Here is a 144,179-nt window from a genome sequence, read left to right as displayed (position 1 = left end):
AGTCTATACCAGAGATCTCCAACTCTGGCCTTTTCCCTACCAAACCTGTCACAATTGGTACCCTAACACTAGCATTGACTTGTCTATATAATGCAGTAAGTGCTACTTGTTGAGGTAGTTTGACGTGACTTGTGCAACATAAAATCACCTGATTGTCACTATTATCCTCTTGTTGCCAATAGAAATACTAATTCAAAGAGAAGCATTATTTGAACCCATAGCTCATAACTGCTTCTATTTGGGTTGGTCTTAACTGTGTTACTTATAGGTCATTTCCATAGCTCTCTGCTTTCCAGAACATGCTGAATTCTACTTCAACTTGAGCACCTTTCTTTTATCAAACCACAGAAAGTGCTATTAAGTTGGGGTCTGATTTTGCATTGAATTACAACAACTACTTTTTAATGAATCTCTACATCTACCTACACATCACAACAGCAACCCTAACAAAAGCATTGACTGGTTTTGTCTGCAGTAAGTGCATTTTATTGGGGTATCTGTTAATGGCCATTCGACAACAAGCATTCTGTGGGTTCTTTTCTGAACATTGTTTTCTCCCAGCTTAACATTAAAGTTACCTTAAATGGAAGCATATTTTTTTTCTTGCTGGAAGAATAAGTGCTTCTCTATGGGGTAGTCATAACTGTGTTTTGCCACTAGGCTATGCTCTTGAGTACCGAAAAAGACTACATAAACTGCTATTTTGTGTATTGTGCTGTTTCTTGCTAATCACACACTCTTTTTTCATACAGAATGAATAGATTCTCTATTGAATTACAGCAACTACTTTTTATTGAGTCTCTACATGTCACAACAGCAACCCTAACAAAAGCATTGACTGGTTTTGCCTGCAGTAAGTGCTTTTTTTAGGGTAGCTGTTATTGGCCATTCGACAACAAGCATTCTGTGGCGCTTTTCTAAACATAGTTTTTCTCCTTGCTTCACATTAATGTTACCTTAAATGGAAGCATCCATTTTTTGCTGGAAGAATATGTGCTTCTCTTTGGGGTAAACTTAACTGCGTTTTGCCACTAGCCTTTGCTCTTGAGTATCAAGAAAGACAACATAAACTGCTATCATGTGTTATTTTCTTTGTTTCCACGTAATCACACACTACTTTTTCACATCAACAATCAGCTGACAATGTGGAAGACGCCTCATCAAACTCAAGCACCTCAGTTGTAAGCTGCCTACTCACAGCCAAGCGGCTTGGCCGTGAACGACACAGCTATCAGTTGATGGCCCTGAATATTTCAAATGAGCACGTCCCAGGTTAGAAAATCACTTTAGTCAGACTCTTTGGAGGACTACCACCTATATGAATAGGCTACATAAAAGTTGAGCATCATGGAGTAAGTTCAAGTCATCTTTACCAGAGCTCTACGACTGTGGCCTTTTCTCTACCAAACCAGTAAGTAGTCTTTACCAGAGATCTCCAACTCTGGCCTTTTCCCTACCAAACCTGTCACAATTGGTACCCTAACACTAGCATTGACTTGTCTATATAATGCAGTAAGTGCTACTTGTTGAGGTAGTTTGACGTGACTTGTGCAACATAAAATCACCTGATTGTCACTATTATCCTCTTGTTGCCAATAGAAATACTAATTCAAAGAGAAGCATTATTTGAACCCATAGCTCATAACTGCTTCTATTTGGGTTGGTCTTAACTGTGTTACTTATAGGTCATTTCCATAGCTCTCTGCTTTCCAGAACATGCTGAATTCTACTTCAACTTGAGCACCTTTCTTTTATCAAACCACAGAAAGTGCTATTAAGTTGGGGTCTGATTTTGCATTGAATTACAACAACTACTTTTTAATGAATCTCTACATCTACCTACACATCACAACAGCAACCCTAACAAAAGCATTGACTGGTTTTGTCTGCAGTAAGTGCTTTTTATTGGGGTATCTGTTAATGGCCATTCGACAACAAGCATTCTGTGGGGCTTTTCTGAACATTGTTTTCTCCCAGCTTAACATTAAAGTTACCTTAAATGGAAGCATATTTTTTTTTGCTGGAAGAATAAGTGCTTCTCTATGGGGTAGTCATAACTGTGTTTTTTGCCACTAGGCTCTGCTCTTGAGTACCGAAAAAGACTACATTAACTGCTATTTTGTGTATTGTGCTGTTTCTTGCTAATCACACACTCTTTTTTCATACAGAATGAATAGATTCTCTATTGAATTACAGCAACTACTTTTTATTGAGTCTCTACCTGTCACAACAGCAACCCTAACAAAAGCACTGACTGGTTTTGCCTGCAGTAAGTGCTTTTTTTAAGGTAGCTGTTAATGGCCATTCGACAACAAGCATTCTGTGGCGCTTTTCTAAACATAGTTTTTCTCCTTGCTTCACATTAAAGTTACCTTAAATGGAAGCATCCATTTTTTGCTGGAAGAATATGTGCTTCTCTTTGGGGTAAACTTAACTGCGTTTTGCCACTAGCCTTTGCTCTTGAGTATCAAGAAAGACAACATAAACTGCTTTCATGTGTTATGTTCTTTGTTTCTACGTAATCACACACTACTTTTTCACATCAACAATCAGCTGACAATGTGGAAGACGCCTCATCAAACTCAAGCACCTCAGTCGTAAGCTGCCTACTCACATGCCAAGCGGCTTGGCCTTGAACGACACAGCTATCAGTTGATGGCCCTGAATATTTAAAATGAGCACGTCCCAGGTTAGAAAATCACTTTAGTCAGACTCTTTGGAGGACTACCACCTATATGAATAGGCTACATAAAAGTTGGGCATCATGGAGTAAGTTCAAGTCATCTTTACCAGAGCTCTACGACTGTGGCCTTTTCTCTACCAAACCAGTAAGTAGTCTTTACCAGAGATCTCCAACTCTGGCCTTTTCCCTACCAAACCTGTCACAATTGGTACCCTAACACTAGCATTGACTTGTCTATATAATGCAGTAAGTGCTACTTGTTGAGGTAGTTTGACGTGACTTGTGCAACATAAAATCACCCGATTGTCACTATTATCCTCTTGTTGCCAATAGAAATACTAATTCAAAGAGAAGCATTATTTGAACCCATAGCTCATAACTGCTTCTCTTTGGGTTGGTCTTAACTGTGTTACTTATAGGTCATTTCCATAGCTCTCTGCTTTCCAGAACATGCTGAATTCTACTTCAACTTGAGCACCTTTCTTTTATCAAACCACAGAAAGTGCTATTAAGTTGGGGTCTGATTTTGCATTGAATTACAACAACTACTTTTTAATGAATCTCTACATCTACCTACACATCACAACAGCAACCCTAACAAAAGCATTGACTGGTTTTGTCTGCAGTAAGTGCTTTTTATTGGGGTATCTGTTAATGGCCATTCGACAACAAGCATTCTGTGGGGCTTTTCTGAACATTGTTTTCTCACAGGTTAACATTAAAATTACCTTAAATGGAAGCATTTTTTTTTTTTTGCTGGAAGAATAAGTGCTTCTCCATGGGGTAGTCATAACTGTGTTTTGCCACTAGGCTCTGCTCTTGAGTACCAAAAAAGACTACATAAACTGCTATTTTGTGTATTGTGCTGTTTCTTGCTAATCACACACTCTTTTTTCATACAGAATGAATAGATTCTCTATTGAATTACAGCAACTACTTTTTATTGAGTCTCTACATGTCACAACAGCAACCCTAACAAAAGCATTGACTGGTTTTGCCTGCAGTAAGTGCTTTTTTTTAGGGTAGCTGTTATTGGCCATTCGACAACAAGCATTCTGTGGCGCTTTTCTAAACATAGTTTTTCTCCTTGCTTCACATTAAAGTTACCTTAAATGGAAGCATCCATTTTTTGCTGGAAGAATATGTGCTTCTCTTTGGGGTAAACTTAACTGCGTTTTGCCACTAGCCTTTGCTCTTGAGTATCAAGAAAGACAACATAAACTGCTATCATGTGTTATGGTCTTTGATTCTACGTAATCACACACTACTTTTTCACATCAACAATCAGCTGACAATGTGGAAGACGCCTCATCAAACTCAAGCACCTCAGTCGTAAGCTGCCTACTCACAGCCAAGCGGCTTGGCCTTGAACGACACAGCTATCAGTTGGTGGCCCTGAATATTTCAAATGAGCACGTCCCAGGTTAGAAAATCACTTTAGTCAGACTCTTAGGAGGACTACCACCTATATGAATAGGCTACATAAAAGATGGCCATCATGGAGTAAGTTCAAGTCATCTTTACCAGAGCTCTACGACTCTGGCCGTTTCTCTACCAAACCAGTAAGTAGTCTTTACCAGAGATCTCCAACTCTGGCCTTTTCCCTACCAAACCTGTCACAATTGGTACCCTAACACTAGCATTGACTTGTCTATATAATGCAGTAAGTGCTACTTGTTGAGGTAGTTTGACGTGACTTGTGCAACATAAAATCACCTGATTGTCAGTATTATCCTCTTGTTGCCAATAGAAATACTAATTCAAAGAGAAGCATTATTTGAACCCATAGCTCATAACTGCTTCTCTTTGGGTTGGTCTTAACTGTGTTACTTATAGGTCATTTCCATAGCTCTCTGCTTTCCAGAACATGCTGAATTCTACTTCAACTTGAGCACCTTTCTTTTATCAAACCACAGAAAGTGCTATTAAGTTGGGGTCTGATTTTGCATTGAATTACAACAACTACTTTTTAATGAATCTCTACATCTACCTACACATCACAACAGCAACCCTAACAAAAGCATTGACTGGTTTTGTCTGCAGTAAGTGCTTTTTATTGGGGTATCTGTTAATGGCCATTCGACAACAAGCATTCTGTGGGGCTTTTCTGAACATTGTTTTCTCCCAGCTTAACATTAAAGTTACCTTAAATGGAAGCATATTTTTTTTCTTGCTGGAAGAATAAGTGCTTCTCTATGGGGTAGTCATAACTGTGTTTTGCCACTAGGCTCTGCTCTTGAGTACCAAAAAGACTACATAAACTGCTATTTTGTTTATTGTGCTGTTTCTTGCTAATCACACACTCTTTTTTCATACAGAATGAATAGATTCTCTATTGAATTACAGCAACTACTTTTTATTGAGTCTCTACATGTCACAACAGCAACCCTAACAAAAGCATTGACTGGTTTTGCCTGCAGTAAGTGCTTTTTTTTAGGGTAGCTGTTATTGGCCATTCGACAACAAGCATTCTGTGGCGCTTTTCTAAACATAGTTTTTCTCCTTGCTTCACATTAAAGTTACCTTAAATGGAAGCATCCATTTTTTGCTGGAAGAATATGTGCTTCTCTTTGGGGTAAACTTAACTGCGTTTTGCCACTAGCCTTTGCTCTTGAGTATCAAGAAAGACAACATAAACTGCTATCATGTGTTATGTTCTTTGTTTCTACGTAATCACACACTACTTTTTCACATCAACAATCAGCTGACAATGTGGAAGACGCCTCATCAAACTCAAGCACCTCAGTCGTAAGCTGCCTACTCACAGCCAAGCGGCTTGGCCTTGAACGACACAGCTATCAGTTGGTGGCCCTGAATATTTAAAATGAGCACGTCCCAGGTTAGAAAATCACTTTAGTCAGACTCTTTGGAGGACTACCACCTATATGAATAGGCTACATAAAAGATGGGCATCATGGAGTAAGTTCAAGTCATCTTTACCAGAGCTCTACGACTGTGGCCTTTTCTCTACCAAACCAGTAAGTAGTCTTTACCAGAGATCTCCAACTCTGGCCTTTTCCCTACCAAACCTGTCACAATTGGTACCCTAACACTAGCATTGACTTGTCTATATAATGCAGTAAGTGCTACTTGTTGAGGTAGTTTGACGTGACTTGTGCAACATAAAATCACCTGATTGTCACTATTATCCTCTTGTTGCCAATAGAAATACTAATTCAAAGAGAAGCATTATTTGAACCCATAGCTCATAACTGCTTCTCTTTGGGTTGGTCTTAACTGTGTTACTTATAGGTCATTTCCATAGCTCTCTGCTTTCCAGAACATGCTGAATTCTACTTCAACTTGAGCACCTTTCTTTTATCAAACCACAGAAAGTGCTATTAAGTTGAGGTCTGATTTTGCATTGAATTACAACAACTACTTTTTAATGAATCTCTACATCTACCTACACATCACAACAGCAACCCTAACAAAAGCATTGACTGGTTTTGTCTGCAGTAAGTGCATTTTATTGGGGTATCTGTTAATGGCCATGCGACAACAAGCATTCTGTGGGGCTTTTCTGAACATTGTTTTCTCCCAGCTTAACATTAAAGTTACCTTAAATGGAAGCATATTTTTTTTTCTTGCTGGAAGAATAAGTGCTTCTCTATGGGGTAGTCATAACTGTGTTTTAACACTAGGCTCTGCTCTTGAGTACCAAAAAGACTACATAAACTGCTATTTTGTTTATTGTGCTGTTTCTTGCTAATCACACACTCTTTTTTCATACAGAACGAATAGATTCTCTATTGAATTACAGCAACTACTTTTTATTGAGTCTCTACATGTCACAACAGCAACCCTAACAAAAGCATTGACTGGTTTTGAGTGCAGTAAGTGCTTTTTTTAAGGTAGCTGTTAATGGCCATTCGACAACAAGCATTCTGTGGCGCTTTTCTAAACATAGTTTTCTCCTTGCTTCACATTAATGTTACCTTAAATGGAAGCATACATTTTTTGCTGGAAGAATAAGTGCTTCTCTTTGGGGTAAACTTAACTGCGTTTTGCCACTAGCCTTTGCTCTTGAGTATCAAGAAAGACAACATAAACTGCTTTCATGTATTATGTTCTTTGTTTCTACGTAATCACACACTACTTTTTCACATCAACAATCAGCTGACAATGTGGAAGACGCCTCATCAAACTCAAGCACCTCAGTCGTAAGCTGTCTAATCACATTAGCATTAAATCAAAAATAGGGCGGCGTGGCCGTGAACGACACAGCTATCAGTTGGTGGCCCTGAATATTTAAAATGAGCACGTCCCAGGTTAGAAAATCACTTTAGTCAGACTCCTTGGAGGACTACCACCTATATGAATAGGCTACAGTAAAGATGGGCATCATGGAGTAAGTTCAAGTCATCTTTACCAGAGCTCTACGACTGTGGCCTTTTCTCTACCAAACCAGTAAGTAGTCTTTACCAGAGATCTCCAACTCTGGCCTTTTCCCTACCAAACCTGTCACAATTGGTACCCTAACACTAGCATTGACTTGTCTATATAATGCAGTAAGTGCTACTTGTTGAGGTAGTTTGACGTGACTTGTGCAACATAAAATCACCTGATTGTCACTATTATCCTCTTGTTGCCAATAGAAATACTAATTCAAAGAGAAGCATTATTTGAACCCATAGCTCATAACTGCTTCTCTTTGGGTTGGTCTTATCTGTGTTACTTATAGGTCATTTCCATAGCTCTCTGCTTTCCAGAACATGCTGAATTCTACTTCAACTTGAGCACCTTTCTTTTATCAAACCACAGAAAGTGCTATTAAGTTGGGGTCTGATTTTGCATTGAATTACAGCAACTACTTTTGAATGAATCTCTACATCTACCTACACGTCACAACAGCAACCCTAACAAAAGCATTGACTGGTTTTGTCTGCAGTAAGTGCTTTTTATTGGGGTATCTGTTAATGGCCATTCGACAACAAGCATTCTGTGGGGCTTTTCTGAACATTGTTTTCTCCCAGCTTAACATTAAAGTTACCTTAAATGGAAGCATATTTTTTTTGTCTGGAAGAATAAGTGCTTCTCTATGGGGTAGTCATAACTGTGTTTTGCCACTAGGCTCTGCTCTTGAGTACCAAAAAAGACTACATAAACTGCTATTTTGTGTATTGTGCTGTTTCTTGCTAATCACACACTCTTTTTTCATACAGAATGAATAGATTCTCTATTGAATTACAGCAACTACTTTTTATTGAGTCTCTACATGTCACAACAGCAACCCTAACAAAAGCATTGACTGGTTTTGCCTGCAGTAAGTGCTTTTTTTTAGGGTAGCTGTTATTGGCCATTCGACAACAAGCATTCTGTGGCGCTTTTCTAAACATAGTTTTTCTCCTTGCTTCACATTAAAGTTACCTTAAATGGAAGCATCCATTTTTTGCTGGAAGAATATGTGCTTCTCTTTGGGGTAAACTTAACTGCGTTTTGCCACTAGCCTTTGCTCTTGAGTATCAAGAAAGACAACATAAACTGCTATCATGTGTTATGTTCTTTGATTCTACGTAATCACACACTACTTTTTCACATCAACAATCAGCTGACAATGTGGAAGACGCCTCATCAAACTCAAGCACCTCAGTCGTAAGCTGCCTACTCACAGCCAAGCGGCTTGGCCTTGAACGACACAGCTATCAGTTGGTGGCCCTGAATATTTCAAATGAGCACGTCCCAGGTTAGAAAATCACTTTAGTCAGACTCCTTGGAGGACTACCACCTATATGAATAGGCTACATAAAAGATGGCCATCATGGAGTAAGTTCAAGTCATCTTTACCAGAGCTCTACGACTGTGGCCTTTTCTCTACCAAACCAGTAAGTAGTCTTTACCAGAGATCTCCAACTCTGGCCTTTTCCCTACCAAACCTGTCACAATTGGTACCCTAACACTAGCATTGACTTGTCTATATAATGCAGTAAGTGCTACTTGTTGAGGTAGTTTGACGTGACTTGTGCAACATAAAATCACCTGATTGTCACTATTATCCTCTTGTTGCCAATAGAAATACTAATTCAAAGAGAAGCATTATTTGAACCCATAGCTCATAACTGCTTCTCTTTGGGTTGGTCTTAACTGTGTTACTTATAGGTCATTTCCATAGCTCTCTGCTTTCCAGAACATGCTGAATTCTACTTCAACTTGAGCACCTTTCTTTTATCAAACCACAGAAAGTGCTATTAAGTTGAGGTCTGATTTTGCATTGAATTACAGCAGCTACTTTTTAATGAATCTCTACATCTACCTACACGTCACAACAGCAACCCTAACAAAAGCATTGACTGGTTTTGTCTGCAGTAAGTGCATTTTATTGGGGTATCTGTTAATGGCCATGCGACAACAAGCATTCTGTGGGGCTTTTCTGAACATTGTTTTCTCCCAGCTTAACATTAAAGTTACCTTAAATGGAAGCATATTTTTTTTTCTTGCTGGAAGAATAAGTGCTTCTCTATGGGGTAGTCATAACTGTGTTTTAACACTAGGCTCTGCTCTTGAGTACCAAAAAAGACTACATAAACTGCTATTTTGTTTATTGTGCTGTTTCTTGCTAATCACACACTCTTTTTTCATACAGAATGAATAGATTCTCTATTGAATTACAGCAACTACTTTTTAATGAATCTCTACATCTACCTACACGTCACAACAGCAACCCTAACAAAAGCATTGACTGGTTTTGTCTGCAGTAAGTGCTTTTTTTAAGGTAGCTGTTAATGGCCATTCGACAACAAGCATTCTGTGGCGCTTTTCTAAACATAGTTTTTCTCCTTGCTTCACATTAAAGTTACCTTAAATGGAAGCATCCATTTTTTGCTGGAAGAATATGTGCTTCTCTTTGGGGTAAACTTAACTGCGTTTTGCCACTAGCCTTTGCTCTTGAGTATCAAGAAAGACAACATAAACTGCTTTCATGTATTATGTTCTTTGTTTCTATGTAATCACACACTACTTTTTCACATCAACAATCAGCTGACAATGTGGAAGACGCCTCATCAAACTCAAGCACCTCAGTCGTAAGCTGCCTACTCACAAGCTCAAGCGGCTTGGCCGTGAACGACACAGCTATCAGTTGATGTCCCTGAATATTTAAAATGAGCACGTCCCAGGTTAGAAAATCACTTTAGTCAGACTCCTTGGAGGACTACCACCTATATGAATAGGCTACATAAAAGTTGGGCATCATGGAGTAAGTTCAAGTCATCTTTACCAGAGCTCTACGACTGTGGCCTTTTCTCTACCAAACCAGTAAGTAGTCTTTACCAGAGATCTCCAACTCTGGCCTTTTCCCTACCAAACCTGTCACAATTGGTACCCTAACACTAGCATTGACTTGTCTATATAATGCAGTAAGTGCTACTTGTTGAGGTAGTTTGACGTGACTTGTGCAACATAAAATCACCTGATTGTCACTATTATCCTCTTGTTGCCAATAGAAATACTAATTCAAAGAGAAGCATTATTTGAACCCATAGCTCATAACTGCTTCTCTTTGGGTTGGTCTTAACTGTGTTACTTATAGGTCATTTCCATAGCTCTCTGCTTTCCAGAACATGCTGAATTCTACTTCAACTTGAGCACCTTTCTTTTATCAAACCACAGAAAGTGCTATTAAGTTGAGGTCTGATTTTGCATTGAATTACAGCAGCTACTTTTTAATGAATCTCTACATCTACCTACACGTCACAACAGCAACCCTAACAAAAGCATTGACTGGTTTTGTCTGCAGTAAGTGCATTTTATTGGGGTATCTGTTAATGGCCATGCGACAACAAGCATTCTGTGGGGCTTTTCTGAACATTGTTTTCTCCCAGCTTAACATTAAAGTTACCTTAAATGGAAGCATATTTTTTTTTCTTGCTGGAAGAATAAGTGCTTCTCTATGGGGTAGTCATAACTGTGTTTTAACACTAGGCTCTGCTCTTGAGTACCAAAAAAGACTACATAAACTGCTATTTTGTTTATTGTGCTGTTTCTTGCTAATCACACACTCTTTTTTCATACAGAACGAATAGATTCTCTATTGAATTACAGCAACTACTTTTTATTGAGTCTCTACATGTCACAACAGCAACCCTAACAAAAGCATTGACTGGTTTTGAGTGCAGTAAGTGCTTTTTTTAAGGTAGCTGTTAATGGCCATTCGACAACAAGCATTCTGTGGCGCTTTTCTAAACATAGTTTTCTCCTTGCTTCACATTAATGTTACCTTAAATGGAAGCATACATTTTTTGCTGGAAGAATAAGTGCTTCTCTTTGGGGTAAACTTAACTGCGTTTTGCCACTAGCCTTTGCTCTTGAGTATCAAGAAAGACAACATAAACTGCTATCATGTGTTATGTTCTTTGTTTCTACGTAATCACACACTACTTTTTCACATCAACAATCAGCTGACAATGTGGAAGACGCCTCATCAAACTCAAGCACCTCAGTCGTAAGCTGCCTACTCACAAGCTCAAGCGGCGTGGCCGTGAACGACACAGCTATCAGTTGGTGGCCCTGAATATTTAAAATGAGCACGTCCCAGGTTAGAAAATCACTTTAGTCAGACTCCTTGGAGGACTACCACCTACATGAATAGGCTACAGTAAAGATGGGCATCACGGAGTAAGTTCAAGTCATCTTTACCAGAGCTCTACGACTGTGGCCTTTTCTCTACCAAACCAGTAAGTAGTCTTTACCAGAGATCTCCAACTCTGGCCTTTTCCCTACCAAACCTGTCACAATTGGTACCCTAACACTAGCATTGACTTGTCTATATAATGCAGTAAGTGCTACTTGTTGAGGTAGTTTGACGTGACTTGTGCAACATAAAATCACCCGATTGTCACTATTATCCTCTTGTTGCCAATAGAAATACTAATTCAAAGAGAAGCATTATTTGAACCCATAGCTCATAACTGCTTCTCTTTGGGTTGGTCTTATCTGTGTTACTTATAGGTCATTTCCATAGCTCTCTGCTTTCCAGAACATGCTGAATTCTACTTCAACTTGAGCACCTTTCTTTTATCAAACCACAGAAAGTGCTATTAAGTTGGGGTCTGATTTTGCATTGAATTACAGCAACTACTTTTTAATGAATCTCTACATCTACCTACACGTCACAACAGCAACCCTAACAAAAGCATTGACTGGTTTTGTCTGCAGTAAGTGCTTTTTATTGGGGTATCTGTTAATGGCCATTCGACAACAAGCATTCTGTGGGGCTTTTCTGAACATTGTTTTCTCCCAGCTTAACATTAAAGTTACCTTAAATGGAAGCATATTTTTTTTTTGCTGGAAGAATAAGTGCTTCTCTATGGGGTAGTCATAACTGTGTTTTGCCACTAGGCTCTGCTCTTGAGTACCAAAAAAGACTACATAAACTGCTATTTTGTGTATTGTGCTGTTTCTTGCTAATCACACACTCTTTTTTCATACAGAATGAATAGATTCTCTATTGAATTACAGCAACTACTTTTTATTGAGTCTCTACATGTCACAACAGCAACCCTAACAAAAGCATTGACTGGTTTTGCCTGCAGTAAGTGCTTTTTTTTAGGGTAGCTGTTATTGGCCATTCGACAACAAGCATTCTGTGGCGCTTTTCTAAACATAGTTTTTCTCCTTGCTTCACATTAAAGTTACCTTAAATGGAAGCATACATTTTTTGCTGGAAGAATAAGTGCTTCTCTTTGGGGTAAACTTAACTGCGTTTTGCCACTAGCCTTTGCTCTTGAGTATCAAGAAAGACAACATAAACTGCTATCATGTGTTATGTTCTTTGTTTCTACGTAATCACACACTACTTTTTCACATCAACAATCAGCTGACAATGTGGAAGACGCCTCATCAAACTCAAGCACCTCAGTCGTAAGCTGTCTAATCACATTAGCCAAGCGGCTTGGCCGTGAACGACACAGCTATCAGTTGTTGTCCCTGAATATTTAAAATGAGCACGTCCCAGGTTAGAAAATCACTTTAGTCAGACTCCTTGGAGGACTACCACCTATATGAATAGGCTACAGTAAAGATGGGCATCATGGAGTAAGTTCAAGTCATCTTTACCAGAGCTCTACGACTGTGGCCTTTTCTCTACCAAACCAGTAAGTAGTCTTTACCAGAGATCTCCAACTCTGGCCTTTTCCCTACCAAACCTGTCACAATTGGTACCCTAACACTAGCATTGACTTGTCTATATAATGCAGTAAGTGCTACTTGTTGAGGTAGTTTGACGTGACTTGTGCAACATAAAATCACCTGATTGTCACTATTATCCTCTTGTTGCCAATAGAAATACTAATTCAAAGAGAAGCATTATTTGAACCCATAGCTCATAACTGCTTCTCTTTGGGTTGGTCTTATCTGTGTTACTTATAGGTCATTTCCATAGCTCTCTGCTTTCCAGAACATGCTGAATTCTACTTCAACTTGAGCACCTTTCTTTTATCAAACCACAGAAAGTGCTATTAAGTTGGGGTCTGATTTTGCATTGAATTACAGCAACTACTTTTGAATGAATCTCTACATCTACCTACACGTCACAACAGCAACCCTAACAAAAGCATTGACTGGTTTTGTCTGCAGTAAGTGCTTTTTATTGGGGTATCTGTTAATGGCCATTCGACAACAAGCATTCTGTGGGGCTTTTCTGAACATTGTTTTTCTCCCAGCTTAACATTAAAGTTACCTTAAATGGAACCATTTTTTTTTTTTGCTGGAAGAATAAGTGCTTCTCTATGGGGTAGTCATAACTGTGTTTTGCCACTAGGCTCTGCTCTTGAGTACCGAAAAAGACTACAGAAACTGCTATTTTGTGTATTGTGCTGTTTCTTGCTAATCACACACTCTTATTTCATACAGAATGAATAGATTCTCTATTGAATTACAGCAACTACTTTTTATTGAGTCTCTACATGTCACAACAGCAACCCTAACAAAAGCATTGACTGGTTTTGAGTGCAGTAAGTGCTTTTTTTAAGGTAGCTGTTAATGGCCATTCGACAACAAGCATTCTGTGGCGCTTTTCTAAACATAGTTTTCTCCTTGCTTCACATTAATGTTACCTTAAATGGAAGCATCCATTTTTTGCTGGAAGAATATGTGCTTCTCTTTGGGGTAAACTTAACTGCGTTTTGCCACTAGCCTTTGCTCTTGAGTATCAAGAAAGACAACATAAACTGCTATCATGTGTTATGTTCTTTGTTTCTACGTAATCACACACTACTTTTTCACATCAACAATCAGCTGACAATGTGGAAGACGCCTCATCAAACTCAAGCACCTCAGTCGTAAGCTGCCTACTCACAAGCCAAGCGGCGTGGCCGTGAACGACACAGCTATCAGTTGGTGGCCCTGAATATTTAAAATGAGCACGTCCCAGGTTAGAAAATCACTTTAGTCAGACTCCTTGGAGGACTACCACCTACATGAATAGGCTACATTAAAGATGGGCATCATGGAGTAAGTTCAAGTCATCTTTACCAGAGCTCTACGACTGTGGCCTTTTCTCTACCAAACCAGTAAGTAGTCTTTACCAGAGATCTCCAACTCTGGCCTTTTCCCTACCAAACCTGTCACAATTGGTACCCTAACACTAGCATTGACTTGTCTATATAATGCAGTAAGTGCTACTTGTTGAGGTAGTTTGACGTGACTTGTGCAACATAAAATCACCTGATTGTCACTATTATCCTCTTGTTGCCAATAGAAATACTAATTCAAAGAGAAGCATTATTTGAACCCATAGCTCATAACTGCTTCTCTTTGGGTTGGTCTTAACTGTGTTACTTATAGGTCATTTCCATAGCTCTCTGCTTTCCAGAACATGCTGAATTCTACTTCAACTTGAGCACCTTTCTTTTATCAAACCACAGAAAGTGCTATTAAGTTGAGGTCTGATTTTGCATTGAATTACAGCAGCTACTTTTTAATGAATCTCTACATCTACCTACACGTCACAACAGCAACCCTAACAAAAGCATTGACTGGTTTTGTCTGCAGTAAGTGCTTTTTATTGGGGTATCTGTTAATGGCCATTCAACAACAAGCATTCTGTGGGGCTTTTCTGAACATTGTTTTCTCACAGGTTAACATTAAAATTACCTTAAATGGAAGCATATTTTTTTTTTGCTGGAAGAATAAGTGCTTCTCTATGGGGTAGTCATAACTGTGTTTTGCCACTAGGCTCTGCTCTTGAGTACCAAAAAAGACTACATAAACTGCTATTTTGTGTATTGTGTGGTTTCTTGCTAATCACACACTCTTTTTTCATACAGAATGAATAGATTCTCTATTGAATTACAGCAACTACTTTTTATTGAGTCTCTACATGTCACAACAGCAACCCTAACAAAAGCATTGACTGGTTTTGCCTGCAGTAAGTGCTTTTTTTAAGGTAGCTGTTAATGGCCATTCGACAACAAGCATTCTGTGGTGCTTTTCTAAACATAGTTTTCTCCTTGCTTCACATTAATGTTACCTTAAATGGAAGCATACATTTTTGTCTGGAAGAATAAGTGCTTCTCTTTGGGGTACACTTAACTGCGTTTTGCCACTAGCCTTTGCTCTTGAGTATCAAGAAAGACAACATAAACTGCTATCATGTGTTATGTTCTTTGTTTCTACGTAATCACACACTACTTTTTCACATCAACAATCAGCTGACAATGTGGAAGACGCCTCATCAAACTCAAGCACCTCAGTCGTAAGCTGTCTAATCACATTAGCCAAGCGGCTTGGCCGTGAACGACACAGCTATCAGTTGATGTCCCTGAATATTTAAAATGAGCACGTCCCAGGTTAGAAAATCCCTTTAGTCAGACTCCTTGGAGGACTACCACCTATATGAATAGGCTACAGTAAAGATGGGCATCACTGAGTAAGTTCAAGTCATCTTTACCAGAGCTCTACGACTGTGGCCTTTTCTCTACCAAACCAGTAAGTAGTCTTTACCAGAGATCTCCAACTCTGGCCTTTTCCCTACAAAACCTGTCACAATTGGTACCCTAACACTAGCATTGACTTGTCTATATAATGCAGTAAGTGCTACTTGTTGAGGTAGTTTGACGTGACTTGTGCAACATAAAATCACCCGATTGTCACTATTATCCTCTTGTTGCCAATAGAAATACTAATTCAAAGAGAAGCATTATTTGAACCCATAGCTCATAACTGCTTCTCTTTGGGTTGGTCTTAACTGTGTTACTTATAGGTCATTTCCATAGCTCTCTGCTTTCCAGAACATGCTGAATTCTACTTCAACTTGAGCACCTTTCTTTTATCAAACCACAGAAAGTGCTATTAAGTTGGGGTCTGATTTTGCATTGAATTACAGCAGCTACTTTTTAATGAATCTCTACATCTACCTACACGTCACAACAGCAACCCTAACAAAAGCATTGACTGGTTTTGTCTGCAGTAAGTGCTTTTTATTGGGGTATCTGTTAATGGCCATTCAACAACAAGCATTCTGTGGGGCTTTTCTGAACATTGTTTTCTCACAGGTTAACATTAAAATTACCTTAAATGGAAGCATATTTTTTTTTGCTGGAAGAATAAGTGCTTCTCTATGGGGTAGTCATAACTGTGTTTTGCCACTAGGCTCTGCTCTTGAGTACCAAAAAAGACTACATAAACTGCTATTTTGTGTATTGTGTGGTTTCTTGCTAATCACACACTCTTTTTTCATACAGAATGAATAGATTCTCTATTGAATTACAGCAACTACTTTTTATTGAGTCTCTACATGTCACAACAGCAACCCTAACAAAAGCATTGACTGGTTTTGCCTGCAGTAAGTGCTTTTTTTAAGGTAGCTGTTAATGGCCATTCGACAACAAGCATTCTGTGGCGCTTTTTCTAAACATAGTTTTCTCCTTGCTTCACATTAATGTTACCTTAAATGGAAGCATACATTTTTTGCTGGAAGAATAAGTGCTTCTCTTTGGGGTAAACTTAACTGCGTTTTGCCACTAGCCTTTGCTCTTGAGTATCAACGAAGACAACATAAACTGCTTTCATGTATTATGTTCTTTGTTTCTATGTAATCACACACTACTTTTTCACATCAACAATCAGCTGACAATGTGGAAGACGCCTCATCAAACTCAAGCACCTCAGTCGTAAGCTGCCTACTCACAGCCAAGCGGCTTGGCCGTGAACGACACAGCTATCAGTTGGTGTCCCTGAATATTTAAAATGACCACGTCCCAGGTTAGAAAATCACTTTAGTCAGACTCTTTGGAGGACTACCACCTATATGAATAGGCTACATAAAAGATGGGCATCACGGAGTAAGTTCAAGTCATCTTTACCAGAGCTCTACGACTGTGGCCTTTTCTCTACCAAACCAGTAAGTAGTCTTTACCAGAGATCTACAACTCTGGCTTTTTCCATACCAAACCTGTCACAATTGGTACCATAACACTAGCATTGACTTGTCTATATAATGCAGTAAGTGCTACTTGTTGAGGTAGTTTGACGTGACTTGTGCAACATAAAATCACCTGATTGTCACTATTATCCTCTTGTTGCCAATAGAAATACTAATTCAAAGAGAAGCATTATTTGAACCCATAGCTCATAACTGCTTCTCTTTGGGTTGGTCTTAACTGTGTTACTTATAGGTCATTTCCATAGCTCTCTGCTTTCCAGAACATGCTGAATTCTACTTCAACTTGAGCACCTTTCTTTTATCAAACCACAGAAAGTGCTATTAAGTTGGGGTCTGATTTTGCATTGAATTACAGCAACTACTTTTGAATGAATCTCTACATCTACCTACACATCACAACAGCAACCCTAACAAAAGCATTGACTGGTTTTGTCTGCAGTAAGTGCTTTTTATTGGGGTATCTGTTAATGGCCATTCGACAACAAGCATTCTGTGGGGCTTTTCTGAACATTGTTTTCTCCCAGCTTAACATTAAAGTTACCTTAAATGGAACCATTTTTTTTTTTTGCTGGAAGAATAAGTGCTTCTCTATGGGGTAGTCATAACTGTGTTTTGCCACTAGGCTCTGCTCTTGAGTACCGAAAAAGACTACAGAAACTGCTATTTTGTGTATTGTGCTGTTTCTTGCTAATCACACACTCTTATTTCATACAGAATGAATAGATTCTCTATTGAATTACAGCAACTACTTTTTATTGAGTCTACATGTCACAACAGCAACCCTAACAAAAGCATTGACTGGTTTTGCCTGCAGTAAGTGCTTTTTTAAGGTAGCTGTTAATGGTCATTCGACAACAAGCATTCTGTGGTGTTTTTCTAAACATAGTTTTCTCCTTGGTTCACATTAATGTTACCTTAAATGGAAGCATACATTTTTTTCTGGAAGAATAAGTGCTTCTCTTTGGGGTACACTTAACTGCGTTTTGCCACTAGCCTTTGCTCTTGAGTATCAAGAAAGACAACATAAACTGCTATCATGTGTTATGTTCTTTGTTTCTACGTAATCACACACTACTTTTTCACATCAACAATCAGCTGACAATGTGGAAGACGCCTCATCAAACTCAAGCAACTCAGTCGTAAGCTGCCTACTCACAGCCAAGCGGCTTGGCCGTGAACGACACAGCTATCAGTTGTTGTCCCTGAATATTTAAAATGAGCACGTCCCAGGTTAGAAAATCACTTTAGTCAGACTCCTTTGAGGACTACCACCTATATGAATAGGCTACAGTAAAGATGGGCATCACTGAGTAAGTTCAAGTCATCTTTACCAGAGCTCTACGACTGTGGCCTTTTCTCTACCAAACCAGTAAGTAGTCTTTACCAGAGATCTCCAACTCTGGCCTTTTCCCTACCAAACCTGTCACAATTGGTACCCTAACACTAGCATTGACTTGTCTATATAATGCAGTAAGTGCTACTTGTTGAGGTAGTTTGACGTGACTTGTGCGACATAAAATCACCCGATTGTCACTATTATCCTCTTGTTGCCAATAGAAATACTAATTCAAAGAGAAGCATTATTTGAACCCATAGCTCATAACTGCTTCTATTTGGGTTGGTCTTAACTGTGTTACTTATAGGTCATTTCCATAGCTCTCTGCTTTCCAGAACATGCTGAATTCTACTTCAACTTGAGCACCTTTCTTTTATCAAACCACAGAAAGTGCTATTAAGTTGGGGTCTGATTTTGCATTGAATTACAGCAACTACTTTTGAATGAATCTCTACATCTACCTACACGTCACAACAGCAACCCTAACAAAAGCATTGACTGGTTTTGTCTGCAGTAAGTGCTTTTTATTGGGGTATCTGTTAATGGCCATTCGACAACAAGCATTCTGTGGGGCTTTTCTGAACATTGTTTTCTCCCAGCTTAACATTAAAGTTACCTTAAATGGAAGCATTTTTTTTTTTGCTGGAAGAATAAGTGCTTCTCTATGGGGTAGTCATAACTGTGTTTTGCCACTAGGCTCTGCTCTTGAGTACCAAAAAAGACTACATAAACTGCTATTTTGTGTATTGTGTGGTTTCTTGCTAATCACACACTCTTTTTTCATACAGAATGAATAGATTCTCTATTGAATTACAGCAACTACTTTTTATTGAGTCTCTACATGTCACAACAGCAACCCTAACAAAAGCATTGACTGGTTTTGAGTGCAGTAAGTGCTTTTTTTAAGGTAGCTGTTAATGGCCATTCGACAACAAGCATTCTGTGGCGCTTTTCTAAACATAGTTTTTCTCCTTGCTTCACATTAATGTTACCTTAAATGGAAGCATACATTTTTTGCTGGAAGAATAAGTGCTTCTCTTTGGGGTAAACTTAACTGCGTTTTGCCACTAGCCTTTGCTCTTGAGTATCAAGAAAGACAACATAAACTGCTATCATGTGTTATGTTCTTTGTTTCTACGTAATCACACACTACTTTTTCACATCAACAATCAGCTGACAATGTGGAAGACGCCTCATCAAACTCAAGCACCTCAGTCGTAAGCTGCCTACTCACAGCCAAGCGGCTTGGCCTTGAACGACACAGCTATCAGTTGATGTCCCTGAATATTTCAAATGAGCACGTCCCAGGTTAGAAAATCACTTTAGTCAGACTCTTTGGAGGACTACCACCTACATGAATAGGCTACATAAAAGATGGGCATCACGGAGTAAGTTCAAGTCATCTTTACCAGAGCTCTACGACTGTGGCCTTTTCTCTACCAAACCAGTAAGTAGTCTTTACCAGAGATCTCCAACTCTGGCCTTTTCCCTACAAAACCTGTCACAATTGGTACCCTAACACTAGCATTGACTTGTCTATATAATGCAGTAAGTGCTACTTGTTGAGGTAGTTTGACGTGACTTGTGCAACATAAAATCACCTGATTGTCACTATTATCCTCTTGTTGCCAATAGAAATACTAATTCAAAGAGAAGCATTATTTGAACCCATAGCTCATAACTGCTTCTCTTTGGGTTGGTCTTAACTGTGTTACTTATAGGTCATTTCCATAGCTCTCTGCTTTCCAGAACATGCTGAATTCTACTTCAACTTGAGCACCTTTCTTTTATCAAACCACAGAAAGTGCTATTAAGTTGGGGTCTGATTTTGCATTGAATTACAACAACTACTTTTTAATGAATCTCTACATCTACCTACACATCACAACAGCAACCCTAACAAAAGCATTGACTGGTTTTGTCTGCAGTAAGTGCATTTTATTGGGGTATCTGTTAATGGCCATGCGACAACAAGCATTCTGTGGGGCTTTTCTGAACATTGTTTTCTCCCAGCTTAACATTAAAGTTACCTTAAATGGAAGCATATTTTTTTTCTTGCTGGAAGAATAAGTGCTTCTCTATGGGGTAGTCATAACTGTGTTTTGCCACTAGGCTCTGCTCTTGAGTACCGAAAAAGACTACATAAACTGCTATTTTGTTTATTGTGCTGTTTCTTGCTAATCACACACTCTTTTTTCATACAGAATGAATAGATTCTCTATTGAATTACAGCAACTACTTTTTATTGAGTCTCTACATGTCACAACAGCAACCCTAACAAAAGCATTGACTGGTTTTGCCTGCAGTAAGTGCTTTTTTTAAGGTAGCTGTTAATGGCCATTCGACAACAAGCATTCTGTGGTGCTTTTCTAAACATAGTTTTCTCCTTGCTTCACATTAATGTTACCTTAAATGGAAGCATACATTTTTTGCTGGAAGAATAAGTGCTTCTCTTTGGGGTAAACTTAACTGCGTTTTGCCACTAGCCTTTGCTCTTGAGTATCAAGAAAGACAACATAAACTGCTTTCATGTGTTATGTTCTTTGTTTCTACGTAATCACACACTACTTTTTCACATCAACAATCAGCTGACAATGTGGAAGACGCCTCATCAAACTCAAGCACCTCAGTCGTAAGCTGCCTACTCACAGCCAAGCGGCTTGGCCGTGAACGACACAGCTATCAGTTGATGGTCCCTGAATATTTAAAATGAGCACGTCCCAGGTTAGAAAATCACTTTAGTCAGACTCCTTTGAGGACTACCACCTACATGAATAGGCTACAGTAAAGATGGGCATCACTGAGTAAGTTCAAGTCATCTTTACCAGAGCTCTACGACTGTGGCCTTTTCTCTACCAAACCAGTAAGTAGTCTTTACCAGAGATCTCCAACTCTGGCCTTTTCCCTACCAAACCTGTCACAATTGGTACCCTAACACTAGCATTGACTTGTCTATATAATGCAGTAAGTGCTACTTGTTGAGGTAGTTTGACGTGACTTGTGCAACATAAAATCACCTGATTGTCACTATTATCCTCTTGTTGCCAATAGAAATACTAATTCAAAGAGAAGCATTATTTGAACCCATAGCTCATAACTGCTTCTCTTTGGGTTGGTCTTAACTGTGTTACTTATAGGTCATTTCCATAGCTCTCTGCTTTCCAGAACATGCTTAATTCTACTTCAACTTGAGCACCTTTCTTTTATCAAACCACAGAAAGTGCTATTAAGTTGGGGTCTGATTTTGCATTGAATTACAGCAGCTACTTTTTAATGAATCTCTACATCTACCTACACGTCACAACAGCAACCCTAACAAAAGCATTGACTGGTTTTGTCTGCAGTAAGTGCTTTTTATTGGGGTATCTGTTAATGGCCATTCAACAACAAGCATTCTGTGGGGCTTTTCTGAACATTGTTTTCTCCCAGCTTAACATTAAAGTTACCTTAAATGGAAGCATATTTTTTTTTGCTGGAAGAATAAGTGCTTCTCTATGGGGTAGTCATAACTGTGTTTTGCCACTAGGCTCTGCTCTTGAGTACCAAAAAAGACTACATAAACTGCTATTTTGTGTATTGTGTGGTTTCTTGCTAATCACACACTCTTTTTTCATACAGAATGAATAGATTCTCTATTGAATTACAGCAACTACTTTTTATTGAGTCTCTACATGTCACAACAGCAACCCTAACAAAAGCATTGACTGGTTTTGCCTGCAGTAAGTGCTTTTTTTTAAGGTAGCTGTTAATGGCCATTCGACAACAAGCATTCTGTGGTGCTTTTCTAAACATAGTTTTCTCCTTGCTTCACATTAATGTTACCTTAAATGGAAGCATCCATTTTTTGCTGGAAGAATAAGTGCTTCTCTTTGGGGTAAACTTAACTGCGTTTTGCCACTAGCCTTTGCTCTTGAGTATCAAGAAAGACAACATAAACTGCTTTCATGTATTATGTTCTTTGTTTCTATGTAATCACACACTACTTTTTCACATCAACAATCAGCTGACAATGTGGAAGACGCCTCATCAAACTCAAGCACCTCAGTCGTAAGCTACCTACTCACAGCCAAGCGGCTTGGCCGTGAACGACACTGCTATCAGTTGATGTCCCTGAATATTTCAAATGAGACGTCCCAGGTTAGAAAATCACTTTAGTCAGACTCTTTGGAGGACTACCACCTACATGAATAGGCTACATAAAAGTTGGGCATCATGGAGTAAGTTCAAGTCATCTTTACCAGAGCTCTACGACTGTGGCCTTTTCTCTACCAAACCAGTAAGTAGTCTTTACCAGAGATCTCCAACTCTGGCCTTTTCCCTACCAAACCTGTCACAATTGGTACCCTAACACTAGCATTGACTTGTCTATATAATGCAGTAAGTGCTACTTGTTGAGGTAGTTTGACGTGACTTGTGCAACATAAAATCACCTGATTGTCACTATTATCCTCTTGTTGCCAATAGAAATACTAATTCAAAGAGAAGCATTATTTGAACCCATAGCTCATAACTGCTTCTCTTTGGGTTGGTCTTAACTGTGTTACTTATAGGTCATTTCCATAGCTCTCTGCTTTCCAGAACATGCTGAATTCTACTTCAACTTGAGCACCTTTCTTTTATCAAACCACAGAAAGTGCTATTAAGTTGGGGTCTGATTTTGCATTGAATTACAGCAACTACTTTTGAATGAATCTCTACATCTACCTACACGTCACAACAGCAACCCTAACAAAAGCATTGACTGGTTTTGTCTGCAGTAAGTGCTTTTTATTGGGGTATCTGTTAATGGCCATTCGACAACAAGCATTCTGTGGGGCTTTTCTGAACATTGTTTTCTCCCAGCTTAACATTAAAGTTACCTTAAATGGAAGCATTTTTTTTTTTTGCTGGAAGAATAAGTGCTTCTCTATGGGGTAGTCATAACTGTGTTTTGCCACTAGGCTCTGCTCTTGAGTACCGAAAAAGACTACAGAAACTGCTATTTTGTGTATTGTGCTGTTTCTTGCTAATCACACACTCTTTTTTCATACAGAATGAATAGATTCTCTATTGAATTACAGCAACTACTTTTTATTGAGTCTCTACATGTCACAACAGCAACCCTAACAAAAGCATTGACTGGTTTTGCCTGCAGTAAGTGCTTTTTTTAAGGTAGCTGTTAATGGCCATTCGACAACAAGCATTCTGTGGCGCTTTTCTAAACATAGTTTTCTCCTTGCTTCACATTAATGTTACCTTAAATGGAAGCATACATTTTTTGCTGGAAGAATATGTGCTTCTCTTTGGGCTACACTTAACTGCATTTTGCCACTAGCCTTTGCTCTTGAGTATCAAGGAAGACAACATAAACTGCTTATATGTATTATGTTCTTTGTTTCTATGTAATCACACACTACTTTTTCACATCAACAATCAGCTGACAATGTGGAAGACGCCTCATCAAACTCAAGCACCTCAGTCGTAAGCTGCCTACTCACAGCCAAGCGGCTTGGCCGTGAACGACACAGCTATCAGTTGATGTCCCTGAATATTTAAAATGAGCACGTCCCAGGTTAGAAAATCACTTTAGTCAGACTCCTTGGAGGACTACCACCTATATGAATAGGCTACATAAAAGTTGGGCATCATGGAGTAAGTTCAAGTCATCTTTACCAGAGCTCTACGACTGTGGCCTTTTCTCTACCAAACCAGTAAGTAGTCTTTACCAGAGATCTCCAACTCTGGCCTTTTCCCTACCAAACCTGTCACAATTGGTACCCTAACACTAGCATTGACTTGTCTATATAATGCAGTAAGTGCTACTTGTTGAGGTAGTTTGACGTGACTTGTGCAACATAAAATCACCTGATTGTCACTATTATCCTCTTGTTGCCAATAGAAATACTAATTCAAAGAGAAGCATTATTTGAACCCATAGCTCATAACTGCTTCTCTTTGGGTTGGTCTTAACTGTGTTACTTATAGGTCATTTCCATAGCTCTCTGCTTTCCAGAACATGCTGAATTCTACTTCAACTTGAGCACCTTTCTTTTATCAAACCACAGAAAGTGCTATTAAGTTGGGGTCTGATTTTGCATTGAATTACAGCAGCTACTTTTTAATGAATCTCTACATCTACCTACACGTCACAACAGCAACCCTAACAAAAGCATTGACTGGTTTTGTCTGCAGTAAGTGCTTTTTATTGGGGTATCTGTTAATGGCCATTCGACAACAAGCATTCTGTGGGGCTTTTCTGAACATTGTTTTCTCCCAGCTTAACATTAAAGTTACCTTAAATGGAAGCATATTTTTTTTGTCTGGAAGAATAAGTGCTTCTCTATGGGGTAGTCATAACTGTGTTTTGCCACTAGGCTCTGCTCTTGAGTACCGAAAAAGACTACATTAACTGCTATTTTGTGTATTGTGCTGTTTCTTGCTAATCACACACTCTTTTTTCATACAGAATGAATAGATTCTCTATTGAATTACAGCAACTACTTTTTATTGAGTCTCTACATGTCACAACAGCAACCCTAACAAAAGCATTGACTGGTTTTGCCTGCAGTAAGTGCTTTTTTTAAGGTAGCTGTTAATGGCCATTCGACAACAAGCATTCTGTGGTGTTTTTCTAAACATAGTTTTCTCCTTGGTTCACATTAATGTTACCTTAAATGGAAGCATACATTTTTTGCTGGAAGAATAAGTGCTTCTCTTTGGGGTACACTTAACCTCGTTTTGCCACTAGCCTTTGCTCTTGAGTATCAAGAAAGACAACATAAACTGCTTTCATGTATTATGTTCTTTGTTTCTACGTAATCACACACTACTTTTTCACATCAACAATCAGCTGACAATGTGGAAGACGCCTCATCAAACTCAAGCACCTCAGTCGTAAGCTGCCTACTCACAGCCAAGCGGCTTGGCCGTGAACGACACTGCTATCAGTTGATGTCCCTGAATATTTCAAATGAGACGTCCCAGGTTAGAAAATCACTTTAGTCAGACTCCTTGGAGGACTACCACCTACATGAATAGGCTACATAAAAGATGGGCATCACTGAGTAAGTTCAAGTCATCTTTACCAGAGCTCTACGACTGTGGCCTTTTCTCTACCAAACCAGTAAGTAGTCTTTACCAGAGATCTCCAACTCTGGCCTTTTCCCTACCAAACCTGTCACAATTGGTACCCTAACACTAGCATTGACTTGTCTATATAATGCAGTAAGTGCTACTTGTTGAGGTAGTTTGACGTGACTTGTGCAACATAAAATCACCTGATTGTCACTATTATCCTCTTGTTGCCAATAGAAATACTAATTCAAAGAGAAGCATTATTTGAACCCATAGCTCATAACTGCTTCTCTTTGGGTTGGTCTTAACTGTGTTACTTATAGGTCATTTCCATAGCTCTCTGCTTTCCAGAACATGCTGAATTCTACTTCAACTTGAGCACCTTTCTTTTATCAAACCACAGAAAGTGCTATTAAGTTGGGGTCTGATTTTGCATTGAATTACAGCAGCTACTTTTTAATGAATCTCTACATCTACCTACACGTCACAACAGCAACCCTAACAAAAGCATTGACTGGTTTTGTCTGCAGTAAGTGCTTTTTATTGGGGTATCTGTTAATGGCCATTCGACAACAAGCATTCTGTGGGGCTTTTCTGAACATTGTTTTCTCCCAGCTTAACATTAAAGTTACCTTAAATGGAAGCATATTTTTTTTTGTCTGGAAGAATAAGTGCTTCTCTATGGGGTAGTCATAACTGTGTTTTGCCACTAGGCTCTGCTCTTGAGTACCGAAAAAGACTACATAAACTGCTATTTTGTGTATTGTGCTGTTTCTTGCTAATCACACACTCTTTTTTCATACAGAATGAATAGATTCTCTATTGAATTACAGCAACTACTTTTTATTGAGTCTCTACATGTCACAACAGCAACCCTAACAAAAGCATTGACTGGTTTTGCCTGCAGTAAGTGCTTTTTTTAAGGTAGCTGTTAATGGCCATTCGACAACAAGCATTCTGTGGTGCTTTTCTAAACATAGTTTTCTCCTTGCTTCACATTAATGTTACCTTAAATGGAAGCATACATTTTTTGCTGGAAGAATAAGTGCTTCTCTTTGGGGTACACTTAACCTCGTTTTGCCACTAGCCTTTGCTCTTGAGTATCAAGAAAGACAACATAAACTGCTTTCATGTGTTATGTTCTTTGTTTCTACGTAATCACACACTACTTTTTCACATCAACAATCAGCTGACAATGTGGAAGACGCCTCATCAAACTCAAGCACCTCAGTCGTAAGCTACCTACTCACAGCCAAGCGGCTTGGCCGTGAACGACACTGCTATCAGTTGATGTCCCTGAATATTTCAAATGAGACGTCCCAGGTTAGAAAATCACTTTAGTCAGACTCTTTGGAGGACTACCACCTACATGAATAGGCTACATTAAAGATGGGCATCACGGAGTAAGTTCAAGTCATCTTTACCAGAGCTCTACGACTGTGGCCTTTTCTCTACCAAACCAGTAAGTAGTCTTTACCAGAGATCTCCAACTCTGGCCTTTTCCCTACAAAACCTGTCACAATTGGTACCCTAACACTAGCATTGACTTGTCTATATAATGCAGTAAGTGCTACTTGTTGAGGTAGTTTGACGTGACTTGTGCAACATAAAATCACCTGATTGTCACTATTATCCTCTTGTTGCCAATAGAAATACTAATTCAAAGAGAAGCATTATTTGAACCCATAGCTCATAACTGCTTCTCTTTGGGTTGGTCTTAACTGTGTTACTTATAGGTCATTTCCATAGCTCTCTGCTTTCCAGAACATGCTGAATTCTACTTCAACTTGAGCACCTTTCTTTTATCAAACCACAGAAAGTGCTATTAAGTTGGGGTCTGATTTTGCATTGAATTACAGCAGCTACTTTTTAATGAATCTCTACATCTACCTACACGTCACAACAGCAACCCTAACAAAAGCATTGACTGGTTTTGTCTGCAGTAAGTGCTTTTTATTGGGGTATCTGTTAATGGCCATTCGACAACAAGCATTCTGTGGGGCTTTTCTGAACATTGTTTTCTCCCAGCTTAACATTAAAGTTACCTTAAATGGAAGCATATTTTTTTTTTGCTGGAAGAATAAGTGCTTCTCTATGGGGTAGTCATAACTGTGTTTTGCCACTAGGCTCTGCTCTTGAGTACCGAAAAAGACTACATTAACTGCTATTTTGTGTATTGTGCTGTTTCTTGCTAATCACACACTCTTTTTTCATACAGAATGAATAGATTCTCTATTGAATTACAGCAACTACTTTTTATTGAGTCTCTACATGTCACAACAGCAACCCTAACAAAAGCATTGACTGGTTTTGCCTGCAGTAAGTGCTTTTTTAAGGTAGCTGTTAATGGTCATTCGACAACAAGCATTCTGTGGTGTTTTTCTAAACATAGTTTTCTCCTTGGTTCACATTAATGTTACCTTAAATGGAAGCATACATTTTTTGCTGGAAGAATAAGTGCTTCTCTTTGGGGTACACTTAACCTCGTTTTGCCACTAGCCTTTGCTCTTGAGTATCAAGAAAGACAACATAAACTGCTTTCATGTGTTATGTTCTTTGTTTCTACGTAATCACACACTACTTTTTCACATCAACAATCAGCTGACAATGTGGAAGACGCCTCATCAAACTCAAGCACCTCAGTCGTAAGCTACCTACTCACAGCCAAGCGGCTTGGCCGTGAAACGACACAGCTATCAGTTGTTGTCCCTGAATATTTAAAATGAGCACGTCCCAGGTTAGAAAATCCCTTTAGTCAGACTCCTTGGAGGACTACCACCTACATGAATAGGCTACATAAAAGTTGGGCATCATGGAGTAAGTTCAAGTCATCTTTACCAGAGCTCTACGACTGTGGCCTTTTCTCTACCAAACCAGTAAGTAGTCTTTACCAGAGATCTCCAACTCTGGCCTTTTCCCTACCAAACCTGTCACAATTGGTACCCTAACACTAGCATTGACTTGTCTATATAATGCAGTAAGTGCTACTTGTTGAGGTAGTTTGACGTGACTTGTGCAACATAAAATCACCTGATTGTCACTATTATCCTCTTGTTGCCAATAGAAATACTAATTCAAAGAGAAGCATTATTTGAACCCATAGCTCATAACTGCTTCTCTTTGGGTTGGTCTTAACTGTGTTACTTATAGGTCATTTCCATAGCTCTCTGCTTTCCAGAACATGCTGAATTCTACTTCAACTTGAGCACCTTTCTTTTATCAAACCACAGAAAGTGCTATTAAGTTGGGGTCTGATTTTGCATTGAATTACAGCAGCTACTTTTTAATGAATCTCTACATCTACCTACACATCACAACAGCAACCCTAACAAAAGCATTGACTGGTTTTGTCTGCAGTAAGTGCTTTTTATTGGGGTATCTGTTAATGGCCATTCGACAACAAGCATTCTGTGGGGCTTTTCTGAACATTGTTTTCTCCCAGCTTAACATTAAAGTTACCTTAAATGGAAGCATATTTTTTTTGTCTGGAAGAATAAGTGCTTCTCTATGGGGTAGTCATAACTGTGTTTTGCCACTAGGCTCTGCTCTTGAGTACCGAAAAAGACTACAGAAACTGCTATTTTGTGTATTGTGCTGTTTCTTGCTAATCACACACTCTTTTTTCATACAGAATGAATAGATTCTCTATTGAATTACAGCAACTACTTTTTATTGAGTCTCTACATGTCACAACAGCAACCCTAACAAAAGCATTGACTGGTTTTGCCTGCAGTAAGTGCTTTTTTTAAGGTAGCTGTTAATGGCCATTCGACAACAAGCATTCTGTGGCGCTTTTCTAAACATAGTTTTTCTCCTTGCTTCACATTAATGTTACCTTAAATGGAAGCATCCATTTTTTGCTGGAAGAATATGTGCTTCTCTTTGGGCTACACTTAACTGCGTTTTGCCACTAGCCTTTGCTCTTGAGTATCAAGGAAGACAACATAAACTGCTTATATGTATTATGTTCTTTGTTTCTATGTAATCACACACTACTTTTTCACATCAACAATCAGCTGACAATGTGGAAGACGCCTCATCAAACTCAAGCACCTCAGTCGTAAGCTGCCTACTCACAGCCAAGCGGCTTGGCCGTGAACGACACAGCTATCAGTTGATGTCCCTGAATATTTAAAATGAGCACGTCCCAGGTTAGAAAATCCCTTTAGTCAGACTCCTTGGAGGACTACCACCTACATGAATAGGCTACATAAAAGTTGGGCATCATGGAGTAAGTTCAAGTCATCTTTACCAGAGCTCTACGACTGTGGCCTTTTCTCTACCAAACCAGTAAGTAGTCTTTACCAGAGATCTCCAACTCTGGCCTTTTCCCTACAAAACCTGTCACAATTGGTACCCTAACACTAGCATTGACTTGTCTATATAATGCAGTAAGTGCTACTTGTTGAGGTAGTTTGACGTGACTTGTGCAACATAAAATCACCTGATTGTCACTATTATCCTCTTGTTGCCAATAGAAATACTAATTCAAAGAGAAGCATTATTTGAACCCATAGCTCATAACTGCTTCTCTTTGGGTTGGTCTTAACTGTGTTACTTATAGGTCATTTCCATAGCTCTCTGCTTTCCAGAACATGCTGAATTCTACTTCAACTTGAGCACCTTTCTTTCATCAAACCACAGAAAGTGCTATTAAGTTGGGGTCTGATTTTGCATTGAATTACAGCAGCTACTTTTTAATGAATCTCTACATCTACCTACACGTCACAACAGCAACCCTAACAAAAGCATTGACTGGTTTTGTCTGCAGTAAGTGCTTTTTATTGGGGTATCTGTTAATGGCCATTCGACAACAAGCATTCTGTGGGGCTTTTCTGAACATTGTTTTCTCCCAGCTTAACATTAAAGTTACCTTAAATGGAAGCATATTTTTTTTTGCTGGAAGAATAAGTGCTTCTCTATGGGGTAGTCATAACTGTGTTTTAACACTAGGCTCTGCTCTTGAGTACCAAAAAAGACTACATAAACTGCTATTTTGTTTATTGTGCTGTTTCTTGCTAATCACACACTCTTTTTTCATACAGAATGAATAGATTCTCTATTGAATTACAGCAACTACTTTTTATTGAGTCTCTACATGTCACAACAGCGACCCTAACAAAAGCATTGACTGGTTTTGTCTGCAGTAAGTGCTTTTTGTTGGGGTATCTGTTAATGGCCATTCGACAACAAGCATTCTGTGGTGCTTTTCTGAACATTGTTTTTCTCCCAGCTTAACATTAAAGTTACCTTAAATGGAAGCATATATTTTTTTGCTGGAAGAATAAGTGCATCTCTATGGGGTAGTCATAACTGTGTTTTGCCACTAGGCTCTGCTCTTGAGTACCGAAAAAGACTACATTAACTGCTATTTTGTGTATTGTGCTGTTTCTTGCTAATCACACACTCTTTTTTCATACAGAATGAATAGATTCTCTATTGAATTACAGCAACTACTTTTTATTGAGTCTCTACATGTCACAACAGCAACCCTAACAAAAGCATTGACTGGTTTTGCCTGCAGTAAGTGCTTTTTTTAAGGTAGCTGTTAATGGCCATTCGACAACAAGCATTCTGTGGTGTTTTTCTAAACATAGTTTTTCTCCTTGCTTCACATTAAAGTTACCTTAAATGGAAGCATCCATTTTTTGCTGGAAGAATATGTGCTTCTCTTTGGGGTAAACTTAACTGCGTTTTGCCACTAGCCTTTGCTCTTGAGTATCAAGAAAGACAACATAAACTGCTATCATGTGTTATGTTCTTTGTTTCTACGTAATCACACACTACTTTTTCACATCAACAATCAGCTGACAATGTGGAAGACGCCTCATCAAACTCAAGCACCTCAGTCGTAAGCTGCCTACTCACAGCCAAGCGGCTTGGCCGTGAACGACACAGCTATCAGTTGATGTCCCTGAATATTTAAAATGAGTACGTCCCAGGTTAGAAAATCACTTTAGTCAGACTCTTTGGAGGACTACCACCTATATGAATAGGCTACATAAAAGATGGGCATCACGGAGTAAGTTCAAGTCATCTTTACCAGAGCTCTACGACTGTGGCCTTTTCTCTACCAAACCAGTAAGTAGTCTTTACCAGAGATCTCCAACTCTGGCCTTTTCCCTACCAAACCTGTCACAATTGGTACCCTAACACTAGCATTGACTTGTCTATATAATGCAGTAAGTGCTACTTGTTGAGGTAGTTTGACGTGACTTGTGCAACATAAAATCACCCGATTGTCACTATTATCCTCTTGTTGCCAATAGAAATACTAATTCAAAGAGAAGCATTATTTGAACCCATAGCTCATAACTGCTTCTCTTTGGGTTGGGCTTAACTGTGTTACTTATAGGTCATTTCCATAGCTCTCTGCTTTCCAGAACATGCTGAATTCTACTTCAACTTGAGCACCTTTCTTTCATCAAACCACAGAAAGTGCTATTAAGTTGGGGTCTGATTTTGCATTGAATTACAGCAGCTACTTTTTAATGAATCTCTACATCTACCTACACGTCACAACAGCAACCCTAACAAAAGCATTGACTGGTTTTGTCTGCAGTAAGTGCTTTTTATTGGGGTATCTGTTAATGGCCATTCAACAACAAGCATTCTGTGGGGCTTTTCTGAACATTGTTTTCTCACAGGTTAACATTAAAATTACCTTAAATGGAAGCATATTTTTTTTTTGCTGGAAGAATAAGTGCTTCTCTATGGGGTAGTCATAACTGTGTTTTGCCACTAGGCTCTGCTCTTGAGTACCGAAAAGACTACATAAACTGCTATTTTGTGTATTGTGTGGTTTCTTGCTAATCACACACTCTTTTTTCATACAGAATGAATAGATTCTCTATTGAATTACAGCAACTACTTTTTATTGAGTCTCTACATGTCACAACAGCAACCCTAACAAAAGCATTGACTGGTTTTGCCTGCAGTAAGTGCTTTTTTTAAGGTAGCTGTTAATGGCCATTCGACAACAAGCATTCTGTGGCGCTTTTCTAAACATAGTTTTCTCCTTGCTTCACATTAATGTTACCTTAAATGGAAGCATACATTTTTTGCTGGAAGAATATGTGCTTCTCTTTGGGCTACACTTAACTGCATTTTGCCACTAGCCTTTGCTCTTGAGTATCAAGAAAGACAACATAAACTGCTATCATGTGTTATGTTCTTTGTTTCTACGTAATCACACACTACTTTTTCACATCAACAATCAGCTGACAATGTGGAAGACGCCTCATCAAACTCAAGCACCTCAGTCGTAAGCTGCCTACTCACAGCCAAGCGGCTTGGCCGTGAACGACACAGCTATCAGTTGATGTCCCTGAATATTTAAAATGAGCACGTCCCAGGTTAGAAAATCCCTTTAGTCAGACTCCTTGGAGGACTACCACCTACATGAATAGGCTACAGTAAAGATGGGCATCACGGAGTAAGTTCAAGTCATCTTTACCAGAGCTCTACGACTGTGGCCTTTTCTCTACCAAACCAGTAAGTAGTCTTTACCAGAGATCTACAACTCTGGCTTTTTCCATACCAAACCTGTCACAATTGGTACCATAACACTAGCATTGACTTGTCTATATAATGCAGTAAGTGCTACTTGTTGAGGTAGTTTGACGTGACTTGTGCAACATAAAATCACCTGATTGTCACTATTATCCTCTTGTTGCCAATAGAAATACTAATTCAAAGAGAAGCATTATTTGAACCCATAGCTCATAACTGCTTCTCTTTGGGTTGGTCTTAACTGTGTTACTTATAGGTCATTTCCATAGCTCTCTGCTTTCCAGAACATGCTGAATTCTACTTCAACTTGAGCACCTTTCTTTTATCAAACCACAGAAAGTGCTATTAAGTTGGGGTCTGATTTTGCATTGAATTACAGCAGCTACTTTTTAATGAATCTCTACATCTACCTACACGTCACAACAGCAACCCTAACAAAAGCATTGACTGGTTTTGTCTGCAGTAAGTGCTTTTTATTGGGGTATCTGTTAATGGCCATTCGACAACAAGCATTCTGTGGGGCTTTTCTGAACATTGTTTTTCTCCCAGCTTAACACTAAAGTTACCTTAAATGGAAGCATATATTTTTTTTGCTGGAAGAATAAGTGCTTCTCTATGGGGTAGTCATAACTGTGTTTTGCCACTAGGCTCTGCTCTTGAGTACCAAAAAGACTACATAAACTGCTATTTTGTGTATTGTGCTGTTTCTTGCTAATCACACACTCTTTTTTCATACAGAATGAATAGATTCTCTATTGAATTACAGCAACTACTTTTTATTGAGTCTCTACATGTCACAACAGCAACCCTAACAAAAGCATTGACTGGTTTTGCCTGCAGTAAGTGCTTTTTTTAAGGTAGCTGTTAATGGCCATTCGACAACAAGCATTCTGTGGTGCTTTTCTAAACATAGTTTTCTCCTTGCTTCACATTAATGTTACCTTAAATGGAAGCATACATTTTTTGCTGGAAGAATAAGTGCTTCTCTTTGGGGTAAACTTAACTGCGTTTTGCCACTAGCCTTTGCTCTTGAGTATCAACAAAGACAACATAAACTGCTTTCATGTGTTATGTTCTTTGTTTCTACGTAATCACACACTACTTTTTCACATCAACAATCAGCTGACAATGTGGAAGACGCCTCATCAAACTCAAGCAACTCAGTCGTAAGCTGCCTACTCACAGCCAAGCGGCTTGGCCGTGAACGACACAGCTATCAGTTGTTGTCCCTGAATATTTAAAATGAGCACGTCCCAGGTTAGAAAATCCCTTTAGTCAGACTCCTTGGAGGACTACCACCTACATGAATAGGCTACAGTAAAGATGGGCATCACGGAGTAAGTTCAAGTCATCTTTACCAGAGCTCTACGACTGTGGCCTTTTCTCTACCAAACCAGTAAGTAGTCTTTACCAGAGATCTACAACTCTGGCTTTTTCCATACCAAACCTGTCACAATTGGTACCATAACACTAGCATTGACTTGTCTATATAATGCAGTAAGTGCTACTTGTTGAGGTAGTTTGACGTGACTTGTGCAACATAAAATCACCTGATTGTCACTATTATCCTCTTGTTGCCAATAGAAATACTAATTCAAAGAGAAGCATTATTTGAACCCATAGCTCATAACTGCTTCTCTTTGGGTTGGTCTTAACTGTGTTACTTATAGGTCATTTCCATAGCTCTCTGCTTTCCAGAACATGCTGAATTCTACTTCAACTTGAGCACCTTTCTTTTATCAAACCACAGAAAGTGCTATTAAGTTGGGGTCTGATTTTGCATTGAATTACAGCAACTACTTTTGAATGAATCTCTACATCTACCTACACGTCACAACAGCAACCCTAACAAAAGCATTGACTGGTTTTGTCTGCAGTAAGTGCTTTTTATTGGGGTATCTGTTAATGGCCATTCGACAACAAGCATTCTGTGGGGCTTTTCTGAACATTGTTTTTCTCCCAGCTTAACACTAAAGTTACCTTAAATGGAAGCATATTTTTTTTTTGCTGGAAGAATAAGTGCTTCTCTATGGGGTAGTCATAACTGTGTTTTGCCACTAGGCTCTGCTCTTGAGTACCAAAAAAGACTACATAAACTGCTATTTTGTGTATTGTGCTGTTTCTTGCTAATCACACACTCTTATTTCATACAGAACGAATAGATTCTCTATTGAATTACAGCAACTACTTTTTATTGAGTCTCTACATGTCACAACAGCAACCCTAACAAAAGCATTGACTGGTTTTGCCTGCAGTAAGTGCTTTTTTTAAGGTAGCTGTTAATGGCCATTCGACAACAAGCATTCTGTGGCGCTTTTCTAAACATAGTTTTCTCCTTGCTTCACATTAATGTTACCTTAAATGGAAGCATACATTTTTTGCTGGAAGAATAAGTGCTTCTCTTTGGGGTAAACTTAACTGCGTTTTGCCACTAGCCTTTGCTCTTGAGTATCAACGAAGACAACATAAACTGCTTTCATGTATTATGTTCTTTGTTTCTACGTAATCACACACTACTTTTTCACATCAACAATCAGCTGACAATGTGGAAGACGCCTCATCAAACTCAAGCACCTCAGTCGTAAGCTGTCTAATCACATTAGCATATCAATACTTATTTCGAAATTGGTGTGGAAGCGGCGTGGCCGTGAACGACACAGCTATCAGTTGGTGTCCCTGAATATTTAAAATGACCACGTCCCAGGTTAGAAAATCACTTTAGTCAGACTCTTTGGAGGACTACCACCTATATGAATAGGCTACATAAAAGATGGGCATCATGGAGTAAGTTCAAGTCATCTTTACCAGAGCTCTACGACTGTGGCCTTTTCTCTACCAAACCAGTAAGTAGTCTTTACCAGAGATCTCCAACTCTGGCCTTTTCCCTACCAAACCTGTCACAATTGGTACCCTAACACTAGCATTGACTTGTCTATATAATGCAGTAAGTGCTACTTGTTGAGGTAGTTTGACGTGACTTGTGCAACATAAAATCACCTGATTGTCACTATTATCCTCTTGTTGCCAATAGAAATACTAATTCAAAGAGAAGCATTATTTGAACCCATAGCTCATAACTGCTTCTCTTTGGGTTGGTCTTAACTGTGTTACTTATAGGTCATTTCCATAGCTCTCTGCTTTCCAGAACATGCTGAATTCTACTTCAACTTGAGCACCTTTCTTTTATCAAACCACAGAAAGTGCTATTAAGTTGAGGTCTGATTTTGCATTGAATTACAGCAGCTACTTTTTAATGAATCTCTACATCTACCTACACGTCACAACAGCAACCCTAACAAAAGCATTGACTGGTTTTGTCTGCAGTAAGTGCTTTTTATTGGGGTATCTGTTAATGGCCATTCGACAACAAGCATTCTGTGGGGCTTTTCTGAACATTGTTTTCTCCCAGCTTAACATTAAAGTTACCTTAAATGGAACCATTTTTTTTTTTTGCTGGAAGAATAAGTGCTTCTCTATGGGGTAGTCATAACTGTGTTTTGCCACTAGGCTCTGCTCTTGAGTACCGAAAAAGACTACACACTACTTTTTCACATCAACAATCAGCTGACAAGGTGGAAGACGCCTCATCAAACTCAAGCAACTCAGTCGTAAGCTTTTTACTACGAGCGTACACACACACACAGAAGCTAGCAAGGTCTGTGCTGGAGTGTAGCGGTGTGTGTGTGTGTGTGTGTGTGTGTGTGTGTGTGTGTGTGTGTGTGTGTGTGTGTGTGTGTGTGTGTGTGTGTGTGTGTGTGTGTGTGTGTATATCTGTCTATGTGAACTTTCCCACTCTGGAACAGCAGCGAGTGGACGAGATCCAGGGCACAGCCATACCCAAATTCTCATGTCCATGCTTCAAACGGCCAAAATCCAGGCAGGCAGAGTTTTATGTACAAGTCAAGGATTCCCTCTACAGCATTCTTACTAGAGGCAAGTACTCTCTCCCCCTCTCCCTCTCCCACCGTACTGTCCATTCTCTCCCTCTAACCCTGACTAGAACATTAAGCCCAGGCCCCTCCCCTGTCCGTCCTTTAAGCACTGCCCAGCTAATTGGAGCATGCAGTCTTAATTAACAGCGTGTCATCAACCCTGCTGTGCTCCCTATGAAGGGGGACTTGCTCTATTCTGACGGTCATTAACTCTTTGTGTGCTGCCTGCTCCTCTGTGGCCTCACTCTGACATGTGGGCTGCATTCCAAATGGCAACCTACATAGTGCACTACTTTTGACCACACACTGTGGTATAGCCATCCCCATGCGTTTAAATGGATGTAGGGGTTGATGGGAGTGAATCCCCGGGGTTGTCGTCCTGTAGTTGTCATGTGATTTATGGGTGCAGGTATAAGCAGTGCAGAGCTCTAGGGACATGCAGGAATCAATAGCAAACATAGTCACACCAAACACTTCACAGAGATGAGGGCATCAAGCAACATATGCACTTCAAAACTACAGGGATTTCAAAATCACATCATTTGGCATAGTGTTGCCCTGCCAGGGCTCTTTTCCTGATGCTGATTGAATGCTGGTGGCTCTGTAAACATAGACAAATGTGCCCTACAGGAGCACCCACTGCCCTGCAGCTCCTCCATGCCTCAACCTAATGAATTTTTAAAGGCAGCATCAATCAAACTGCAGGCCAGATCAATACACCACAGAGTGGATTTCATCAGTGCTGCAGTGTGGAGCAGAGCATGGTTGTTACACACATCGCTTCCAGCCGGGCGCCTTGTCAGACGCCAACTCCATCAGGAAAATAACATGTCTGTCCGTGTAACATACCAATATAGTCATATTCATAATAGTCAAGATAAGCGTGTACAATGACTTTCACGTACATCATTCATTGATGTCAATCGGAGACTTAAATTCAAGTTAACTGCCGCTCTCCCCAGCAGTACTGGATGAGCTGATGCAGGTCTGCTTTGTTAAATGCCAAAAAGAGGGTCTTCTGATCCACAGGGGTTCTCTGCATGTTGGGTGTGTTAATTCACTTTAATTCTCCCATCTGGATGATGAAGGCTGGCTCTCTCCTTCGACTCCTGTTACTGCATGGCATCACAACACCATTGAAAATGTCAAATTACCAACCTTGGGCGAGTGATAAAAGTCCTCCCTTAACTATCATTGCTGTCTCTCTGTGTATCCCAAATGGCAGTATATAAAGGGAATAGAGTGTGATTGGGAGGCAAGCTCTCACACCCACACTTAGGCTCAGCGAGAGGAGGAATTGCTGAAAGATTGGACACAAGATCTGAGCGGGAACAATTTCTCTGAGATTGGAGACAAAGATCTAAAGTCATCTGAGGAGGAGTGATAAAGAATTCAAAAGGGGTGTAATCGTGTTAACTGAAATTAAACATGTAGGGGAGAATACTCAATAAGGACAATATTGTGGATGGAAGCCAGGGGAGAGTGATTTCTCTGCAGTGAGCACTGAAATACAGGGAGAAGAGTTTGAGAGATGAGACTTGTACCTTTTACAGACAGACTTTACGGTATGTTGCTGTCACGGTAGTGGTAGAGATTAGACCAAGGCGCAGCGGGTTGCGTGCTCATCATTATTTTATTTAAAACGTGAACACGAAAAAAACAAGAAAACAAAGAAGCGACAGAATGACAGTTTCGCAGGCTATACTAACAGCAATGCAAAAATAACTACCCACAAAGGGACAGGTGAAAAACAAGCTCCTTAAGTATGACTCTCAATCAGAAACAACGATGTACAGCTGTTCCTGATTGAGAGCCACACCAGGTCAACAAAGAAATACACAACATAGACAACCTAGAATACAAAAACAAGAACATAAACCAAAAACCCCGGTGGGGGTGGACTGGTCAGGGACTCACTCAGTTCCGGACTGTAGGCAGACTCACTCGGTCCCGGACTGTAGGCAGACTCACTCGGTCCCGGACTGTAGGCAGACTCACTCGGTCCCGGACTGTAGGCAGACTCACTCGGTCCCGGACTGTAGGCAGACTCACTCGGTCCCGGACTGTAGGCAGACACACTCGGTCCCGGACTGTAGGCAGACTCACTCGGTCCCAGACTGTAGGCAGACTCACTCGGTCCCAGACTGTAGGCAGACTCAGTCGGTCCCAGACTGTAGGCCGTCTCACTCGGTTCCGGACTGCACACTGTTGCCGGATACTCTGGACGGGGCACTGTCGTCAGACACTCTGGACGGGGTACTGTTGCCGGACACTCTGGACGGGGCACTGTCGTCAGACACTCTGGACGGGGTACTGTTGCCGGACACTCTGGACGGGGCACTGTCTTCGTACACTCTGGACGGGGCACTGTCTTCGGACACTCTGGACGGGGCACTGTCTTCGGACACTCTGGACGGGGCACTGTCTTCGGACACTCTGGACGGGCACTGTCTTCGGACACTCTGGACGGGGCACTGTCGTCAGACACTCTGGACGGGGCACTGTCTTCAGAAGCTCGAGACTGGGCTGACGCACTGGAAGCCTGATGCGTGGGGCTGGTAGTGGAGGTACCAGCCTGGAGACACGCACCTCAGGGCTAGTGCGGGGAGCCAGAACAGGCCGAGTTGGACTGGGCTGACGCACTGGAAGCCTGATGCGTGGGGCTGGTAGTGGAGGTATCAGACTGGAGATACGCACTTCAAGGCTAGTGCGAGGAGAGGGAACAGGACATACCGGACTGGGCTGATGCACTGGAAGCCTAGTGCGTGGTGCTGGTACTGGTATCAGACTCGAGACACGCACTTCAAGGCTAGTGTGAGGAGCGGGAAACACTGGACCGTAGAGGCGCACTGGCGGTCTCGAGCGCAGAACTGGCACCGCTCATACTGGCTGGGTGCCCACTTCCCCCTGGCAAATACGGGGCGCTGGCACTGCGCACACCGGCCTGAAAATACCTGGCCTCGCCACAGTACGCACCACCCCTAAGCACGGGACCTGTCCAGTCATATGTCGCCTAACTCCTCCATAGCCCTGGAAATGCTCATCCTCATCTCCGCCCATGTCCATCCTTCTTCCTCCTGCTCCTTACCCCGCTTGGTCCGTGGTTGGTGGGTAGTTCTGTCACGGTAGTCATAGAGATTAGACCAAGGCGCAGCGGGTTGCGTGCTCATCATTATTTTATTTAAAACGTGAACACGAAAAAAAACAGGAAAACAAAGAAGCGACAGAATGACAGTTTCGCAGGCTATACTAACAGCAATGCAAAAATAACTACCCACAAAGGGACGGGTGAAAAACAAGCTCCTTAAGTATGACTCTCAATCAGAAACAACGATGTACAGCTGTTCCTGATTGAGAGCACAACATGACTCTCAATCAGAAACAACGATGTACAGCTGTTCCTGATTGAGACACACAACATAGACAACCTAGAATACAAAAACAAGAACATAAACCAAAAACCAAAAACCCCAGAACACATAAATACAACACCCCTCTAAGTACACACACACCCCGAACCATATAAAACAAATACCCCTCTACCTAAATGCCTAGCCCAAACCACATGAAACAAACACCCCCTGCCACGTCCTGACCACGCTAAAATAACAAATAACCCCTTATACTGGTCAGGACGTGACAGTTGCCTCTAAAAATATCTGCCAATGTTTTTTTTTATCCAATTCATTCAGTCCCATTTTTACCAGATTATTATCTCCCGTGCACATGCCGGCAACTTTAGGAGTAGCAGTACGTGGCCGATGTGGTTAACTGTGCAGCCTATTAGCTACATAGCTGTGCCATGCACATGAAATCAATAGGTATCTTGTTCATTAAACAGACAAGGCTACCCTGATCACAGTCAACACACATATATTTTACAGTAGGGTATATAATGAAATATAACAGAATAAAATACAAGTAATATTTTCCCAACACAACTTGTGTCACGACAACATGTGGAACCGCTTCCATATATAAAAAATATATTTGAAACTGAGCCCAAGGCAAACCCATGCTTTTTTGATCCACATTTCTCCTCAGGAGGTTCCGGGCTGCAGGCCGCCTCAGGAGGTTCCGGGCTGCAGGCCGTCTCAGGAGGTTCTGGGCCGCCTCAGGAGGTTCCGGGCTGCAGGCCGTCACTACAGGCTCCATGCCATGGATCATCACTGCAGGCTCTGCGCCATGAATCATCCCGACAGGCTTCTTGCCATGGATTATCTCTACAGGCTCCGGGCCATGAATCATCCCTACAGGCTTCTTGCCATGGAATATCCCTACAGGCTCTGGGCCATGGATCATCCCTACAGGCTTCGTGCCATGGATCATCCCTACAGGCTTCGGACCATGGATCATCACTGGAGGCTTCTTACGTGGAGCCGGAACAGGTCTCACCGAACTGGGGAACGTCGCTGGAGGCTCCGGACAGGGCGACATCGCCGGAAGCTCTGGACTGGGGGACGTCGTCGGAAGCTCTGGACTGGGAAGACACACTGGAGGCCTGATGCGTGGGGCTGGCATAGGTGACGCCAGACTGGTAACACGCACCTCAGGGCGAGTGCGAGGAACAGGACACACCAGACTGGGCAGGCGCACTAGAGACCTGATGCGTGGGGCTGGTACAGGTGGTGCCAGACTAGTGACACGCACCTCATGGTAAGCACGAGGAGTTAGCTCAGGTCTCCAAACTGACTCTGCCAATCTCCCCGTGTACCCTCCCCCCAAAATGTTTTGGGGCTGCCTCTCGTGCTTCCCTTGTTGTCACGCTCTTGCTGCCTCCACCTGTTCCCCTGGGAGACGCTCTTCTCCTGCCCCTAAATCCTCAAAAGCCCTGGATATACTCCTCCTTATCTCCTCAAATGTCCACAGGTCCATATCACACTGCTTGGTACCTTGGTGGTGGGTGTTTCTGTCACAGCTGTCGTAGGCTGAAGGAGAAGCGGACCAAAGTGCAGCGTGTGTGTAGTTCCACATTTTATTTAATCTGTGAAACTTTGCAATACATAAATAAACTGAATTGACAAAACAACAAACCGTTACCCAGAGGAGAAACAAACACTACTCAAAAATAATCACCCACAAAACCCAGGAAGAAAAACCCCTACTTAAGTATGATCTCCAATTAGAGACAACGAGGACCAGCTGCCTCCTCCCAAACAAACCAACATAGAAATACAAAAACTAGAACCTAAGAACATAGAAATAGAAAACATAGAAAAACACAAAACACCCCCTGTCACGCACTGACCTACTCTACCATAGAAAATAACATCTTACATTTACATTTACATTTAAGTCATTTAGCAGACGCTCTTATCCAGAGCGACTTACAAAATGGTGCATTCACCTTATGATATCCAGTGGAACAACCACTTTACAATAGTGCATCTAAATCTTTTAAGGGGGGGGTTAGAAGGATTACTTTATCCTATCCTAGGTATTCCTTAAAGAGGTGGGGTTTCAGGTGTCTCCGGAAGGTGGTGATTGACTCCGCTGTCCTGGCGTCGTGAGGGAGCTTGTTCCACCATTGGGGTGCCAGAGCAGCGAACAGTTTTGACTGGGCTGAGCGGGAACTGTGCTTCCTCAGAGGTAGGGGGGCCAGCAGGCCAGTGGTGGATGAACGCAGTGCCCTTGTTTGGGTGTAGGGCCTGATCAGAGCCTGAAGGTATGGAGGTGCCGTTCCCTTCACAGCTCCGTAGGCAATCACCATGGTCTTGTAGCGGATGCGAGCTTCAACTGGAAGCCAGTGGAGAGAGCGGAGGAGCGGGGTGACGTGAGAGAACTTGGGAAGGTTGAACACCAGACGGGCTGCGGCGTTCTGGATGAGTTGTAGGGGTTTAATGGCACAGGCAGGGAGCCCAGCCAACAGCGAGTTGCAGTAATCCAGACGGGAGATGACAAGTGCCTGGATTAGGACCTGCGCCGCTTCCTGTGTGAGGCAGGGTCGTACTCTGCGAATGTTGTAGAGCATGAACCTACAGGATCGGGTCACCGCCTTGATGTTAGTGGAGAACGACAGGGTGTTGTCCAGGATCACGCCAAGGTTCTTAGCACTCTGGGAGGAGGACACAAGGGAGTTGTCAACCGTGATTGCGAGATCATGGAACGGGCAGTCCTTCCCCGGGAGGAAGAGCAGCTCCGTCTTGCCGAGGTTCAGCTTGAGCTGGTGATCCGTCATCCACACTGATATGTCTGACAGACATGCAGAGATGCAATTCGCCGCCTGGTTATCAGAAGGGGGAAAGGAGAAGATTAATTGTGTGTCGTCTGCATAGCAATGATAGGAGAGACCATGTGAGGATATGACAGAGCCAAGTGACTTGGTGTATAGCGAGAATAGGAGAGGGCCTAGAACAGAGCCCTGGGGGACACCAGTGGTGAGAGCGCATGGTGCGGAGACAGATTCTCGCCACGCCACCTGGTAGGAGCGACCTGTCAGGTAGGACGCAATCCAAGCATGGGCAGCGCCGGAGATGCCCAACTCGGAGAGGGTGGAGAGGAGGATCTGATGGTTCACAGTATCAAAGGCAGCAGATAGGTCTAGAAGGATGAGAGCAGAGGAGAGAGAGTTAGCTTTAGCAGTGCGGAGAGCCTCCGTGACACAGAGAAGAGCAGTCTCAGTTGAATGCCCAGTCTTGAAACCTGACTGATTAGGATCAAGAAGGTCATTCTGAGAGAGATAGCAGGAGAGCTGGCCAAGGACGGCACGTTCAAGAGTTTTGGAGAGAAAAGAAAGAAGGGATACTGGTCTGTAGTTGTTGACATCGGAGGGATCGAGTGTAGGTTTTTTTCAGAAGGGGGTGCAACTCTCGCTCTCTTGAAGACGGAAGGGACGTAGCCAGTGGTCAAGGATGAGTTGATGAGCGAGGTGAGGAAGGGGAGAAGGTCTCCGGAAATGGTCTGGAGAAGAGAGGAGGGGATAGGGTCAAGTGGGCAGGTTGTTGGGCGGCCGGCCGTCACAAGACGCGAGATTTCATCTGGAGAGAGAGGGGAGAAAGAGGTCAAAGCACAGGGTAGGGCAGTGTGAGCAGGACCAGCGGTGTCGTTTGACTTGGCAAACGAGGATCGGATATCGTCAACCTTCTTTTCAAAATGGTTGACAAAGTCATCCGCAGAGAGGGAGGAGGGGGGGGGAGGGGGAGGAGGATTCAGGAGGGAGGAGAAGGTAGCAAAGAGCTTCCTAGGGTTAGAGGCAGATGCTTGGAATTTAGAGTGGTAGAAAGTGGCTTTAGCAGCAGAGACAGAAGAGGAGAATGTAGAGAGGAGTGAGTGAAAGGATGCCAGGTCCGCAGGGAGGCGAGTTTTCCTCCATTTCCGCTCGGCTGCCCGGAGCCTTGTTCTGTGAGCTCGTAGTGAGTCGTCGAGCCACGGAGCAGGAGGGGAGGACCGAGCCGGCCTGGAGGATAGGGGACAGAGAAAATCAAAGGATGCAGAAAGGGAGGAGAGGAGGGTTGAGGAGGCAGAATCAGGAGATAGGTTGGAGAAGGTTTGAGCAGAGGGAAGAGATGATAGGATGGAAGAGGAGAGAGTACTATGGTCAGGACGTGACATTTGATGACAAAATTTGCCCACCTTCCTGTTCAACTGAGCACAGCACAACAAGGCGAGTCCAAAGATGTATTGTATGTTGCTGCATAAATTATGTAATATGCAAGGGAGATATGTATACCGTAGCTAAGAAAGTAATACTATTTTTTAAATGTTGTTATTTTTTATTTAACCTTTATTTAACTAAGCAAGTCAGTTAAGAACAAATTCTTATTTACAATGACGGCCTACCAAAAGGCAAAAGACCTCCTGCGGGGACGGGGGCCTGGAATACAAATAAATAAATAAATACAATATAGATATAGGACAAAACACACATCACAACAAGAGAGACAACACAACACTCCATAAAGAGAGGTCAAGAAGGAAGAGACAACAATACATCACACAAAGCAGCCACAACTGTCAGTAAGTGTCCATAATTGAGTCTTTAAACGAAGAGATTGAGATAAAACTGTCCAGTTTGATTGTTTGTTGCAGCTCGTTCCAGTCGCTAGCTGCAGCGAACTGAAAAGAGGAACGAACGACCCAGGGATGTGTGTGCTTTGGGGACCTTTAACAGAATTTAACTGGCAGAACGGGTGTTTTATGTGGAGGATGAGGGCTGCAGTAGATATCTCAGATAGGGGGGAGTGAGGCCTAAGAGGGTTTTATAAATAAGCATCAACCAGTGGGTCTTGCGACGGGTATACAGAGATGACCAGTTTACAGAGGAGTATAGAGCGCAGTGATGTGTCCTATAAGGACCATTGGTGGCAAATCTGATGGCCGAATGGTAAAGAACATCAGATATCAGAGCACACGTCAGAATTGTGGCTAGCAACAGTAGGTGGGCCAGGGTGTACATGCACATTTCCAGATATCATCAACAGTAATACAATCAAGACACGGCATAGTACAGGGAGTGCTCTGCAGTGTTGATTTATGACATCTGAATGTGCATCAGATGGCAACAAGATCATATTGTACAGCAATTTCATGAGGTAACATGAATACAAAGCCGGTGAGAGGTGGTTAGAATGGGAATGGGAGGCCAAAAGTCCCGAGTGTGGGAACAAACATAGTCTGTCACACGGTTGGGTAAACAATGTTTGTAGTCAACAAAGTCTGCAGGACTCATGAGGCAAACAGCAAAATAGCAAAATGCACAAGAAAAAAATTCAATATATAACAACTTGGGGCTAGCCATTGTAGGTTCAGAGTCACTCGCCCCAACAGCGCGTGTGTGCTGGAGGCGAGCGAAAGCTCGGGAGAGAGGGGTGAGTGTGGTGGAGGTACCTGTACCAGACAGACAGGCCAGGGTAGACGGTGAACAGATCGCCAGGAGGAATCCAAGCAGTAGTACAGCAGGCAACGGGAGTAGGTGTCACACCCACTTGGGAAAAGCTTTTATTTCTTGAGGCAGATTTCTTGTAGAAAATGCCAGTGAATGGTCTTTGAACAGCAGGAGGGGGCTTCAGAGGACGCTCCAAAGACTCCTGACACTTGTTGGGCCCAAAGGCCTTTTACTTCACAACTTAGTGCTAATTGAATTTGTATCTGGCATGTCCATACTAAGTGTATGTTGTGTAGTAAGCTGTTAGTAACCCATATTTTTTGCTCCTTTGCACCCCAGTATCTCTACTTGCACATCCATCTACTGCACATCTATCACTCCAGTGTTTAATTGCTAAATTGTAATTACTTCGTCACTACAGCCTATTTATTGCCTTACCTCCCTAATCTTACCTCATTTGCACACACTGTATATAGATTTTTCGATTGTGTTAATGACTGTGCGTTTCTTTATTCCATGTGTAACTCTGTGTTGTTGTTTGTGTAGCACTGCTTTGCTTTACCTTGGCCAGGTCGCAGTTGTAAATGAGAACTTGTTAAATAAAGGTGAAATAAAAAAAATAAAACATTTAAAATAAAATAATGTTACTGTTCTGCTACTGTTCTGACTTGGTGGTGCACATGTAGCCTATCGCCTGTTTTAGAGAAATGTCATCATCAAATATTGTAAGAGCTTTCATTTTCTGCTTATATGCTCCCTTTATTTATCCTACGGTTCTGACTTGCTGTACAGAGAGAATACTGTAAGAGCGGCCGATGTTATGAATTCTGTCACTGTACATTTCAAAAGTGCTGAACAATTAGTTATATTGATGATGTCCTTCCCAGCTTGCTCATTTATGACTTAATCAAAATTACAGATTGCCTCTTATCCGCTCGTCGTTCCCTTATGCCATAGTTTGTACATCTCAATTTTAAGTAGAAACCACATTTGTGGTGTACCAGGTGTACCAGTGGTAAGGATTCACTCCATGTTGCTGAAAAGAAAGCTCTGCTGTTGGGACAGCTTTATGTAGGCCCTACAGTTTGTGGGCACCGTTTGTCACCATTAGTGCAATTAATGTATTGTTTAATGTTGTGTAGTGTAATGGCTTTGCTGGCATGCATAAACATTGATTGATTTATCAAGACGAGTCCCCAGGCTTGTCTCAAAGCAGCGCAAAACTGTGTGAAACTAGTTGACCACTAGCGGGTAGGCTATTGCCTCAAATGTATTATTGCTTCAAATGTATTATAACCATTGGATGATTTTGGGAGTTTCTGTAAGCAACAATTTGATGCCTTCAATTGCATTAGCCTACTTTATTCCACTATTTTCGTCATTCAGTGATATTTATTCCCACAGTAATTCTTTATGGATCCATCCTGTAGTTAAGAAAACAGCACATATGGTGGGCTATGCGAAGAGATGAGTGAAGTGGCATGCCTCGCTGCTGAGCACTTAAGAGCGTAGTGCGCATAGATATAAAGCAGTGTTCCATGTATATGGTAGTGCGTTCCAATGCCGCCTCAGCATTACGGTTACATTTCAAACTAAGCCGTATGCAGAACTTCACCGCAATCATGACTAGGTCGATTGGCGGGAAATAAAAGTAGAGGCTTTGTCGCCGCCAATACCTTTCACATATAAAGAAAAGTCTGCAAAAACATGACGGGTTGCTAAAGTTGGCGGAAAAACATATTGGTTTTAAAGGTGTATTGGAAGGCAGAAGCCATCAGAAGCTCCTGCAGATGGAAAGGAAGAGGAGGGAGGGATCCCTGACACATGAGGACCCAGATGGAGAGGGAGAGCAATCATCATTCAAACATCTCAGGTCTCACAGATGCTGTTCATTGGCTTACTGAAATCGCAGCGTCATCTCATCTAATAAGTGATTAGAGACAGAGAAAACATCAAATTGCACGAGGGAAGCAATTATATTGTGGCATTTGACTTCTACAGAAATGAGAGAGAGAAAATGAGGGGGCACCCGGATTTGAACCAGGGACCTATTGATCTGCAGTCAATTGCTCTACCACTGAGCTATACCCCCTGTTGCACAAGAGTGGTTTTATGATTGCCTTTATGGTTTTAGGCCAGGGCCATGTGATTACTGCTACCAGACTGGGGAACCGCCCATTTTTCTCTCATTGAGTATTGGTTATTGTGTGTGTGTGTGTGTGTGTGTGTGTGTGTGTGTGTGTGTGTGTGTGTGTGTGTGTGTGTGTGTGTGTGTGTGTGTGCGTGTGTGTGAACAGCGCAGAGAGGTCAAAGAGCCACGCAACATCACACTGTAGTATGGGCCATGCACTGCTCTACTGAGCAAACAATAGAAAACAAAGGAAGCGGGGTGGTGGTCACATACAAACTGGCACTCTGATACAGTCACACAAAACACATCTTTCCATCAGGCATTCTGAATACGAACCGTTGAATCCTAACAATAACAGACACACACACAGAGACCCTGCATTGTGCCCACTGAAAACTCAATGATAAGAGTCAGCGTCAGGGCACTGTTTGGGTTCCCAGGCTCCCAGTTTACAGTGTCTCGAGACTTTTCCCGGTTAGTCTCCAATGTTGGTTTTTAATCTAGAAGATATCTTGTCAATTGGTGTTATATTGTGGAGTGCCACTTCAATAAACTTTTCTAAACACTATGTTTCTGTTTTTTTTATAAAGTCAACTGAGCAGTATCCAATGTATTCAAATCAAATGTATTTATATAGCCCTTCGTACATCAGCTGATATCTCAAAGTGCTGTACAGAAACCCAGCCTAAAACCCCAAACAGCAAGCAATGCATGTGAAAGAAGCACGGTGGCTAGGAAAAACTCCCTAGGAAAAACTCCCTAGAAAGGCCAAAACCTAGGAAGAAACCTAGAGAGGAACCAGGCTATGAGGGGTGGCCAGTCCTCTTCTGGCTGTGCCGGGTGGATATTATAACAGAACATGGTCAAGATGTTAAAATGTTCATAAATGACCAGCATGGTCAAATAATAATAATCATAGTAGTTGTCGAGGGTGCAACAAGCACGTCCGGTGAACAGGTCAGGGTTCCATAGCCGCAGGCAGAACAGTTGAAACTGGAGCAGCAGTACGGCCAGGTGGACTGGGGACAGCAAGGAGTCATCATGCCAGGTAGTCCTGAGGCATGGTCCTAGGGCTCAGGTCCTCCGAGAGAAAGAAAGAAAGAGAGAATTAGAGAGCATATTTAAATTCACACAGGACACCGGATAAGACAAGAGAAATACTCCAGATGTAACAGACTGACCCTAGCCCCCCGACACATAAACTACTGCAGCATAAATACTGGAGCCTGAGACAGGAGGGATCAGAAGACACTGGCCCCATCCGATGATACCCCCGGACAGGGCCAAAAAGGCAGGATATAACCCCACCCACTTTGCCAAAGCACAGCCCCCACACCACTAGAGGGATGTCTCCAACCACCAACTTACCGTCCTAAGACAAGACCGAGTATAGCCCACAAAGATCTCCGCCATGGCACAACCCAAGGGGGGGGGCGCCAACCCAGACAGGGAGACCACGTCAGTGACTCAACCCACTCAAGTGACGCACCCCTCCCATGGACGGCATGGAAGAACACCAGTAAGCCAGTGACTCAGTCCCTGTAATAGGGTTAGAGGCAGAGAATCCCAGTGGAGAGAGGGGAACCGGCAAGGCAGAGACAGCAAGGGCGGTTCGTTGCTCCAGCCTTTCCGTTCACCTTCACACTCCTGGGCAGACTATACTTAATCATAGGACCTACTGAAGAGATAAGTCTTCAGTAAAGACTTAAAGGTTGAGACTGAGTCTGCGTCTCTCACGTGGGTAGGCAGACCATTCCATAAAAATGGAGCTCTATAGGAGAAAGCCCTACCTCCAGCCATTTGCTTAGAAATTCTAGGGACAATTAGGAGGCCTGCGTCTTGTGACCGTAGCGTACGTGTAGGTATGTACGGCAGGACCAAATCGGAAAGATAGGTAGGAGCAAGCCCATGTAATGCTTTGTAGGTTAGCAGTAAAACCTTGAAATCAGCCCTTGCCTTAACCTGTTGGGTCTAGGGGGCAGCATTTGCACGTCTGGATAAAAAAAATGTACCCGATTTAATCTGGTTACTAATCCTACCCAGTAACTAGAATATGCATATACTTATTATATATGGATAGAAAACACTCTAAAGTTTCCAAAACTGTTTGAATGGTGTCTGTGAGTATAACAGAACTCATTTGGCAGGCAAAACCCTGAGACATTTTCTGACAGGAAGTGGATACCTGATGTGTTGTATTGACTTTAAACCTATCCCATTGAAAAACACAGGGGTTTAGGAATATTTTGGCACTTCCTATTGCTTCCACTAGATGTCACCAGCCTTTACAAAGTGTTTTGAGTCTTCTGGAGGGAGATCTGACCGAACAAGAGCCATGGAACGGTGATGTCCCATTAGACACCTGGCGCGCTACTTCATGTTGGGTACCCTCGTTCCAATACGTTATAAAAGACTATGCATTCGTCCACCTTGAATATTATTCATGTTCTGGTTAAAAAAGGCCCTAATGATTTATGCTATACAACGTTTGACATGTTTGAACGAACGGAAATATATTTTTTCCCCTCGTTCATGACGAGAAGTCCGGCTGGCTTACATCATGTGCTAACGAGACGGAGATTTTTGGACATAAATGATGAGCTTTTTTGAACAAAACTACATTCGTTATGGACCTGTGATACCTGGAAGTGACATCTGATGAAGAGAATCAAAGGTAATGGATTATTTACATAGTATTTTCGATTTTAGATCTCCCCAACATGACGTCTAGTCTGTATCGCAACGCGTATTTTTCTGGGCACAGTGCTCAGATTATTGCAAAGTGTGATTTCCCAGTAAGGTTATTTTTAAATCTGGCAAGTTGATTGCGTTCAAAAGATGTAAATCTATAATTCTTTAAATGACAATATAATATTTTACCAATGTTTTCTAATTTTAATTATTTAATTTGTGACGCTGACTTGACTGCCGGTTATTGGAGGGAAACGATTTCCTCAACATCAATGCCATAGTAAAACGCTGTTTTTGGATATAAATATCAACTTGATAGAACTAAAAATGCATGCATTGTCTAACATAATGTCCTAGGAGTGTCATCTGATGGAGATTGTAAAAGGTTAGTGTATCATTTTAGCTGGTTTTATGGTTTTGGTGACCCTGTCTTTGACTTGACAAAACATTACACACAACTCTTGTAAATGTACTGTCCTAACATACTCTAAATTTATGCTTTCGCCGTAAAACCTTTTTGAAATCGTAAAACGTGGTTAGATTAAGGAGATGTTTATCTTTCAAATGGTGTAACATAGTTGTATTTTTGAAAAATTTGAATTTTGACATTTATTTGGATTCAAATTTGCCGCTCTTGAAATGCACCTGCTGTTGATGGAGTGCACCACGGGTGGCACGCTAGCGTCCCACCTAGCCCCAAGAGGTTAACAGGAAGCCAGTGTAGGGAGGCTAGCACTGGAGTAATATGATCAAATTTTTTGGTTCTAGTCAGGATTCTAGCAGCCGTATTTAGCACTAACTGAAGTTTGTTTAGTGCTTTATCCGGGTAGCCGGAAAGTAGAGCATTGCAGTAGTCCAGCCTAGAAGTAACAAAAGCATGGATTAATTTTTCTGCATCATTTTTGGACAGAAAGTTTCTGATTTTTGCAATGTTACGTAGATGGAAAAAAGCTGTCCTTGAAACAGTCTTGATATGTTCTTCAAAAGAGAGATCAGGGTCCAGAGTAACGCCGAGGTCCTTCACAGTTTTATTTGAGACGACTGTACAACCATCCAGATTAATTGTCAGATTCAACAGAAGATCTCTTTGTTTCTTGGGACCTAGAACAAGCATCTCTGTTTTGTCCGAGTTTAAAAGTAGAAAGTTTGCAGCCATCCACTTCTTTATGTCTGAAACACAGGCTTCTAGCGAGGGCAATTTTGGGGCTTCACCATGTTTCATTGAAATGTACAGCTGTGTGTCGTCCGCATAGCAGTGAAATTTAACATTATGTTTTCGAATGACATCCCCAAGAGGTAAAATATATAGTGAAAACAATAGTGGTCCTAAAACGGAACCTTGAGGAACACCGAAATTTACAATTGATTTGTCAGAGGACAAACCATTCACAGAGACAAACTGATATCTTTCCGACAGATAAGATCTAAACCAGGCCAGAACTTGTCCATGTAGACCAATTTGGGTTTCCAATCTCTCCAAAAGAATGTGGTGATCGATGGTATCAAAAGCGGCACTAAGATCTAGGAGCACGAGGACAGATGCAGAGCCTCGGTCTGACGTCATTAAAAGGTCATTTACCACCTTCACAAGTGCAGTCTCAGTGCTATGATGGGGTCTAAAACCAGACTGAAGCGTTTCGTATGTCTTCTTTGTGTTTTACTCTGTATTTATTTTGTACATACTCTCTGCCAAGAAGCTGATTCTCAACAGTCCTGTATTTACAGAGTAGCGAGACAAAGCTCTGACTAAAAGCTGAATTGGTCTGATTTTCAAGGATGCTACTGTTATGTATGGTACGACGTGCTGTACGTCATACTGTACGTTGTTATGGTTTACGACAGTGTGCTGCTTTATGGATGAATGGGTTGTCAGGATGAGTGGCACATGTCATTAAACGACAGAGTGATGTACAATGTGAAACCGTGCAGACGTGCTTCTTCTACAGCTAGGCTAGATATAACAATGGCGACGAAGATGGCTGAATTCAGTTTACCACCGCCGGCACCATTCCTCGCCGTGCCTGGCGAACCTCCAGTCCCGTGGAATAACTGGCTTGATAGCTTTAACACTTATATCGAAGCTATGGACTTTTCTACAATTTCCGACAAGCGGAGGACAGCACTGCTCCGTCACTGCCTCGGTACAGAGGGACAAAGGATTTTCAGAGCGCTTGGATCGGCTCCTACATTCACTGCTGCAGTCAGCCTCCTATGGAACCACTTCGCCGGGAAAGAGCGAGTGCTCCTCCGACGCTACCGGCTACGGAAGAGACACCAACGGCCGGGTGAGTCCATTCAAAGCTACGTGGCTAATCTGAGGGATTTGGCTAGCTCTTGTAACTATGGGACACTGCAGGACGAGATCATCAGGGATCAGTTGATAGAGGGGACGTTATGTGAAAAGACAAGGGAGAAACTGCTTTTGGAATCGGATAATTTACAACTAGATGGAGCTATTAAAATAGCACTCCAGGTTGAAGCGGCGTTGGAATGCTCTACTATGCTAACAGACAGATCTGCAGCATACACTCGGCCCCCAGCCATTCTCACACAGCAGCTTCAGCCCGAGCAGGCGCACTACAACGATCACACGCTGTGCATGGCCTCCCACGTTGATAGCTGCATGGACACAGACACCGGCATGCCCGTGCAGCAGGCACACAGACAAACGAACAGAAGTAGCTGTGGCAACTGCGGGGCTAGCTCTCACAATTCAAGGGCTTCAAACTGCCCAGCCCGTGGGAAAATATGCAAGAACTGTTCAAAATACAATCACTTTGCAAAAGTGTGTCGTTCTGCCCCAGCTACTAGCTCCACCCAGCACAGGCCCTTAGTTTCATCTCACTCTCAACATGAACGCACGGAAATTCGAACTGTCTCCACCAACCATGTGTCATTCAGGACATGCACTGTGCAGCTGGGTGAGGTGGGTTTGCCTTTGCTGCTGGATACTGGCGCTGCGGTGTCATTGCTCAACCTTGCCACTTACTACAAGTTTTTCAGTCACCTACCACTCCAACAGCCCTCCACTGCCCTGTGTGGGTACGGTAGATCCAAGATAGACATTGTAGGCACCCTCCAGGTCCCAGTACACTACGGCACCAAGCATCTGCCATCATTCATTTCATGTTGCAAAGCGGGGTGCCAACCTCTTGGGCCTCGACCTCTTCACAGGCTTGGGATTCACGCTGAGAGATGACAGTGGGTCAGCTATCCACCAGGTTACCTGCACATGGCAACAGAACTGGCCAACTCTTTTTGATGGACTGGGCTGCCTCACAGCCTTTACTCACAGGCCCCTAGTGAATCCGGAAGTGACCCCAGTCATGCAGCCCCTGCGGCGCATTCCCTTTGCACTGCGTGATGACGTCACAAAAGATCTCCAGGCACAGTTGGATGCAGGCATCATTGAGCCAGTCAACGCTGCCCCCTGGATTTCAAACTTAGTCATTGCAACCAAAAAGTCAGGTGGAATCCGGACCTGCGTGGATCTTCGTGCTGTGAACAAGGCCGTTGTCCCGGATAAGTACCCGTTGCCTACAGCTGAGGAGCTGACCGCACAATTCCATGGCTCCAAGATCTTCACGAAGCTTGACCTTCGTCAGGGTTATCTTCAGGTACCCCTCCATGCAGCTAGCAGAGATCTCACTACCTTTGTCACACATGCTGGCGTGTTCAGATATACACGCATGCCTTTTGGACTTAACTCCGCCCCCAGCTGCTTCCAGAAGGTGATGAGCACCATCCTCGCTGGAATACCTGGGGTGGCGGTCTATCTGGATGACATCGTGGTCCACGGTCCTGACCTCCACATCCATGATTATCGACTCCACAGAGTATTCAGCGCTCTACTGCAGAACAACCTGACCCTTAACGGTGGAAAGTGCACCTTTGCAGCTCCAGCCGTCGAGTTTGTGGGGTTCCGCCTGTCGGCCAAAGGCATTGCCCCACTCATGTCGAACATTGAAGCCGTCCACAGGATCCCGGAACCGACCTCAGCCTCTCAGGTGGCATCATTCTTGGGCATGACAGCCTACTACCTCCGGTTTCTGCCCCACTACTCCCAGACCACAGCGCCCCTTCGCCAGCTCCTCAAGAAGGATGAGCCATGGGCCTGGACGGCAGCCTGCTCAGACGCGGTCCGCTCACTGAAGAGCCAGCTCACCACAGCCCCAGTCTTGGCTCACTTTGACCCCGTCTGCCCCACCATTGTCACATGTGACGCCTCAGCTGGAGCACTAGGAGCTGTCCTCTCACAGCTGCAGAATGGCATTGAGAGGCCCGTCACCTTCGCCTCAAGGGCCCTGAGCCCCACAGAACAACGGTACTCTGTGGGCGAACGAGAAGCACTGGCCTGTGTCTGGGCGTGCGAAAGGTGGCACCTCCACCTCTATGGCCGTCTGTTCACGCTCCGAACCGACCACCAGTCCCTCACAACGCTACTGTCGGCATCAGGAACTGGCCACAAGCCACTTCGGCTGCACAGATGGGCCGACCGCCTCAGACAGTACGACTATCAGCTGAAGTTCACTCCAGGGAGGGATAACGTGGTGGCAGACCTCCTCTCACGCTCCTTTGACGCTCCTACTCCGACCGTCTTGCCAGACGACAACGAAACAGAGCTCGTACAAATGCTTTACGCTCCTCTTCAGTCAGTCGTCTCACTGGAGGAGCTGAAGCAAGCATCGGAACAGGATCCCACACTGTCTACCCTGCGCGCCTACATACGCACTGGATGGCCAGCACACGTGCCGGAAGAGCTGGCGACTTTCGCCAGGGTGAAGCACGAAGTGTCGTCCTGGGAAGAAGTCTGTGTCGGAGCTGCTCGGAGCTGCTCTTCCTCCCGGGGAAGGACTGCCCGTTCCATGATCTCGCCATCACGGTTGACAACTCCATTGTGTCCTCCTCCCAGAGTGCTAAGAGCCTTGGCGTGACCCTGGACAACACCCTGTCGTTCTCCACCAACATCAAGGCGGTGACCCGATCCTGTAGGTTCATGCTCTACAACATTCGCAGAGTACGACCCTGCCTCACACAGGAAGCGGCGCAGGTCCTAATCCAGGCACTTGTCATCTCCCGTCTGGATTATTGCAACTCGCTGTTGGCTGGGCTCCCTGCCTGTGCCATTAAACCCCTACAACTCACCCAGAACGCCGCAGCCCGTCTGGTGTTCAACCTTCCCAAGTTCTCTCACGTCACCCCGCTCCTCCGCTCTCTCCACTGGCTTCCAGTCGAAGCTCGCATCCGCTACAAGACCATGGTGCTTGCCTACGGAGCTGTGAGGGGAACGGCACCTCCGTACCTTCAGGCTCTGATCAGGCCCTACACCCAAACGAGGGCACTCCGTTCATCCACCTCTGGCCTGCTCGCCTCCCTACCTCTGAGGAAGCACAGTTCCCGCTCAGCCCAGTCAAAACTGTTCGCTGCTCTGGCACCCCAATGGTGGAACAAGCTCCCTCACGACGCCAGGACAGCGGAGTCAATCACCACCTTCCGGAGACACCTGAAACCCCACCTCTTCAAGGAATACCTGGGATAGGATAAAGTAATCCTTCTAACCCCCCCCTTAAAAGATTTAGATGCACTATTGTAAAGTGGTTGTTCCACTGGATATTATAAGGTGAATGCACCAATTTGTAAGTCGCTCTGGATAAGAGCGTCTGCTAAATGACTAAAAATGTAAAATGTAAAAAATGTCTCTCGAGGGTTTTGCACTGTGGTCCCAAGTGGTCTGTGTGCGCGTGTTCTATCCATGGCGCACGAGGGGCACTTGGGCATAGTGAAGGTCAAACAGCGATGTCGAGACCTTGTGTGGTGGCCAGGCATCGACCACGACATTGAAGCCCTGGTCAGGGATTGTGCTGCATGCCTCCTCAGTGGGAAAACAGGACAGTCCGCCCCACCCCCGCTGCAGCCTCTCGCATGGCCGTCCCGCCCCTGGGAGCACATCCAACTGGACATCTGTGGCGAGATCCAAGGTCACGCAGTCCCTCACCATCAGCGCTTCCTGGTGGTGGTGTATGACCTCCACTCTAAGTGGCCAGAAGTGGTTCCTGTCGGAACTGTCACAGCACAGGCCATCGTGGACATCCTAGACAGCCTGTTCACAAGGTGGGGCCTGCCCCTCACCCTTACCACGGACAATGGGCCCCAGCTAATCTCTGCCGAGTTCTCCTCATATCTCAGCAACAAGGGAATCAAACACATCCGCACGGCCTACTACAACCCACAAGCTAACGGAAGGGTGGAACGCTTCAACCAAACGCTGAAGAACGGCATCAGAGCGCACCTGGTCCAGGGGTGCACGTTCCAAACTGCTTTGAATCAAACGCTAATGCACTACAGAGCAAGCAAACACACAACAACACAGGCCTCCCCGGCATCCCTCATGCTAGGTCGTGAGATGGAACTGCCACCGGACAGACTCAGAACACAGAGAGTTGCAGAACCGGCGACTAGGTGCACCCAAGAACAGCAGGCAGTGAGCAGGCACCAAAGAGCAATGAAACAGCGTTTTGACAAGGCACACAGGGTGAAGAAGTCGATCATCCAAGTGTCTGACTGGGTCCGAGCCCGACGGCCTCAGCGGTGCAACAAAATGGCCTCATTCTGGTCGGAACCCCTGCAGGTCAGTCGACAACTGGGGCCCGCCACATTCATGTTGAGCAATGGATCACGCTGGCACGCCAGCCGCCTCAGGAAAGTCCCTGCTCCTCAAGGAATACGAATGCACACAGAACAGACATGCAGGCCAGAGACGCCACCGGATGGACCTCCCCCACCACTACCACCCGAGCCCCAGCCTCTACGGGCTCCCCAAGGGCCAGAGCCACAAGCGGTGGCGGTTGAAGAAAGGCCTATGCGGGCACGAACTCGCCCTGCTCATCTGGGGGACTACTTAACCTCTTTTCATTCTTAGGCTGCGGTAGGTGTCTTAGTCAACCTCCAGGTTAATGGACTGAACTGGTTAGTTTGGAGAGTCCTTCTGTTTAACCTGTTAGGGCTAGGGGGCAGTATTGACACGGCTGGATAAAAAAACATACCCGATTTAATCTGGTTACCACTCCTACCCAGTAACTAGAATATGCATATACTTATTACATATGGATAGAAAACACCCTAAATTTTCTAAAACTGTTTGAATGGTGTCTGTGAGTATAACAGAACTCATTTGGCAGGCAAAACCCTGAGACATTTTCTGACAGGAAGTGGATACCTGATGTGTTGTATTACCTTTAAACCTATCCCATTGAAAAACACAGGGGCTGAGGAATATTTTGGCACTTCCTATTGCTTCCACTAGATGTCACCAGCCTTTACAAAGTGTTTTGAGTCTTCTGGAGGGAGATCTGACCGAACAAGAGCCATGGAACGATGATGGCCCATTAGACACCTGGCGCGCGAGTTCATGTTGGCTACCCTCGTTCCAATACGTTATAAAAGAGTATGCATTCGTACACCTTGAATATTATTCATGTTCTGGTTAAAAAAGGCCCTAATGATTTATGCTATACAACGTTTGACATGTTTGAACGAACGTAAATATATTTTTTCCCCTCGTTCATGACGAGAAGTCCGGCTGGCTTAGATCATGTGCTAACAAGACGGAGATTTCTGGACATAAATGATGAGCTTTTTTGAACAAAACTACATTCGTTATGGACCTGTGATACCTGGAAGTGACATCTGATGAAGAGAATCAAAGGTAATGGATTATTTACATAGTATTTTCGATTTTAGATCTCCCCAACATGACGTCTAGTCTGTATCGCAACGCGTATTTTTCTGGGCGCAGTGCTCAGATTATTGCAAAGTGTGATTTCCCAGTAAGGTTATTTTTAAATCTGGCAAGTTGATTGCGTTCAAGAGATGTAAATCTATAATTCTTTAAATGACAATATAATATTTTACCAATGTTTTCTAATTTTAATTATTTAATTTGTGACGCTGACTTGACTGCCGGTTATTGGAGGGAAACGATTTCCTCAACATCAATGCCATAGTAAAACGCTGTTTTTGGATATAAATATGAACTTGATAGAACTAAAAATGCATGCATTGTCTAACATAATGTCCTAGGAGTGTCATCTGATGGAGATTGTAAAAGGTTAGTGCATCATTTTAGCTGGTTTTATGGTTTTGGTGACCCTGTCTTTGAATTGACAAAACATTACACACAACTCTTGTAAATGTACTGTCCTAACATACTCTAAATTTATGCTTTCGCCGTAAAACCTTTTTGAAATCGTAAAACGTGGTTAGATTAAGGAGATGTTTATCTTTCAAAGGGTGTAAAATAGTTGTATGTTTGAAAAATTTGAATTTTGACATTTATTTGGATTCAAATTTGCCGCTCTTGAAATGCACCTGCTGTTGATGGAGTGCACCACGGGTGGCACGCTAGCGTCCCACCTAGCCCATAGAGGTTAAAGGTTAATGTTTTATTTCTTACAGGTATCACTCTAGGTTCTTGCCCTATGGAAATTTTATATATGGTACCAGTCCCTGGTTTTGGAAAGGGGGGGGAAATGTTATGTATGGTACGACGTGCTGTACGTCATACTGTACGTTGTTATGGTTTACGACAGTGTGCTGCTTTATGGATGAATGGGTTGTCAGGATGAGTGGCACATGTCATTAAACGACAGAGTGATGTACAATGTGAAACCGTGCAGACGTGCGTTCTTCTACAGCTAGGCTAGATATAACAGCTACGTGTGTCCTCTACTCTACTCATCCCCATCGGCTCTGTCTCAGTGTCGGGGAAAACTTGCCCTGCGATTCCCACTCAGCCGCTTATGGAACGTAAAGCCATGTAAGCCGGGAGGAGCTGTAGGGATTGAAAAAGCCAGAGGGCACAGCTAGAGAAGTTCACACTAAATTCTCTTTTTCTCTTTTAATTCTAGCAGAACGGAGAAAGCGCTGGTCTGAGAGCCAAAGTCAAGTGACTTTGAGGGTCATTTTTCACAGAAAATGGGTTTTCTATAGATTTGACAAGCCAGAGAGACACATAAATGGTGCAAACACAACTGGAAGCACATACACTGACCAGACCATCATCAAAGGAAAAATGATGCTCTGTTGTTCTTTTTCCATCCCTTTCTTTTTCCTCTCTCTCTCAAACACACATTTGAATTCTGATCCGTCTCCATAAAGCTAGGTCCAGAACCTCATTAGCTCTTGACCCCTGGGAGTAGCAGAGTAACAACGAAAGGAGAGTAGGCCTTATTCTTCTCATCAACTCGGTAATCATCATCATCATCTGCTCTTCACAAGTCCTTTCACTCACAGCACCGCACAGTCATAGTACGTTACATCAAGACAAGACTCCCTCTTCTGTCCATTGTCATGTCAATGGACCAACAGATTCCAATGGGCAGCATTCTCATGGACCATTAGGTGCTTGTTATGGGCAGGGGACTCAGATGGCGTTGTCATGGTATCTCAGTGTTTCCCACCATTTGTGGGTGTTGCCCACCATTTGTGATTATGGCTACTGTTCTGACTTGGTGGTGCACATGTAGCCTATCGCCTGTTTTAGAGAAATGTCATCATCAAATATTGTAAGACCTTTCATTTTCTGCTTATATGCTCCCTTTATTTATCCTACGGTTCTGACTTGCTGTACAGAGAGAATACTGTAAGAGCGGCCGATGTTATGAATTCTGTCACTGTACATTTCAAAAGTGCTGAACAAATAGTTAAATTGATGATGTCCGTCCCAGCTTGCTCATTTATGACTTAATCAAAATTACAGATTGCCTCTTATCCGCTCGTCGTTCCCTTATGCCATAGTTTGTACATCTCAATTTTAAGTAGAAACCACATTTGTTTAAGCAAGTCAGCCATATCAGCTATGTTTCTTAAAAAGGCAGTAAATGAGACTGAATGAACTGTTTCGCTGCCAGGTGTACCAGTGGTAAGGATTCACTCCATGTTGCTGAAAAGAAAGCTCTGCTGTTGGGACAGCTTTATGTAGGCCCTACAGTTTGTGGGCACCGTTTGTCACCATTAGTGCAATTAATGTATTGTTTAATGTTGTGTTGTGTAGTGTAATGGCTTTGCTGGCATGCATAAACATTGATTGATTTATCAAGACGAGTCCCCAGGCTTGTCTCAAAGCAGCGCAAAACTGTGTGAAACTAGTTGACCACTAGCGGGTAGGCTATTGCCTCAAATGTATTATTGCTTCAAATGTATTATAACCATTGGATGATTTTGGGAGTTTCTGTAAGCAACAATTTGATGCCTTCAATTGCATTAGCCTACTTTATTCCACTATTTTCGTCATTCAGTGATATTTATTCCCACAGTAATTCTTTATGGATCCATCCTGTAGATAAGAAAACAGCGCATATGGTGGGCTATGCAAAGAGATGAGTGAAGTGGCATGCCTCGCTGCTGAGCACTTAAGAGCGTAGTGCGCATAGATATAAAGCAGTGTTCCATGTATATGGTAGTGCGTTCCAATGCCGCCTCAGCATTACGGTTACATTTCAAACTAAGCCGTATGCAGAACTTCACCGCAATCATGACTAGGTCGATTGGCGGGAAATAAAAGTAGAGGCTTTGTCGCCGGCAATACCTTTCACATATAAAGAAAAGTCTGCAAAAACATGACGGGTTGCTAAAGTTGGCGGAAAAACATTGGTTTTAAAGGTGTATTGGAAGGCAGAAGCCATCAGAAGCTCCTGCAGATGGAAAGGAAGAGGAGGGAGGGATCCCTGACACATGAGGACCCAGATGGAGAGGGAGAGCAATCATCTTTCAAACATCTCAGGTCTCACAGATGCTGTTCATTGACTTACTGAAATCGCAGCGTCATCTCATCTAATAAGTGATTAGAGACAGAGAAAACATCAAATTGCACGAGGGAAGCAATTATATTGTGGCATTTGACTTCTACAGAAATGAGAGAGAGAAAATGAGGGGGCACCCGGATTTGAACCAGGGACCTATTGATCTGCAGTCAATTGCTCTACCACTGAGCTATACCCCCTGTTGCACAAGAGTGGTTTTATGATTGCCTTTATGGTTTTAGGCCAGGGCCATGTGATTACTGCTACCAGACTGGGGAACCGCCCATTTTTCTCTCATTGAGTATTGGTTATTGTGTGTGTGTGTGTGTGTGTGTGTGTGTGTGTGTGTGTGTGTGTGTGTGTGTGTGTGTGTGTGTGTGTGTGTGTGTGTGCGTGTGTGTGTGTGCGTGTGTGTGTGTGTGTGCGCAGAGAGGTCAGAGAGCCACGCAACATCACACTGTAGTATGGGCCATGCACTGCTCTACTGAGCAAACAATAGAAAACAAAGGAAGCGGGGTGGTGGTCACATACAAACTGGCACTCTGATACAGTCACACAAAACACATCTTTCCATCAGGCATTCTGAATACGAACCGTTGAATCCTAACAATAACAGACACACACACAGAGACCCTGCATTGTGCCCACTGAAAACTCAATGATAAGAGTCAGCGTCAGGGCACTGTTTGGGTTCCCAGGCTCCCAGTTTACAGTGTCTCGAGACTTTTCCCGGTTAGTCTCCAATGTTGATTTTTAATCTAGAAGATATCTTGTCAATTGGTGTTATATTGTGGAGTGCCACTTCAATAAACTTTTCTAAACACTATGTTTCTGTTTTTTTTATAAAGTCAACTGAGCAGTATCCGATGTCTTCTTTGTGTTTTACTCTGTATTTATTTTGTACATACTCTCTGCCAAGAAGCTGATTCTCAACAGTCCTGTATTTACAGAGTAGCGAGACAAAGCTCTGACTAAAAGCTGAATTGGTCTGATTTTCAAGGATGCTACGTGTGTCCTCTACTCTACTCATCCCCATCGGCTCTGTCTCAGTGTCGGGGAAAACTTGCCCTGCGATTCCCACTCAGCCGCTTATGGAACGTAAAGCCATGTAAGCCGGGTGGAGCTGTAGGGATTGAAAAAGCCAGAGGGCACAGCTAGAGAAGTTCACACTAAATTCTCTTTTTCTCTTTTAATTCTAGCAGAACGGAGAAAGCGCTGGTCTGAGAGCCAAAGTCAAGTGACTTTGAGGGTCATTTTTCACAGAAAATGGGTTTTCTATAGATTTGACAAGCCAGAGAGACACATAAATGGTGCAAACAACACTGGAAGCACATACACTGACCAGACCATCATCAAAGGAAAAATGATGCTCTGTTGTTCTTTGTCGATCCCTTTCTTTTTCCTCTCTCTCTCAAACACACATTTGAATTCTGATGTGTCTCCATAAAGCTAGGTCCAGAACCTCATTAGCTCTTGACCCCTGGGAGTAGCAGAGTAACAACGAAAGGAGAGTAGGCCTTATTCTTCTCATCAACTCGGTAATCATCATCATCATCATCTGCTCTTCACAAGTCCTTTCACTCACAGCACCGCACAGTCATAGTACCTTACATCAAGACAAGACTCCCTCTTCTGTCCATTGTCATGTCAATGGGCCAACAGATTCCAATGGGCAGCATTCTCATGGACCATTAGGTGCTTGTTATGGGCAGGGGACTCAGATGGCGTTGTCATGGTATCTCGGTGTTGCCCACCATTTGTGGGTGTTGCCCACCATTTGTGATTATGTTTGAAAACTGCAATTGATTAATTATCAGAGTGCTTTTGTGGTACCACAGCTACCCCCCTCTTCAACCTCAGCCATCTGTTGAACCCCCCACCCATACACAGGTTTTGTGTCCCAATGCAGGCAGACGCCGAGGACTACATATGCCGGGAAAAGGACAATGGAGATATTCTCAGCAGCAATTAGAGCCTGACCGATATTTCAGTTCACCAGTATTATCGGCCGACGTTGGCCTTTGAACGCCATATCGGTATCGGCCGATAACTCCACCGATAACCGATATTCAATAAATAGAATAAAAAAAGGCAATCTCATGCTGATCTGAACACTTGAGGGCATTCTCATGATATGTCATTATTGTCACAATGTACGGAATCAACATTTGAAGCATAGTTATTGGACAATTGCTCTTTTGGATGACAATTTATGAAAATTCAGTGTGGTAAAATGACACCTTAATTTCCCTGCTGTAAAACAGTACATTAGCAGATATATCGGTATTGGTAAGTTTTGCCCCCCAAAAATATTGTAATCGGTATCGGACCCCAAAAAACATATCTGTCAGGCTTTAGCAGCAATGGCTGCTTTTCTAAGAACTGAAGGAAGTCTAACTCAACGAGACTTAGCATAACTGTGACTAATCAATATCAAAATGTCTAAATAGTGTGTGATGTAGGCAAACCACGCTGAGGCAATCTAACAAACAGCGCCCAGCATCCATTTCACACTGAGCCTAGTCCTGTCCCCTGATGTGGGTCTGGCTTGTGTGACGCAGAGAGAGAGGAGATCCTGGTCAAAAGTAGTGCACTAGAGCCTCCCGAGTGGTGCAGTGGTCCAAGGCACTGCATCGCAGTGCTTGAGGCATCACTACAGACCCAGGTTCGATCCCAGGCTGAGTCACAGCTGGCCATGACTGGGAGACCCATGAGGTGGCACACAATTTGGCCAGCGTCGTCTGGGTTAGGGGAGGGGTTGCAGGCCGGGATTTCCTTGTCCCATTGCGCGCTAGTAAGCGCAAAGCCTGTAGGGTGACCTAGGTCGCCAGCTGGATGGTGTTTCCTCTGACACATTGGTGTGGCTGGCTTCTGGGTTAAGCAAGCAGTGTGGCTTGGCAAGGTCATGTTTCGGAGGACGCATGGCTCTTGACCGTCTCCTCTCCTGAGTCCATAGGGGAGACTGTAACTACCAATTGGGGAGAAAAAGGGGTAAAAGTACAATAAACAAAAAAACATTACAGTGCTACCAGTAAAAAGCAATGGCCTATTCTGCAGCTGCTGTAAAGGGTTGGCATATCAAAAGACCATACCTGGCCATTTCTACTGCATCCTCTAGTCTCCAACAGAGCTAGCTACCAGAGAGAGATAAGTTGCACTACTCTCAACTTCCTCCATGGTCACACTCTCCTTCACCCTCAGCCTGATATTAGCTAGATATGCAGCTCTAAGTCACACTATGCAGAAAAGCTAGCCAGGCAGTGTCATTGACAGCAAAAATATAAATTACACAACAGTCAGAGCCAGGCTCTCTCTCAACTAAATTCAAGGGGCTTTATTGGCATGGGAAACATACAGTTGAAGTTGGAAGTTTACATACACTTTAGCCAAATACATTTAAACTTTTCACAATTCCTGACATTTATTCCTAGTAAAAAATTCCCTGTCTTAGGTCAGTTAGGATCACCACTTCATTTTAAGGATGTGAAATGTCAGAATAATAGTAGAGAGAATGATTTATTTCAGCTGTTATTTCTTTCATCACATTCCCAGTGGGTAGAAGTTTACATACACTCAATTAGTATTTGGTAGCATTGCCTTTAAATTGTTTAACTTGGGTCAAACGTTTCCGGTAGTCTTCCACAAGCTTCCCACAATAAGTTGGGTGAATTTTGGCCCATTCCTCCTGACAGAGCTGGTGTAACTGAGTCAGGTTTATAGGCCTTCTTGCTCGCACACACATTTTTATTTCTGCGCACATATTTTCTATAGGATTGAGGTCAGGGCTTTGTGATGGCCACTCCAATACCTTGACTTTGTTGTCCTTAAGCCATTTTGCTACAACTTTGGAAGTATGCTTGGGGTCATTGTCCATTTGGAAGACCCATTTGCGACCAAGCTTTAACTTCCTGACTGGTGTCTTGAGATGTTGCTTCAATATATCCACATAATTTTCCATCCACATGATGCCATCTATTTTGTGAAGTGCACCAGTCCCTCCTGCAACAAAGCACCCCCAAAACATGATGCTGCCACCCCCGTGCTTCACGGTTGGGATGGTGTTCTTCGGCTTGCAAGCCTCCCCCTTTTTCCTCCAAACATAACGATGGTCATTATGGCCAAACAGTTCTATTTTTGTTTCATCAGACCAGAGGACATTTCTCCAAAAAGTACGATCTTTGTCCCCATGTGCAATTGCAAACCGTAGTCTGGCTTTTTTATGGCGGTTTTGGAGCAGTGGCTTCTTCCTTGCTGAGCGGCCTTTCAGGTTATGTCGATATAGGACTCATTTTACTGTGGATATAAATACTTTTGTACCTGTTTCCTCCAGCATCTTCACAAGGTCCTTTACTGTTGTTCTGGGATTGATTTGCACTTTTCGCACCAAAGTACGTACATCTCTAGGAGAGAGAATGTGTCTCCTTCCTGAGCGGTATGACGGCTGCGTGGTCCCATGGTGTTTATACTTGCGTACTATTGTTTGTACAGATGAACACGGTACCTTCAGGCGTTTGGAAATTGCTCCCAAGGATGAACTAGACTTTTTTCTTTAGGTCTTGGCCGATTTCTTTTGATTTTCCCATGATGTCAAGCAAAGAGGCACTGAGTTTGAAGGTACACCTTCAATTGACTCAAATGAGGTCAATTAGCCTATCAGAAGCTTCTAAAGCCATGACTTCATTTTCTGGAATTTTCCAAGCTGTTTAAAGGCACAGTCAACTTAGTGTATGTAAACTTCTGACCCATTGGAATTGTGATACAGTGAATTATAAGTGAAATAATCTGTCTGTAAACAACTGTTGGAAAGATTACTTGTGTCATGCACACAGTAGATGTACTAACCGACTTACCAAAACTATTGTTTGTTAACAAGAACTTTGTGGAGTGGTTGAAAAACAACTTTTAATGACTCCAACCTAAGTGTATGTAAACTTCCGACTTCAACTGTATGTTTACATTTCCAAAGCAAGTGAAATGGATAAGAAACAAAAGTGAAATAAACAATAACAAATTAACAGTAAACACTACACTCACAAAAGTTCCAAAAGAATAGACATTTCAAATGTCATATTATGTCTATATACAGTGTTGTAACGATCTTTCTCTCTCTCTCTCTCTCAATTTCAATTAAATCCTCTCCTGCTCTCTCTCCCTCTCTCTTCTTCTCCCCCCTCTCTTTTTCTTTCTCTCCCCTCTGACTGTTATCAGGAGATTGGATCTGCTGTTATGTTCACACAGCAGCTGCTGACTGACTACTTCCTGCTATAATCACGACTACTGCTGCACAGCTCTCTGGCTGGGGATGCTATTAACACTACAGACTCTGAGGTGAGAGGTGGTCAATCTCAAAGCCTGCCCAGAGTAATACTGAACATGGGGTGATAAAGGGGAAACTTACTCTCTGGTTAGCAGAACTGTACAGGGAGGGTACACCTGTATGTAGTCTCTCATGACTCTCATTTTGAAATGTTGAAATCGAGTAGCTGGCCAACAGCACAGGAGTTCTGGGTGCCGAGATGAACCTGTATGTTACTGTTTTGAGAGTACAGTGCAGATATGCGGAGATGACTGAATGTATATGGTGAGGTTATGGGCTGTGTCCTGAGATGGATGTGTGTATTGTGGAGTGAATCATAAGATTTATATTCCCTACTAGCAACTACACCCGGCCATCATTCTGCTGGGCGTTTCCACACCAGCGGAAAATATTCTGGGTATCTCAGATTGCTGTCACGTCCTGACCATAGAGAGCTCGTATTTTTCTATGGTAGAGTAGGTCAGGGCGTGAATGGGGGGTTTTGTCTAGTTTATTTATTTCTATGTTTGGTTTTAGTTTCTTTTTTCTATGTTGGGGTTTTTGGCTAGTTTAAATGTTCTATGTTGTGTTCTAGGTTATTTTTCTATGTTGGTGTTTTTGTCTAGTTTACATTTTGTATGTTGTGTTGTATGTTCTTTTTTATAGGTTGGGGTTTTCGTCTATTTAAAATGTCCTATGTTGTGTTCTAGGTTCTTTTTTCTATGTTGGGTTTTTGTCTAGTTTACATTTTCTATGTTGTGTTCTAGGTTATTTTTCTAGGTTGGGGTTTTCGTATGATTCCCAATTAGAGGCAGCTGGTCATCGTTGTCTCTAATTGGGGATCATATTTAAGTTGTTGTTTTTCCCACTAGTGTTTGTGGGAGATTATTTTGAGTTTATTACGGTTTGTTGTTTTTGTTTATAGTTTATTGTCCGTCATGCATAGTTTCACATAGAAATAAAGATGTGGAACGATACGCACGCTGCGCCTTGGTCTCTTTCATATGACAGCCGTGACAATTGTTTTGGTAATTCTCAAATAGGAACTTCATTTTTTCACAAACCATGTTTTAGAAAATCATGATGAAAGTGGCCATTTTAGGCCCTTTTAAGACCTACACATGCCTCCTGTAAGACCCTATGATCAGTGAACTGTACATAATACAGACAACTTGGTGTCATTATACTCCTTATAGTGTGCTGTAAAATATGGAGTACGTCTAGATTCTAAAATATGTAATAATAATATTAATGTTCACATTAATTTATTCAACATGAAAAATATATCTAAAACAATGCTTTTTTTATTTTGCTTTTTTTTTTACATATTGTTTGGAACAATAATACTCTTCAAACACATCATCTTTCAAGTGTGAGCTCTCTGGTACTTTTAATGATATGACCCATTACATAGATTTTATACAAAAATATACATTTTATATAAATGTACATTATAAGTCATTAACCAATTACAGCCCTCCTTTAGGATTGCACATTCAGCAAACACAAGCAGAGAGAATTCCCTTTAAATCCATTTTCCCATTCCCTGTGTTAGTGGTGTTCATAAAATGTATCATAACTTCAGAATTAACAGAGAGCCCACTCTGGAAATGTGATGTACTGTCTTAAAATGAACAAAATCAAAAAGGATAGTTATTAGATATTTATTTATATTAATATGTTTAATGTTGAATAATTCAATGTGAACATTTGTATTTCCGAATCTAGACGTACTCCATATGTTAGAGCACACTATAAGGAGTATAACGACACCAAGATGATGTCTGTATCATGTACAGTTCACTGATCATAGGATACAAGAGCCATGTATAGGTCTATAAAGAGCATAAAATGGCCACTTTCATCATGATTTTCTGAAAAATTTTGATACGAATGTAAAAAGCATTTCAAACATCATTTCTCCCAATTAAGTTTTTATGTGATAATTGCCAGAACATTCTGAGATACCCAAAATATATTACGCTCCTGCTGGCATGGAATCACCCTGTTCTTGTTACAGATATGAATCCTAACACACAACTATGTTACATTCCTGCTGAAAATACAAGGTTCTTCTATTGAACTAGTGTACCAAAACATCCTTTTGTGCCAGGGTTATTCAAACTCAAACTACATATGATATGCTGGAATTGTAGTGTTCGCTTGCCTGCACACTCCTGCACTAGCTGCCACTCCACCAGAACACATTATTCTGATGGGAACAGTGGAGTAAACACTCTAACCAACCATAGTGTCTCTGCAAAGAGCACCTTACTTTATTGCAGGACACAGTCATAACAGTCTTACCTATTATTATTTTCATCACTGCTATCTGGTGTACTGGATACTGTCATTACACACTCGAGTAGGAGTAGCACAGCAGCATTAGCAGAGACAACAAACAAAAGCAACCCATAGAGATCTATCACAAGGGGCTATGTGTCTCCAATCCTGTGCCTATTCTGTGGGGTCGTAGCAAGGTTAAAATATATAAATATATGCCAGACGGTTTTATCCAAAGCAAGTTACAGTCATGTGTGCATACTGTACATTTCACGTAAGGGTGGTCCCGGGAATCGAATCTACTATCCTGGCATTGCAAGAACCATGCTCTAACACAGGGTTCCCCAACTGGCGGCCCACAGGCAAGTGATTTTATGTGGCCTGTCCAAGTTTTATGAAGAAAAAAAAAGAAACGTCTTATTTGTATTGTTTTATTGTTGTACATAAATGACTATAAAAACACCAGCAAATCAGATCCAAGTATTCCCACGCATTATAGAGAGATATATGTGATCATATACAAACGTAAGCAAGGTTTGAAATGATGCCACTCCACCATATTTTAGTCAAATATTATATCTGTTTGGGCTTCTTGCGGTCAATTTGCAGTCTACAAATTATTTGTAATTATGTTCCGGCCCACTGACCATCCACTCAAGAAAAAATCAGCCCGTGGGTGAATCTAGTTGATGATCCCTATTCATTACACTATCTTTCTTGTCTCAATGGACTTTGGGTGTAGCCACAGGAAGTAATGGGCCTGGGTGTGCTGTACATTTTTCCTCCATCGAGGCGGGGATTCATCTTTTTGCCCTAGTTGGTGCTGCAGACGATATATCATCCACTAATACAGGACTATTAAAGGCCCAGTGCACTACTAAATAAAACATTTAAAAAAAAATGTATTACCATTTTTCAGGAGGTGATGCAGCACCCTCAGCACCCCTACTTCCTGCAGCTATGCCAACTTGATACCTGAAGGCAAGGGTTTGAAGGAGTCTTCAACCATTGAGCCTATGGCTTGTATGTATTTGATTTCATAATTGATTCAGGGAGTGTGTAACCCTAACCATAATGTTATGACTACATTGACTGACATGCTCCCCTCCATTTAGCTTCTTTTTTTATTTTACAAAAAGCTTACCTTCATGCAAAAGATGTAGGCCTCCGAGATCTGATGGACGGGCACGCCATCTAGCGGGGTTTTGAAGATCTGCTAAATGTTGAATTTTAAATCAATAGCCTATATCGGAAATGGTAAAAAAAAAACGTATGCATTCTAGAGTTAACAAAAATGTAACCAAATATAGGAATGATATGATAATAATACTAGATATATCTGCTGCTAATAGGCTGCATAGCGTATTAATTGGTGTTACAAGTGAGGCCTAGTCCTGAAGGCCTTATGGTCAGAGCTACGTCAATAACGTCAAAAAGGTAGTAGGCTAACAATAAACTATAACCCTAATTATTTATCACCTCTGAAGGGCCCGTGGGTTCGATGGGAGTCTGGTTACAATGAAGTTCCATTCTATAGTTTAATCAGAATCCAAGTGAAGTTAGCCTGGCTGACGCAACTCACGTGAGTCTCCACTAAATACATCTGGGAAGGGTAGACTGTTGTCAGAATAAAAGTCCCTAATTTACAGGTGAAATATTGTGTATGTCTATAAACCCTGTATAAATAAACTAGGTCTATTTCATAGCCGGTTACAAACAAAGTATTTCAGCAAGCAGACCATACATTCTTGTGCGCGCGTACCCGTAATCCTTTGCTCATGCACGGCACTGTTCATTTGAGTTCACTCTTGCAAAGTTTAGGCGAACTTCCATCACTGCTCACTCACTGGCCGCCTGCTCAGTGCTGAGCCGTTCACGTATGGCCTGTGCGCGTTCCCGGTTTGGAGAGGTCCGTGCCATCTCCACCCGCATAGGGGAAAAGGTGCTTTGTTTCTCAAAGCTATAATTCAAGAAAACTGACTAAATGTATCGGTAAGTATATTATTCTCCATCACATGTATGATAGGTGTGTTTCGTTTTCTTTCCGTATTCAGAATAAGATGATTCAAGTGTGAATTATATTAGGTTGGGGGGAATTCATTGAATTCATTGTATCACTCTATGGAATGTGTACTGTTCCTCGAGGAACAATAATGATTTGGGGGGTTATTTGGAGTTCGCTGACCTAACAATTCTGCAAATATTGAAAATGCAGTTCTGATACCACAACACAACTGACAAACTAACTTTGACTAGTGAACAGAAATATATATTTATTTATCATTATTTATTTACTAATTTCAAACGTATTATTTCAAAGATTGGAGGTGAGATGAGGCACTGTTGCTTTTTTTGCAGAACATTGTTCCATGAATGATCTGTAGTTGGAAATTCAACTTGATTCAGTTAAATCCTTGTTTTTAAAGAGCTTGGTCTCTCATTGCTGGTATTCCTCAAATGACTGGATGCACCTCTGTATCACTATTCCATCATAAACATTGTTGCTGTAGTGAATTTGGGGGTGTGGGAACTGCATTCTGGGACAGAATGTGGCCCTTTGTGAGGGGGAACAGAGATGTTTACATTAAGCCTACAAAATGTCTCCAGGCTCTAGTATACTGTGTCTCACCACAAAATAATCAAAGATGGTGACCACGATACAGATGGAGTTGCATCAGGATCAAGTTGAGAAATGCCAGAGCACGCCCCCTGTGACCTAACTAAAGGGGTAAATTGACTAAATCAGTTTGATGATCAGTTTGAGGTTCTAGTGCAGGGATCATCAACTAGATTCACCCACGGGCTGATTCTTTCTTGAGTGGATGGTCAGGGGACCGGAACATAATTACAAATAATTTGAAGCCTGCAAATTGACCGCAAGAAGCCCAAACAGATATAATATTTGACTAAAATATAAAAATCTCAAACCTTGCTTACATTTGTATACAATCACATATATTCCTCTATTATGCGTGGGAATACTTTGGAACAAATTTCCAAAATAAAAATCACTTGGAGCTGATTTGATGTTTTTTTACAATCTTTTATGTCCAACAACAAAAAAATCAAAAAAGATAAAGTACCAGTTAAAAGTGTGGGCATACCTACTAATTCAAGGGTTTTTCTTTATTTGTACTATTTCTACATTGTAGAATAATAGTGATGACATCAAACTATATGGAATCATGTAGTAAACAAAAAAGTGTTAAACAAATCAAAATATATGTTATATTTAAGATTCTTCAAAGTAGCCATCCTTTGCCTTCATAACAGCTTTGCACACTCTTGGCATTCTCTCAACTAGCTTCATGAGGTAGTCACCTGGAATGCATTTCAATTAACAGGTGTGCCTTGTTAAAAGTGAATTTGTGGAATTTCTTTCCTTCTTAATGCGTTTGAGCCAATCAGCTGTGCTGTGACAAGGTAGGGGTGGTATAGAGAAGATAGCCCTATTTGGTAAAATACCAAGTCCATATTATGTCAAGAACAGCTCAAATAAGCAAAGACATGAAGCTCAGCCAATCAGGCAAATTTCAAGATCTCTGAAAAATTCTTCAAGTGCAGTTGCAAAAACCATCAAGCGCTATGATGAAACTGGCTCTCATGAGGACCGCCACAGGAATGGAAGACCCAGAGTTACCTCTGCTGCAGAGGATAAGTTCATTAGAGTTAACTGCACCTCAGATTGCAGGCCATATAAATGCTTCACGGAGTTCAAGTAACAGACACATCTCAACATCAACTGTTCAGAGGAGACTGCGTGAATCAGGCCTTCATGGCCGAATTGCTGCAAAGAAACCACTACTAAAGGACACCAATAAGAAGAAGAGACTTGCTTGGGCCAAGAAACACGAGCAATGGACATTATACCAGTGGAAATCTGTCCTTCGGTCTGATGAGTCCAAATTTGAGATTTTTGGTTCCAACCGCTGCCTTTGTAAGACGCAGAGTGGGTGAACGAATGATCTCCGCATGTGTGGTTCCCACCGTGAAGCATGGAGGAGGAGGTGTGATGGTGTTGGGATGCTTTGCTGGTGACATTGTCTGTGATTTATTTAGAATTCAAGGCACACTTAACCAGCATGGTCACCACAGCATTCTGTAGTGATACGCCATCCCATCTGGTTTGTGGGACTTTTGTTCATTTGTTTTTCAACAGGAAAATGACCCAACACACCTCCAGGCTGTTTAAGTGTTATTTGACCAAGAAGGAGAGTGATGGAGTGCTGCATCAGATGACCTGGCCTCCACAATCACCTGACCTCAACCCAATTGAGATGGTTTGGGATGAGTTGGACCGCAGAGTGAAGGAAAAGCAGCTTACAAGTGCTCAGCATATGTGGGAACACCTTCAAGACTGTTGGAAAAGCATTCCAGGTGAAGCTGGTTGAGAGAATGCCAAGTGTGTGTAAAGCTGTCATCAAGGCAAAGGTTGGCTACTTTGAAGAATCTAAAATCTAAAATATGTTTTGTTTAACACTTTTTTGGTTACTACATGATTCCATATGTGTTATTTCATCATTTTGATATCTTCACTATTATTTTACAATGTAGAAAATAGTAAAAATACAGACAAACCTTGAAGAGTAGGTGTATCCAAACTTTTGACTGGTACTGTATATATATTTTTTGGTTCAGAAAACTTGGGGGGCCAAATAAAATCACTGGGCCACCAGTTGGGGAACCCTGTTCTAGTGGTTGTGGTTCCTTTATTTTTGTAATCTTAGGAATTATTCCAGAATATTCTTTGGTCAGATGAGTGAAGGATGTATTAAACCATTTGAAGATTGAAGTACTACAATGTTACGCATTACACACTATAGGCTGGTAGGGCTGGCCAGGTTAATGAATAGTGTTTGTGTAATGAACACGAGGGGAGACAGAGAGCTGGTTTCAAGCGCAGGGCGCAGCAGATGTTTATTGCAAAGGACCACAGGAGGAGGCAGGTAGCTGGGTCCAGGGGCAGGCAGAAGGTCATACACAGGGGGTCCAAAAGGGCAACAGTACAGGCAGGGAAAAGGCTAGTAACGTAGTCTGGGAGATCAGGCAATAGGTAGATAACAGGAAATCCGATAGGCTAGGGAACAGTACAGGCAGGGAACAGGCAAAAAGGTGTCATTAGTGAGGCAGGTAAATCACGGGAAAAACCAGAGCTCTGAAAGACGTGTCACAAAACGAACAATACCTTACAGTGATGGGGTGCAAAGAACTGAACTCAATGGTGTGTGACAATGACATACAGGTGTGTGAACAGGTGATTAGAATTCAGGTGATTGGGATCTGGAGAGTGAGCTGCGTTCAGGGGATGTAAGTGTTTGAGAGTGTGAGCTGGAAAGTGGGCTGGAAAGTGAGCTGCGTTCATGTCACGCTGGTATAAAGGATTTGGAGACAGGCGCAGGAATACACAATAGGGGTTTTTAATATACCCAAAACAAACACTTTTCCAAAACACTTGGCTGTACCCAAACAAAAGAGCAAGGGTAAACCTCGTTGAACAACACGGGACGATACCCGTAATACACAATATATGAAGCATGCAGTATAACAGCTGCACCAACGCATAGGTACTCACACGACCAACGGACATGGGAACAATAACCGACAAAGACAGAGGGCACATATATAACATACTAATCGGGGGAAATGGGAACCAGGTGTGTGTAATCAGACAAGACAGTCCGGGGTTGATGATAATGAATCCCGCTCAGTGAAGCCTAGAAAGCCGGTGACGTAGACCTCCGGAACTGGTGAACAGAGTGAGCATCAGTACTGGGGGGATCCGTGACAGTTCAGGGGATCTACTTGTTTGAGGGTGTGAGTTGGAAGCAGACGTTACAGTTTGGCCCAATGGATCTGCCCACAATTACAGAATAAAACAGTCATCTGTCTATCAAATCATCTTTTTGTAATGGAAACGTGTGGCGAAACCAGTCAAAACTCCACCCTGAGCGAGTGCCTCTGAAACCAACAGGCTTTAAAGAGACCATTGGCCTTTGAAGAGAAAAGGAGTCAGAAATGCTTGATTGAAAGAGAGGGGTGAAAGAACTGTATGATACGGCCAGTGCGCTGCAAATTAATCTGCTTAAAGAATTACAACATTCCAAATCAGAATCTCATATAATCATCTGGATCAAAATGTTGGTTGGGAATGTTGTAATTCGGTAATTCCGTTGCCCATAGTGACTGCATAAAAGCTTTCCATGGTGTCTCCACTGTATGAGTACCAACTCATTCCAAAGCTATTATGCTATACCAGAAGGAATTTTGTCTTTCTGCGCATGGCCTCTTATAGTAGTAGTGAGACTCACACACACACACACACACACACACACACACACACACACACACACACACACACACACACACACACACACACACACACACACACACACACACACACACACACACACACACACACACACACACACATTGGGCTTCCAGGTAGGGCAAGGCTAGGTTAATGAGTGACTACACTCGGCAGAAGACAGGTACTGTATGTTGTGTAGTCTTGTTTTACACATCCTGTGTGAAAACTACTCACTGTGGTAAGACCATCAGATGTACATTACTGATTCACACAACTAGGACCTGAGAACCCCAAAAGGGTAAGAGGGTAGACAGCGGATATTGTTTATTTTGAAAGGATATTGTTTATTTTGCCGTGTGTATATGTGGATCCTGAACAGCTGGTCATAAAGTATGTCAGATACCAAAATCACAACACTCACATAACTCTGATTAAAAGCTCTTGAGAAACTCTGTTTTGGATCTGAAATAGGTTATAAAGCATTCACATCATTTATCATGGGTTTCATGAGTCAAAGAAGTGTGAAACAGGCAATAACATGTTAATATCTTCCTATAATGTATGATTATCTTATTTTATGTTGAGATTCAGATGTTATGATCAACTAACTGTGTTATATTAATGGACAGTATGTACTCTGCTACAGTAAACGAAACAAACACAAAGGGCTTGTCCAGCTTTCTATGAGTTCAGATAAAGATCTGAGTTTTGTGTGCCTTGGAGGTGTTTCATACTTAGTAGCCAAGTCACAGGGCGTGTTCTCTGTGGTTTGTGACGTAGGCTATGTCTAACTACGTAGTTGCACATGGTTGAAATGGAAGTTGAAGTATGTAGTCTTCAGATAGCTTCTCAGCTAAAACGTATTTTAAGATGTAACCACATGTCTATAAATCAACTGTCTGTAACCACAAAACTACAAACCACTAATGACCAACTCCTCCACAGATGAGCGATCAGCCATAAACGCCAAGCCCAGACAACAAGAACCCTGCTCTGATCAGAACCCCTTTCACTCCCCCTGTTGCCGACTGCTGACGCCCTGGGACCCATCGTCACCATGGAGACGGTGGTGATTGTGGCCATTGGGGTGCTGGCCACCATCTTCCTGGCCTCCTTCATTGCCCTGGTGGTGGTGTGTCGACACCGCTACTGCCACCCCCACCACCTGCTGCACCACTTCAACTCCAAGTCAGTGCCTAGTATACCTACTAGCTACATACAATACATCTGGGAGGGGAGGGAGGGAACAGTGGCATCTTGGGTCGCCTAGTATACCTAGCTAGCTTCATCTGGGATGGGGAGGGAGGGGGCAGTGGCATTTTGGATGGTTATGGGTAGGGCCCTGAGTTTGTCCAGAACAGGAAAACTCTTGGCCCTAGTGATGGGGTATGTGGCCTAGGCTCTATAGTGCATTAGGTGGTGGTAAGGGATCCTGGATATAGCTGATTCAACTGTATCCCACTCTTACCCAGGTCCAATGGACTGACCTGCTGGTTTGAAGCTATAAGTCTATGGATTGAACAGAGCGACTTCACAGCACTAAGGTCAAAACGATACATGAGATTAATACTAAGTCAACATACAGGGGCAAAGTTCTAGAGACCGTAATATCTCTCTGTCTCACTCTCTTGTTCTCTCGCTCTCCTTCGTGTTCCCCCTCTCTCTCATACACACACGCTTCTATTCAGAATACATTCCCTCCCTCTCACACACTTATTCAATACACATTCCCTCCTTTTCACTCTCACACACTCTCTCTCTTCCCTTCATCAGAACTTCTCTGCTTCCCCACAGACCCAATGTTGACCTGATCGGTGCCATGGAAACCCAGAGTGAGCCGTCTGAGCTGGAGCTGGACGACGTGGTCATCACCAACCCTCACATCGAGGCCATCCTGGAGAACGAGGACTGGATCGAGGACGCCTCGTACGTCTGCCATGTGACACTGACATATGCCAGGAGTAGATCATGCTAGCAGTTGTAGCTATTCGTATATATATATATATATATTTATATATATAAACCCAGAGTGAGCCGTATATATATATAGCCTTCCATGGTTACTCTTATAGCCTTCCATGGTTACAAGAGTAATAACTTCAACATGATCATAACATCATCAAGTTCAAATAGGTGATACATCTCTGACATGATCATACAAAAATTAACCCTTATTTAAAGCTATTCTCTCTTTCTTTAACAGTGGCTTGGTTTCACATTGTATATCCATCTTAAAGGTAATATCTACGTGCTGTACACCCTCCATGAATACATTGTTTTCATTAGGATCTAGCTCAATGATATTTACACGCTCTCTCCATTGGCAGATCTGCCACACCCTGACTGAAAAGCTGGTTGCCATGACAATGGGCTCAGGCGCTAAGGTGAAAGCCCCAGCCAGCCTCAGTGACATCATCACTGTGGCTAAACGCATCAGTCCGAGGTAACTGTCAGGTTATACAGCACTATCACACAGCCCTTAAATTGTCTGACCGTCCTACGTCCTTCATGACCTCCCATCGTCCTGTGCGTGTCTGTAGGGTGGATGACGTTGTGCGGTCTATGTACCCTCCACTGGACCCCATACTCCTAGATGCCAGGTAGCTAATGAAGTTTTCTTTTGTTAGATAACATCATTTATAATGGTTTGAGGGGACAAAGATAGCTGGGCAAATAGACAATATAGACCATAGATCTGCTGATGGAACTCATAGGATGGTCTGACCTGACCAACAAAGGGACTATAGGTGGGGATGGTACAATATAAGCCATGGTAATCAGACGGACTTGTGCGTCAATGTTTCTCTGTCCAGTCTTGATGGAGAAATTCTACATGCCCTTTGCCTATTTTGTCCCCTCAGGGCCACCGCCCTCCTCCTGTCAGTCAGTCACCTGGTGCTGGTGACCCGCAACGCCTGTCACATGTCTGGCAGCATGGACTGGATCGACCAATCACTGCACGCCGCTGAGGATCACATGGTGGTGCTGCGGGAGGCGGCGCTAGCGTCCGAACCGGAACGGAGTCTACCTGGAATAGACATGCAGAGAGAGCAGGCCATCTAGAACACACAGACACGTACATACACACACACGCACACATTCACATGGCAAGGCACATACACTCCTTCTCTATACATTATACACATCTCTGGCACATTCTCACACATACACAATGCTTGATAAACACACAATAAAAAAACTCAACACATTCCCACTTTCCCGCTGCTGTTCTGTGCTGATTTACATACAGATGGGTTGCCAGATAATAGAAAAGAGCTGGTTTTAGAAACTGATAGGTGCCAGATCCTTGTGCTATTTTCCTCTTGATCCTTTCACTTTTACCATGTTTCTGGTTTTGTATATAGTTATGTATAACCATAATGCATGTTATGAGTAGGATTTATATAGGTTTTATGTTACACTCTCAGATTCAGATTGTATTGTAAGTACGTGAGAGCTCACTGAGATAGGCTTGTGTGTAGTTGTTGCCATGGACGACTGGCCCCTTGATATTCATTCCTGAGTGTCTTCCATCTCCCAGCGGTGAGCTGTAATCCGCCCCGTTAGCAGTGCACAGTCACATGGAAGCTTCAATTCAGTCAACTAATCCATGTGGGGGAAAACCCTGGACACACAATAGGACCAAAGGCATGGGAAATACATGCACACCTACTCAGAGCAATCCATGCTTACTCAGAGCAATACACGCTTACTCAGAGCAATACACGCTTACTTAGAACAATACACTCTTACTCAGAACAACACTTACTTAGAGCAAAACACTCTTACTCAGAACAATACACTCTTACTCAGAACATTACACTCTTACTCAGAACAATACACTCTTACTCAGAACAATACACTCTTACTCAGAGCAAAAAGCAATACACTCTTACTCAGAGCAATACACTCTTACTCACACTCTTACTCAGAGCAATACACTCTTACTCAGAGCAATACACTCTTACTCAGAGCAAAGAGCAATACACTGCTACTTTTTATTTTAGAACCAGGAGTCAAGACAAGCCTCCGTACCAGCTGAAGGTGTTGGATGGCTTTATGCAGATACCTGTTGCGTTTGTTGGGCGGATGAACGATTTAATTGGCTGTTATCGTAAGGCAGGGTCAAATGTGTGTGTATGAGGGAAGGTTTCTTTGTTAGCCGTGTCAAATGAGGTGGAGGTGAATTTGTGTGCCTTGTGCTGACCGGTGGTGCGATGTTATTGGAGTATGGCTAGCAACCTCTCCATGCATGCCTAATACCGTAGCTAGAACTGAAACCCAAGAGCAGTAATCACAGTATAACCCAGCTTTACACACACACACACACACACACACACACACTGTCCAGCCCTAACACAGCTCACAGAGCTGCAAACACTGCACCACACACTCGAGCTTACAGAGCAACTGTAACAGCTCACACACTGCTAACCTAAGGAGCAACTGTACACAGTGATACACACACTTACGGAAAGAGAGCGTCGATACTGTAAATACACACATTAGAGTTTATAGGCAAAACTATACTGTTAAACACACGGTCAAGCTTAGAGACAAATCAGCCGTCTGTTCACGTTGTCTTTCTGAGAAGACACGCCTTTTATGCCTTTTTCCTTCTTATATTTCAAGCTCTGAAATTCAGCCTAAGAGAAGACTGCCAGTATAACCGCAGCCTACATCAGATAAGCAGAGCTCTGTGATGGAACGATATTGATTAAGATGAAACATGAAGAAAGTGGCCACTCCTTCATTTTCCTGGTTTCCGTTGTTTATTACAATTGATTGCTTTTGTACGTAAGCACTCCTGTGTTTTCTCCTCCCCACCCACCGTTCATGATGTTTCCTTATCCCTCCTCTCTTTCAACTTTCACTTTATTTCCTTCATTGAGTTGTACAGGTAAATTAAAGTTTCATAGGAAAATGTGTAATGCTGTTTCTTCTTCTTTTTAGTTAACATTTCTGAGGGAATCCATAGTCAGTAAGAAAACCACACACTCATGTAAGCTCTAGGAATAAGAAAATGGATCCAGTTGATTGATTGGGGATAAGGATGGTTGTCCTTCTGTTTGAAGGTATAGGCAGTCCTGTCTCTCTGCAAGCGAGAGCGATTGGCTGAGAACGAATGAGGCCCTAAAGCACCATACTTAAAGAAGACACACAGATACAACATAAAAACAGCTACTAAGAAAACACGGTATGCAATTGTCATCACCTGACAAGAAAATATAATTCTCTTAAAAATAGAAAATACAACAACAAAAAATCTCAGGATATGTTGACATAAATGGGATCTTTTTGTGTTTGTTTAGGTTTTCAATAGAGTCCTTTGCTTTTTTTCAGGCTGATTTGTTTCCAGTTTGGGAGGGAGTCATACTCATCTCTCTTCATCTCCAAAATAGTCTGAAACATATAAACAAACAAACCTTACTTCAGATACTGGAGAATACTGGAGAAAAGCAAGCATCCACTGGTCTTAGGGATGAACGTTTTGTGAAATATTTACATAGAAACATTTTCAGTCACATTTTCTAAACCATCTGTTTTTGTCATCTCGAGACTACCACAAGAAGACATTTCAATTGGCCATATCAGACCACAGCCATCATTAACGCGTTAGGGGTGCGCCCTAGTGGCTGTCAAGTGTAGCTGCACTCTGTTTTATATAACGTCATTATACTGTGCATAACATTCAGCAGACAAATTTATCCAAAGTGTGCATACATAGTCCGTGAATACCCTTTCATATGAGTGGCCCCAGTGGGAATCAAACCCATTATCCTGACGTTGCAAGGGTCATGCTCTACCAACTGAGCCACACAGAACTAGCGTGTTTGTGTGTCAACCTGGAAGTCGTGGTCGGAGAGGTATATCTCCAGGCGCTGGGGGTCCACTCCCTCTGGCAGAGGGGTCTGCAGCAGCTCCTCTAGGGGGTACTGGGTCTTACTGAGCTGGGCCAGGGCGTCCTGCACCAAGGTCAGCTTGACCCGCCCGGCCTCCCCCTGGACAACATCGTTCACAAGTCAGCATATCTAAATCTAAAACATACCTGACTTTGAAAGACAAAGACCGTGGCGTTTCTACGACACAGCAGTCTTTACCCAACCAGATAATACTGAACTGGGTTTACTGCTGTTGTGAAGTTATTCCCGATGATGCTGCTGATGCGTACAGATGCTATTATTGATAATGATAATGATTGTGAGGAGGAGGACGAATAGTCCTCTTTTCCTGTACCTGTGTGGTGGGTGTGGGTCTCTTCTCCCAGCGAGGGAAAACGTTGGTGAAGGTGAGGGGTTCTGCTCCGTCCTGGATGAGGTAGGCCTGAAGGGGGCGCCTCGGGTTCCTCTCTAAAACACCGCCAACACACCGCAAACCGTCAGAGAACCACAGAACAACTTAGCCCCTAACTATAGCATATCCCCAACACACTCCCGATAATGACCAACAACCATCTAAACACCTCAGATTAAAATCTGCACCTCAAAGCCACTTCCTCTGCATTTTTACTTCCTCTACTTATTCCTCCCCTCTAATCAAGGACTGATTTGGACCTAATACACCAGGTGGGTGCAATTACCAGCAGTACTCTGGACCTCATGGGGTAAGATTTATATACCCCTGATCTAAACAATAAACTATTCTATTAGCTGCCTTGCTTTGTCTACTTGCTCTCACCTTTGCAGTACTGGAGCACTGTCTGCATGGCACACCTCCTCTCGTTAGCCCAGCGGATACAGGCTGAGCCAGCGGTCTCACTGTCCTCAGGCTCACCTGCCTGCCACAGATACAGCTCCATACAGTTATCCAGCAGGAACAGGGCTGGAGAGGAATAAGAGAGAGAGGGAGAGAGAGAGAGAGAGAATGAGAGGGAGAGAGAGAGAGAGAGAATGAGAGAGAGAGAGACAGAGACAGAGACAGAGTTAGAGAGAGCTGGTCCTGGGGCTGAGTTCACAAACCTGTTCTACTAACACACTGAAGCCTCAGGACCAGAACATCCAATCCATCAGAATAAAACAAATTACAACATAGTCAAAACAAAACTACATTGCTTATTGGGAAACACAAGCACAAAGCAAAATGCAGTGCTATCTGGCACACCGTGGCTAACTATTTGACCATGGTTACTGATCAAAACCTTACAAAAACCTTGACAAAGTACAGGCTCAGTGAGCACAGCCTTGCCATTGAGAACGGTAGACACAGGAAAACCTGGCTCCCTGTAGAGAAAAGGCTGTGCAACACTGCACAACAGCAGAACCTGAGACAGAGCTGCATTTCCTGACAAAATGTAAAAAATGTAAAACAATTAGAGTGTCATTTCCCCAAATTTGAAACCTTTATTCAAGGTTTCAAAGACCTCTCTGATGAGAATAGGCTACCCGTACTGTTGGGGGAGGACGCAGAGAGCTGTGGGTTGGCAGCGCACTACATTGCTGCCTGCCATAAGATGAGGGACAGTGTCTGACAGACCAATCAATCTGCACATGTCCTCTACTGTGTGCTTATTGTTATTGTTCAATGTATGGTTATTTTGACCCTTGGTTATTGTTGTTACTGTTGTCCCGTTAACAATTTTGATTATTATTATTTTAATATTGTAAATATCCAAAATAAACTTTGGTAACATGTACATTGTTACGTCATGCCAATAAAGCTGAGAGGGAGAGGGAGAGAGAGAGTTAGAGAGAGAGAGAGCGAGAGAGAGAGAGAGAGAGAGAGAGAGACAGAGAGTGAGAGGGCAGAGAAACAGTGAGAAAGGGAAAGAAAAGGAGGGATATTAGGTGAGTGCTTTGTACCTCAAGTCCCTGTGATAACAATGGAAGTTGTGTTTATGAGTGCCTGCGTGCATACGTGTGTGTTTGGGCATTGACACTCACCTGGCTGTGGCACAAAGTACAGGCTCTCCTGGACAAAGGGCATTGCCATGACAACCCCTGGCAACCGGGCAGGACTCAGCAGCTCCTCCCCTTGGAAGGTACTGGAACGGGTGCTCAGATGGAAGAGGCGTGGCGTGAAGTTATACTTCCCTGGATCTGAGCGATAACAACCCACAGCATCTCATCACATCAACCTCTAAACCTTCCAGCACTCAGAGAAGTTCAGCTGGTGTATACCTTCTTACATTAGTAATTTGTGTGTTCATTGTCAGAACAGAAATGGCAATATTATGTTATAATGCTGTAATTGCATCAAAGGGTTATTTAATGCAACAGAAGAAGAGGTTGTTAGAACTCTCATCTGTGTGTGTTCTACTGAGGATGGGCCTCTGGAAGATTTACGATGTCTTTGGGTGATACCGCATTCCAGAGCATGAGTTAATGTTTCTGTTCTATAAGGTACCAGGGAGAGATGACTCCAGGGCCAGACCCTGGTCTCTACATAATGAGATATTGTCTGCTGTGAATTCTAAGTATATTTCATACTAGTCTTAACCTTGTGACCAATTCCATACATCTGTTGTTTGTCATGTAGCCTGAAGGGGGTGTATCCTGGCTATAAAAAGACCTTTGTACTTTTGTCTGAGGGTGATTCGTCGACCAGTCATCATTAACGTAGAGCACTCATTCGATTCACTTTATATGTGTGTGTTGTATTGACCTGCTCCCTTATTAAAAAGTGAATAAAGATTTAGTTTAAGTATAACTCTGACTTGTGTGATAAGTTTGTCTCTCCTCATTTGATAGCAAAGAAATGAACCACCACATCATTTAAAAAGAAGACATTTGGGCTGGGATATCTGTTCAGGTTATTCTGAACTTTCAGGTATTCCGTTAAATACAGTGCCGTGAAAAAGTATTTGCCCCATTGGTAATTTTCTCTACTTTTGCATATTTTTGATACTGAATGTCTTCAGATCTTCAACCAAAACCTAATATTAGATAAAGGGAACCTGAGTTTACCAATAACAAAAAAATGGTATACTTATTGTATATATTTAATGAACAAAGTTATGCAACACCCAATTCCTTTCTGTGAATAAGTAATTGCCCCCTTACACTCAATAACTGGCTGTGCCACCTTTAGCTGCAATGACTGCAACCAAATACTTCCTGTAGTTGTTAATCAGTCTCTCACATCGCTGTGGAGGAATTTTGGCCCACTCTTCCATGCAGAACTTCTTTAACTCAGCAACATTTGTGGGTTTTCAAGCATGAACTGCTCGTTTCAAGTCCTGCCACAACATCTCAATTGGGATTAGGTCTGGACTTTGACTAGGCCATTTCAAAACTTAAAATGTGTTGCTTTTTAGCCATTTTCATGTAGACTTGATTGTGTGTTTTGGATCATTGTCTTGCTGCATGACCCAGCTGCACTTCAGCTTCAGCTCACTGATGGATGGCCTGAATGACTACATGGAACTCTATTCCGCATCAGGTAACTGATGCACGCAGTAGAATAAGATTTGAAAAGCAGGTAAAAATACACCTTATGGAACAACGGGGACTGTGAAGAGACACACACAAAAGGTACAGACACATGCATATGCACACATTGGGATATTGTTGTATGGTGGTATTGAACATTTTGTGTTGTGGATATGTGGTGGTGTAGGGATGTTATATGATGTACTGTTTTATCTTTAACTCATTCATTACAAACATAGTTCACTGTTTTATGTTTTGTATATAATGTGGATTCTTTGGTGTGTTTGGACCCCAGGAAGAGTAGCTGCTGCCTTGGCAGCAGTTAATGGGGATCCCTAATAAAATACAAAAGTCATCCAAAACGTTGACTACATTTTGCCAAAAAGCACCTGGAAGATCATCAAGACTCTTGGAAGAATGTTCTATGGACAGATGATTCAAAAGTATAACTTTTTGGACGACATGGGTTCCATTATGCCTGGCGAAATGCAAACACTGTATTCCACAGTAAGAACCTCATACCAAAGGTCATACATGGTGGTGGTAGTGTGATGGTTTGGGGATGCTTTGCTGACTCAGGTCCTGGATGACTTGCCTTAATAGAAGGAACCATGAATTCTGCTCCGTATCAGAGAATTCTACAGGAGCATCTCAGTCTCTGAGCTGAAGCTGAAGCGCAGATGAGCTATGTAGCAAGACAATGATCCAAAACACACAATCAAGTCTACATGAAAATGGCTAAAAAGCAACACATTTTACATTTTGGAATGGCCTAGTCCAGACCTAATCCCAATTGAGATGTTGTGGCAGGACTTGAAATGAGCAGTTCATGCTTGAAAACCCACAAATGTTGCTGAGTTACAGCATAGAAGAGCGGGCCAAAGTTCCTCCACAGCGATGTGAGAGACTGTTCAACAACTACAGGAAGCGTTTGGTTGGAGTCATTGTAGCTAAATGTGGCAAAACCAGTTATTGAGTGTAAGGGGGCAATTACTTTTTCACACAGTGGCATTGGGTGTTGCATAACTTTGTTTATTAAATAAATGAAATAATTATGTCATTGTGTTATTTGTTCATTCAGGTTCCCTTCATCTAATATTAGGTTTTGGTTGAAGATCTGAAGACATTCAGTATCAAAAATTTGCAAAAGTAGAGAAAATTAAAAAGGGGGCTAATACTTTTTCACGGCACTGTATGTCAAAGTGTGTTTTGTTCAGGTATGAACAGGAGCTGAGAGGTGTGTTCGGTACCTTGTAGCATGCAGTCATAGGCCTTCCTGTCCTGCTGCCCAATAGCGTTCCCAAACTCAACAGGCTCCGCCCCTTCCTCCACTTCCTGCACCCTCGAAGGGCTATCACTGCTGAGGCCCAGTTCAGGAGGGCACCTAACACAGAGACAGCAGAAAGCACACATACCCACGTATTAATACTGTTGCATTCCAACAAATGAATACATACAGAAGCACATGAACACATCCATGAAGTGAGACTTACATCTGAGTGAGTCGCTCCACAGCCCTCTTGCCTGCCTCCCGGGAGCTGGCGTGGACCTTACAGCCATGCCACAGGTAGAGCACCCCCTGTTGACTGTTGAGTAGTATGAGAGAACCTCGGGAGCGCAGGCTGCCACAGCTACAGTCCACCTCCAACAGACTGGCCTCCTCAGGCAGCTCCCCACGCACACAGAACAGACGCCAGACTCCTACAGGACACAGTGAGATTGCAGTTAGGAACACAGGTCTACACAGAACACATAGACACACAACCAGACACACACCCCACCTAAATTAGAGGAGGTAAAGCCAAGGTAATATCCCACCTGTGTTGTTGGTGGTGTCCGCTCGGCAGCCTTTGTGGATGACCAGACCTCCCTGGAAAAGCTGAAGGAAACATGGAGGCTCCTGCCCCTGCGGCACCATCACCTTCAACAGGACAACAACAACAACACAGGTAGAAACATCAGTCAACGAGCCTACTTTACTCAGCAATAACACTGGTTTAAACGCAGGCCTCTGAAATGCTATAATTTGCATGTTCTATATGTGATTCTATGGTTTTAACTGAGGCTATGGGTGGTTTAAGAGTGTAGATGGAAGAACCACCCACCTGTGTTCCCTCATGACTCGTGAGTGCAGACGCGTCTCGCCCATTGATACTGGAGTGCCGGCCCTGCCAGATGAAGACAGCAGAGCACTCCCTCCCAGGCTCCCCGCTTTGATCCGCTGGGCTGAGAGTATAGGTCCAGCGGACCAGGTATGTGTCTCCTTCATGCAGCTGCCCTGGGCTCTCCAGCTGGGCCTCGCTGTCCTCAAACTCCTGAATGTGCCAGGTATCCACGGCAACAGTGCTCAGCTCCACCTGCCGCCCGTCCTCCAGGGGTACGACCCCATGCCCCCTCTGAACGTCCACCCCCTCCAGGACTGTAGGGACCACCAAGGCCCCTGGCACCGCCACCCCCTGCCCTGCCACCAGCGCCTTGGCATCACACGCACACAGAGACACACACTCTAACTGCTGCTGGGGCTGCTGGGGCTGCTGGGGCAGGGGACTCTGCTGGGGCAACACTGGAATGGCAGTCTGCACAGAGAGACACAGTAGAGAGAGGAAGGGAGAGGAGAAATACAGTCAAAGAAGACCAGGCGTCTTTCTCACAGTCACTCTAAATCTGTACAGGAAGGGTCCTATTTGGCTTTGAGTCATGTGTTTTGCACATTGACTCGGGACCAGTACCCCCTGTATATAGCCTCGTTATTAGTATTTTATTGTTACTTTTAAAATGTTTTTTTTTTTCAACTTTATTTAGTAAATATTTTCTTAACTCTTATTTTTCTTAAAACGTCATGTTGTTTAAGGGCTTGTAAGTAAGCATTTCACGGTAAGGTCTACAGCTGTTGTATTCAGCGCATGTGACAAATACAATTTGATTTGAATTGATCTTTCTCTAACTAACCTCCACCACCATTGCAGCGGTCTCCTCCTTATCTCCAGCCCAGTCCAGAAACTTCTCCCTGAAGAGGGCTGTCTCCTTGTGCTCAGAGACACAGCCAAACAGAGCCCAGCCGGGCCGTCTTTCACCTTGCCTGTACACAAATCACACACATAATGCATCAATGAATACAACAGTATGTATTTAAATGAGGTATTTTACTATGTAAGCGCATGTGTGGTGTGTACCTACGGCTGTATGCTGGGGTTGCAGTGTGTGGGGTCCAGTGGGTTGACCCTACAGTTGCTGTAGTCGTAGGGACCACCCCACACCTGCTGGGCCAGCTGTACAGCCACACTCCTGTCGCCAGGGGCAACATCCTTCCCATGCCACAGGTACACCTCGCTGCCAAAGTCAAACACCAGGGCCTGGTAGAGAGACAGGGGAACAAACAGAGACAGAGAGAGAGAGGCAGAGACAGAGACAAAGAGAGACAGAGGCAGAGAGAGAGAACCATTCAGAGATCAGATACTATATGTAGTGTTGAAAATCACACAGAAGTTGATAGATGGCATTCCAGTTTATAATCTTTGTATTGCGTTAAAAACCCATTGATATCAATCATGTAGCACCAAGGCAGCAACAGATGAGAAGCCACAGAAACACGCAAGGGGATCCAGGGAGGGACTGACCTCAGTGGATCCCAGTAGGGAGACAGTGGGGATGGCTGCCCAGGCCTGCTCATGGGGTACCAGTCTGTTCTCCACCAGCCTGTACAAACAGTTAGACTCCACCACCCCACTCTCATATAGCTCATCCTCTTCTGGGGCTCCTGCTCCTACAGGGAACACACACATATACAATCACACATACAGTACACAAAGACAGATGCAAATGGTCACTTACTGGTTGCTTGCATACTTACTTTATGGGTTTCTTACTTACTGACTGACTTAGTTTACTGACTGACTGACTGACTTAGTTTACTGACTTGCTGACTGACTCAGTTTACTCACTGACTTACTTAATTACTTAGTTTACTTACAGACTGATTTAGTTTACTGACTTACTGACTGTCTTAGTTTACTGACTTACTGACTTACTTAGTTTACTGACTGATTGACTGACTTAGTTTACTGATTGACTGACTTACTTAGTTTACTTACTGACTGTCTGTCTGACTTACTTAATTACTTAGTTTACTGATTGACTGACTAACTTAGTTTACTGACTGACTTAGTTTACTGACGGACTTAGTTTACTGACTGACTGACTGACTTAGTTATTAACTTACTTACTGAGTTACTTACCTAAAAGGGCGTTCTGGTTGTTTTAATAGGATTATCACATCGTTTGTACAGTTCTTATGTTTTTTTTCTACTGAGTGAGTGACAGAGTGGTTGGTGACTAGTTCTAGTCCGACCTCTGTATTGTGTCTTTCCTCCCAGAAGGTTCCAGAAGTCAGAGGCCAGGCTGTTGTCAGTATTGACCCCCTCCTCTAGGTGGATGACCCCACAGGCCCGGCATCCCAGATCCCCCTGTGTCTGGATCAACGATGCCAGCTCTGACGCCTGGACAGAGACAGCAGAAGACAGGCAAACATCACCAGTTATAACTGACATGAATCAGTGGCTTCACATTGTGTTTAAATGTAGAATGTAAAATGTACTTCAATGGTTTTATTCAAAAGTCATATATGGTTTGAATTACAGATGAATAAGACGCCTAACGGGAATCCCTCATGAACAATACACGCCAGGGATCTAGTTAGCCAAGGAATAGAGAGTAGACAGTATGTGATACAATGTTGGGTGTAGTGTCGAAATCGTACCTTGGCTTTCTCTCTGGTGTTGGCGAACTCTCCGCTCCACAGGATGCAGTGAGTGGGTGTGACCAGCAGGAAGCAGTCTCCACTGTTCAGAGACCTGGCTGTGGGCTCCACCAAACGCACTTGCACATGATGCCAACCTGGCACCGTAGGAAACACACACACATGCTGATAAGAGAGTTTGTATCCGCACACACATGCACATGCACATGCACACGTACGCACTCATAAACGTAATCATATGCACGCACGCACACACACACAATCTGTACCGACCTTTGATGTGAATGAGCATGAGGTTGCTGATGGGCAGGTTGTTATTGTTCATCATTGACTCTGTGGAAGTGACATCACGCAGATCGACGTTACTGAAGTCCTCTGTACTGGCCAGACCTGCTAGAGTTGAGTCAGCCATGTTGGAATTCTTGACCACTGAGGGGTAGGACAGACATGGGACAGAGAGATCAGAGATGAGAAAGTCAAAAACAGCATATAAGCAGATTGAAAAAGAAAAGAGAGAGAGAGAGAGAGAATGAAATACAGAGATAGCGAAAGAGAGAGTGAAAAATATAGAGAGAAAGAGAGAGGGAGCAAGAGAGAGAGAAAGAGAGAGATATCTCTCTGGTATATGTTAACATCACTCACTCTTCTCCATTTGTGTCCTGTTAGTGTTCACGGTAGCCATGGTGACTCTCTCTCCCATGAAGTCCTGTCTGATGTCATCGCGGGCCGCCAGAGCACGCAGAGGGTTCCGGGAGCCCTGGGTCCTACGGGACGGACGCACCGACCGCCTGTGCTGCGCTACTTCTGATGTCAGCCTGCACACACACACACACACACACACACACACACACACACACACACACACACACACACACACACACACACACACACACATCACAAAGAGGCATTAAGACACAAACACATACAATGAAGACAATCATACAATTAGATAGAAGTGTACATGTAAACGCATACACACAAACACACACAACCTACTCCCACACACACACACAACCCCCCCACACACACACACACACACACACACACACACACACACACACACACACACACACACACACACACACACACAAACTCACATAGGTGTGTTGGTCTGGCAGAGGGCACTGAGGTCTTGTTCTGGGTCAGTTCCAGTGGCAGCACCAGCCCCAGCGAGGAGGGCAGAGGGTGAGTGGGGCGACACCTCCCTGTAGAAACCACCACACGTCTCCTGGTCATCAGGGGTCATGACCTCCTTCTCCCTCCCTGAGGTCACCTCCAGGGGCGTGTCCTGGGGAGCGGCTGGGGGAGGAGAGGGTTACAACATGAGAGAAGTTACAGGTTTTCCACTTCATTAGGATGCTCAAAGCATCACTGAGAAAAACACAGGAAGTTAAACAATAGACACTAGTGGATAGACTTCCTCTCTTAATCTGAGGTTAGGACAAATCATCCTAGAATAGATAATAAGACATACTATTCAGCCTGTCCACAATGGAATCCAGTTTGTCCAGCTTTGTGTCCTCTCCAACCTCCATCCCAGGGTGACTGGAGATCTCTGTTGAGAGGCGAACCAGAGGTCAGGGAAGAGGATCTACAAACACAAACCGGACACAAACATCTTTTCTCCTTTGTGGATGGGGTATTTTTACCTTCATATGGGCATGATGTTGCTCCTGTGGAGGGTCTCTTAGTGTGAGATGGAGGGGTCTCGTGTATGTCCGATACAGGGGACACCAAACCTGCAATGGGACGATCCCACACAGGTCTGAGTGAGGGAAAGAAAGAGAGAACAAGAGAGAGAGAAAGAAAAAAAAAGGAGACAGAGAAAGAGGGAAACCTCACCTCTTTTCGCCAGGCGTCCGGCCACAGTGTACTGGGCTGAGTCGTTGGCGGCCCCTCTCCCTCTGGTCTTCCACTGCTCCTCACTCTCCTGTAGGGTTCTCATGCGCTCAGCCACCGACGCCTGTGGCAGCTCCTCCTCTTCTACTGGTCTAGCGTGCTGCATGGGCAGAGACAGGGATCAGCGACCGTACAGTAACACCTACCAGTGTGTGTGGGTTTGCGCGCGTGTGTGTGTGTGTGGGTCACCTTCTGTCTCCATTGGGGCTGAGAGAGGGGCTGGGTAGGAGAGGATACCTCCTGGGCCTCAAAGGAAGAGCTGGTCTGAGGAGGGAGAGAAAACAGGATATATGAAGGGGAACTACGTCAACTTGTTTCACTGCAGTATCAACACAACTCAAATCACAGCACTCCAACAAGTACATTTAAATGGAATATTGAGGGGCAATGGCATGCAATGGACACACTTCACACTCATTACCTGAACGTGTGCTTGCACAAACACTCACCTGATTGTAACACATGACATATTGAGGTGTACTGTTAGAATAGACAGAGGAAAAGGCAGGATCCTGGGAGGAGGGGAGGAGGATAAAGGAATAAGCCCAGGATTGGGTAGAACAGTATATAATAGATTTGATATGACTTGGACTAGCAACATAGTCAACAAACCAGGCTAATAAGTTCGGTTGAAATAACCAAACACAGAGGTTTGTAGGCAATAGGGTGCACTATGTAGGGAATAGGGTGCCACAGAGCCAGTACTCCGCTTACCCAGCACTGAGGGTTGACAGCTGGTGCATCATGGGAGATCTCACTGTCTTCCTAGAGGGGGCAGCATTGGAGCAGAGAGGGGGTGTGGTCAGCAAAGCCAAGAAAAAAATAGGGTGAGAGGAGCGAGCATAGCATAAAAAGAGATGGCAAATAGGAGAAAGAGAGGGTGAAGAGCGATGAGAAACATCCACAAGGGTATGAAGGTCTCTCTCTCTCTCTCTCTCACACACATACACACAACACAGATAAGTGTCAACACTGTCTAGCTAAGGGGGCCTAATGGGGTCAAGAGGGTGTTCATGGAAGCCTCTATCTGTTAAGTCTATCTGATAACATTCCATGTCATTCAGAGCCATTCAGCCCATTCCTGGGCCATAACACCAGTAGAAGCTGCACCCATATCTAAGTAACGCAAGGTAGCTCTCAGTGATTGAATACATAGTAAGGTATAGGGCTAGTGTAGGGCTGCTATGACATTAAACACATACCATAGTAAGATATGGGGCTGGTGTAGAGCTGCTATGATGTTATGATGCTCCTTTGGTCTCAGTGGAATGGCAAAACTACAACAAACTCTCATATTAAGCACTCTGCTTTCTGAGAGTGTTTATCTGTTCAACCTTCATCAACAGAAAGGACAGCAAAGTAACTCCTCCTACCTGGCCACGCACTACGCACCTTTTAACGGTTTCACCTTTTTCAAAATAAATATACTATTTCGATATAATTTTGGGGCAGTGTGCGGACAGCATCCCCTCTTTTAAAATGCCTCCCAAATCGAGGCCAACTCTCCTGTGATCTGTCCCCCTGTTGACCCTCACCCTCCCCTCTTTCCCTGACTGACAGGTTACACTTAACCCACTGGTTCCAGACAGCCACCCCGAGGATTAGAGATTACAAGTGGAAGACAGGGCCTTTTCTCTGGGCTGGGCTGGCGTGGAGTGTTACAGTGGGGCCAAGCCATAGTATCACAGACCCTGGGGACTAGGGATTGTCTGGGAGCCTCCTGTGGTGGATCTATCTATCTATCTGACTGAGAAGGATGTGTCCACAGCTGTCCGCTGCTCTGCTTTCCAGGCTAAGACTGGATTTGCCCCAGTGGGATTCTGAGCCTACATATTCAAGATGCTAAACACAAGTGCAGACCCAAATCAACTATAAACACCCAACCAACTGGCTCCAAAACACATGAGCTCAGTCCGTGTGAGATTTCCAATGCAAATCAGTGATGTCAGCATCTATCCACTGCCCACCATTCCCAGTAGCTGCCTGCTCTGACTGAGGTCTGAGGTCCAGTAAGATGGCCGCTGGTCTTACCTTCCTCTGGTCCGCCAAGGTCACCTGGACGTGTTGTCTGGGAGGGGTGTCTCTCCTCACCCTGCTCCCCCTCTCCTCCTCCTCTTCCTCCTCCCTGGAAGCATCTGACAACCTGCACAGAGACAGAGGGGAGGTCTAAGAAATAGCAATGCAAATCTCTCTCTTGTGCTCAAGCTCGCTCACACACATGCTCGCTCGCTCGCACACACACACACACGCGGCGTGCGCACACACCTAAAAACACAAAGACAAACCTTCCATGACACTCAGCAATAGAGATCCCTCCTGCAGCCCACAAATTTCAATACACGCTCAGGGTTACAACATTCCATCAACGTTCACGCACAAACACATAATTTAAAAGGCCTGTATGTTGGCTTTTGTGTTAATTGTGTACCTGTCTCTCCCAGAGGTGTTCCCAGGAGGGTCCATCTGCCTCTCCTCCTGGGGGTGACCCTGCTCTGAGGATGGCCTGTCTGGGGCACACACGGCCACCGTCTCCCTCCTGTTCCTGTTCCTCTGTCTCCAGGGGGCAGAGGAGGCTGGTCTCTCTCTACGAGGCACTGGTACATTATCATGTCTCTCTGCCCTCCTCTCCTCCACCCCATTCCCCCTCTCCCCTCCTCCATTCTGGTCCTGCTGTCTGCCCTCCCACATAGTGTCTCTGTCTCGGTCCCATTCTGGTCCTCCAGAGGGGCTCTTCCTCAGGATGCCTCTGATCTCTCCTGGCTCAGAGCCCCTGCGCTGCTGCAGGCCCTGCTGGGATGGGTCAGGTCCTGTGTTAGGCTCCACGTCGGCCCCGGGTCGAGGCTGGGCCTGACGCACCTCACTGGGCCTCAGGTTGATGGACTGCTCCTGCTGCCGGTCGGAGAGGGTGGGGGACAGGCGAAGCGGGGGCAGCTGGATGGGGCCTTTCTGGAGCTGAGGGAGGACAAAGCGAGGAGAATACTGTCAGAGACATGGAGATCATAGATTCTACTCATCACAATAGTGTAAATTAGTATGAAAACTATAAGAAGAGGTTACTACATATTTCTGAGTTATCATTTTGGACCTGTCTAATTTTAGTGTGATTGAATTGGGCGCTGGTGTAGTGTTACCCTCTGGACAGAGTTATGGTCGACATTGGTTTGATACTGATCAAATAAAACTATTGATCAATCCAGTGCTCAGAACAGTTAGAGGCACAGAGTGTGACATTCAATATGGTGTACATACACTTACTCACCCACTCATGCTCACGTCAACATCCAGTATACACACACACACACACACACACACACACACACACACACACACACACACACACACACACACACACACACACACAACTGAATCACCTGTGTCACAATCCGTATTTCTCAGTTAAAGAAAGACACACGCACACAATTGCCAATGTCATCTCTAATATTCCCTTTTCCATTCCTCTGAGGATGTCTTTCTTGGTCCCACACCCACTCTCACCAGGCTGACCTCCTCCACGGTGATGGGCTGTGTGCGGTAGCGTGCCCCCTTCTGCCTGCGTCTCTCTGGGGGGGCATGGGGAGCGGCGTCCCCCTGGTTCCCTGGCAGGGACAGCTTGTTGAACAGAGCCAGCTTCTCACTCATAGTCAGCTTACTGTTCTCATCGTCCTCCACCGCCTCTGCCTCGGCCTGCACAGCCTGGGCCTCGCCTGACTCTGCTGGCTGGGGGGTGCTGCTGGGGTAGATAGGTAGGAGAAGAAGGATGGTGAATGGAAGTCATGGAAGAATAGTTAAAATAGAGAAACACCCCTGTTAATTAAAATGCGGACTGACGGGAACTGTGGAACACAATGTGAGATATTTGCAACATTAAACCTGTTAAATGTAATGGCAAAATGTAGATTTCTGCCTAAATAGACATACCTAAAATTGTATTTTATCATGAGAAGGCCAATAAACAATACCTAGTAATGTTTAGACTGCGAGAAAGATTAAAATCTCACCTTACTGGTAAAAATAGGTATAAATTCCTGAGGAGCAGTCACTTTTGAGGACACACGCCCATGTACACAGTCAAAAAAAATAAAAACATGAAATATTTTATATGATGTATTTTCTATTCAACAAATCTGTATGAATAGGGCTTGAAAATATTATATGCTTTCTAAATATAGTACAATCAAATTACAAAATGACTAACTGTAAGATTTCACCTTCCTTGTATTTGTATGTTTAGTGTTAGAAAAATGATGCATATTTTCTTAAGGTCTCTCTTGATTAAAACTTCTGAACATCACACAGGGTTCTAGCTTGGCATCCTGAACTCGTTAGGAAATCACCTTTCATCTCATATTAATATTGTCCATCTATCGCAAACAGAAAGTGTTTTTTGATTATAATCTATTAACTATTTCCGATTACTTTGATAAAATTGGCTATAAATTGATATCCGAATGTGCTAGAGCGATGAACCCACGCTCTCCTGCTGCACTAGGATCTAAAGGATTGCAGGCATGTGCTTTGTCAGTGGCTGTGATGCGTTCAGCCAGGAGTTGATGGACAGTCGTAAGAGCGAATTAAATGGTAGGCGGGACATCCCAGCTTCAAGTGGTATTAAGATGTCACAGCCTGAGTTACACAAGCGGAAGAGGACTAGGGCTACTGCTGAATGCAAGCCATTTCGACCTACGGTGTCCACACATCGAATTTATAAGCACAAATGTTGGTCGGAACCGGTACCAAAAGCACGCTAGTCCCCTCTTTAGGGGAGTTTACATCTAAGCGGTACCATACCGAAAGCTCTTAATATAACCTGCCTTCCATATGGATTCCACAACCCACTGGGCAAGGAATTTTAATGTGTGAGAGGCCAATGTTTTTTTGCATACGGTCTGCCAACACCTCACTGCCAACAGATGCAATATATCCTTGTCCATTGACCACCGAGGTGTGACCCTTGACCCTGCTCACCTGGTGGCCACCACCATCTCCTCACAGGTAATTGGCTGAGTGAGTGAGCGGTGCTCGTTGCCGCGGCGTCCTCTGCGTTCATACGTGGCGCTGCCAGAGCGAGGCTTCAGAAAGGAGGAGGCCTCAGGGGCTGCTGTCTTCTCTAGCTCCTGCAACAGAGAGAAATAGGGAGAAGTGAAACAGAAAGCGAGAGAAATAGTCATTCATAACATTTATGTTGATAATTGATACGTAATATCTGACCATTACATGTTACACAATCATGCCTTTCCACAGGTGTATAATCAACATTTAGATCAAACAGAGCATATAATGGTTGAAATTACTGAGAAATTACAAAAATGTCCTCTCCTTTTTCATCTCTTTCACTGAAAGTCTCTCTCTTTCCTAGCATGTGAATGGAGGTGTAGTACTGTAGGCAGCGGACGTGGGTGGGATAGCTGGTGAATAAACCAGGGATCTGTAAGGTGCTGTGGGTGGCCTATGTAAGAAGGTAGAGGAGAGGGATAGAATGCCAGGCCTGCAGGTCACACTGTAACCAGAGCTCCCTCAGTAGTGTACCTTTACCTCCCTGTCCCTCCCCTTAGTCCCCTCCCTCCTGGCCCTGCCTCCCTCCTCCACCAGCCAGCCTGACAGGAGATAGCTACAGGCTAATTACAACCACCTGTTAATGCCTGTTCATGGCTTGATAGTCCCTGGCTACTTTTCACCTAGGTTTCGACAGATGCTACGTGACTAAAACCCACCAGGAAGTGAAATATTGGTTAACAAGACAGGCTGCCAACGGCTACATAAACAATAACACATTGGCCAATGGGAGTAAACTAAGAACAGAAGGGTCCTTCTGCATGCACTCTGTGGTCTGGCTTCCTATATGTCCTATACTACACTCTGTCTGCATACCTGGTCTTATTTAGGCACCATGTAGCGATATATAGTACAGTACTATTATACAAGGCCCTGTCAGAGAGCAGCACCTGTTTGGCCATTCATATTCCTCAACATTCGTTCGGTGTGTTCAGCTCTGCATGCTCAGCTCAGCCTGCTGGCTCATCATGCGTTGCTCCGTGACTGTAAGGTGAGCAGCCGCCAGGACTGCTACATGAGATCTCTCTCTCTCTCCCCCTCTCTCACTCTCGCTCTCTCTCCATCCCTCTCTCAACATGGACTCTGTTGTGTCTGTTTATGTGCAGTTGTGAGACATAAGCCCTGTGTAGCCCCCCTGGTCTCCATGGTGATGACCTTTTGTGATCAGGCATGGAGACGGACAACATGGTACAAGGGAACAGGACGGGGTTCCTGGGACAGGGTCCTGTTTCACAGCAAAGGCTGAGCTAGATGGGCGTGCTTACTTTAAACAGAGACATCTTGGCCGCCACACTCATCTTGGCTCTGTCGTCTGTCTTCACATCAGCTGGGGGGGGGTGGGATTCATGACATTAAATATATACATCCAGTCAGGCAAACAGAGGTAAATACATTAGAGTTAAATACATGCACACTCAAAGACACACCATGTTAAAATGCTAAATCCCTGTCAGTCTGTCTGTGTCATCAGCAGGGATATAATTTTGGCATCACTGAGTCTGTCAAACACATTAATCCTTTAAATAAAAATAGGCAAACAAAAAAAAATGTAACAGCACCCAACACGCCTTTTGATCATACAGCAAACTCACAGTCCCTGTCATACAGCAAAAAAAACAGTTAACCTGCTCATAGTAGCAGTCAAGCCTGTCAGTCCACCGCGACACAACGCGACAGACAGATCTCTGTGACTGATCCCTTCGTGCGAGGCCCCCGCCCTGCACCTGGCCCTTACTACACTGTCACATGGCACCACCACCACTATCTCTCAGCTGGCACCGCTAGCTGCCTACTTCTTCTCTCACCTGGCTTGAACTTAGTGACCCCACAGCTCATCCTTTTGACCAGGCAGTTGGACAGCAACGCTGATGGAGTGAGTGTCAACTGTCTCTGTTGTTTCTAACACCGCTCTCAATGGCCATTTAATCATGCATTTTAGGTGGACAGCCAAATCAATGCATCAGTGAGAACTTATTGGACAGCTACTGTGTACAAGTGGGGACTATTTTTAATTTTTTTATAGTGGCGGTGTGGTGCTCAGGCATGCTTTTATGGCTCATAAATCCATCCCCACCGAGGAACTTCAACATTCTACCGTCACTCTGTTCCCATCTGGGTCTGGTGGAGTGTTTAAAAATAAAATCCCTTGATTTATTTGATGTTCTGTTTATTATAGATGTTCTAGAAAGGCATCTCTGGAGCTGGGGTTGAGTGTAAGTAGAGATCAGAGTATATTCATCAGGTGTGCTGTTATGAACGTACTGTTATACAGTAACTATTAGTTGATATAGGTTTGTGTTTTTGTATTATCTGTTGTTTTTGAGTGAAAATAGAAGGGAAAAAACTGTTATTCCTTCTGACCCTGTGTTGTCCACCCCATTTTTATCTTTCTCTCTGTCTGTCTGTCTCTCTCTCTCGCTCAGCTACAGTGTGATGACAAACGCCTATTACAGTAGCCTGCTGAGCCATTTTATCACACGCTACTTGTAGAGACAAGTGCTGATCAGAGCGCTTTGCCACCTCCTATCTCCCATGTCGGCATTTCTGTGATCGAGAGAGAGAGTGGAGAGAGAAAGAGAGGGGGGAGAGAGAGAGAACAAGAGAGAAAGAGAGAGAGCACCTGCTCTTCTTTGTCACTGTGTTAAACATTATCTCTGGCAAGCCACACAGCACTATGCCTGTTACCCTCTCTCTATCTCTCTCTCTCGCTCTCTCTCTCTCTCTCTATTTTTCTCTCTTCTCTGTCCCTCTCTGTTTCTCTCTCTGTCTCCCTCTCTCTGTCCCTCTCTCCCCCCACTCAGTTAACACAGAGGCAGTACAGAGGCTGTACAATAGGCAATGGATCAGCCGTTTGTGTGTGGCAAAATAAAACAGGCCATGTGAGAGCCAGGTGGGCAGGGGTTCGTTACCTTTCGCGTTCTCCTCTTCCTCTGCTTCTAGCAGTCTGTGGGGCACAGAGAGAGAGAGAGAGAGAGAGAGAGAGAGAGAGAGAGAGAGAGAGAGAGAGAGAGAGAGAGAGAGAGAGAGAGAGAGAGAATCAACACGATGTCATTGGCTGAAACATGCACACAAGACAAAAGATGAAAGGAGTTTGACCATGCTCATTCCTGCCTGGTGTAAATCTCTCTTTTCACTCTCTCTCTAATGTCTGTGCGGGTTACTGTATCTCACACACAGACCCAGGCTCCTGGGTCATATCTGCATGCTTAACAAAGCAACACTGTTCATATCATGGTTGCTATGAAGCGCCATGAACAGATGCAAACATCCACGCAAATCATGCCGCTTGCCAGTGTACCAAGGCCAAACTATTTCAATACATAACCACAAGGACCACCAAAAGAGATGCTCCTCTATGAGAGGACAGTAAATATCTGGAAAGCATTTACATGCATGCAAACCATTATCACACACTATCAAAACAATCGGAAAAGAAGAAAAAGCAATGGCACAAAACACTGCAAACCTCTCCACCTGAAGAGTAACCAAACTAGGGCAGAGTCTTCCAGATGAGCCCCAGGCTTGACCTGCATGCTCTGATATGACATGGTTGATATGGCTGGCCGAAGCACACAGTCCCTACCCGCCGCTCTCCTGCACCTCACAGGCTGTGATCGGCTGTGTCCTGAAGCGCTCGTTGGTTTTGCGGCACCCGCCCGACACCCCAGGGTGGTAGCGACGGGTGCACCGCCGTCCCCCCTCCGAGCCCGGCTTTACAGCCAGGTCAAGGGAAGAGGCGGCACGGCCACTGTCAGGACTATTATCCCCAACCACAGAGGAACAGGGTGAGCATCAGGAGAGAAGGGGAGAGAGAGATAGTGAGAAACTGGAAGCAGTGGGACTGACGCCCACACATATTCAGAATAACAACACACACACAGGCCGTTTCATGCAGCAGACCCTACACTTTCTCAGGCTGTGTTCCAGTCCCGGTCTGCTGCAGCAGGGCACTCCTCAACTGGCCCACCGACACCCGCGTTTGCAGCTGGGCCGCGTCGGGTCCAGGGGGGCCTGGGGGAGCTAGGGACTCCCCCCTACTCAACATGCCGGCAGAGCCAGAAGAACACTGCCTGGAGGCAGGGGAGGAGGTGGGGAGGAGGGAGGTGGGAGAGAGGTGGCGTAAGGAAAGTGGCAAACTCCCACAACTACGCCAATTCCTAAAGAGCACCCCTGACAAAGTATTGTACCTCTTAAAGGAAAGGGAGTCCAGGTCAGGAGGATATAAAACACGCATGGAGGAATCAATGTGATCTCTGCTGTACTAGTACTGCATGACGCTGGGAGTCGGGTTTAGCTCGCTCCGTTTGAATTAGCAACAAAGGCCATAAAGCACAGGTGAACTCTGACAACTGTTTTACGAGGCTGAAAGGTCACAGGAAAGAATTTTCACTGGAGAAGGAGTTTGGTGACTGGTGGGGGGTTGTTTTAGGAGGTGGTTACACATAATATGGTTGTTTCTATTCATCAGTCTGTTGTTAGGGAACAGGGAAAAGGCCAGTCTGTTGTTAGGGAACAGGGAAAAGGCCAGTCTGTTGTTAGGGAACAGGGAAAAGGCCAGTCTGTTGTTAGGGAACAGGGAAAAGGCCAGTCTGTTGTTAGGGAACAGGGAAAAGGCCAGTCTGTTGTTAGGGAACAGGGAAAAGGCCAGTCTGTTGTTAGGGAACAGGGAAAAGGCCAGTCTGTTGGGGCTGTTACGCTACGTGTACATGGCCTGATACTGTATAAGACAGCAATTCACTGATGGCCAGCAGGCATTACCTGCATACCTTCAGCATATCTAGGTTCAGTGGTCTGAGTCAGCATGTGGGGTGACATCACAGTCAGTGTATGCAATCTGTCTGCTGCATCACTCTTTGTCTTCTTGGTGGGGGTTGAGAAGGATCTCCACTACTGGCTAATGGCTACACATGGAAGGGACTCACCTTCGGATGTATGTTGGGTCTGCAGCAGTGTCTGCCTCAAAGCCGTTGGAGACTCTCCTCGGTTCTGACTCCAGAGGGGTGTTGCTCTCCCTCCTGCCCCCCTCCGGCCCCCCCGCTCTGCCGTTCACCCCCCCAGAGAGGATCCTGTCTGTGGAGGGAGGTGCGCCGTCTGAGTTCATGAGAGTCCCATCCCTCCTCACCCACTTGGATGGGAGCTCCTCCATGTTGCCATAGCGTTCTTGTAGCTCCCGCCTCCTTTCGGCCTTGTAGCGGGCAATCCGCTCCGATCTGGGCTCCAAGGCGGGGTTCTCTATAGTGTCCATGCTGCCTGTTCCTCTTCCTGTCTGTTCCTCTCCCTGTCTGTCTCAGTAGGCCTCCTATAACAATGACATGGGCATTGATGACTCAAACCTCAAGAGATTCCCTCCTATGTCACTTCTCATCTAACAGACACCAAATGATAAATGGTCAAAAAGGTCCAAAGTTGGCAGGTAGAACCAATCAGCACCTCCGTTGTTGGCATTGGGAATGTCTTCTTCCAATCAGCAGGCTGTCAGACAGACAAATCATTCCTTTGAGCTCATTGCACTGCTGAGACAGAGGTAGCAATAGAAACATCAGATAACTGCGCCATCTCACTTTCTCAATCAGTTAGCCACACATTCATTCACTACCAGTTGAATAATTCATTCATTGTTTGTTTCACATCCGTATGTTCTTGGTTAAGTCAATCATTACGACATAAACATACCACCAGCCTACAAGTGCACTATTACATCAAATAACATGACGCTATGATGAAACAAAAACCTAAAGAATTTACAGTCGCCCGATTTTACACAAATCTCTCTCACACTCACATAGCACTGAACCAAAACAAACCATACCTAGCTGACATGTCCCTTATAAAATCAGCATCTTGCTTCATCTCATTTTATAGCAGCATGCCATCTGTAGGCAACAGGCTACAATATGATTGCCGCCTCTTTTTTTCCCTTCCTTCCCATGTCGCCCGTCTCTCTCTCTCTTCCTCCCTCCTCTTTCCTGCTGAAGCCCTGTAAGACAACCTGTTGTAGGCTGCTCTGCAAAGCAGGAATCTCCCCTTGCACTGAAACCCTATACCACTGCCAGCCAGTCAGCCAGCCAGTCAGCTCCACTTCAGTCCTACAGTACATGGCTGACTGTCTGCAGGTTTCCCAGTAGAATTCCACTGGTGATCATTAAGACTGGACAAGATCAGTGCCTCTTGCTTTCAACGTTAGTTAGTTAGTTAGTTAGTTAGTTAGTGCCTTCCTACGTTAGCGAGCTGAACATTTGGAGACGCTGTCCGGCAAGTGATAAGTTCACTAACAAAACAAAAGATTACATTTATAAAGTATTTTGAATAGGCCTACCCAGAGTTGGTATAGTTCGCTGGTTGTTCAAACCCAGTCATAGATTATGTAGGCTACAGCATTCATTCTGATCCTCTACCAATAACATGGCACTAAACATCTCATTGGGAATGCATGTCCCTAGAAATGTCCCTGAACAGGACTGTCCATACCCACTCATCTGACAAGTCTAACGTCTCTCTCAACAAGCACACACATGCAAAACCCACATCCTGGTTACTAGGTTACCTGGCTGTTTGAACACAAACAAGGATCTGAACCACTAATCAAATATAAATAATGACATCACCACATTTGTATTCTCAATCAGTAGGGACTTGAGCCATTTGATAGGCCGCCAAAAATTGGTGTGCGAGTGGTGTTCTGAAATGGCTAAATGTTAGCGTCAGCATTCCTGTCCCTTTCTCACCACAGCTGAAACACAATGGGGCCTATGGAACAATGAGCAGAGAGAGCTATGGGACTCATAGGACTTAGCACAGCAGAGCTACTGTAGGCTTAAGGGCACTGTACTCTGTGGTGGTCTGTAACAGTCATGGTTTCACCATAAACAGATAAACACAGACATCAATTAGACTGTAGATACACCGCTTGCTCTGGGTGTATTGGGAATGGTGTGAGACAGAGTGTCTTCCAGATTGCAAGCTTATATACGGAAGACATGATTGACTTTTAAATTGATTTTGCATTCCCTCCTCACTCTTTGACTGCAGCTCTCAGACAGTGTGAGCAAGCGACTAACATAGAGCCAGGTGAATCTCCAAATCTGACGATGCCGCAGACGACGGCAAAAGGCCGTGCCACCGAAAGCTGAGCTGTCAGACGCAGTGATCCCCATGGGACATCAAGATCCGAAGGGCAGCTGTGTTTGTGTGCTCATGTGTGTATGCTCACGTGTGTATGTGAGGTCAAGTTCAACACAACCACAAAATTGACTACCATAAGAATAGAGACAGCTTGGTAAGTGTAGCCCTACCTTCTCAAGAGTAAGAGAGGGCAAGATGAGAAACGTCCCAATACCAAGTAATTGAGTGTGAGTAAGACAATGAAGACGGAGACAGAGAGTGTCCATCTTTTGGGCAGACCGGTGCAGAGGTCATGTGACGGGCTAGGCAGGGCTGGATTGGGCGAGAGAGGTTGGTTGCCATTGGAGCTCAGCATGGATCATCAGCCCCTAATCCAGTAACACTAGTTGACAAGCTTGTTCTAAAGCACCTCGATGAACAGACTTGTTAGTACTCGCTAGGAATACACAGAGAAATGAGACTGTATACACTATTTTCCAAGATAAATTTGAATCAACATGCAAAAGAAAGTTCATAGAGAGGTTTTAATGAGGCAAAACGGCAGTTGAGTATCGTATCTCCCCGCATGTCATTGTAAACAGAGCTGAGGTGAAGTAGTCACGGACACTATGTTTTATGTCCCTCTTTTAACCTGGTCCCACACTGACCCTGAGGACACACAGGGCATTGAGGAACTGCTATGAACAGCATTAATGTACGCTATATATACAAAAGTATGTGGACACCCATTCAAATGAGTGGATTTGGCTATTTCAGCCACACACGTTGCTGACAGGTGTATAAAATCGAGCACACAGCCATGCAATCTCTATAGACAAACATTGGCAGTAGAATGGCCTTACTGAAGAGCTCAGTGACATTCAACGTCATAGGATGCCACCTTTCCAACAAGTCAGTTCATCAAATTTCTGCCCTGCTAGAGCTATTGTGAAGTGGAAACGTCGAGGAGCAACAACGGCTCAGCCACGAAGTGGTAGGCCACACAAGCTCACAGAACGGGACCGCCGAGTGCTGAAACGCGTAGCGCATAAAAATTGTCTCTCCTCAGTTGCAACATTCACTACCAAGTTCCAAACTTGAAGCAAGTCAGCACAAAAACTGTTCATCTGGAACTTCATGAAATGGGTTTCCATGTCCGAGCAACCACACAAGATCACCATGTGCAAAGCCAAGCGACGGCTGGAGTGGTGTAAAGCTCGCCACCATTGGACTCTGGAGCAGTGGAAACACGTTCTCTGGAGTGATGAATTAAGCTTCACCATCTGGCAGTCTGATGGACGAATCTGGGTTTGGCGGATGCCAGGAGAACGCTACCTGCCCGAATGCATAGAGCCAACTGTAAAGTTTGGTGGAGGAAGAATAATGGTCTGAGGCTGTTTTTCATGGTTCGGGCTAGGCCCCTTTGTTCCAGTGTTGGGAAATCTTAACACTACACCCTACAATGACATTCTAGATGTTTCTGTGCTTTCAACTTTGTGGCAACAGTTTGGGAAAGGCCCTTTCCTGTTTCAGCATAACAATGCCCGCGTGCACAAAGCGAGGCCCATACAGAAATGGTCTGTCGAGATCGGTGTGGAATAACTTGACTGGCCTGCACAGAGCCCTGACCTCAACCCCATCGAAAAACCTTTGGGATGAATTGGAACGCCGACTGCGAGCCAGGTCTAATCGCCCAACATCAGTGCCCGACTTCACTAATGCTCTTGTGGCTGAATGGAAGCAAGTCCCCGCAGAAATCTTCCAACATTTAGCGGAAAGGCTTCCTAGAAGAGTAGAGGCTGTTTTAGCAGCAAAGGGGGACCAACTCCATATTAATGTCCATGGTTTTGGAATGAGATGTTCGATGAGCAGGTGTCCACATACTTTTGGTCATGTAGTGCAGGACAGTGGCGGCTCCTGAAGGGAGGATGGCTCATAATAATGGCTGGAACGGAGCAAATGGAATGGCATCAAACACATAGAAACCATGTGTTTGATACCATTCCACTTACACAGCTCCAGCCATTGCAACAAGCCCGTCCTCCCCAATTAAGTTGCCACCAACCTTCTGTGATGTAGGAGGTATTACCTCTCTGATTCAGAAGGGTTGGGTGAAATGCGGAAGACACATTTCGGTTGAATGCATTCAGTTGTACAACTGGCTAGGTATCCCCTTGCCAGCGGCGACATGTCATTCAAGGCAGGTGGGGCAACAAATAAAAAGTCAAATAAAAAAACATTTGGGGGGATTGCCTGTTTTGCATGTTATTTTGGCATTAATACGTGTCACATATCAGTTTAAAAACAATGTAAAAAAAAAAGATATATATCATTGAGTTAATAAAGCTGCATACAAACATGGTGCCTTTTTTTCTTCAGTAAGGCAGCTCCAAAATGCAGGTGTTTCAGCCTAGCTCAGTGCTCTCTGTGGTGGTGGGGCAAGCCATCAGAAAATATGGAGCGTTGCGCCGTGATTGGCTCAGTGTTCTGTCACTCATGGGGACACTACTTCACCGCCAAGTCTAAGGATAGAGCTACAACATTCAAGCCCCTTGGGTGCTGCCATAGAGTTATATTAGAAGTGCCTATCCAAGAAGGCTCAAGGTCATTGGCCACAGATAAAATGACATCAAATTAAGTTATATCTACAATAGCCTTGATTGGACTGATCATGTCAACATCATACTTTCAAAATCTTAACCTGCAGTCATCATCATGAATCAAGTCAACAATATACTGGCAAATAATTTTTTACCTTGTCATATGAAGATAAATAAGAACAGAAATTATAGATAAAACGTATTGACTATTGGACATAAACATTGCAAAACAAGTTGGAAATCGCAAATTCAACAATGAGTGGTTTAGAAGGAATCAGTGGCTAACTGCAAGCATTGCAAAGCAATCATTAGCCTGCTATTCAGTGGAGTGGCTGTGGTTGTGTGGTCCCAAGTCTAAAATTAAGGGTCTCTTTTCCTAGTTTAAAATGATAAACATTCAACATTGGTCATGCTGTCAATGAAGCATGATTTGTGCCGCGCTCAAAACAACAGTTAACTCGGAAGTGCAAAATCTGACTTTAGTGAGTTCAAGACCACCGGGAACTCAGGGAAAAATGAGCTACGACTGGGAAAATACGTTTTGAACTTTCATCTCACTCAGAATTGTAAAAATCCTAAACTCTGACCTCTTTCTAGAGCTATGACCTGAAGATCACTGACATCATCATGATTCAACCTTTTACTTCTTCTCATGTTCCAGTTGTCTTGAAAGCACCATAAATCCAGAGAATGGCAGACTGATGACAGAATTTGCCCACGATGTACCGCCGCATCACCTTCCTGTTCAAGTGAGCACAGCACAACAAGGTGAGTCCAAAAATGTCTCATATGCTGCTGCATAAAACATATGTAATATGCCAGGGAGATATGTATACTGTAGCTAAGAAAGTAATACTAAGTGTATATTGTGTAGTAAGCAGTTAGTAGCCCATGTGCCTCACCCTAATAATTTGGTCTATTTTCACCTCTTAATTTCACCTACTGTTCTGACTTGGTGGTGCACATGTAGCCTATAACCTGTTTTTGAGAAATGTAATCATTGAATATTGTAAGAGCTTTCATTGCCTGCTTATATGCCCCCTTTATTTATCCTATGGTTCTGACTTCGTGCACAGGGAGAACACTGTAAGAACGGCCTATGTTCTGAATTCTGTCACTGTACATTTCAAAAGTGCTGAACATATAGTTAGTTATATTGACTACGTCCATTCTAGCTCGCTCATTATTGTCTTATTCTAAATTATGGATTGCCTCTTATGCGTTTGTCGTCCCCTTATGACAGTTTGTACATCTCAATTGTCAGTAGAAACCACATTTGTTTAAGCAAGTCAGCTATATCAGCTATGTTATTTTAGTAAATGAGGCTGAATGAACAGCCTCATTTACTCATTTACATTTACTTAGAACTTCCAGAACAATTGCAATGGATTTTTCCCAACCATGGGGTCTCTGATCTCACATCTTCCCCCATTCAAGTTAAATGGGTGATATGTTAAATCAGATGATGTCACCAAATTCAGGACAGGAGCAGACTGTGAAGTCCAGATTAAAGAGATAGAGAGGAATTACACACGATTAGAACAGTAGCCCCCCCACTGGGCAACAGAGTCATTTAAGAGCAAATGAGTGGTGGCTTCCCATCCACTCTTCCCATTCTAAGGCGTCCGCATGCTTCCCAGCTGAAACAGTTCTGAAGAGTTTGTGCATGTATTATGCCAACTTTTTGTTCGTTCTGGTCTTCGGCAAGGGGTTTTTCGGCTGTTTGTGCACATTCCATTTTTTCTCGAGGCAAGCCAAAGTCGGTAGCCAAAGTCGGTAGCCGAAGTCTACACCCCTTCTTCAGTGATTGGTCAATAGTAAGGATTCTTCAATTAAGTGTTTATCATTCAATGAGAGTCTAATCGTTTCCATGCACATTTTTTTAACTTGAGAAATACTGCACCAAACATCTTAGTTCGATGTAAAAATGTCTAAATTAATGACAGATTTCTTGAGTTATCTTAGATTAATTCTGACTATTTTGAGGAAGTGTATAATGGCTTCGGCTTCTCAAGATGGACAACCAGTACTATTGCCACTTTTTTCTCGCTTTTCAAGCGAAGGTCTATTAAGGGAGTATGCGAGCGGTCGGCTAGGCGCTAGCTGAACCGAAGCATGCGTAAGGCTTAAGGGGTGTTACCTCTCTGTACCCATGTTCTGGATAATCACTGGACACAATGGACATGTGATGCAGGTGAATTAGGGATAGATTTAACCAGAGCCTTCTATTTAAAATAAAATGCTCTGGGTTTAAATAGCTCAGAATGCTGCTACCACTGGGGCAATGGCAGAGTTTTGCAGAGCCTATACAAATACACTCTAATTGAGTTTAGAAATGATAACAACTGCAGCTTCTAGGACTTGTGTACACTATGGAACATAATGCCTCTAGAGCAGCTGTAGCTCTCCTCCTCCGCCCCTCATACTGTAACCCACCCCTCCGCCCCTCATACTGTAACCCACCCCTCCGCCCCTGGAGTGATGTGACACGTTAACAGTTGTTTACTGTGTGATATCCAAGTGTGAACAATTGGGAATATTTTTGCTTCACCAATGCCGATGGCATCCAAACTATCTAGCCTAAATCACATGAATTGCATGTGAGTGTGAATGATGACATGACATCACTGTCCCTTTCTGTACATATAGTTCAGTCCTAGTTGATATGCCAGCCCCCTCTAACTTCCACCCTCTACATCAGCCACAATGCAGTCAGTAGCTCACCACTTCAAGAAAGCACAATGGCAACAAACATCATCACCACCAAATATTTATCCAAAAATAGGATCTCACAGTATAGTACGAAATAACTCGGAAGAAGAAAAAAAATGATGACAAAACAAGACATGAGCCATGGACACGAATGAGAGCAATTTTCCTACTCAAACAAATCTCAAGTCAAATGTTTGGTAAGATAAAGAAATTAGGCCGAACAAGTCGCTCTGCAGTTTGATATTACAGATCTATTAACAGACTATAATCACTATTTGATACCACATGTCAATTAATAAAAAACTGGGGGAAGACCTTGCATTCGGGACACAATTCCTTGTCAGTAACTGACGCGTAATGGACACAATTCGAGGGTCTATTTTCCTTGCCACTCGTGCGCACTGGAGAGGTTTTTCTAACTAACTGTGTAGCTATACGATTAATAGATCAAATTGGACTTTAAATGCAAATTCATTAAATTAACCATGTCCTTAAATGTGTCAGTTTGAGTCGAATCAATCGAGTTGTGTCAAAAGCGCACTAAAACTCAACGGTGTCATTTACAATGAACGAAAAGCTAAACAATGCCCATTGTAAGTTGGCTTTCAACATGTTTTGTTTTAGAAGCCAATATAAAGGAATTTTGCTAGGGTACTTACATGTACTCGAATCGTAGGGGACCGGCTATGGTCGCTAACAACAGCAGTGACTGGACATTTGTGCGCCGCTGCAACATAGAGCGTGGAAGCCCATTTACGGCGAGCGCAGAGCGCAGCATGTCCCTGTTAAAAATATAACCCCCTCCCTTCGCCCGGGCGCTGCGGCTTGCCACATGCAGGGGCCAAGGCTGGGAGAGCTATAGACAGCAATTGACAGAACCAGTAAAATGTCAGCACACTGTCTTTTAAGCTATGATTGGAATTGTTTTATTTCTTTGCTACAGCATAGGCTACATCAATGTCAAGTCTGGCCATTTCATGGATCAAGATACGCTTGAATAAAGATAACATGAACCCTAAAGACACTTGTATTTATCCAAATTGGACCAATGAATAAAATTCCCCTGTTTGAAAGTTAGCACTAAATACCGTAAGGCAAAGAAATTGGAGAAGTACCCTACCACCTCTCAGTATAGAACACTGCCTCCAGTGCCCAAACAGGCACTTTTCCATTTCACTTAAAGGTAGTCACCGAAATGACTTTGCACAAACAGCAACGCAAACATTGCAATGAGTGAGATGCAAGATGAGCCTGATGCAAAACTTTGCTCTCAAATAGTATCTGCGATTGCGCACAGGCTCGCATCACACTCTTACAACGTGGTAGCCACGGGGCCAAAACAGTGAAGTTTAGCATTGCGCTCCAATGCTCCTAGTTGTTGCGGAAATTAACCCACTGTGCTGTTTACTTTGTGCATCTACTGTCATATCGCTGACTCTGCCTATGAACAGGGTACAAGGACCAGAATACATTGAAAGGGGGATCAGATCAGAGGGCTAGGACAGAGGCCCTTGCACAAATTAGGCAACAAGTGAAGGATGCAGCACTGGCAGTCCCACATCTGAAGAGGCCAAAGAATTTGTAAAATAACACCAAGTCACAGCATAACTAGCTTGGGCCACTTCAGGTCTTGAACAATAAGAATATATCTGACCTTATATACATCACTGCACTTGAGCCTGTGTGGCCATACTAAGGTCAATGGTCATGAAAGGGTAAACAGCACTGTGGCTTGTGACCACTTAAGGTCGTGGAGGTGGGATAAACATATAGCCATGTCTCTTATACAAAATAGTAAAACAGACATTTGGAAACATGATATTGTGAAAATATCTTCATTAAAATACATGTAAGATGAGGGTGAAATCAAACCAATTCCAATAACAGTTAACAGGTGCTGCTCAATTGAATGAATGAAATGAAAACAGTAACATTGTGAAAAGTACTAACAATGAAATTAATTTACATTTGCTCAATTAAAACAAGATCACAGAATGTTCTCCGTCCTGAAAAAATGCCCCTAACATTAAAATTGTACCTCAACACTTCAAACGAAAATCTATGTACAGGTATGACCTTTCCAAGTATCTAAACAGAGAATATATATATGAAATAAAAAGGGCCATAAAGAACCAAATGTGCAGTTGGAACAATATAAAGAATAATGCATTCACTTATATGCTCATACAGCAGTGTCATTCCCTTGCAGCAACTTGATATTAATAATATCACTTGTAACAACAGCAATATCCCTCAGTAATAAATGAAAGCACACACATTCTGAATTATTAAGATTTTGTTCTCCTGCAAAATGTTCTAGCAGCTCGTTTCTGCATTCTGACTGCCTGGTATCAAATACAGAGCGGAAAACAAATCAATCAACAATGCATTTTTTAATTGAAACAATAACAAAGTGGACACCCTGACTCTGTTTTGGTTAAAAGTTGAGGGATGGGCCTGGGGAAATGTAACCACTCTCAAATTCAAAAGATGGATGAAAAGACTGACTATCTCTGATATAAAAATGATAGTTTACCCATGTTTTGAGGTTATACAGTGATTTACATCGTTCACAAACATTTAAATCGTTCACAAACATTGGAGTAAAACAAGCTTATATTTTGGTTTCTGATGGGGTACAACAGCTGAACTAAGCTCATGAGGCATTTATAAGTTATATTCTTCAAAAATGAATGGTTATATATTATTCATTTATAAGTAAAAAAAAATGGATGTAGCAACTAAGGATTCTAGCGATAAACTAATTTGTTGTAGTAAAGCAATATATTTGTTGTAATTTAATTCACTGTCAACTTTCCTTTTCCTTCCACTTTGGGTTTTCATGCCATAAGAACTGCAGTTTCTACATCGCTTGATATACATGTGTTTTTTCATAACACGAAACTAGTCTTCAGAAATGCAATTCAGATAAAACCAATCAAGATTTGGAAATTCATGTTGAACAAATTACCTTTAAAGGGGCAATGCTACATAAATGTTTTGACTTTTAAATTGATGATATATACCCATTGATTGTTGAAGAATATAACTTAGAAATACCTAATTAGCTTAGTTCAACTGTCGTACCCCATCGGAGCCCCACTTATAAGCCAGTTTTACTTCATTGTTTGTAAATAATGTAATTGTAAACAAACACTATATAGCTTTAAAACATGGTTAAATCTATCATTTTGATATCATGCATGGTCAGTCTTTGCATCCTTAGCTCTGTCTATGAATTTGTCTATAAACTTGAGATTCAATTTCTCCACCCCTCAACTTTTTACCAAAACAGTGGCAGGGTGGCCACTTTATTGCTTAACCTGCAGATTTACCTTTTAAATACTTTCACTTACTTTTATTTCCATTCCAAAATTCTACATTTCGATTTAGGTACATCAGATCTTACGGCACGGGAACCCTCAGTGTTCTATAGGCTAGGTAAGAGGACTCCAAGAAGAATGAACCTCCGTCCCAGCTCTCCCCTCTTCTCTCCACATCCTGCCTGGTTGTGAGTACTCAGGCGCACGCCAGGAAAGGGTGGGAGAGGGCTCTGGAAGCTGAGATGCGATTGGCCGGGCTGAACTCTAGACATTGCTGCCGGCAGAGAACAAGAGTGTGCTTTAAAAGAACAATAGAATTTCAATGATTCATTAACTCGGAAAATGCCTTGTAACAGAAACACGGTTCAAAATGTGTATATTGTACATACAAGGAGCAGGTTGTTCTCCTCCTGGCCCAGGTTGGATAAGAGCTGGGTGCAGGGGTCTCTGAGGCACCAACTACAGGTGTAGGAGATGGGGCTCTCCCTGGGCCAGTCCTCCTCGCTGGACAAGCCAATCACCCTGTGGGACATGGGGAAGAGCACAGACACACCACCAACACAAGGCACTGGTAAAAACACACATCATACATTATTCAAATGCTTTTATCATAAACGACCGATCAAAAGTAGGGCACGGTTGAAGAAAAAACTAAAAGATTTTCTGGAGCTGCTGAGCCTCAGCGTATCCACGGAGCAATGGTCTCAAAAGGAACAGTTTGGTAAAAATCCACGGAGGACATATAACCAGTGGAGCAGCACCTCAGGGGCCCCTGTACCACAGTGTCACCACCTGAAGAGAGAAAGAGAGAGGAAGGGAGAGGGTGTGAGGCGTTGGATAGGACATAGAGAGAAAGATACTTTTTACTTTTATGCATAGTTCCTTTACCTTAGTTAGGCTGAGGGACAATGGCACTGACAATTGAACAGTTTGTGCATTCAAAGGAGGATGTTCTACTCTGTAGGCTTACACAGGGTGTAAGGGCGATGCGATAGGTGTAGATGCACGCCAGCCCAATGTCAGCAATCTTCACTTCTCCACGGCTCCTAACCAGTACATTCTCCGGCTTCAGATCGCGGTGCACCAGCATGTTGGTGTGCAGGAAGTCCAGCCCATGCAGCAGCTGCATCACCACATACTGTACAGACAGGAAGCAGTATGACAGCATTGCTCAACCACTTTCTCCTTCTGTGGCTTATTCTGACAAGATATGAGGACACCTGGCATGAAAAGTTCAAAAGAGAGTACACTAAAATGTTATACTAACTGTTAATGGAGTGCTTTAGAGTCATTGAGGGTTTTTTCAGATGCAGGTATGGGGGCTAAGTCACACCTTAATTTTGTCAAGACTCAGTCCAGTGCTGGGGACCATGGTGAGGAAGGTAGACAGGTCCTGGTCTCTGTACTCAAACACCAGCGTCAGGTCCAAACTCCTGTTCTTCAGACCAGCAGATACGTCCAACAACATTTCAGTAAGATCAGCAATTAAGGTCAATCATTGTGAAGCATTTCTGCTAATGAAATGGCATGACACCATGGTATACAATTATATAACACCATCACAGTGATTTTAACCCCAAAGATCATTATGTATAATTCAAAGGCAATGCAAAAATGTTCAGATATAATTAAATAACAGAAAAATTTAATTACTTTACAATGTTGGGATGGTTGAAATACCCGATCTTACGCAAGAGCGCCACCTCCCGGATCATGAAAGCAGGAAGGCCACTCTCCGTGTCTGTTCACCTTCTTCACTGCTACAAGTCGCTGTTGATCGCAGACCTCTCTGGCCCTGTACACTTTGCCATATGCGCCTTCACCTCTCTCTGCAAGTATTTCCTAACTACGATGATCATCGCACCCATTGACTTCCATGACCGGCCGATTTCGTAGTTGGATGCAACTAGGATGGAACAGACCGTGCCGTAAATGCCTGTAAACAAGCGGTCAAGTAATAAACTGGACAGTGATGTGAACAACTGCTACCACCAGCCTACGCCTTTTACTGGTAGCCAGAGGCTTATGACTTCATGTGGGGGGGTCAAGACGTTCACTAGACTTATTTAGCTAGCCAGCTAAATGAACTACTTATGCAAGCGTGAATTTAAAGCGTTTAGTAAGCTTTGCACAAGACACCGATTTTATGCATTGCCGCTGGCTAGCTAACTAAGTAGCCAGCAATCTTCATCCAGCTCCACCTAGCAACCACTTGCTAGCTAACCAAAGGGAATCTCAAAGCTGCTTTCTGCAATGTGTGGTTAGCTACACTTAGCTAATATTTAATGAATTGTGATTAACTTACCTTCTCACATCATAAACTGCAGAGATATACATTTTCAAGACGCTCATAAATTATGGCACAACATTCTAGTAAGATCCCTTATTCTCAACTAAATCAGACCTCTCATCACTGCCGACAGACGTGGTCATGGAGAAGACCTCTGTGCATGTGCCATCATGTCTTGCACATTATGGACAATTTCTATATACACACACGTTTATCCATGGGATATTGACGAAAGAATGGTAAATGCATTTTGATTTATCATAATAATCAAACAATATTCCAGGCCAGCCATGATAACAGTATCAATAGAATCCTAAGAGATGATGATAATGACTTAAAGGTTAGGAAACAAATCTATTCAATCTCTGATGAATCCTTCATTATCACAGTTTGTATTATTGTTACAAAGTCCCCCCATACATTTACAGAGTGGAATAATTCATTTTTACAATGATCCACATGAAGATATTTTTGTATTCAATGTTTAATAACTCAAGGCATGTTCATTCAAAACAGTCCAGTCTTTACATCTGTCTTCAAATGGAGGCATAAGGCGTTTACAGTGGTTACTGTTACAGCAAAGAGCTTTTAAACCTGGTTCACAATTTTGTTGTTACACGGCTTTCTTGCAACAGTAGAGGGAGGTTCAGTTTCACCCTACATTATTGCATAGGTGAATTTAGCATAGCTGGTTGGAAGACCGTCTGACAACTCAGACAGAAGCCTCTGTTATCCATCCACAGTATATTGTGTAATGATAAATTATTAACATGTTTGCAGTAGTTATTGGTATCAAAATTATTGGTAACTTAATCTACTCCACCCAACACTTTTGTTTTCAATATATTAAAGAGTTAAAATATTTAGTGTTAAATCACATCCATCTGCACACTTGATTTATGAAAACACAATGGAGGGGAAAAAAAGCTATCTATCCCTGGGCAATCATTTCCAAAGGTCGACTGGTTGTAAACTCAATTTCACAGATCTGGTGCAGGTAGCATCCACAGAAAGATTCCTAGACTTTCAAATGTGTTTTCCCTCAACAGTGAGACAGAGCAGAGTTCTCTTCACTCATTGATTAAAATAGTCACGCCCTCAAACACACAGTAACCAACTTGAGGCATCTTTTCACTGCGTTGACTGTAGGACCAGAGATTGAAGCCTGTCCCCTGGGCTTGTGTTAATGAAGCTTTCAGTGAGCTGGGTGAAGTTGCCCCTAGATAGTGATCTTGGGTCAGTTTAGCATTTTCCCCATTAATGTGGATTGGGAGAGGGGAAGTTTATCCTAAATCTGTACTAAGGGAAACTTCACCCGAAGCCACAACGGGTTGAGGGAGCTGGTCAGTCTTGTGTTACTCCAACTTCTTAGTGTTGACACGTTTGGTCTTCTTGGCCAGAGCAATGGCATCCAGGTGCAGGTTACGGTTAAGGATGACAGAACCACAGGTGAGAGCCCCAGCCAACGCACCAGCAAAGCCACACACAAACACGTCCTGACCTGCACACAGAACACAAACATCAACACGCAGTAGAAACCAGAGCCGATATAGACCTTTAGTAATACTGAAGTCAAACTTACGACTTATCCAAATGCAAAGACGTGTTAGTCTATCAAAAACATAGACATATAGCTTCTCTCGGATATATCCATGGACCCCATCAGCCGTATAAGATACTGACCTGTGAGGTAGAGGTTCTTCAGGGGTGTCTGGGGCCTCATGGTGACACTGCACTCAGCGCTGAAACGAGCTATGCCATGGTCTGCTCCGTAGATCTCCCCTTTAGGGGCTCCAATGTAGTGTGTGTTTGTTATGGGTGTTCCAGCCTCGATGAACTCAACCTAAAGACAGAGAGAGAAATGGGAGATGTATGCATTGTGAACAGGGTATCTACTACTTTCCATCAAGGTATCAAGTTACATCATTTGTCAAATTTTAAAAGGAAACTTGTCTATGTTACAGCTTACTAGTGCATCCACCATAGAGATGTTAGTTTCCTGGAAAAGGCAGTCTACCAGAGTTTAGTATGAACGGGCTAAATGCTCTACCTTGTCCCTGGTAATCTTGGGGAAGACGCTCATCACCACCTCCAGAATCGAGTCACAGAATGTCTGTTTCAGCTCCTTGTAATCAGTCCCTCTGTTGGTCACCTTGTCATCCTTCCACTCCTCAAACCATTCATAGTTAGCAAAGCTCACCAGACTCAGGGTGGACTTGCCTGTGAAGAATTGGAAAAGAAAAAAGGGGTTGAAACATGGCTGTTCAGCCTTCATTCTGATGGCATCAGATATTGTAGTTGTGTGCATTTCCAATCATCTAAATTATTAAATGTTTTGGTATGGTGTAGATCAGAGACCAGCAGGCTGGTTCCAGGAACAAATTGCAACACTAATGCATCAACATTGGACAGGCAATAGAATGGAGAAAACTACAGAATCCTGTAGTATTTTGTCTTTAGTATTTTGTGTTAACTGTTGTCTTGTCTGTGTTACCATGAAGTAAATATATATATATTTTTAAATGTATCACTAAAAACAGTCTCACATCAGGAATAAAACTAGAACGAGGCCTAACATCCAACACTGCGACCCTCGGGAAAAGAAAGGATCAACCCAGAAACACCTGGAGGAGAGATGCCCAGGCCGATATGGCGAGAGCAGCCTCAACCGGTACAACTTGCCTCGAACCGATGTAGGACACTAGCCAATGGATTGTACTCCTTATAAGAGCGAAGGGTTTAAATAAGTAAAGTAAATCAGTGGATGATGCATTTCCAAGGATAGAAATAAATAATTTAGTATGGTGAAAATCAGTGCCAGCATTAGTCTTGTTTCTGTACCTGGTGATCGTTCCTCCCAGGTGGGATCTTTGGCTGATGGAGAGGCCGCAAAGAGGAGGGGCACACTTTTCGCTGACTCCTCCCTGTTTCCCTTCAGATAGGTGACAACCCTGTAACATCCAGTTAATGGGATTAGTAAAATACTGTAGGCTCTTTAACACTACCGTAAAGAACACTTCACCCTTCTCAGATTCTGGCACAGACATAAAAACACATACAGTGCATTTGGAAAGTATTCAGACCCCTTAATTTTGTTACATTACAGCCGTATTCTAAAAAGGATTCAAATTGTCATCCCCCCCAATCTACACACAATACCCATAATGACAAAGCAAAATGAATTATTATTTATTTTTTTATGTTGGCAAATGTACATACACAAATAATCATACATAAATACATAAGTACACTGCTCAAAAAAATAAAGGGAACACTTAAACAACACAATGTAACTCCAAGTCAATCACACTTCTGTGAAATCAAACTGTCCACTTAGGAAGCAACACTGATTGACAATACATTTCACATGCTGTTGTGCAAATGGAATAGACAACAGGTGGAAATTATAGGCAATTAGCAAGACACCCCCAATAAAGGAGTGGTTCTGCAGGTGGTAACCACAGACCACTTCTCAGTTCCTATGCTTCCTGGCTGATGTTTTGGTCACTTTTGAATGCTGGCGGTGCTTTCACTCTAGTGGTAGCATGAGACGGAGTCTACAACCCACACAAGTGGCTCAGGTAGTGCAGCTCATCCAGGATGGCACATCAATGCGAGCTGTGGCAAGAAGGTTTGCTGTGTCTGTCAGCGTAGTGTCCAGAGCATGGAGGCGCTACCAGGAGACATGCCAGTACATCAGGAGACGTGGAGGAGGCCGTAGGAGGGCAACAACCCAGCAGCAGGACCGCTACCTCCGCCTTTGTGCAAGGAGGAACAGGAGAAGCACTGCCAGAGCCCTGCAAAATGACCTCCAGCAGGCCACAAATGTGCATGTGTCTGCGCAAACGGTCAGAAACAGACTCCATGATGGTGGTATGAGGGCCCGACGTCCACAGGTGGGGGTTGTGCTTACAGCCCAACACCGTGCAGGACGTTTGGCATTTGCCAGAGAACACCAAGATTGGCAAATTCGCCACTGGCGCCCTGTGCTCTTCACAAATGAAAGCAGGTTCACACTGAGCACGTGACAGAGTCTGGAGACGCCGTGGAGAACGTTCTGCTGCCTGCAACATGACCAGTTTGGTGGTGGGTCAGTCATGGTGTGGGATGGCATTTCTTTGGGGGGCCGCACAGCCCTCCATGTGCTCGTCAGAGGTAGCCTGACTGCCATTAGGTACCGAGATGAGATCCTCAGACCCCTTGTGAGACCATATGCTGGTGCAGTTGGCCCTGGGTTCCTCCTAATGCAAGACAATGCTAGACCTCATGTGGCTGGAGTGTGTCAGCAGTTCCTGCAAGAGGAAGGCATTGATGCTATGGACTGGCCCGCCCGTTCCCCAGACCTGAATCTAATTGAGCACATCTGGGACATCATGTCTCGCTCCATCCACCAAACGCCACGTTGCACCACAGACTGTCCAGGAGTTGGCGGATGCTTTAGTCCAGGTCTGGGAGGAGATCCCTTAGGAGACCATCCGCCACCTCATCAGGAGCATGCCCAGGCGTTGTAGGGAGGTCATACAGGCACGTGGAGGCCACACACACACTACTGAGCCTCATTTTGACTTGTTTTAATGACATTACATCAAAGTTGGATCAGCATGTAGTGTGGTTTTCCACTTTAATTTTGAGTGCGACTCCAAATCCAGACCTCCATGGGTTGATAAATTGGATTTCCATTGATTATTTGTGTGATTTTGTTGTCAGCACATTCAACTATGTAAAGAAAAAAGTATTTAATAAGATTATTTCTTTCATTCAGATCTAGGATGTGTTGTTTAAGTGTTCCCTTTATTTTTTTTAGCAGTATATTTAGACCCTTTACTCAGTACTTTGTGGAAGCATCTTTGGCAGCGATTACAGCGTTGAGTCTTCTTGGGTATGACGCTACAAGCTCGGCACACCTGTATTTGGAGCGTTTCTCCCATTCTTCTCTGCAGATCCTCTCAAGCGCTGTCAGGTTGGATGTGGAGCTTCGCTGCACAGCCATTTCCAGGTCTCTCCAGAGATGTTAGATCGGGTTCAAGTCCGGGCTCTGGCTGGGCCACTCAAGGATCTTCAGGGACTTGTCCCGAAACCACTCCTGCATTGTCTTGGCTGTGTGCTTAGGGTCGTTGTCCTGGAAGGGGAACCTTCGCCCCAGTGTGAGGTCCTGAGCAGGTTGTCATCAAGGATCTCTTTGTACTTTGCTCCATTCATATTTCCCTCTATCCTGACTAGTCTTCCAGTCCCCACAGCATGATGCTGCCACCACACTTCACCGTAGGGATGGTATTGGCCAGGTGATGAGCGGTGCCTGGTTTGCTCCAGACGTGACGCTTCACATTCAGGCCAAAGAGTTCAATCTTGGTTTCATCAGACTAGAGAATCTTGTTTCTCATTGTGTGAGAGTCCTTTATGTGCCTTTTGGCAAACTCCAAGCGGGCTGTCATGTGCCTTTTACTGAGGAGTGGCTGTAATGCTGCAGAGATGGTTGTGTTTCTGGAAGGTTCTCCCATATCCACAGAGGAACTCTGGAGCTCTGTCAGAGTGACCATCGGGTTTTTGGTCACCTCCCTGACAAAGGCCCTTCTCCCCTGGATTGCTGAGTTTGGCTGGGCAGCCAGTTCTAGGAAGAGTCTGTTGTTCCAAACTTCTTCCATTTAAGAATGATGGAGGCCTCCGTGTTCTTTGGGACCTTCAATACTACAGACATTTTTTGGTAGCCTTCCCCAAATCTGTGCCTCGACACAATCCTGTCGTCTCGGAGCTCAACGGACAATTCCTTCGACATCATGGCTTGGTTTTTGCTCTGACATGCAGTGTCAACTATGGCACCTTACATAGACAGGTGTGCCTTTCCAAATCACATCCAAGCAATTGAATCTACCATAGGTGAATTCCAATCAAGTTGTAGAAACATCTTAAGGATGATCAATGGAAACAGGATGCACCTGAGCTCAATTTTGAGTCTCATAGCAAAGGGTCTGAATACTTATGTAAATAAGGTATTGTTTTTAATTTGTATTAATTTGCAAAAAATTCTAAAAACCTGTTTTTTTGCTTTGTCATTATGGGGTACTGTGTGTAGATTGATGAGGAAAAAATGCAATTTAATACGTTTTAGAATAAGGCTCTAACGTAACAAAATGTGAAAAAAGTGATCGGGTCTAAATACTTTCAAAATGCACTGTAGACCATGCTTGTTAAACAGTGTGAATATCTATAGAGGTTCCAAACATGTTGTGAAATAAGTATAATGATGAGTGGTGAGTGTGAACTGATACTGTCTGGTAACAACTAAAATGCAGTGTCGTCAAAACAGACAGATTACTGTAAACAGCACAATCTTTGATGCACACAGTAAAAGGGAGTGAAATACATGAATACACGCACTATCAGTCTCATGTACCGTAGGTTATGTAATGTAACAGTAACACACTTCTCTCTCAAAGTCCACACCACAAGACCTTACACAATGTCCGTCTATGCAACACATCAGATATACAGTTGAAGTCAGAAGTTTACACACAGTCAATTAGAATTTGGTAGCATTGCCTTTAAATTGTTTAACTTGGGTCAAATGTTTCAGGTAGCCTTCCACAAGCTTCCCACAATAAGTTGTGTGAATTTTGGCCCATTCCTCCTGACAGAGCTGGTGTAACAGAGTCAGGTTTGTAGGCCTCCTTGCTCGCACACGCTTTTTCAGTTCTGCCCACACATTTTCTGTAGGATTGAGGTCAGGGCTTTGTGATGGCCACTCCAATACCTTGACTTTGTTGTCCTTAAGCCATTTTGCCACAACTTTGGAAGTATGCTTGGGGTCATTGTCCATTTGGAAGACCCATTTGTGAATAAGCTTTAACTTCCTGACTGATGTCTTGAGATGTTGCTTCAATATAACCACATAATTTTCCATCCACATGATGCCATCTATTTTGTCAAGTGCACCAGTCCCTCCTGCAGCAAAGCACCCCCACAACATGATGCTGCCACCCCCGTGCTTCACGGTTGAGATGGTGGTCTTCGGCTTGCAAGCCTCCCGATTTTTACTTAAAACATAATGATGGCCATTTCGGCCAAGCAGTTCCATTTTTGTTTAATCAGACCAGAGGACATTTCTCCAAAAAGTACGATCTTTGTCCCCATGTGCAGTTGCAAACCGTAGTCTGGCTTTTTTTAATGGCGGTTTTGGAGCAGTGGCTTCTTCCTTGCTGAGTGGCCTTTCAGGTTATGTCGATATAGGACTCGTTTTACTGTGGATGTAGATACTTTTGTACCCGTTTCCTCCAGCATCTTCACAAGGTCCTTTGCTTTTGTTCTGGGATTGATTTGCACTTTTCGCACCAAAGTACATTCATCTCTAGGAGACAGAACGCGTCTCCTTCCTGAGCGGTATGACGGCGGTGTGGTCCCATGGTGTTTATACTTGCGTACTATTGTTTGTACAGGTGAACGTGGTACCTTCAGGCGTTTGGAAATTTCTCACAAGGATGATCCAGACTTGTAGAGGGCTACAATTTTTCTTCTGAGGTCTTGGCTGATTTCTTTTGATTTTCCCATAATGGCACTGAGTTTGAAGATAGGCCTTGAAATGCATCCACAGGTACACCTCCAATTGACTCAAATGATGTCAATTAGCCTATCAGAAGCTTCTAAAGCAATGACATAATTTTCTGGAATTTTCCAAGCTGTTAAAAGGCACAGTCAACTTAGTGTATGTAAACTTCTGACCCACTGGAATTGTGTTACAGTGAATTATAAGTGAAATGATCTGTCTGTAAACAATTGTTGGAAAAACTACTTGTGTCATGCACGAAGTAGATGTCCTAACTGACTTGCCAAAACTATAGTTTGTTAACAAGAAATGTGTGGAGTGGTTGAAAAACGCGTTTTAATGACTCCAACCTAAGTGTATGTAAACTTCAACTGTATGTTAATAAGGACAAATAAGGTGTGAATTAAAAGAAATAGACAAGTCATTAGACAGTGAGGCCAATGGGGACACGCCAAACATTTAGGGTTAAACAAACAGAGGAAGGACCTACAGTTCATCCATGTTGTGCTCTGTGAAGATCCAGTAGTTGTCTGCTTTGAGGCCCAGGTCCTCCTTGGTTCCAGTCAGGCCCAGGAAGATGCTCAGACCTCCTGCCCCGTTTTTCACCATACCAAGCTGCTTCTGGATGGCTGCAGTGCATCACAAGATCATACAACATTCATGATTAGTAGGGATGTGCATCGTTCCATTTCAAGATGATTCTATATGTATCTAGATACACGGGCTCCGATACGCTAAGTTTGAAACGATTCAGTGCAATTCGGTTTGATTAGAGGAACAAATCGATGCGATGCACTAACATTTGTTGCATAAACACATTTTAAATTAAAATCTGCAGCTGATGTAAGGGATGTATAGGTCTATGGTGTATGATCAGGGATAGGCCTACCCCTCATTGGTCAGCGCGCAAAGCTGTGGACAGCGTGCAGTTTAACTAGGCTACTGCCAGGGGTTGTTAGGCATGCAAAACTACTTGTAGATCAATGACTGTCAACATAATTCCATACATAGTTCCGACACTGAATGAGAGGAAGCAAGTGTCACAAAAGATTAGGTATTTTTGGAAGGTAGAAAGAATGTAATTTTACCCCCCCAAAAAATGGTGTATTAGCAATTTGTAACATTTGAATCGATTTTCTGACCGATGCATGCTACATTTGGATCGGTTTGGGGTCTCGATGCACTCATATCTTAAACATTTCAACCGGGGAACAATGCCTATTGGTGAACTGTTGCATCCTTAATGATTAGGCATCACAAGGTCATATAAACATTATGATTAGGAAACAACATCTTGACAACGGCATCGATACAAGTGTCAACTAACAATTCAGTTTTTTTATGCAGATATCTTGAACATACACCCACACCATAATACCCTCACCCACCTGGCATGGCCTGGAGTTCCTTGGGCAGCAGCTTCTGGTAGGTGTTGAAGATGCCGGCGTTGGAGATGACCATCGGAGCATGCACATGGATCTCCTCCTGACCCTTCATCACGCTCACACCTGAAACCATGGGAACCAGATGTGGTCAAATCTGACCATCTGTGTGATGAATCAATTCACCTTTCAACCAATCAACCAGTCCTATTCACCAATAGCCTCCTTGTTGTCGTTGAACAGGATGCGGTTGACTGGGGCGCGGACGAGCACGGCCCCCCCGGCTTTCTCAATGATAGGGATCATGTGGTAGGCGATCTCACTGGCTCCTCCTATTGGGTACCAGGCGCCAGTCAGGTAGTGGCAGACCAGCAGGCTGTGCATGGAGAAGCTGGCATCCTTGGGCATGTTACCTGCAGTTACGCACAACAAAATTGAGTCTTATAAAACCAAACACACAACAAAAAGAGATGCAATTAATTTGGTCAATGTGGAAAGCGTGTCCCCCAAATAGCACAAATGAGTGAACTACATAGGGAATAGAAACGCAGTCTTTCCATTTGAGATGGCTGTGGTTATGCTCTCCACTATCAGGAACTACAGCAGCCTACCGTAAGTGCCAAAGATGTAGCTGAAGACGGCCCTGAGGTCGTTGTTCTCAGTCAGCTCGTTGACCACCTCGGTCACGCTGCGAGACGCCATGCGGATGAAGAACGACAGACGATTGGCCAGGCCTGTGTACACCAGGAACTTGGCCAGGGGGACAGGAACGAGCTTCAGCAGACACAGGAACCAAACGCTGTGTCCTGCTTTCTGTTCATGGAATTCATACATATACAATACCGTTCAAAAGTTTGGGGGTCACTTAGAAATGTCCTTGTTTTTGAAAGAAAAGCACTTTTTTTGTCCATTAAAATAACATCAAATTGATCAGAAATACAGTGTAGACATTGTTAATGTTGTAAATGACTATTATAGCTGGAAATGGCACATTTATTATGAAATATCTACATAGGCGTACAGCGGCCCATTATCAGCAACCACCACTCCTGTGTTAGCTCATCCAACTTTATCATTTTAAAAGGCTAATTGAGCATTAGAAAACCCTTTAGCAATTATGCTAGCACAGCTGAAAACTGTTGTCCTAATTAAAGAAGCAATAAAACTGGCATTCTTTAGACTTGTTGAGTATCTGGAGCGTCGGCATTTGTGGGTTCAATTACAGGCTCAAAATGGCCAGAAACAAAGAACTTTCTTCTGAAACTCGTTAATCTATTCTAGTTCTGACAAATGATGGCTATTCCATGCGAGAAATTGCCAAGAAACTGGAGATCTCGTACAACGCTGTGTACTACTCCCTTCGCAGAACAGCACAAACTGGCTCTAACTAGAATAGAAGAAGGAGTGGGAGGCCCCGGTGCACAACTGAGCAAGAGGACAAGTACATTAGAGTGTCTAGTTTGAGAAACAGACGCCTCGCAAGTCCTCAACTGGCAGCTTCATTAAATAGTACCCGCAAAACACCAGTCTCAACGTCAACAGTGAAGAGGCGACTCCAGGATGCTGGCCTTCTAGGCAGAGTTGCAAAGAAAAAAAACATATGAGGTTATTGATGACGTCACGTAACAGCACCATACCTTGACCAGCCTCATGTACTCATCGATGGCCGCCTCCTCCCCAGGGAAGAACTTCTTCAGCTCGTCAGGGAAACGGTTCCTGCCGCTGTAGATGGGGTAGGTGCGCCTGTTCTCAGGAGGGCCCAGCACCACCTGGTCAAACGGGTTGTCCAGCGGCTCCCACTGCAGCTGACCATTGGTCAGCTGGTCAAGCATGCAGCGGAAGGGCCTATGCTCCAACAGGTCCCCGATGTAGTGGATACCTGAGGTGGAGGCATGATTGATTGATTTATTGATTTAAATCATCCTTGATTTAGGTCAACAACACAAATAGACCAGGTTCATAGCCACTACCACCTCTGAGTAAAGGAAAGTACCTACTACGTTTAGTAAGGAAGGGTAAACTGATAGCTGCCTTCTAGGTAAGGAAAGGTAAACTGATAAGAGCCTTCTCACCCACGTCAAACTCAAAGCCTTTCTCTGTAAAAGTGTGGCAGCAGCCTCCGGCCCGATCATGCTGCTCCAGAACCAGGACCCGCTTTCCAACCTTAGCTAGCAGCACCGCCAGCCCAAGACCACCAATTCCACTGCCAATGACAATGGCATCTAGTTTCTCAGGTACTTTACTGGCCAAGAAGCCTGGTTGGGAAGAGTAAAACACATACAATTAACAGAGATATTGCCAGTTAAATATTCTTACACGAAACAAATAACGATGTATTCCAGCAATATTATCCCTTGGACTGTGCAAAGGCAGCCTATAACCACGTTCCATCTAAACCATTTCATGGGGATGAATTACCTGACCCATGAAAAAAAAGTCAGGACCGCATTTTCATGGAAACATTAAAACGCAGTACAATTATGTAGGCCTAAATGCAAACAGAATTTGTTCGTTCGACACGGTGGGATCTTTTTGTGTCGGTAAAATGAATTGTGTGCACTACGTAATAACGCACAGCCTTTTCTTTTATCCGCAAAAAGTCAGTTTGATGGAAACACATGTCGTGGTTTTATGCAGATTTTTGAATATTCGCGTGAAAATCTGTACCAAATTGGATGAAAATGTAGCTAGTGGAACTGAAACAAGTGTGTTTAGCAGCTATAAACATGATATAGGGCGGGGTAGATTGCGTTTCAACAATGAGTTTAGTCACTAGTGCAGTACAGCAGCAATGTCCAGTTTGTGACGCAGTACTGTAGTTGACAGTGTAGCCATAGGAAATTGTAAATCGCTGTCAGCGGTTCTAACAAACGAAATAGTTGCCTGACCTGCTTTCCTACTTCAAATGAATGCTCATGAGATACATGTGAACGACAGAGCAATTGAATTATGCAACAAGATATAGCTTTCGAAACACACACCGAACAAGGGTAACTGCCAAAAAAAGAATGACAAAATGCAAATCTGTTTCCGCACATATTCCTAGGAAACTATATTTCGTGCATACATCGGTGATTGGTCAAACCTTGTGTCCACGAGACTCACCCTGCTTCAGAACTTTGTTTTTCTCCTTCTTTTGGGTGACCAGTGGTTTAAGCGGTTCACGAGTGTCGATATCAAAAGGATTTGGTCCGGACGTACGGAGCACATAGTTGTATAAGAATGCAGCTAGAGCCGCACAAATGATTGCTATAATGATCCACATTTTACCAAATCAGCGCACCTTCTCACTTTAAGTGGATACACACTTCCGTGTGGGAACAAGGTCTGCAGTGGTTCAGGGCAACTTGGAACCCTCCCACACATGACAGATAGCACATTTGTTTAATGGAAGTATTTGTGGTCGTATCACCGTCGTTTTCAGCCAAAGAACATCGGGATTGTTAAATAGTGTAAAAAACAACGCCCATAGTTGATACAAAACTGCTCATTCTCGCAGATTTTATAATGAGAGGATTCTATTCAAATGGCCCGGGTCGGCGTAGTTTCCACCGGGTGAATGCATTCCTTTTGGAAGCGGGCTGCCTCCCAGGCATGAGCCGGCTGTACGTAAATCTCTATTTTAGTCGAATAACGTCAGATTTTACTTTTCGCAGCAGGTTAGGAGAATTCACGTAGCAGGTTATGATTAGTTTGAGATTAGGAAAAGGGTTCACTTAAAAGCAAAAAATATACTTTCAGTAGCGTAGCCATGGGCATAGGCCCACCCACTTGGGAACCAGGCCCAGCCAAACAGAATTCGTTTTCCCCCAAAAAAGGGCTTTATCACAGACATAAATACTCCTGTTTCATCAGCTGTCCAGGTGGCTGGTATCAAATGATCCCACAAGTGAAGAAGCCTGATGTTCACTTTCAGGGATGCAACAAGATGGCGCCGACAGAGATGGTTGCCTCGCTTCAGGTCCTTAGAAAACTATGCAGTTATTTGTTTTATTATGTATTATTTCTTACATTGTTAGCCCAGATAATTTGAAGTGTTTTTACTTACAGCCGAGAAGAACTATTGGATTTAAAAGTGTTAGGGTTAAACTGGCTATTTGTTTTGTTAATGTTGGGACAGTTCGTTTCTGGTAACAGAACAAAATAGTCAGCACATAGTGACTTCTGATTTAGCTGTACTTTAATTAATGCAAACACGTGCGTGGTATATGTGTGGTTCGTATATATACGGTCTCGCTGTTTTACCTCGCAGGGCAAAACAGAGAAGAGAACGACACCTCCTTTGTTCTCTCTTTTATTCTCTGACAGAGTTAGTTCCCGCTCAATGCTGGCCTGTCAGAGGGAGGAGGAGCGTGGTTTAAACTTGCTCCTCCTGTCATCGGCGTGCAGGCTGATCCCAGCGTCGTGACGCACTTCCTGTTGCCGGTTGTAGTTCTTCTTGTCTTCAACAGTTGATTTACTCGTAGTTTATATACTTAATATTGTAGCATAGCTTCCCCGGTATATTATATAAGTTATGCATAGAAATAGCCAGTTCAACCCTAACAGTTTGCATAACCTATATAATATACTGGGGAAGCTATGCTACAATATTAAGTATATAAACTACGGATAAGTCAACTGCTGAAGACAAGAACTACACCCGGCGACAGGAAGTGCGTCACGAGGCTGGGACCAGCCTGCACGCCGACGATAGGAGGAGCAAGTTTAAACCACGCTCCTCCTCCCTCTGACAGGTCAGCATTGAGCGGGAACTATCTCTGTCAGAGTATATAAGAGAGAACAATAGGATGTGACGCTCTCTTCTCTGTCTGCCCTGCGTGGTGTAACAGCGAGACCATATATATATATATGAACCACATATTTACCATACACGTGTTTGCATTAATTAAAGTACAAATAAATCAGAAGTTACTATGTGCTGACTATTTTGTTCTGATACCAGAATCGAATTGACGCAACTTTGACAAAAGCGATGTCAACTTACCATCACCAGGAATACGTCTTTCTCGAAACGGATCCTTTGTTCGGACCTCCACCCTGGACATGCGATCTTATCCCAGAGGCCGACCCAAAACAACGCGGTCACCGCAGGAGAGGCAGACAGAGCGGCCTACTGGTCAGACTCAGAAGGCGAGCACAGCATCCACCGCTTTCGAGCATATTACTCGCCAATGTACAATTTCTAGATAACAAGGTGGACGAAATTACGGCACCAGTTGCCTTCCAGAGAGACATTTCATGGAAACATGGCTCACTCGGGATATGTTGTCAGAGTCGGTACAGCCACCCGGTTTCTTCACGCATCGCGCCGACAGAAACAAACATCTCTCTGTGAAGAAGGGCGGGGGCATATGCTTCATGATTAACGACTCATGGTGTAATCACAACAACATACATGAACTCAAGTCCTTTTGTTCACCCGACTTAGAATTCCTTACAATCAAATGCCGACCGCATTATCTTCCAAGACAATTCTCTTCGATTATAGTCACAGCCGTGTACATCTCCACCCCAGGAGACACTGTGGCCCCATCCGATGATACCCCCAGACAGCAGGCAGGATATAACCCCACCCACTTTGCCAAAGCACAGCCCCCACACCACTAGAGGTATACCTTCAACCACCAACTTACCATCCTGAGACAAGGCCGAGTATAGCCCACAAAGATCTCCGCCACGGCACAACCCAAGGGAGGGGGGGGGGGCGCCAACCAAAACAGGAAGACCACGTCAGTGACTCAACCCACTCAAGTAAATCCCATCAGCATATCGAATGTGCGACAAGAGCTCGTAGCTTTCTGGATCATTGCTAATCGGACTTCCGCGATGCATACAAAGCCCTCCACGCGCCCTGTCTTCGGCAAATCTGACCATGACTCCATTTTGTTGGTCCCAGCCTATAGGCCGAAACTAAAACTGGAAACGCCCATGCTGAGGTCAATAGAACACTGGTCTGACAAATCTTCACCAATCTTCACCACGGTCTGACCACGCTTCAAGATTCCTTCGATCACGTGGACTGGGATATGTTCCGCATAGCCTCAGACAACAACATTGATGTATACGCTGACTCGGTGAGCGAGTTTTATTAGCAAGTGCATTGGAGATGTCATTCCCTCTGTGACCATTAAAACCTTCCCTAACCAGAAACCGTGGATTGATGGCAGCATTCGCGCGAACCACCACTTTCTAATCATGGCAAGGTGACATGAAACACGACCGAACAAAAGCAGTGCAGCTATTCCCTCCACAAGGCAATCAAACAAGCAAAGCGTCAGTATAGAGACAAAGTAGAGTCGCAATTCACCGGCTCAAACATGAGACGTGTATGGCAGGGTCTACAGTCTATCACGGATTAAAAAAGAACCAGCCCCTTCGGACACCGACGTCTTGCTCCCAGACAAATTAAACAACTTCTTTGCTTGCTTTGCCACTGACACGGCCCGCTACCAAAGCCTGTGGGCTCTCCTTCTACGTGGCCAAGGTGAGTAAAACGTTTAAACGTGTTAACCCTCGCAAGGCTGCCGGCCCAGACGGCATCCCTAGCCGCATCCTCAGAGCATGCGCAGACCAGCTGGCTGGTGTGTTTACGGACATATTCAACCAATCCCTATCCCAGTCTGTTGTCCCCACATGCTTCAAGATGGCTCCATTGTTCCTGTTCCCAAGAAAGCTAAGGTAACTGAGCTAAATGACTATCGCCCCGTAGCACTCACTTCCATCATCATGAAGTGCTTTGAGAGACTAGTCAAGGACCATATCACCTCCACCCTACCTGATAACCTAGACCCACTCCAATTTGTTTGCCGCCCCAATAGGTTCACTGATGATGCAATCGCCATCACACTGCCCTATCCCATCTGGACAAGAGAAATACCTATGTAAGAATGCTGTTCATTGACTACATCTCAGCATTTAACACCATAGTACCCTCCAAACTCGTCATTAAGCTCGAGACCCTGGGTCTCGACCCCGCCCTGTGCATCTGGGTCCTGGACTTTGAGGTGGCGAAGGTAGGAAACAATATCTCCACCACGCTGATCCTCAACACTGGGGCCCCACAAGGGTGCGTTCTCAGCCCTCTCCTGTACTCCCTGTTCACCCATGACTGCATGGCCATGCACGCTTCCAACTCAATCATCAAGTTTGCAGACGACACTACAGTGGTAGGCCTGATTACGAACAATGACGAGACAGCCTACAGGGTGGAGGTGAGGGCCCTCGGAGTGTGGTGTCAGGAAAATAACCTCTCAATCAACGTCAACAAAACAAAGGAGATGATCGTGGACTTCAGGAAACAGCAGAGGGAGCACCCCCCCATCCACATCGATGGGACAGTAGTGGAGAAGGTGGAAAGTTAAGTTCCTCGGCGTACACATCACAGACAAACTGAAATGGTCCACCCACACAGACAGCGTGGTGAAGAAGGCACAACAGCGCCTCTTCAATCCCAGGAGGCTGAAGAAATTTGGCTTGTCATCTAAAACACTCAAACTTTTACAGATGCACAATCAAGAGCATCCTGTCGGGCTGTATCACCGCCTGGTACGGAACTTGCACCACCCTCAACCGCAAGGCTCTCCAGAGGGTAGTGCGGTCTGCACAACGCATCACTGGGGGCAAACTACCTGCCTTCCAGGACACCTACAGCACCCGATGTCACAGGAAGGCCAAAAAGATCAAGGACAACCACCTGAGCCACTGCCTGTTCACCCCGCTATCATCCAGAAGGTGAGGTCAGTACAGGTGCATCAAAGCTGGGACCGAGAGACTGAAAAACAGCTTCTATCTCAAGACCATCAGACTGTTTAACAGCCATCACTAACACAGAGATGCTGCTGCCAACATACAGACTCAAATCTCTGGCCACTTAAATAAACTGACTTAATAAAGGTATCACTAGTCACTTTGAATAACGCCTCTAATAATTTTTACATATCCTACATTACTCATCTCATATGTATATACTGTATTCTACACCATCTACTGCATCTTGCCTATGCCGCACGCCATCGCTCATCCATATATTTATATGTACATATTCTTATTCATCCCTTTACATTTGTGTGTGTATAAGGTAGTTGTGAATTTGTTAGATTACTTGTTAGATTTTACTGCATAGTCGGAAGTAGAAGCACAAGCATTTCGCTACACTCGCATTAACATCTGCTAACCATGAGTATGTGACTAATAAAATTGGATTTGATTTGAGGGATGGAAACAAATTTGTGCACAAAATTTGAGATAAGCTTTTTGTGCATATGGTAAATTCTGGGATATTTTATTTCAGCTCATGAAACCTACATGTTGCGTTTATATTTTTGAATAGAATAAATCGGCTCAAAACAAAAGTGACTTAGGTTAGCACGTGGTGTAATGAGTAGGATTCTGTTTTCACTTGCAAAAGTGATTGCTTTTTAAAGAGTTTTATCTGCCTTCCACATGAAAACTAGTTTGAAAATTCAAATGTATATTTTATGAAAAAGAGATGTTTCTGAATGATGGATCATGCTGCCTAGTTGACAACGTAAGGGAGTGACACAGATTGTTCGATTTGAGCTGGGCGCTCCTCCTCCCTCACTGTCTTCGCCTGGTGAAGTGATGGACCATAGGCAAGTTCAAACCGGGCCATCTTATTAGACTGCTGCCACCGATAGAACATAATACTTGGTCATGCATTACATAAATGTGTTGACAGGACAGAAAATGTTACCATTACATACCTCACCCGTATTTCACATTAAAATAGTGGACAGTGAAAACATATTTTTTTATTTTTAAAAAGTAAAACCACAACAGTATCATGAGCAAGTTAAATACTAAAGCAATTGTGCAAAAACTGAAAAGGTATCCCAAAGTACAAAATACGGTATCATTTCCCCACACAGAAAATTCATACAAGATGTTAGTTTTATGCAAGTATTTGCATTGTCAATGAGAAATGCAGTGAAAATACAGTACCAGACAAAAGTTAGACACACCTACTCACTCAAGGGTTTGACTTTCTTTTTACTATTTTCTACATTGTAGTATAACGGTGAAGACATCAAAACTATGAACACACATGGAATCATGTGACCCCAAAAATTATATTTTAGATTCTTCAAAGTAGCCACCCTTTGCCTTGACAGCTTTGCACACCCTCTTGGCATTCTCTCAAGGAGCTTCATGAGTCTTCCACATATCTTGAGCACTTGTTGGCTGTTTTACCTTCACTCTGCGGTCCAACTCATCCCAAACCATCTCAATTGGGTTGACGTCAGGTGATTGTGGAGGCCAGGTCATCTGATGCAGCACTACATCACTCTCCTTCTTGGTAAAATAGCCCTTACACAGCCTAGAGGTGTGTTTTGGGTCATTGTCCTGTTGAAAAACAAATGATAGTCCCACTAAGCACAAACCAGATGAGATGGCGTATTGCTGCAGAATGCTGTGGTAGCCATGCTGGTTAAGTGTGCCTTGAATTCTAAATAAATCACTGACAGTGTCACCAGCAAAGCACCATCATGCCTCCTCCATGCTTCACAGTGGGAACCACACATTTGGAGATCACCCGTTCACCTACGCTGCGTCTCACAAATACACAGCAGTTGGAACCAAAAATCTAAAATTTGGACTCATCAGACAGATGTCCACCGGTCTAATGTCCATTGCTCGTGTCTCTTCTTCTTATTGGTGTCCTTTGCAGCAATTCAACCATGAAGGCCTGATTCACGCAGCCTCCTCTGAACAGTTGAGGTTGAGATGTGTCTGTTACTTGAACTCTATGAAGAATTTATTTGGGCTGCCATCTGAGGTGCAGTTAACTCTAATGAACGTGTCCTCTGCAGCAGAGGTACACTAACGTTCAAAAGTTTGGGATCACTTAGAAATGTCCTTGTTTTTATGAAAACATACATGAACTGAGTTGCAAAATGAATAGGAAATATAGTCAAGAAGTTGACAAGGTTATAAATAATGATTTTAAATTCTTATAATAATTGTGTCCTTCAAACTTTGCTTTCGTCAAAGAATCCTCCATTTGCAGCAATTACAGTCTTGCAGACCTTTGGCATTCTAGTTGTCAATTTCTTGAGGTAATCTGAAGAGATTTCACCCCATGCTCCCTGAAGCACCTCCCACAAGTTGGATTGGCTTGATGGGCACTTCTTACATACCATACGGTCAAGCTGCTCCCACAACAGCTCAATAGGGTTGAGATCCGGTGACAGTGCTGACCACTCCATTATAGACAGAATACCAGCTGACTGCTTCTTCCCTAAATAGTTCTTGCATAGTTTGGAGCTGTGCTTTGGGTCATTGTCCTGTTATAGGAGGAAATTCGCTCCAATTAAGTGCTGTCCACAGGGTATGGCATGGTGTTGAAAAATTGAGTGATAGCCTTCCTTCTTCAAGATCCCTTTTACCCTGTAGAAATCTCCCACTTTACAAACACCAAAGCACCCCCAGACAATCACATTGCCTCCACCATGCTTGACAGATGGCGTCAAGCACTCCTCCAGCATTTGTTCTGCGTCTCACATTCTTCTTTGTGATCTGAACACCTCAAACTTAGATTTGTCTGTCCAGAATACCTTTTTCCAATCTTCCTGTCCAGTGTGTGTTCTTTTGCCCATCTTAATCTTTTCTTATTATCGGCCAGTCTGAGATATGGCTTTTTCTTTGCAACTCTGCCTAGAAGGCCAGCATCCTGGAGTCGCCTCTTCACTGTTGACGTTGAGGCTGGTGTTTTGCGGGTACTATTTAATGAAGCTGCCAGTTGAGGACTTGTAAGGCGTCTGTTTCTCAAACTAGACACTAATGTACTTGTCCTCTTGCTCAGTTGTGCACCGGGGCCTCCCACTCCTTCTATTCTAGTTAGAGCCAGTTTGTGCTGTTCTGTGAAGGGAGTAGTACACAGCGTTGTACGAGATCTTCAGTTTTTTGGCAATTTCTAGCATGGAATAGCCTTCATTTCTCAAAACAAGAATAGACTGACGAGTTTCAGAAGAAAGTTCTTTGTTTCTGGCCATTTTAAGCCTGTAATCGAACCCGCATGTGCCGATGCTCCAGACACTCAACTAGTCTAAAGAATGCCAGTTTTATTGCTTCTTTAATCAGAACAACAATTTTCTGCTGTGCTAACATAATTACAAAAGGGTTTTCTAATGATCAATTAGTCTTTAAAAATCATAAACTTGGATGAGCTAACACAACGTGCCATTGGAACACAGGAGTGATGGTTGCTGATAATGGGCTTCTGTATGCCTATGTTGATATTCCATTAAAAATCATCCGTTTCCAGCTACAATAGTCATTTACAACATTAACAATGTCTACACTGTATTTCTGATCAATTTGATGTTATTTTAAATGGACAAAAAAAAGGTGCTTTTCTTTCAAAAACAAGGACAATTCTAAGTGACCCCCAAACTTTTGAACGGTAGTGTAACTCTGGGTCTTCCTTTCCTGTGGCAGTCCTCATGGGAGCCAGTTTCATCATAGCGCTTTATGTTTTTTGCGACTGCACTTGAAGAAACTGTCAAAGTTTTTGAAACTTTCCAGATTGACTGTCCTTTATGTCTTAAAGTAATGATGGACTGTTGTTTCTCTTTGCTTATTTGAGCTATTCTTGCCATAATATGAACTTGGTCTTTTACCAAATAGGGCTATCTTCTGTATACCACGCCTACCTTGTCACAACACAACTGATTGGCTCAAACGCATTAAGGAAATAAATTCCTCAAATTAACAAACGCATTAAGGAAATAAATTCCTCAAATTAACAAGGCACACCTGTTAATTGAAATGCATTCCAGGTGACAACCTCATGAAGCTGGTTGAGAGAATGCCAAGTGTGTGCAAAGCTGTCAAGGCAAAGGGTGGCTACTTTGAAGAATCTCAAATATATTTTGATTTCTTTTACACTTTTTTGGTTACTACACGATTCCATATGTTATTTCATAGTTTTGATGTCTTCACTATTATTCTACAATGTAGAAAATAGTAAAAATAACGAAAAGCCCTTGAATGAGTAGGTGTCCAAACTTTTGACTGGTACTGTATAATGAAGGTATAACACACCAGTGTTCCATCAGCATTGTTCAGTTCAGTCTGACACACATTTTATTTTGGGGCAAATTTAGAACATAGTAAAGGACGTGTTCTGTAAAGGATGGCTATGATAAAATTGCAATCCAAAAAATGCAAATAAAAAGGTCAATCTGTGGGGCGAGTTCAATTCATGTGTAGATGTGTAGATGCCTTCTGTCAGGAGGGCATGTGGAGCCGTGATAAAAGTTCAAGCACTTTTGATCCCTTGCCACTGGGGGAGTCATGGTTATCTCGTGGGGTCATCTCCAGCCCATAGAGGTGCTCAAGGAAGCCATACAGGGAGGCTAGCTGATCTGGGTACCCCAGTTCAAACACACGCAGAAGCTTGAAAAGCTTGTCCAGTGCATTGCTCAGGCCCTCCTGAGGCAGGGGGATTGCCATCCTATCAACAGGGAACACGATGCAAAGCTGCCGGCCAGGAGCCTCCAGGGGCCCCACGCTCACTATGTAGGGCTGAGCGTGGGAGGCAGACTCTGGGCCCTCCAAGGAGGTAGGGTCACAGAATAAGGAGGACACCTCGGTGTCCATCTGCAGAGGAACAAAGGAGGAAAGGTCTTTCAAGGGGGTTCTTCAATTACATTCCTTCAAAAAGTCATTGTTACCCTTCTAAAGTTGCCAACAATTTCCTTCTAAAACTCCCCTAGTTCACAAACTGTTAATCTATATGGCAATGAGGAAATGTCTGAGTTTATTACTCAGTCTGACCAGGAAGTATAAAAAAAATTTTTAATAAACTGTTGCTCACCGGTACAATGTCCACCAGATACCGAATGGCCTGCCTGACACTGCTCCTGGAGGGTAAGGAGGATCTACTGGTGTTTGTTGATGTTAGTACATAGATCAGGACCGTCAGCATAGTCAGGGTGTAGGAGTCTACAGAGGAATCAGAGGGGAACAAATACGTGAAACTTGGCATAAAACAACTCAAACAGAACACAGCAATGCACTCTGACCACTGAGTAAATCATACAGATAATTTTCAGTCAGTCTGTCAATGGTTTATTAGGAGGTTGCCTGTAAAGTGTCTATTCCATGTATACTGAACAAAACCAAAAAAACGCAACATGCAACAATTTCAACGTTTTTACTGAGAAATAAACTTTTTGTGCAGATGGATAATTTCTGAGATTTTATATTTCATGAAACATGAGACCAACACTTTACATGTTGCGTTTATATTTTTGTTCAGTGTAGTTAACCTCTGACCTCCTTGCTGTGTGGCAGCCAGTTGGAGAAGTGCAGAGATGTCTGGGTGTTTTTCGCACTCTGCGATCTGGTACACCCTGGGCAACACGAAAGACGACCACTGGGCCAGGAAGGAGTGGCCTTTACCTGGGAACATCCTCTCAAACTCCAGGTCAATCTGAACAAAGAAACACCTTTCAGATCCCAATAATACACGTAGTCACCAATGGGTTGTTCCACTTCAAAAAGCACAAGAAAGAGGATTTTTACACCCACCGACTCAAATTGTTCTGAAATCGTTTGTTGTTTGGAAACTGATACAATCAATTCCACAAATATTCTAGTTTAAAAATATATATTTTATCATCTGTGAAATTAAGCAAATTGATTGCATCCAAATAGGCCATTTTAATTTATAGGATTCATATCATAATCAATAAATAGACATGAGGAATCCAAAGGAATAGTCAAGTGGCCAGTGGGTGGCTTTTGACCACTTCTTTGATTCCTCATACAGTATCTTACTCATTGTTAGGAAAAAGTTTGGTTCAAATTGGATGTTAGGTACTATAATATTTCCCAAATAGATGAATCCTATGAATTAAAAACTGGCCATTTTGGGTGCAATCAATTAGCTTAATTTCTCAGAGATTGAATTATATATCATTAAAATAATGTTGCAGGAATGCTAACCTTATCGGTTTCTAACTTCAGAAACAATTTCATAACAATTTGAGATGGTGGGTGTCATACCTGGCTGAAATGACATGGAATGAACCTAATACAAGTCTATCTGTGGCCTTTCTAGTCTAGTGAGCATCAGTGGCTTTCTCCATGAAGACTGGACTCACCGTGGCGGGTACGTCAAGAAAACGTGGGTACTCGGCCAACACAGCCCTCATACTAGGCCGTGTGTTGCTGATCCACCTCCTGCGTGCGTTGAATGTGAGGTCCATAGCACTGTGGATGGCAGGCAGATTCCTGGTCAGGGGCCTGGTTTTCTTCATCAGCTCCACCCACCTCTGGGTCTCCTCACTGGACTGGCTCTCCAGAAGCCCAGGTCCCGATCTAGGTCCAGCGGGGTCTAACAGGCCTGGCTCTGGCCGACGCCTCTTCAGCACATACTTCTTCTTGTGGTCTTCAAGGGTGCGTCGAGAGTTGCGCAGGCGTGTCTCAATGTAACCCGTACGGGACAAAGGGTCGTACAAGTGTTCCTACACAGAGAGAGAAAATTAAAAGACATAATTGTCTGTTCAGTAAGTGAGAATTATGTGAATCCTACACTACTAATCAATTTACTAACTCACGATGCCATTGATGCCAGCAGAGGGTGCACAGAGCCTGAGTCCTGGGAAGAGCTCCACTATGTGCTCTGCCAGCATGGTCTTCTGAGCAGAGGTAGGGTAGCTGCAGAGAAGGACAGGAGATTAAACATCAGAAACACTCACAAAACATGGAGTCTAAATAGAAGAGAAAAATCTCAGATTTCTCAGTCCCTTCCCTTCTCATCCCAAACACACATACAATCAGCTCCTCACAATCCAAACTCCTCCACGATGAAGGACACAGAGAACTTGATGAGCTTTCTGCGGGACAGCTCACACAGACAGCCCTCCCTCTCGTACTCCCGCACCACCTCAGGACACAGCTGCTCTAGCCACAGGCGCAGGCGACCTACAAAGTCCTGTGGACCAGCCTCCACCTGCTCCTGCCCAAACTCACCGGCTTCCACACCACTCTGAGAATGACAGGTTTAGATAAGTTAAGGACTGAGGTTCACATTATGTCAATTAACATTTAGTGCCTAATATGTTTTATGAGATTGCGAGGTCGGCGATCGAGGACCGAGTAGATGTGCTTTACTCACATTGGTAGAATGAGGCAGACGCAGAGCAAGGGCTTCCTCAGCCATGCAGCATCTCTCCATCTCAGGCCGCTCTGTCTTGATGTTGGCTGGGCTGAAGCAGGGGTGCAATGCATCCTGGGGCTTGGCAGCCATCTCTCCCTCCAGGGGCACAGCCACAGTCCTCAGGTCTCCTTCATGCAGCCTGTGGTCATCTGCAACTGAACATTAGCAGAGAGGAGACAATGAGGAAGAGCATGAGGTAGCCTAGCAAGCCGCCTGATCTCGCAAAACTGACATGAATGGTTCGCTGTACGGATATACCATTCATGTAAGCGCGCGATATCAGGCAGCTTGCGAGGCTACATTCAGTACACTGCAAGTCACGATATCAACAGAGGCTCTTTTACTAAGGTATTCTTTTCTCTGTAAAACTACATCACAGCCATCTTTCACTACATTGAGTCAGGACTTACAGTGAGTGGTACCATCCCTGTCAATAAGGGCCATGTCTTCATTGTGCTCCGTCTTGTACACTCTGTTCATCAGCTCCCACTCCTCTGGGATCCCCATGCCCTGACTCTCCTCAAAGTCCACCATCACTGGCCCAGCCGACACAAGGTCAAATGGGTCAGGCAGTCCAGCACAGTCCTCCACCACCTCCTGGGGATGGGGCTCCACGGTGGTCCTTTGTGATGCTTGGGAGGTCGAGCAAGTGGTCTGACCCATTGGATTCTTAATGTTGCCACGCCCACCACCCCCCCTCGGTCCTGTGTTACAGAATGCCTCTGAAGACCCAGCCTGCACCCTCCAGTCACCCCCGCTGGGAGCCTCTAACCTCTGCTTCAGTCCCAGGGTGTCCTGGTCCCTCTGGGTCACTGAGGAGAGTCCCTGCTGCTGGTCCCCTTGGAGCCCGGTTAACAGACGCACAGTCTCACTCAGCACAGACTCCACTGCTGTACGCACTGCCTCCTCAATGGCCCCGCCCAGTCTGTCCCTCAGGAAGCTGATGGACAACTGGACATCCATCTTGGCACAGCTCTACCTGGCTGTCTCTGTGACTTTAGACACCAACCACAGGTTAGAGCTCTATGGGATGGTATGTAGCTAGTCTATTCAAAAACCACAAAACCTGGGTATTGTCAAAGATTCTCTAGTATAAGTTATTGCTTAAGTTCTTCCTCTCTGATAATTGATATGACCACATCTCTAAGCCTCTCTCACTTGGAGCGTCAACCAGAGATACATACTGAGTAATATGAATTTTACTTAGAACAATCATATTAGCTCTTCACCCTAAAACTACAGATATCTTGGCAACCCAAAAACCAATGTCAACATAGCTAGCTAAGCTGGATCACTAACTAGTAACATTACTACCATATTATGCGGAAGATACATTTCGGGTGAATAGAATGAGTTTTGCAACTGACTAGGTATCCCATTTTCCCATTGTTGTCCCCATTATTATTGCTAGCAACAAAACAAGCTGACTAGCTAGCTAATCATTTCCTACAAGCTATCTCTGTAAATTAACAGATTCATTCAACTAGTTAACGTCACCAACATTTCACAGCAAATTATCGAAACAATACTCGAAGTCTACGCGGGATTGGGACTTTAAACCAAAGCTACAGTGCGTAAAACATTAATATATAAATTTTTGAAGCGTTCTAGCTAGCTAGGTAGCTATCGATTCTAGCTAGCTATCGTCCCCTAAATAAAACGTCATCAGCAAGAGGCAGCAAGAGTCATAGAAGAGAACGGTGTGAAGCCAGTCAGTGTAGAGATTCGACTCTAATTATTCAGCAGTAATGTTGCCAATGATCGAGCCAAACGAATTGTTCATATTGAAATAGTTGATGTCATAAATTTCACAGAACATTTGCCTGGACACTGCAGAGAGGAAATGTCATGAAGATAATTGTTTCCCCAGACTCGATCCCTTTGCTTTTGATGGATGAATATAAAAAGTAATACCTCTGACCAGCCCCCTGACAGAGTTGAAGAGTTGACAAAATATATAGTATTTTCCTTTGACAAGATAATCCATCCACCTTACAGGTGTGGCATATCAAGAAGCTGGTGCACCTTGTGCTGGGGACAATAAAAGGCAGTTTTGTCACACAACACAAGGCCACAGATGTTTCAAGTTGAGAGAATGTGCAATTGGCATGCTGACTGCAGGAACGTCAACCAGATCTGTTGCCAGAGGATTGAACGTTCATTTCTCTACCATAAGCTGCCTCCAACGTCGTTTTAGAGAACTTGGCAGTACGGCCAACCAGCCTCACAACCACAGGCCACGTGCATGTCATTGTGTGGGCAAGCGGTTTACTGATTTCAACATTGTGAACAGAGTGCCCCATGGTGGCAGTGGGGTTATGGTATGGGCAGGCATAACCTATGGATAATGAACACAATTGCATTTTATCAATGTCAGTTTGAATGCCCAGAGATACCGTGACGAGATCCTGTGACCCATTGTTGTGCCATTCATCCACCGCCATCACCTCATGTTTCAGCATAATGCCTGGCCCCAAATCGCAAGGGCCTGTACATAATTTCTGGAAGCCTGCATACTCACCAGACATGTCACCCATTGAGCATGTGTGGGATGCTCTGGATCGACTTGTACAACCGCATGTTCCAGTTCCCACCAATATCCAGAAACTTCGCACAGCCATTGAAGAGGAGTGGGACAACATTCCACAGGCCACAATCAACAGCCTGATCAACTCTATGCGAAGGTGTCACGCTGCATGAGGCAAATGGTGGTCACACATGGTCACACATGGTTTCCTGATCCACGCACTTACCCCCTTTTTTTAAGGTATCTGTCATGTGAAATCCATAGATTATGGCCTAATGATTTTATTTCAATGGACTGATTTCCATATATGAACTGTAACTCAGTAAAATCTGATATTGTTGCATGTTGCGTTTATATTTTTGTTCAGTATATTTAATGCATTCATTCATTGGATGTTACAGTACTTTGTGCCAATAATAAATATAGAATCTCAATCTAGATCTGTGGTGCCATTGTACTTTAATCTATCTCTGACATGAGCATTGACAAATCATTATTCTTGAAGTGTGTAGTTTGCTCATTTCCAAATGAACAGAATACTAATTTAGAAAATGTGCTTGTTATACAAAGGTTTAGACTCCCACAACAATATTTATTGAAACATGGCATTTTGCATATGCTCTTTTCAGCGTTGAGGCAGGACAAATCTGTGAAGTGAAGAGCCACCGATGCTGCCAACCCTCTCTGCAAGAAAGTCCTTGGATAACAATAGTATGCTCAAGAGCTGAAGATGTTAAAAGACAAAAACAAATCTTTCATTACCCCAGGACACTACAACAGGTGACTATCCCAGAAAAATAAAGAAGAGGAGTACTGTTTGTCGGCATAGATCTTTGTTTTAAGATGATCCATTTTAGACTGTACCTGCTCCTTCTCGCTGTTGATGATCAGGTCTCCTTCCAGTGCCCCCTGCTGGCTTCCCAAGTCGTGCTCTACTCAAGAGAAGGTGTAGAACCCTCAAACCTGACTCTGGACCTCGAAGCCAGTTCCACAGCATTTGTTCATTGTTGCCCAATAATCAGGGACTGATTTAGACCTGGGACACCAGGTGGGAGCACTTAATTATCAGGTACAACAGAAAACCGAACCTAGTAGTGTAAGAGTTGCATACCCTAATGTTTTATTTTACCTTTATTTAACTAGGAAAGTCAGTTAAGAACAAATTCTTATTTTCAATGACGGCCTAGGAACAGTGGGTTAACTGCCTTGTTCAGGGGCAGAACGACAGATTTGTACCTTGTCAGCTCGGGGATTTGAACTTGCAACCTTTCGGTTACTAGTCCAACACTCTAACCACTAGGCTACCTGGTGTAGAAGCTGCCGAGGGCCTTCACCTCCCTGTTGGTCCTCAAAAGCTTGGAGTAACCCTGGATTGTAAACTGTCATGGTCAAAACATATTGATACAACTGTAACTTAGATGGGGAGAAGTCTGTCCATAATAAAGCATTGCTCTGCCTTCTTAACAGCACTATCAACGAAGCAGGTCATACAGGCCCTAGTTTTGTCGCACCTGGACTACTGTTCAGTAATGTGGTCAGGTGCAACAGAGGGACTTAGGAAAATTGCAAATGGCTCGGAAGAGGGCAGCACAGCTGGCCCTTGGATCTACACAGAGAACTAACATTAATAATATGCATGTCAATCTCTCCTGGCTCAAAGTAGAGGAGAGATTGACTTCATCACTACTTGTATTTGTGAGCAGTATTAACATGTTGACTGCACCGAGCTGTCCGTTACGTCGTCATTGATATTTTTCATTAGGAATGATTCTCATGTTGTAGTAATGTGTTCTAACCATCTAATTTATTAAAAACCTAAAGATATTGTAGACAATTTAAAGGAAACCTGATGATTTTTGGTTCTGTGGATAGTGATAGCTAACAATGAGGGAATGCATTTATATTTTCAACTTTGTTTTCACTATTTTTATATATCTATATCTGGTCAACTCTTACACATTTGATATTTGTTCAGTTTCAACAGATCATGTGAAACAGTCAAAGGGAGCATAGTTGAAAAGGCCATAACATAACCTACCTGCATAGTAATATAAAGTCTCAAAAGGTCCTCTTCTTCTTTATGCAGGTTATCTTGATCTAATCAGAATGTCAAGTTGCCAAACCAGTCTTATCTGAGAGCTGCAGGTTCAATTTAATCTCAATCCTAAACCCATAATTTTCAGAAAGATAGTGGAAAAGCCATCTGGGAACCATTCTCAGTAAGAACCTAAAACTGAGGTCACGGTGGGTAAGGTAGTGATGAAAATAACACGTGGCATAGCAAGGAGACAAGTTACTAGAATATACAAGATGGCCTCACAAATTATTAATAATATACAAAGAAAGTTAAAGAATGTAGTTTTAGTGATTGGCTTGGGTGTATGCTGCAGTATCACCACATAGCAAAAGACTGACATTTAATAAATAAAGTAAGATAGACGGCAAAGTCTTTAAATCAGAGGAAAGTATGCACATAGTGGTGGAATTGGAGTGTGTAGTGCCTTACAAATTGTATATCTCCATGAGAGGTCAATTAGATCACGTTTGTGCATGACACTAGGGACACAATTCTGTTTTGTTGCTCAAATATGCACTCAATAAAAATAAACCCAACATGTACGAAGTGTCCTGTTACATGAGTTGAAATAAAATATCCCAGAAATGTTCCATAAGCACAAAAAGCTTACTTCTCTCAAATGTTGTGCTCAAATTTGTTTACATCCATGTTATGGGGAATTTCTCCTTTGCCAAGACAATCCATCCAGCTGACAGGTGTGGCATATCAAGAAGCTGATTAAACAATATGATCATTGCACTTTGTGCTGGGGACAAAAAGCCACTAAACTCTGCAGATTTGTCACACAATGCCACAGATGTCACAAGTTTAAGGAGCATGTAATTGGCATGCTGACTGCAGGAATGTCCACCAGAACTGTTGCCAGAGAATTGTATGTTAATTTCTCTACCATAAGCCTCCCATGTCGTTTTAGAGAATTTGGCAGTACGTCCAACCGGCCTCACAACTGCAGACCACGTGTATGATATCGTGTGGGCGAGCGGTTTGGCGATGTCAGAGTGCCCCATGGTGGGGGTGGGGTTATGGTATGGGCAGGCATAAGCTATGGACAACGAACACAAATGCATTTTATCGATGGCATTTCGAATGAACAAAAATACTATAAGATCCTGAGGTCCATTATGAGGCCCTTTTGTTT

At 43.3% G+C, this 144,179-nt stretch overlaps 4 protein-coding genes, 1 long non-coding RNA gene and 2 other non-coding genes across 28 annotated transcripts; 1 reads left to right on the top strand and 6 right to left on the bottom strand.

Annotated features, from left to right (window-relative positions):
• Nucleotides 1-47,740: 47,740 nt before the first annotated feature.
• Nucleotides 47,741-47,812, bottom strand: trnac-gca (transfer RNA cysteine (anticodon GCA)). Its single transcript has one exon. It is a non-coding gene; the product is annotated as a tRNA-Cys (tRNA).
• A 13,657-nt stretch (nt 47,813-61,469) lies between these two features.
• On the bottom strand, nt 61,470-61,541 carry trnac-gca (transfer RNA cysteine (anticodon GCA)). The gene has a single exon. It is a non-coding gene; the product is annotated as a tRNA-Cys (tRNA).
• A 9,190-nt stretch (nt 61,542-70,731) lies between these two features.
• Nucleotides 70,732-80,158, top strand: LOC106607240 (transmembrane protein 98). Of its 4 annotated transcripts, none has more exons than XM_014204008.2 (8): nt 70,732-70,912; nt 76,173-76,415; nt 76,700-76,771; nt 77,022-77,153; nt 77,431-77,464; nt 77,555-77,670; nt 77,768-77,827; nt 78,089-80,158. In XM_014204008.2, exons 2-8 carry the CDS (start codon nt 76,285-76,287, stop codon nt 78,288-78,290), a joined length of 747 nt encoding a protein of 248 aa, XP_014059483.1. In that variant the 5' UTR covers nt 70,732-70,912; nt 76,173-76,284; the 3' UTR covers nt 78,291-80,158. The 4 variants fall into 4 exon arrangements, with proteins under 4 accessions (XP_014059483.1, XP_014059484.1, XP_045576571.1 ...); XM_045720615.1 differs by lacking the exon at nt 70,732-70,912 and adding an exon at nt 75,394-75,525; XM_014204009.2 differs by lacking the exon at nt 76,700-76,771.
• LOC106607239 (supervillin) lies at nt 79,977-109,516 on the bottom strand. 19 transcript variants are annotated; one of them, XM_014203991.2, is made up of 34 exons: nt 109,375-109,516; nt 101,733-101,815; nt 101,225-101,601; nt 100,208-100,372; nt 99,886-100,059; nt 99,212-99,246; nt 97,568-97,629; nt 96,216-96,364; nt 94,746-94,980; nt 93,679-94,202; nt 93,282-93,393; nt 91,965-92,015; nt 91,700-91,762; nt 91,440-91,514; nt 91,194-91,350; nt 91,001-91,090; nt 90,826-90,906; nt 90,449-90,650; nt 89,994-90,166; nt 89,625-89,780; nt 89,352-89,488; nt 88,944-89,091; nt 88,213-88,358; nt 87,773-87,948; nt 87,545-87,674; nt 86,701-87,171; nt 86,414-86,516; nt 86,089-86,296; nt 85,846-85,979; nt 83,108-83,263; nt 81,906-82,049; nt 81,465-81,577; nt 81,074-81,229; nt 79,977-80,630 (listed from the first exon to the last, which is right to left on the bottom strand). In XM_014203991.2, exons 3-34 carry the CDS (start codon nt 101,545-101,547, stop codon nt 80,544-80,546), a joined length of 5,136 nt encoding a protein of 1,711 aa, XP_014059466.2. In that variant the 5' UTR covers nt 101,548-101,601; nt 101,733-101,815; nt 109,375-109,516; the 3' UTR covers nt 79,977-80,543. The 19 variants fall into 19 exon arrangements, with proteins under 19 accessions (XP_014059466.2, XP_045576564.1, XP_045576565.1 ...); XM_045720608.1 differs by having other exon boundaries at nt 88,213-88,352; XM_045720609.1 differs by having other exon boundaries at nt 94,755-94,980.
• A 3,554-nt stretch (nt 109,517-113,070) lies between these two features.
• On the bottom strand, nt 113,071-114,334 carry LOC106607241 (uncharacterized). Its single transcript, XR_006770239.1, has 3 exons — nt 113,692-114,334; nt 113,372-113,476; nt 113,071-113,176 (listed from the first exon to the last, which is right to left on the bottom strand). It is a non-coding gene; the product is annotated as an uncharacterized lncRNA (long non-coding RNA).
• Nucleotides 114,335-114,794: 460 nt separating this feature from the next.
• LOC100196171 (all-trans-retinol 13,14-reductase) lies at nt 114,795-126,649 on the bottom strand. Its single transcript, XM_014204006.2, has 11 exons — nt 126,353-126,649; nt 125,320-125,502; nt 124,885-125,126; nt 123,859-124,060; nt 123,463-123,660; nt 123,254-123,373; nt 122,356-122,494; nt 117,170-117,279; nt 116,379-116,548; nt 116,012-116,171; nt 114,795-115,829 (listed from the first exon to the last, which is right to left on the bottom strand). The coding sequence occupies exons 1-11, from the start codon at nt 126,510-126,512 to the stop codon at nt 115,684-115,686; spliced, it is 1,830 nt and encodes a 609-aa protein (XP_014059481.2). The 5' UTR covers nt 126,513-126,649; the 3' UTR covers nt 114,795-115,683.
• An 8,669-nt stretch (nt 126,650-135,318) lies between these two features.
• Nucleotides 135,319-140,110, bottom strand: LOC106607242 (uncharacterized). The gene is made up of 8 exons (XM_014204011.2): nt 138,848-140,110; nt 138,396-138,592; nt 138,067-138,266; nt 137,836-137,935; nt 137,380-137,742; nt 136,550-136,706; nt 136,089-136,216; nt 135,319-135,871 (listed from the first exon to the last, which is right to left on the bottom strand). Exons 1-8 carry the CDS (start codon nt 139,398-139,400, stop codon nt 135,500-135,502), a joined length of 2,070 nt encoding a protein of 689 aa, XP_014059486.1. The 5' UTR covers nt 139,401-140,110; the 3' UTR covers nt 135,319-135,499.
• Nucleotides 140,111-144,179: the final 4,069 nt, after the last annotated feature.

This window comes from Salmo salar, chromosome ssa06 (genome assembly GCF_905237065.1).
Source record: "Salmo salar chromosome ssa06, Ssal_v3.1, whole genome shotgun sequence".
NCBI classification, from domain to species: Eukaryota; Metazoa; Chordata; class Actinopteri; order Salmoniformes; family Salmonidae; genus Salmo; species Salmo salar.
This window is presented reverse-complemented; position numbering and strand designations above follow the sequence as displayed.

Bases quoted from the DNA above. Each gene is read 5' to 3' on its own strand.
- LOC106607240 (XM_014204008.2), top strand. From the start codon at position 76,285: ATGGAGACGGTGGTGATTGTGGCCATTGGGGTGCTGGCCACCATCTTC. The intron at 76,416-76,699 runs GTCAGTGCCTAG...ACTCTTACCCAG, and splicing joins CTGCACCACTTCAACTCCAA to GTCCAATGGACTGACCTGCT. The intron at 77,828-78,088 runs GTAGCTAATGAA...TTGTCCCCTCAG, and splicing joins CCCATACTCCTAGATGCCAG to GGCCACCGCCCTCCTCCTGT.
- LOC106607239 (XM_014203991.2), bottom strand. From the start codon at position 101,547: ATGGACACTATAGAGAACCCCGCCTTGGAGCCCAGATCGGAGCGGATT. The intron at 91,763-91,964 runs GTAAGCGGAGTA...CCCTCCTCCCAG, and splicing joins CTGTCAACCCTCAGTGCTGG to GATCCTGCCTTTTCCTCTGT. The intron at 87,172-87,544 runs GTTAGTTAGAGA...CTCTCTGTGCAG, and splicing joins CCGCTGCAATGGTGGTGGAG to ACTGCCATTCCAGTGTTGCC.
- LOC100196171 (XM_014204006.2), bottom strand. From the start codon at position 126,512: ATGTGGATCATTATAGCAATCATTTGTGCGGCTCTAGCTGCATTCTTA. The intron at 124,061-124,884 runs GTATGGTGCTGT...TTCCATGAACAG, and splicing joins AGTACATGAGGCTGGTCAAG to AAAGCAGGACACAGCGTTTG. The intron at 116,172-116,378 runs GTAGAGCATTTA...CTCTGTCTTTAG, and splicing joins CCAAGATTACCAGGGACAAG to GTTGAGTTCATCGAGGCTGG.
- LOC106607242 (XM_014204011.2), bottom strand. From the start codon at position 139,400: ATGGATGTCCAGTTGTCCATCAGCTTCCTGAGGGACAGACTGGGCGGG. The intron at 138,593-138,847 runs GTAAGTCCTGAC...GCTAATGTTCAG, and splicing joins CAGGGATGGTACCACTCACT to TTGCAGATGACCACAGGCTG. The intron at 136,707-137,379 runs GTGAGTCCAGTC...TTCTTTGTTCAG, and splicing joins TTCTTGACGTACCCGCCACG to ATTGACCTGGAGTTTGAGAG.